General features: G+C 37.7%; 1 protein-coding gene across 2 annotated transcripts; it reads left to right on the top strand.

Annotated features, from left to right (window-relative positions):
* The first annotated feature begins 50,271 nt into the window (after window positions 1-50,271).
* On the top strand, window positions 50,272-143,693 carry LRP12 (LDL receptor related protein 12). Of its 2 annotated transcripts, XM_025395198.1 has the most exons (7): window positions 50,272-50,759; window positions 102,381-102,437; window positions 123,604-123,739; window positions 133,076-133,278; window positions 134,510-135,614; window positions 137,701-137,833; window positions 141,376-143,693. In XM_025395198.1, exons 1-7 carry the CDS (start codon window positions 50,312-50,314, stop codon window positions 142,240-142,242), a joined length of 2,949 nt encoding a protein of 982 aa, XP_025250983.1. In that variant the 5' UTR covers window positions 50,272-50,311; the 3' UTR covers window positions 142,243-143,693. The 2 variants fall into 2 exon arrangements, with proteins under 2 accessions (XP_025250983.1, XP_025250984.1); XM_025395199.1 differs by lacking the exon at window positions 102,381-102,437.
* The last annotated feature ends 486 nt before the right edge of the window (window positions 143,694-144,179 follow it).

Genomic DNA, 144,179 nt, shown 5'->3' with positions numbered 1-144,179 from the left:
CTATAGCTTCCTGCAGCCCTTTAATATGGAGATGATGTAATGTATTCTTTAGTGGGGAGAAGTGAGAGAAATTAAGGAGAATGTAAAATACAAAATAATGGTACCAGCCTTTGTGGTAGCAACATTTTCTTCAACATCTAATATGTCTTTATCACTGAGGTATGAGGATTATTTTCTTCAATGTTTCCTTAGGGAAGAAAGAAATTTCACAAAGTATTTAAAAATAAAGGCAGCAGTGACCTTCCATAAATACCTTTAGTTTCCTCAATCTTCTCCGGTTTCAGCTTTGCACTGTTTTACACTAGATCTTAATAATGTCTTCATGCTGCACCACATTTTTAAAAAATGTTAACTCTCATAACATAAGCCATAGATAAGCATGGCAGAGGTCCTGTCATCTCTCTTGTAGTGAGTATTAAGTTTCTTTGCTGAGAGTGATGTTGTTTTTAGTTCTATTTTCCTGAGAGAATAAAAGCAGCACGTTTTAGCTGAGTGCTGTGTCAAACACTTCCAGTTTGGTTGCCTACAGACGGGAGCACCAATTCCTTCCTTGCTAGCATCTACTAGACAGAAGGACCATCTTAAAGACGCCAAAGTGAAGTTAGGAATATTCTTAAGTCTGGATGTTGATCCTTGAATGAATCTATAAAGATGTTTAACATTTTAAAATTCTAAACAAAACTGATTAAAAATGTAAACTAATAAGTGAAAATACCTTCTTGCATAATTAGAGTATCCCTCCTTGTAGTTTTAGGTGCAAATGACAGCCCCCATTGCAATGCCCCATGCAACACTGGAGCCCCCATCACAGAATACAAAGAGTTCATTCAACCTCTCTTCCTCCTGGGTCCACCTCTCCTCCTCTTACGTCCACCTCTCTTCCCACTGGGTCCATCTCTCTTGAATATTCAAAAAGCCCCCACACTGCTTTCTGGAGTCCAAAGCTCCAATCAATCTACTCTCAAATTCCATTGAGGCCAGAATTCATTAGAAGCTCCCTTGAGATGGGTGGAAGCTCAGCAGTAATGAAGGCTGGGCTTCTTCAGAAGTTAATATTATGCTGCTTTTGGCCAGGCATAGTGGTTCACGCCTGTAATCCTGGCACTTTGGGAGGACAAGGCAGGCAAATTGCCTGAGCTCAGGAGTTTGAGACCAGCCTAGGCAACATGGCAAAATCCTGTCTCCACTAAGAATTAAAAAGAAAAAATTTAAATGAAAAAAAATTAGCAGGGCGTGGTGACACATGCCTGTAGTCCCAGCTACTCAGGAGACTGAGGCAGGGGAATCACTTGAACTCAGGAGATGAAGATTGCAGTGAGCCAAGATTTTGCCACTGCACTCCAGCCTGGGCGACAGAGTGAGACCATCTCAAAACAAACAAACAAACAAAATCATGCTGCTTTTGCCACCATTATGTAGATATCGCTGGCCCCTGACTTGTCACTAATTGCTGATGCTGCCATTTGTACTTAAGCTCAAAGTTACCACCTGTGGAGACTAACGGGCCAGTCCGGTGGACTCTCACCTTAGAGCTATGCAGCTGAAGGAGTCCACCACCTCTATTGAGGGCTGGTTGTTCTAGGATAGCAGCTCTCAAACTTTAGCCTGCATCAGAGTGACTCAGAAGACTTGACAAAATACAAATTGCTCATCCCCACTCTCAGAGACTGATTGAGTGGGTGTGGAGTGGGTCCTAAGAACACATACTTTTATCAAGTTTCCAGGTGACGCTGATGCTGCTATTCTGGGTCCACACTTCCCAGAACAGCACCCTAGGAGAAGGCCCTTCCCAAGGCTATCTGAAGAAATGAAGAAACCCTCCATTTGTTTCTGCGCCTGCTGTTCTAAGGACATAAACTCTGCTGGTCCAACCTAAAGCAGAGAGTCGGACTGAACCACTCCTGTGGTAGAGACTCCTGGCTGAACTGCACTACTTCTTGTGGAGTGAGAGAGGAAGATCCTTCTCTAGCCTGGGTTCCTGGCATCCTAGTTCTTAGAATCAGTCACTCAGACACTTCCTCAGAACTCAAGACTGCCACCTGGATGCAGGTAGATGGGTTCTCATGCCTACTGCCTCACAGACCCCAGAAAAACCCTTGACCTTTAATCATCTAACTTTTGCCCAAGCCACACTCTGGTTGGCTTTAAAAATCTTAAGTTTTTCTAACATTTATGGTACTTTTATCTCAGAATTTTATCACTGAAGGTTTTTATTTTTTTTTAAATTTATTTTTTGAGACAGAGTCTGTTGCCCAGGGTGTAGTGTAGTGGTGCCATCTCGGCTCGCTGCAACCTCTGCCTCCCAGGTTCAAGCAGTTCTCATGTCTCAGCCTCGGAGTAGCTGGGATTACAGGCATACACCATCATGCCAGGATAATTTTTGTAGTTTTAGTAGAGACGGGGTTTCACCATGTTGCCCAGCTGGTCTTGAACTTCTGACCTCAGGTGATCTGCCCACCTCGGCCTCCCAAAGTGCTGGGATTACAGGTGTGAGCCACTGCACCAGCCTATCGCTGAACTGTTTATGCCTACCTTGCCATTGAGCCTTACACAGGACAAGCAGGCTGCCTTAGTAGATTTGTATAACATTGAATTTGGACGCTTCTGTCCTAGAGGGTCCCTGGATTCCTAACACAATTTAATTCTTCCTTGTTTTAGCAATCTTCAAGTTCCATGTTTAAGGTGCCAGAAAGAGACCAAGTGTGACTAAGGGCTGATAATAGATTTGATCACTTTAGGTAATAAACTCTAATTAACAGATACAATGCATTTTTGGAGAACAGATGTGTGCACATACACACACATACATAGGAAAAAGGAAATGACAAATTTTATAGCAAAACAAAGAAAAAAACATGCAAGGCTTTCCTTTGCAATGAGATTGTTCTGCACCTTGGCAGTTCCCTGCCTAATAGTGGATTGAGCATTAAGTTATTCAGGAAATCAATAGTTGTCAGTCACATTGTACAACACATCTGCAAGTCCCAGCCTTGGTAGTGAGCATCGTGATGTTAGCAGAAATGTGATCATCATTACCAAGTAGATCAGTAGACAGGTAAATCTTTTTTTATGATTGTTGACCTTTAGTATTTCAGCAAGGTATTTTATTATATATGTGTCCCTAGTAGTCTTGGAAATAAATATTAATAATTACAAAAGCCTTGCATTCTCACCAGCATTTCCTTATTTGATACGTATAGAGTTTTCTATGCGTTAACAAAGGCAAAATTTGCTCAAGGTTATTCACTACCAATGTTTACTCTGTAAAGTGCCTCAAGGCATTCTCAGTATAAAGGCTTTTATGTAAAATATTATTTTCTATACCTATGATAATCTGATAGCTAGAACACCTTCTAATATGGTTTAAGAAAAAAAATCACTCATCGTCTTTCACAGGTAAACAGTAATGAAGTAGTAAGTAGTAATTTTTTTTTTTTTTTGAGACGGGGTCTCGCGCTGTGTCACCCAGGCTGGAGTGCAGTGGCGCGATCTCGGCTCACTGCAAGCTCCGCCTCCCAGGTTCACGCCATTCTCCTGCCTCAGCCTCCGAGTAGCTGGGACTACAGGCGCCCGCCACCACGCCCGGCTAGTTTTTTGTATTTTTAGTAGAGACGGGGTTTCACCATGTTAGCCAGGATGGTCTCGATCTCCTGACCTCGTGATCCACCCGCCTCGGCCTCCCAAAGTGCTGGGATTACAGGCTTGAGCCACCGCGCCCGGCCGTAAGTAGTAATTTAATAAAACATAAAATTTTTTCTACTGCAGATGAAAATGGCATTTGTGTTTAATAATTTAAATGATGGGCCGGGCGCGGTGGCTCAAGCCTGTAATCCCAGCACTTTGGGAGGCCGAGACGGGCGGATCATGAGGTCAGGAGATCGAGACCATCCTGGTTAACACGGTGAAACCCCGTCTCTACTAAAAAATACAAAAAAAACCTAGCCGGGCGAGGTGGCAGGCGCCTGTAGTCCCAGCTACTCGGGAGGCTGAGGCAGGAGAATGGCGTAAACCCGGCAGGCGGAGCTTGCAGTGAGTTGAGATCCGGCCATTGCACTCCAGCCTGGGTGACAGAGCGAGACTCCGCCTCAAAAAAAAAAAATAAATAAATAATAATAATAATAATAATAATAATAATAATTTAAATGATATAAACACAACATAAAGATGTCATTAATTTTTAAAATTTCTTCTTCATAAATGTTTTCTTTCATTTTCTACATTTTGAAGTATAAGCATTGACTTTGCTTTTATTTTATTGGACAAGTAGTACACAAATTATACATGGGTGATGGTCAATACTGAGTGTCAACTTGATTGGACTGAACAATGCAAAGTACTGTTGCTGGGTGTGTCTGTAAAGGTGATGCCAAAGGAGATTAACATTTGAGTCGGCAGACTGGGAGAGATACACCAACCCTCAATCTGGGTGGGCACCATCTAATCAGCTGCCAACGCAGCTAGAATAAAGCAGGCAGAAGTTGGAAGGACTTGACTTGCTGAGTCTTGTGGCCTCCATTTTTCTCCTGTGCTGGATGCTTCCTGCCCTCGAACATCAGACTTCAAGTTCTTCAGCTTCTGAACTCTTGGATTTACACCAGTGATTTGCCAAGGGGCTCTCATGCTTTCAGCCACAGACTGAAGCCTGCGTTATCAGCTTCACTACTTTTAAGGGTTTGGGACTCTGATAGGCTTCCTTGCTTCTCAGCTTGCAGCTGGCCAATCATGGGACTTCACCTTCTGATCGTGTGAGTCAATTATCCTAATAAACTCCCCATTCATATATACATCTATCCTATTACTTCTGTCCCTCTACAGAACCCTGACTAATACAACATGGGTGGTGCTTTTATGAATTTTTTTCTTCTGTTGCACAAAGTAACAATGTGGAGTTCAACAAAGTGTCAGAAAGGAAAGACCTAGCTAGGTATAACCAGGGTCAGAAGATGCTAGCAGAATGGGGGATTATTCTGCAGGACAGTAGACACTGTCAGTACCTAAAAGCCTCTGATATAGTTTGGGTGTGTGTCCCCGCCCAAATCACATATTGAAATGAAATCCCCAGTGTTGGAAGTGCAGCCTGGGGGCAGGTGATTGGAACTTGGGGGCAGATTTCTCATGAATGGTTTAGCACCATCCCTGTTGGTACTGCCCTTGCAATAGTGAGGATAAATTACTCAGTCTCAGGTATTTCCTTATAGCAATGCAAGAACTACCTGTCCACTTCCAAACATTAAACTCCCCTCCCTGCAGAGGTAAGTACTATCCTGACTTACACGCTAATCACCACCCTGCTTGTTCTTAGATTGACCACCCAGGCTTGCATTTCCTAAACCCTGGAGTTTAGTTTTGCCTCCTTTTTGAGCTTTACATAAATGAAATTATACATCATGTATTCTGCTGCGTCTGGCTTCTTGCACTTCACATTGTGTTTTCGAGATTTATCCACTATGAGGACATAAATGTAATTCATTCATTTTCATTGCTATAAAGTATTCCACTGTATACAATAACATAATTTTCATATGCATTCTATTGTTGATGGACATTTGGGTTGTTGAGACAGCTCACATGAAATTCTTTGGAGCAATAACTTTCTCAGTAAATCAGCAGCAGTCCGAAATACACAACACATTCCAACTCCACATCCTCAGTGTTGAGCACCGTGATATTGGCACGAATGTGAGCACCATTACTAACTACATAAGGAGACAGGTAATTCTTGTACATAATTCTTGGCACACACTTGTGAGCATTTCTGTTGAGTGTATACCTGGGTGAGGAACTCCTGAGTCATAGGACATGTGTGTCTTCAACTCTCCTTATATTACACCAAAGTGTAGTATTCATGTACCTCTCACTAGCATTAAATAAGTGTTCTGTTGCTGTTCATTCAGGTCTCAGCTCCAATCTTATCTCCTTGGAGCATCCTTTTCTGGCCATCCTAGTTTATGTATTCCACTCCATTTTCCCTTACTCTTTTTTTTTTTTTTTTTTTTTGAGACGGAGTCTCGCTCTGTCGCCCAGGCTGGAGTGCAATGGCCGGATCTCAGCTCACTGCAAGCTCCGCCTCCCAGGTTCACGCCATTCTCCTGCCTCAGCCTCCTAAGTAGCTGGGACTACAGGCGCCCGCCACCACGCCCGGCTAGTTTTTTGTATTTTTTAGTAGAGACAGGGTTTCACCGTGTTAGCCAGGATGGTCTCGATCTCCTGACCTCGTGATCCACCCGTCTCGGCCTCCCAAAGTGCTGGGATTACAGGCTTGAGCCACCGCGCCCGGCCTTTCCCTTACTCTTTAGCCCATTACTCTGATCTATTTTCTTGGGCCCCTTCCTGCTCTTTGAAATCACCTTATTTGTTTCTGGGCTCCTCCACTGAAAGGTAAGCTCCATGAAGACAGTGACTTTTTCTTGCCCCTAGCTAGGGTAGTGTCTGGAACACAACAGACTCTCAATAAATATTTGTTAAATGAATAGTTGGGAACTTCTTCTATATATATAGTATATGTTCACAATAATGCCAGCAGAAAAGACTTTATAGACTATAAACTTTGAATCTTCTCTTTGCAAGGAGCAATACTTTTTGAACTGGAGTTTCATGATCCATGTAATACGTTTAACAGTTAGTGTTCGGAAAAATAACTATTCATTTAGATTTTCCTGTAAGATGACCATCATGACATATGTTGAATAATTTTTCCTGTCTCATGAACACAGTGAATACCAGCATTTCATATCCACTGTGAGAAAACAGGTGCCTGTAAATCAGTGCTTCATGTTCTTTTTATTTTTTATTTTTTATTCTTTTTTTTGTTGAGATAGAGTTTCACTTTGTCGCCCAGACTGGAGTGCAGTGGCCGGATCTCAGCTCACTGCAAGCTCTGCCTCCCGGGTTCACGCCATTCTCCTGCCTCAGCCTCCCGAGTAGCTGGGACTACAGGTGCCCGCCACCTCGCCCGGCTAGGTTTTTGTATTTTTTCAGTAGAGACGGGGTTTCAACGTGTTAGCCAGGATGGACTCGATCTCCTGACCTTGTGATCCGCCCGTCTCGGCCTCCCAAAGTGCTGGGATTACAGGCTTGAGCCACTGCGCCGACCAGTGCTTCATGTTCTTTAAAGTGCAGACCATAACAATCAATTGACATCCTTCTGTAAATAACAATGCATGGTTTCTCAAGGAACCCAGCAGGTAATTGATTCCCTGGTCTAAAGAAGCTCTAGGACTGTGATTTTGTGATATCTATAGAATCCCTCAACTGACTTCACTGTCTTGTTTTTAGTTAGCACTTGAAATAAAGGTTCATGAATCTGTATTATACACCTAGCCTCTCTGGAATAGCGTAGCATCAGTGTGTACGCTTGGAATATGCCCAGTCCTATCTGCATTTCTACTGTAAGGCCACAGTAACAAATACCCAGTGGGGCAGGAGGATGTGGGTTTTGTGCATATTTAGATCCATCCTCAAGTGACTCCAGACACCTGAGGCAGGTGATGATGTATCAGATTATATTTTACAATGGGCTAATCCCAAAGCCCCAAATCGCCAACTACAAATGTGGCTATATAATAGAGAGGAAGGTTTTGTGTCCTAAATGCTTGACTGTTCCATGGTTTCTGTTTTTTAAGGAGAGCTGACCATGTGATCTTACTACTCTGACCACAGTTAACTGGACCAGGGATGGGTGCTTGACTCAAGGCTGGCCAGTAACCTGTGAAATGGCATGAGACCTCTGCCAACAGGGCTACTCTACTTGGGAAAGCGACCAACTAAGCAAATTAGGTTATCTTTCTTGGAGAGTTTAAATGCAGGACATGGGTACCATTAGAGGAAGGTAGGAGAAAAATAAGGGAAACATAGAATATGTTGTTTTTAACTATATAATTTGCGATATATAAACCATAGTTTTATCTCTTCTATAATCCTGAAAATATTAAAATTATTCATGAGGATAGAAAATAAAATCATATAAAAATCATGAGCATTATCTTGTGCAAAGATCTTCTAATCTGTGGTTTAAAACCAACTTATGTTCTAACTTTTACCCAGATAACAACAAAACCATCTGTTGGGTGGAAAAGCCAAGTGGTCAGAAAGCCAGAAAAAGGCAGGAGGCCCAAGCCATGAGGCAGGAGAATCTGCAAGGTGAGAGAAACCACAATAAGCAGAAATCAGGACATAGCCAGTAGGAGAGTAGAGAATGGTAGTTTTGTGAGCTCAAAGGTTGTGACTGAAAATTAAAAACAGAGTCATTACACTGATGGCATACTAAGATAAGTAACAATAGCACTAAAGAGAGAAAACCCATTGCCAGAAACACTGAATCACAAAGTCCTTACAGTTTTCTGTGAGACCAGCTTGTTTGGCTGTTGTGTTTCTTAGTCTTCCTCTTAATAAAAATTTGGTGTAGATAACAATCACCTAGGATGTGAATTAAAAATCTACTACCTGAAACCCTGAAGAAGTTCTGATCCAGAGGATGTGGGCCATGACCTAGGAATCTTCATTTTACATATCTGAGCCTGATAGTGCAATAAATCAGCCCTTAAGAAACACAAATCTAAGCTATCCTGAGGTTGTATACATTCCTTGAAACTGGAAAGAAAAAAATCTATCTAATATAGAACCCATCTATGATTTCAATTTTGCAGATGTAGCCCAGAGTTGGAGCATCTAGGACACATTGCTGTATTGGTTTTATAATTATCTTTGCATTAAATAAAAGTCACTTCTAGAAATGCCACATTTTAAGTATTTTAAAATAAAAGGCTCTCCCTGTCTTCATCCCAAAGGACTGTACAAGGCTTGTATTCCTCTCTTCCCCTGAAGAACTCTACTCAAACTCATTGATTTCCAAACATGTGCCAAATTCTGTTCATGTCTGAACCAATGCATACACTCACCCACCCTATCCCCACTTAGAGGAATAGTGAGGAGGGAGCTCACAAGCTCAACTAAGGTTGACTTGTGTAGAATATTGGGTGAGGACACTGTTGAGTCCTACAAGACCGGGTCTGGGTGTTGGAATGGAAACTAGAACTTCCCCCTAAAGATAATCCAGCTGGGAATCAAGACAATAGTCAAGACAAAGTCCACTAGGGAATACCAAGTTTTAAGACTGAAGACACAAGGTTCAAAGACCAATGCAAAAGCTGGAGGCAGGGTCAGGCACGGTGGCTCACGCCTGTAATCCCAGCACTTTGGGAGGCCGAGGCGGGCAGATCACGAGGTCAGGAGATCAAGACCATCCTGGCTAACATGGTGAAACTCCATCTCTACTAAAAATATAAAAAATTAGAGGCAGGAGAATGGCGTGAACCTGGGAGGCGGAGCTTGCAGTGAGCCGAGATAGCGCCACTGCAGTCTGGCCTGGGCGAAAGAGCGAGACTCTTGTCTAAAAAAAGAAAAAAAAAAAGCTGGACGCAGGAATCAAGGCAGAGGTCTCAGAGCTAGAAGGACAGAGCAGGCAGAAATAGAGTCCATATAAAGTACCTGGTCACTCTAGACTAAGTGGTACCAATGCCACTGAATGGTTGCAGCTGAAATTCATGATTCAATGAGTACTTGGAGATGTACACTGGCTTAAAGCCCTTGTGAATCAACCTGTCTTCTAACAACTCTTGTTCAATTCTCAGGACTAAAAGTTTGCCAAGACAGCCTTTGCCCACATGCTGGTACCATTTGTGGGCAGAACTTTCTTATGCTGTTTAACTGGTTAGTACCATCTATTTGTGGACTGATGTCTCAATATCCTTATCTATAAAATGGGAATTATAATAGTACCTAACCTATAAATTCTTTTTAGTTAGAAGAATTAATATGTGAAATAAGATAATATAGAAATGCCTGGCACTTAGAAAACACTAAAAAATTGTTGATTGGGGATGAAGGTGAACAAAATGGTATAAATGTATTTATTGCCACTGAACTGTACACTTAAAAATGGTAAAGATGGTAAATTAAAAAAAAGAAAAAAACTTCTTGATTGCTGCTGCCACCATTGTTGCTGCTGTTTGCCAGTGTTACTATAATTAACAATTTCTTACGAACAACCAATTATTTTGACACCTTTCTCCTTTATGTTGGAATTTTTTTTTTTTTTTTTTTGAGACAAGGTCTTATTCTATCACGCAGGCTGGAGTGCAGTGGCGTAATCACAGCTCACCACAGTCTTAACCTCCCAGACTCAAACAATCCTCCCACCTCCGCCTCCTGAGTAGCTAGGACCACAGGCATATGCCACCATGCTCAGTTAATTTGTTTGTAGAGATGGGGTCTCACTATGTTGCCTGGGCTGGTCTCAAACATGGGCTCAAGCAGTACCCCTACCTCAGCCTCCCAAAGTGCTGGATTATAGGAATGAGCTACCATGCAGCAAACTGTACGCTGAATCTCTTGATATTGACTTCTTGCCTAGGTCATGACACATGTTGTTGGCTGTTTGTTTCCTTCTAGGTACTATGTTTCAGACAGAATTCCCTCCTGAAAATTAGTCTGTTTGATACCACCGCCTACCACTTCCTGATAACAGGTAGTGGTATCTCACCAGGTAACAGGTCATTTCCATTATGTCCCCAAATAACACAAATTTCTTCTTCCTTATCAGATATTCCTGAAGACCTATCTCAAATACTTTCTTCTTCATAAACTTTACGTAATCTGAAGGGTTCTCCCAGCTCTCTGGAGTGCCTACTATATGTAAGTTGAATAATTAATCTACCAATTAATCATTTGCTGCTTCATAAAATCTTTTCTGTAAGTCCCTCAAATTGTTATTTAAATCATGTATTATTATTTAACTTATCATACATCGGTCTTGTGTACCCAGTAAGATAGTATCCTCTTCAATGATAGCAACTGTTATTCATCTTTGTATGCCCCACAGCTAAGCACCATGCTTTTCACAGAGCTCAACAAATATATGTGATTTGATTTGAAATGCTTAGTTAGAATACCATAAAAGACTACTCATTCCACATTCAGAGGAAGTCATTAAGATTTAAAGAGGCCATTAAGGACTAATCCAATAACTTAGAAGAGAGTAAATAGCTTACTTTCAGGCAGATGTGCTAACTTTCTAGGCCACTAAGATTCTATTTAAGCAATTTACTATGAGTAAATTATCAGATGGATCCAGGTAGCTCAAAAAGGCTAATACCTGCTACTTCCTACTAAGAGGTAAGCTACGCCTTCTTTGCCTGCTCTGAGCAATGCCAGCCAAAACCATCTATTGCTTATAATGTACTGAGAATTATATTTAAACAGAGTAACCATTTGGACTGAACTTACATAGCTGAAGAAAGCAGTTCCATAAGCTGTAAGATTACACTGCACTGCTGGTACCCAGATGCTACTGACTTGCCCTAATATTGACATCACTCTTCTCCTCTTCCTACCCCATATTCTAAAATGCTCATATGTAACATGAAAAAAAAAGGAAGAATAATTAATTCAGTTGCATTCACTGTTTTGTTTGTTTGTTTTGGAGATGGGGTCTTGCTCTGTCACCCAGGCTGGAGTGCAGCGGCACAATCTCAGCTCACTGAAACCTCCGCCTCCCGGGTTCAAGCGATTCTCCTGCCTCAGCCTCCCAAGTAGCTGGGATTACCATGCCTGGCTAATTTTTGTATTTTTAGTAGAGACGGGGTTTCACCATGTTGGCCAACCTGGTCTCGAACTCCTGACCTCAGGTGATCCACCCGCCTCAGCCTCCCAAAGTGCTGGGACTACAGGCGTGAGCCACAGTGCCTGGCTGTATTCACTGTTAATTGTTACAGAAATTGCACTCATAGTAAAAATACAAAGAGATTTAAAACCTGAAAACATGGTATCTGTTTCACAAAACTGCCATTCTAGTTGGAAGTAAAGTGGTGGAAAGGGAAGTGAGATAGGAAACACATAAACAATCATGAAACAATGTGGTGCATACTACAATAATGATATCTGCAAAGTGTTCTGGTGAGGAGTGGGGAGTCCTAACAGCTTTGGGGGAGGAGTTAAGAGAAGCAGATGTTGAGCTGTGCCTCAAGGGGGCATCAGGAGTTCTCCAAGGGAGACGAGGAGAAAAGGCAAACGCAGAGAGATCCATGAACAAAGACATGGTTTTGGCAAAAAGCAACCTTAGAGGTACTTTTGTCCAAGCCCTGAATGTTATAGACCAAACAAAACCAAAAATAAGACCGAGGGATGTGAGGTGACACATAGCCACAACTGGAAATGAAAAAACAAACCTTGAACCTGCATCCATCTGACCTATGTCAAATCTGGTGCTTGGCCTGATTTGATAAATTGCATATTTAATGGAATTTCAATGTAAAAAGGAATCTTGGTAAGTAAATCCTGCTCAATTGGAAGTTCATTTTTACACTCACTCATTCAATCATTCAACAAGTACTTACTGGCATCAGCTAGGTGCCAGGTACTCTATTAAGAGATAGGAAACTAAGACTTAAAAATAACCAAGACAGACATAAATCATGATCTCACGGAACTAACAAATTAGTAGAGGATATGAATAAATAAGTTGGCAGTTAGAGATGAGTGTAAGGGTTGTGACGGGGAAGTACAGAGTGCCATGGGGGCAGGCTTGGGAGAAGCTTTACTGCATAGAGAAGCATCACCCTGTAGGCTAAAACCTGAGGAATAAGAAGGAGTTAGCAAGGTGTTGCATGAAGGGATAACAGCACCTGTAAAGGCACCAAGGAACAAAGATCCAAAAATAAGAGAGTGCATTATGCGTAAGAATTCAAATTTCAGTGTGAGTGGTGTTCTTCCTCCCTATGCTATCCCTTAGCCAGCTCCTACTTATTATTTAAATTGCAAATGGCATGTAATAGCCTCCCTTTCAAAACACTCTAAAAATCAGATTCCCTTAATGTCTTTACTGTGAACTGCAATTAGTGATTTATCATCTGGCTTCCCCAGCAAACTCTAAGCTCTTTGAGGGCAGGTATGATGTCCTTGATTCTAATCTCTTGAACTGCAAATGTTACTTTGTGGGGGGAAAAGGGTTCTTTGTAGATGTGATTCAGTTAAGGATCTTGAGATGCGAAGATTATCCTGGATTATCCAGATGAGCCCTAAATGCAATTACAAGCATCCTTCTAAGAGAGAAGTAGGGGGAGACTTGACTACAGGCAGAAGAGAAGAAAGCCACAAGACCACAGAGGTAGAGATTGGAATGATGCAGACACAAGCCAGAGAACACCAGGAGCCACCAGAAGTTGGAAGGTTTTAGATTCTCCCCGCTGCAGACTCCAGAGGGACCAAAGCCCTGCCAAACCTTGATTTCAGCCCAGCGATACTGATTTCTTTTTTCTTTCTTTTTTATTTTTTTGGAATTGGAGTCTCTCTCTGTCACCCAGGCTGAAGTATAGCGATGCGACCTCGGTTCACTGCAAACTCCACCCCCCAGGTTCAAGATATTCTTGTGCCCCAGCCTCCCGAGTAGCTGGGATTGCAGGCCCGTGCCATCATGCCCTGCTAATTTTTGTACTTTTAGTAGAGATAGGCTTTTGCCATGTTGGCCAGGCTGGTCTCGAACTCCTGACCTCAAATGATTCACCCACCTTGGCCTCCCAAAGTGCTGGGATTAGAAGGCGTGAGCCACCACGCCTGGCCCTGGTATTACTGATTTTGGATTTTTGGACCCCAAAATTGTGAGAGAATAAACTTCTGTTGTTTTAAGTCACCAAGTTTATGATAATTCATTACAGTGACCACAGAAAACCAATACAAACACTGATATACATCTTTTCCCATAATAATTGTTTTGGTGTTTTAGCGTTAATTCCTTTGGATAGATTCCTAAAAGTGGAGTTGTGAATCAAAGTGTATGACCCTTATTTTAGGTATAATGAAGATTACTAAATAAGTTTCATAAAACAATTTCTATAAACACCAATAATGTGAGAGTGTTTCTATTCACCACACCATCTTCATCACTAAATATTTTCATTAATTTGAATGTATGCTATTTTGATATGCAAAAATAGTTTTTCAATATTGTTTTAATTTATATTTCTTTGCTTGCTAATGAAAATAAATATTTTCCCATGTTTACTTATTAGCCTTATTTCTTTTGTACATGTGCAAAGTTTTTTTTTTTAGAGAGATTTGTATGTATTTCTCCTAGAGCAACGATATCACGCTTTTGTTTCTTAAATTTGCTTAAAACGCTTTATCTTACTCTATTGTTTGCCAGTTTATTTAGGTTGGATTTAGGTTTCTGCCTTTTTAAAGGGGCTGTGCAAAACTTTCATCTATACAAATAAGACAAAGTACTGATCCTTTCCTTGGTGCTCCTTTTGTTTCTAAACTTAGAAAGCCCCCCACTCCCCTTCCAGAAGAACACTATAAAGAGTAAATTCTAGTTTCTTTTAGATTATTTGTGGCTTGACTTTATATTTAACCCTTTTCTATCTGAAATGTACTTTTGTTGTGTATAGGGCAAGCTGAAAAACAAATGGATTGTTTTCATAAAGCAACAATACCAATTGTTGCACCATTTATTGAATAATCAATTTTTTCTCCACTGCTTTATAACACTTTTTTCATTATGTATTAAATTCTCATATACAATGGTATCTGTCTCTATATATTGTGTTTCTCTAATCCAGTTGCCTATGATAATGTAAGTATTATATAGTTTTCAATACTATATTTTAAAATTTGTTTCCAAATATGGTAAGCTTGCCTCATCACCATTTATATTACTTTTTTGAAGTGTCTCTTTGTGTTTTTAATACTTCAGTAAGTTTGCAAAGGCGTTTAAAATTTTGTATGCTTTTATAGCAAATTTATCTAGTTCCCTCCACAACAGAAGGTATAGTGGCAGATCTATGATAAGCACTTATAAATTGTAGTGATTATTGCTAAATAATAACTTTTAAAAACACATTTTTTGTCTAGTTGATTTCTGAGCTATGTGATTTTTCATTTTACCAATTATGAAACAACCAAGTCCAGGAATTTTAGCCAATCATCTTTTTTGTTATTGGTTTTCAAGTTTAATTATAGGTTCAGAGAGCACATGTGCAGGTTTGTTACAAAGGCATACTGCAGAATACCGAGGTTTGGAGTACGAATGAATCTGTCTCCCAAGTAGTGAGGATAGTACATAATAGTTTGTTTTTGAGCCCTTCTCTCACTCCTTCCTTTCCCTCTCTTGTATTCCCCAGCATCTATTATTCTCATCTTTATGTCCCTGTGTACTCGAGGTTTAGCTCCCTTTATTTGTTTATTTATTTATATATTTATTTATTTATTTATTTATTGAGATAGAGTCTCTCTCTGCTGCCCAGGATGGAGAGCAGTGGCACGATCTTGGCTCACTATAACCTCCACCTCCCGGGTTCAAGTGATTCTCCTGCCTCAGTCTCCCAAGTAACTGGAACTACAAGTGTGTGCCATCACACTTGGCTAATTTTTGTATTTTTAGTAGAGATAGGGTTTCACGATGCTTGCCAAGCTGGTTTCGAACTCCTGAACTCAGGTGATCCACCCCCCTCGCCCTCCCAAAGTGCTGGGATTACAGGCGTGAGCCTCCATGCCCAGCTAGCTTTCATTTATAAGTGAGAACATGCAATATTTGGTTTTCTGTTTCTGCGTTAGTTTGCTTAGGACAATGGCCTCCAGCATCCATGTTGCTGCAAAGGACAAGATTTTATTCTTTTTTATGACTGTATAGTATAACCCCACTAAAAGACAGGCAACGGACATGAACAGACACTTCTCAAAAGAAGACATACAAGCAGCCAAATATAAAATGATTCTAGGTTTCTTACTATCCTCCTTTTTTTTTAATCACACATTTATCTCCTTTATATGCTGTAAATAATTCGATAAAGCAATATAACATTGCCAATTTCTTCTTGCATACCCTCATCATTTCTTGCTTTTATTGTGACCAATATTATTAGTCAATTTATATAGTTCCCGGTTCAGTCAACATTTTTCGCATGTTTATATGAAAAAATGCTCATCATCACTAATCATCAGGGAAATATACATCAAAACCACAATCAGATACCAGCTCATAACAGTTATGAAGACCTTTGTTTAAAAAAGTCCAAAACATCTAAAAACAGCAGATGCTAGTGAGGCTATAGATAAAGGGAAATTCTTATACAGTGTGTGTGAGAATTTAAATTAGTCCAGCCACTGTTGGAAGCAGTTTGGAGATTTCCCAAAGAGCTAAGAGTTGAACTACCATTCAATCCAGCAATCCCATTACTGGATATATACCCAAAGGAAAATAAGTCATTCTACCAAAAGACACATGAACCCATTTGTTCATCACAGCGCTATTCTCAGTAGCAGAGACATGGAATCAACCCAGGTGCCCATCAGTTCTGAAATGGATAAAGAAAATATGGTGCATATACACCAGGAATACTACACAGCCAGTCTTCTTTTGGTGAATAAAAGCTTTGCTAAAACTCAACCCCCACCAACACACACACACACACACACACACACACACACACATTTCTAAGTGGTATCTGTTTTAAAAGACCTTAAAACATATGATTAAGAGAATGATTATTCCCATAGTAAGCTGAATAGACACAGTCTTTTACAGGACTCTTCTTCAAGTCTTTAAAACTGCTGAGCTATACTTGACTCGTAAGCCCTAAAACCGCACGTGCTCTTCAGCAAAAACTAGGTCAACAGTGAAATTTAACTAGTGTGAGAAACCATCACTTCCTTATATTATTAGACACCTTGTTGTATCTTTCAAAATACAACTGCACAACAATGCTTATTAGAATTCATTGATCTACTTGCCTCCTTTTTATCCCTTGCCATGCACGAACAAAGCTAATCCTTAGGGATCACCTATGTATTCATTTAAATGTGATTTATTCTACATCTATTTGTGTCTTCTATGAGCTAAGTGCTGGGAATACAAAAATTAATAAGACACTGACCCTGCCATTAAGAACCTCAGATATATATTGCAAGGGAAGTAGACAAATAAACAACTGCAATGGGACCCCGAGATAATGACTCGCTTCCTTCAAATGGGGTTAGCAAAGTTTTTATCTTAAGAGTAAGGCAGAGTAGAAACCACAGGAATCCCTCCCCCAACCCTGTTTTTCTTACTTTAAAATAGCAACTGGTATCTCCTGTAATGACAACACAACCAGATGAAAATTGCAACAATATACTATGGGAGATGTTGATGGAGATGGTATTTAAACTGCACCCTAAAGAATAAGATGGAAAAAGGATGGAGGGCATTTCAGGAAAAGGTAACATGAGGGTGTGAGAAACATAAAATGTTCTGGGAAAAAAAACGACTCCAGCATAGCAAAAGTGTAGAATTTCAGCTGTATACAAATGTAGAAAAGATAAGATACAGAGCAGGGAATCAAGTCTGGAAAAATAAAACGGAGATAGAGTATAAAACTTAAATGCATTTGGTCTCTATGTTATTGTCAATGTCATATCAGGTTCTAAAGAAGTAGAATAAGACAATTCACCAACCCAGTCCTTGTAGCTCTCGTTGCTACCATTTCATTAAAACTATACTTGTCAAGATCAAACATAGTCTCCATGTTGCACATTAGTGTTTTTAAAACATAATGTTGGTGACTATATAGAAAGCTGATTGGAGAGGGTTAAGACTTGTGGTAGTAGTACGAGTTGGGAGATTGCTGCCACAATTAAAGCAAGAAATGATGAGGGTATAAAAGAAGAAATAGGCAGTGTTATATTGCTCTATTGAATTATTTACAACATAGAAAGGGAGAAATCTGTGATTTGTAATAAGCAGAGCACAGTGAGAAATCTAGGATCATTTTCTAGTTCCTAGTTTGCTCAACTGCATGAGAAAGATGAGCAATTGGGGGAATCACATAATAATTTCCACGGTAGACTGTGTTGAATTTGAGTTGATTCTGGGTCATTCAGGAAGGGGGTTCAAGGTAGAAGTATGGGTCTGATACATGTAAGAATAAGGGCTAGAGATATGGATTTCAATATCTTCTGAATTCGCCCATATTAATCTTACATTCTACTTCTGTTCTCATGGAAACTTACATTTTAATCTGTATGTTCAAAGGGAAGATCACTCTACTTGATTTGTTATCACCAGCCAATATTATCAGTCAATTTACTTAAATCATTCATAAAATGTAACTAGTACTGAATCTGAATTTAGTGAAAAAGTTGAGAGCTGGTTGTAGTCAGAGAAGAGATCTATGTGAAAACCACAAGGACATTATTAGCTCCTAGGAATATTCCTAAAATGGTAAAATCATGTGTTTACATATTTGTGAGTTAGCTCTCATCATGATCTTTGAAAAGACAAATAAAATCTAAAATAAGAAGTGTTATAGTGTTTATCAACCTACTCCAATATGGCTTCCATATTCCATGGAAACTATTTTTGTAAAGTTCATCAACAATCTTTGTGTTGAAAATTCAGTGGGCACTTTTCTGTCCTCATCTTAAGCAACTTCTCTCACCTTTCCACATAGAAAGGTACTTCTTTTTCTTGACACACTCTTCTTGCATGGCTTTGGCTTCGTTTCCTCCTGTCTCACTGACTATTTCTTTTCAGTCACCATCACCATCTCCTTCTCCAATACTTGACCTCTAAATGTTCCAGAGCTTCTCTTCTCTTTTTTTATACACTTTCCCCCAAGTCATTCCTGTGCCTTCATATACTTTCTATTTTTTGTGACATCCAAATTTATATTTAAAAGGTCCAGGAACCAGACATATATATCCAACTGCTTATTTGATATCTCCATTTGGATGTTTCATAGGTATCTCAGATTTAACAAATCCAGGACAGATCTTTTGCTGCTTCTCCATCTGTACCTCCCAGAACTGTTCTTTTCCTGGTGTTCCCAATCATGGTAAAGGACATTCAGTTTCACAAGCCAGAAACATACAAGTCAACCCTGATCCTTTCCTTACCCACATTCACAATCCTTCTGCCTTCAGTCCATCAGTCAGTTCTACCTCCAAAATATACTTAGGATACTCTCCACTGTCTCTATCTCCTCTGCCATTACCCTAGTTTGAGCCACCATCATCTCTCACCTGGACTAATCCATTCCATGTCTGACTGATCTCTCTGCTTCTTATGCGTCCCTCTCCAATCTACTCTTCATCCAGCAGTCAAGTACTCTTTTAAAAGTATATGTAGATTTATATAACTTCCTATGTAAGAAAAAAAAATCATTTACTTCCCAGAGCATTTGGAATATAACCCAAAACTCTGCAAGGCCCCACAAAACCTTTTCTCTTAGCCTATTCAACCCCTTGCTCCCTGGGATGCAGCCACACTGGCCTCTCTATAATTCCTAGACCCGGCCAGACTTGTTCCCTTTTCTAAGAACACTCTTTCCTTATTCTTTGCATAGTTGCTTCTTCATCTTCTGTTTGGATAGTAAATGTTCCTTAGAGAAATATCCCTTGGCCACCTTATCTAAAGAAGCCTGACCCCTTACACATACCTCATTCTCTACCACAGAATTATCTTTATTTATTTTACAGCACTTTACAACACAAATTATAATCATTGTGTTTATATTTTGGGGTATTTATTTATTCTCCATCTCCTTCACTGGAATACAAGCTCCAAAAGGAACATGGCCATGTCTGATGTTCCATTGCTATGTTTCCAGGGCCTGGTGCATGGTGGCACCGAATAAAATGCTGGGAGGAAGGAAGAAAAGAACGAGATGCAGGTAGGAAGGGAGAGCAAGAGGGAGAGAGGCAGGAAAGAAAGGAGAGACAGGCTGTAGGTAACCAGAAACTAAAGGTTTTATTTTCAGGGAAACTTCAGAGGATATTACATAAGGAAAGTAGCTTCAGTTTTTGCAGTTCTTAAACACTGTGTCAGAAGAACTTCCGTAAGCAAACATTTGGAATTTGCCTTGTGACATCAACATTCACACAACCGAGAGAATTAAAGCTGGTAATTAAGGCTGGCAATCAGGGTTTTTCAGCTCTTATGGATTTAATAACTCTTAATTTGCAAATGCTTGTACCAGAAAGACTGCATCTTCAAAAAAATCAAAAACATGAAAACACAACTAATAAACAAGCACCCATGTTTGATTAAATATCAGAGGAAGAATGAAAACCTGAAGAAAACATTCAGATGATTTTATCTGTCCTAATAAAACATAAGGAAGAGAATGTCTGAAGGATGTTTTGGAGCATGCTTGGCAGAACTGTGGTTATGCCAAATGTCACCTTCTTCCACCAAGTTTCAAAGAAGTATCTTTCTTGTTCTAAGCTAGCCTCTCCACCTGGGTTCCTGAATCCATTTCCTCCCATATCCTCAAATACTTTGCTTCAAATGTTATTTCTTCTTTCTCCTGTATTTCAACATCTTGCCCTCTCCATAGGCTCCTTCTCAAAAGTGTAAACAAGCTCAGTTTCCTATTTCAAAATACACACTCATTGGCTTTTAATTCTCCACTAGCTATCTCCATCTCTTCTCAGCAAGCTCCTCCAAAGACTAGTCTTTCTTCCATTATTGCCTCTTCAGTGAACTGCCGTCAAGATTCTGCTCTTACTACTCTTGTGATACTGCTCTGGTAAAAGCCATCTTTGGCATCCTAATTTACCACTCTCTTTTTATTCAGAATCTTGGCTTCTCTGCATCAACTGACCATACTGTTATCTCTCTGCTTGGAATAATTCTTCCTTTGCTTAACAGAGAATGACTCTCTTCAGTCCCATGCTATTAATATTGCCACTCCTTCTACTTGCCAGATTCCCCTCCTCCCTAGTCCTTTAATGTTGGTAATTGCCAGGGATACTGTCTTTATTTCCAATATTAACATTCTCCGATGTTATCTTATCCATTTCTACATCTTCGGTTAATGCCTACATATCAGTATCACTCAAATTCATGCCCCTAGGTCAGACCTCTCCTGTAATCTCAAAGTACCTATATTACTGCCTGGATTAAACACAGACGTTTCAAACCCATCTCCAATCTCTACTCTATGTTTGCTCCTCTTCTGAACTTTCCTCATCTGAGTGAATGGCCCACTATCTACCCAGTTATCTCAGCTGAGAATCTGGGTATCATCTTAGACTCCTCCCTCTTCTTCATTGCAACTTACAACCAAGTCCTATTAACGCTGCCTTTTCAAAATCATTTTTCCAATTGATCTCCTTGTTTTCAACCTTGTGGCTATTGCCTCATTCAGTCTCATAGAAATCAGACTCTCAGGCTCTCTCCGCCTCCAGTCTAACATTCTTTTTATCCATCCACCATGTTGTAAGAGTTTTTTTTTTTTTTCTCAAATTGCAGTTTTTTTCTCTGTGCCCCAATTCTTATATTTTTGTGTCTGTTCATCTGCATTCTTTGGCCTGGAGTGTCTCAGTCCTTATTTACTCAGACATTTACTCACTTTCCAGGCACATTTCAAGAATAACCTTTTCTGTGGAGGTTTCTTAACCCTCCCAAACCCATAAAATCAATGAGTCATCCTTTAATCCCATGACATTCAGTACTGACATGCATCATGCCATCCTAACAGTGTACTGCATCTAAAGATAATTCTACTATATTCTAAGTTCTGTTTGCTCTATTTTAGGGTTTCTTGATGTCAGGAATTGAAACTTACTTATCTTTCTCCTCCCAGCACAAACATAGTGTGCAGCACATATTTGACAATAATGTTACTTGCTGAATGAGTGAATAGCCCTTACATTGTCAAAAGAATAAAAACACTATCATGAAAGACAGTCCTCTTGTCTAAAAATAATAATAGAGCACATTAAAAATTAACTACATCAACACTCATCTCTACATCAAAATCTGGTTCTGCCTTCAAACTGAAATCCTAACTATAACAATAATGAAATATTAAATGTTCATTGAATAATATTTTCCAAGGCACATAGAAAGCATGGGTTTTCATGATTGCCTGGAGATTTGCTGTACAATCTAGTAAGGCCTTTCCATTAACCTCAGCTCCTCTGCTCCTGCCCCACATAGAAGCAGTGCGCCTCTGCAGACTTCCGAATGTTTCTTCCGGCTACTGTTACACACCTGTGGATCCTGAGCCCTCTATATGCTACTGATGCTTAAGAGTGCAGAGGTCAAAGAACAGGAACTGTGTTATTTTACATCTACACTCTGTACTTTAAACGATATCCTTGGTCTGGGGCCAAGCACATGCTGGGCTCCTACTGAAGATGTTATCCAACACTCCTGACCTTGCCTTACTTAACTTTCTCTTCCTTCCTGAATTATCTGACTACCTGGATCTGACCCATTTTTAAAAATCGAACCTTTAGTTCCTTCTCATCATTAGTTCCTGGAGGACATGGAACACATCCTAGAAGCAATGGGAGACAGTACCTAGGTAAGAGGAAATTCACTAAAATTTGGTGAGAATAATAAGAACAGAGCCAGAACTGGGGTACCCAGTACCAGAGGTCAGAGATCAAGATTTACAAGGAGCTATTTGTTGATGCAGTCCAGTCTCAGATCTGGTTCCTTGAAATAAAAGATTACCTGATCCAAGGAGGTATATGCTGAGTAGAGCTTCAGAAGTAGAGATGGGAGAGCAGACTTGTTAGAATCAGAGGCAAGACATATCAAGATCTGGCCTAGCCCCCAAGAACAGGCAGTGGTGGAGTCACAACAATAACCCAGCTGTCAGACTCCAAAACTCTGTGCTTATGGACCGAGCACCCTGAACCTTCAAGAGTGTCAGTAAAGATTAGAGCTAAGGTGCATTAAACACCTGGCTCAGTGCCTGGCACATAGGATGTGGTTACTGTTCATGCTACTATTATTATCTTACACTTGACCCTACAAAGTCATCAGCTACGTTTTTCTTTCCGGATATATTTTCACTGGTTCAACATTTCACCACTTGGAGAAGCTTTGTGTACTCTTCAAACTCAACAACTCCATTATGCTCACCTTCCTCAATAATTTTTTTAAAGATATTGGTGGATTACTGTTATGACTTTTTTCCTAGGGAATTTCTTCCACTATGAATATTTCTCTGTGCAGATAATTACTTGGTGTACTTACCCTTTCTCCAATATACTTAAATAATAGGACTGTGATTTTGAAATATGGTCCTCTTTCTACTGTGACTCAATTTTGTTTTGTTTCAATGATAAGCCCCTGCACTCTCTTTAGATACACATTCTCAGTTTCCTTACGAGGCTTCTTTTCCTCCACTTGACCTTTAACTCTTAGAATTTCAATACACTCTGAAGAGTTGGGGTATAATAATATCTCATCAGAGGTCTTAAATGATATTATTTCTCCAATCACTAAATATCCAGAATGAACCGATTCCAACACCTTTCCTACTAACATGCCAATGCAGTAGTAGCTAAGCTTTGTTTCCTATAAATGTACAACAAAAATCACTCGTAAAATGTATGTTATTAGTGTATGTGAAAAAGAGGTGCATTTATAGGAGGAATAATCTTACTAAAAATTAATGTCCTGGGATAAGAAGCACATAAGTTAATAAAACATCTTTTGTGTAAGTATAACAACATTATTTTGTTTTGTTTTTGAGACAGGGTCTCACTCGGTTGCTCAGGCTGGAATACAGTGATGCTATCACGGCGCACTGTAGCCTCAATCTCCTGGGCTCAGGCAATCCTCCTGCCTCAGTCTCCCAAGTAGCTACAACTACAGACATGTGCCATCATGCCCAGCTAATGTTTTAATTTTTTGTAGAGACAGTATCTCTCTATGGTGCCCAGGATGGTCTCAAACTCCTTGCCTCAAGTGATCCTCTGACTTGAGCCTCCCAAGGTGTTGGTAAAGTGTGAGCCACCATGCCTGGCTAACAGAACTTTAAAAGATATTTTTAAACACACTACTTAAAAGATATTTTAAAAGACACCAAGTTTGGAAAAGATCAACAGGAGGAATTTTGTTCATTTTTGTCATGTTTGTATTTTGAGTTCTAAATAATTGACTCCACACAGAAATTGAAGGATCAGAGATTTTAAAATACACTCCAGGCAGGGCAAGATGGTGGACTTGAAGCAGCTAATGTGCACCACTGTCATGGAGAGGAAAAAAAAGGGCTAGTGATCACTGACTCCGCAGGCCGATCATCTAAGAAACCACATGGATTCATTGAGGCAGCCAGGGGACATGGAGAGCAGAGAGGAATGAAACTGGGCACCAGTCTGTCTGGGCTCAATGTGGAGCCAGGTGAACCTCTCCAACATGGGAAAGAGTGAGTGAGTGACAGCCCCCAGGGAGATTCATTCTCTCCACAGGAACTATGCAAGACTGGGAATGGAAGAATTCCCCTGATCCCTCATACACCATCCTACCATGCTTCTAGACTGATGCAGAAAGCCACCTGGACACTTTACAGGGGCACCTCTCAAGTTCAAGGGGACCTGTACAAGCCTTGGGTCCCTTAGCAGATCAGCACTGTCACCATGGCCCCAACAGAGGCTTTAGTTACAGTGCCTGGGAATGGTAAGTTTGCTCCATACCCCCTTGCTGGATGGGGCTTGGTGCCAGCTCCTTGGCCCAGGAGTCCCACCTTGTCCCAAATTCAGCTGGCCCCTGCACCCACCCCCACCACTGGTACAAACAATGCCTGCTAGAGCTTCTGGCCCAGAGGTATTGCTTCTGTGGCAATTCAACCAGTGGACGCAGCCTCCTGTTATCCCAAGAAGCATCTGGATGGCAGGGCAGGTGTCCCCACTGACCCCCACTACTGGTAGCCAGGAAAGCCATGCCTGCTAGAGCAGGAGTCCCCACGCCCGGGCCACTGACCAGTACTGCATGGCCTGTTAGGAACCAGGCCATACAGCATGAGGTGAGCAGTAGGTGAGCGAGCAAAGTTTCATCTGTATTTACAGCCAATCCCCATTACTTGCATTACTGCCTGAGCTCTGCCTCCTGTCTCCTGGATAAAAAGGCAGCATTAGAGTCTCATAGGAGCACAACCCTATTGTGAACTGCGCATGTGAGGGATCTAGGCTGTGTTATCCTTATGAGAATCAAATGCCTGATGATCTGTCACTGTCTCCCATCATCCCCAGAAGGGACCATCTAGTTGCAGGAAAACAAGCTCAGGGTTCCCCCGATTCTAAATTATGGTGAGTGTTACAATTATTTCATTGTATGTCACAACATAATAATAATAGAAACAAAGTGCACAATAAATGTAATGTGCTTTAAGCATCCTGTAACCATGCTCTGCCCTCCCCACTCCAATCTGTGGAAAACTTATCTTCCATGAAACTGGTCCCTGGTGCCAAAAAGGTTGGGGACTGCTGTGCTAGAGCTTCCAGATCAGTGGTCCTACTTCTGCTGAGGGGCATATCCTCCTGTTGCCCTGGAAACACCCAGGTGGCAGGGTGGGCAACTGCACCTCCCCGCCTCTCATAACCAGATGGGCCACACCCAGAGAGCTTCCAACCCAGTGGTCCTGCTTCCACCTGAATTCTGCAGGCAGGTGCAACCCCAGGTTTCCCCAGGAAGCACAAGGACAGCAGATTAGGGCTGACCTGGCCAGTGTACAGCTTGTCTGCCAACTATAGCTCCTGCCTGAGGGAGCCCCACGGACCAGAACACTCAACAAAAGAAATGCAGGCATGGATATAGTATACAGACTCCTCCAAGACCCAAGAGCTGACTAGAATTGAAGTCAGTCAATTGAACCCATCTTATACAATAATCAAGCCAAAAGGCATCAGAGAAGAAAAAAGAAAAAAAAAATCATCCAAAGAAGAGCAACTGCAAAGACTGAAGGAACCCCATGCAAATGAGACAGAACCAGCGCAAGACATCTGGCAACTCAAAAGGCCAGAATGCCTTCTCTCCTCCAAATGACTGTACTAGTTATTCAGCAAAGGTTCTTACCCAGGCTGAAATGGCTGAAATGACAGAACTGGAATTCAGAATATGGACAAGAACAAAAATCATCGAGATTCAGGAGAATGTTGAAACCCAATCCAAGGAAGCCAAGAATCAAAATAAAATAATATGAGTTGATAGATGAAATAGCCATTATAAAAGAGAACCAAACTGATCTGATAGAGCTGAAATATACACGATGAAAATTGCATAATGCAACTGCAAGTATTAACAGTAGAATAGACCAAACTGAGGAAAGAATATCCAAGCTCAAAGACCAGCTCTCTGAAATAAATCAGACAAAAATAAAGAAGAAAGAATGAAGAAAGCTTCCAAGAAATATGGGATTATGTAAAGAGGCCAAATCTATGACTCTTTGGTGTCCATGAAAGAGACAGGGAGAAAGCACGTAACTTGGAAAACATATATTAGGATGTTGTCCATGAGAACTTCCCCAACCTCACTAGAGAGGCCAACATTCAAATCCAGGAAATGCAGAGAATCCCTGTGAGATACTACACAAAAAAACCATCCCCAAGATACATATAATCAGACTATCCAAGGTTGAAATGAAAGAGAAAAATGTTAAAGCCAGCTAGAGAGAAGGGGCAGGTCACCTACAAAGAGAACCCCCCTCAGGCTAATAGCAGTTTTTCAACAGAAACCCTAAAAGCTAGAATAGATTTGGAGTCTGTATTCAGCATTCTTAAAGGAAAAAGTTTCCAAACAAGAATTTCATACCCAGCCAAACTAAGATTAAGAAGTGAAGCAGAAATAAGATCCTTTTCAGACAAACAAATACTGAAGGAATTTATTACCATCAGACCTATCTTACAAGAAGTCCTGAAAGGAGTGATAAATATGGACAGGAAATACCATTATCAGCCACTACAAAAGCACACTTAAGCCCACAGATGAGTGACACTATAAGGAACCACACAAACAAGTCTGCATGATAGCCACACAATGAAAAGATCAAATCTGCACATATCAATACTAACCTTGAATGCAAACAGGCTAAATGCCCCAATTAAAAGACACAGAGTGGCAAGCTAGATAAAGAACCAATACCCAATAGTATGCTATCTTCAAAAGACTCATCTCACATGCAGTGGCATCCCTAGGCTCAAAACATAGGGATGGAGAAAATCTACCAAGCAAAGGGAAAACAGAAAAAAGCAGGGGTTGCAATCCTTATTCCAGACAAAATGAACTTTAAACCAACAAAGATCATAAAGGACAAGAAAGGGCATGGTAAAGGGTTCAATTCAACAAGAAGATCTAACTGTCCTAACCATTTATGCACCCAACACAGGAGCACCCAGATTCGTAAAGCAAGTTCTTAAGAGACCTACAAAGACACTTAGATTGTCACAGAATAATAGTGGGAGATTTCAACATCCCACTGACAGTATTAGATTATTGAGGCAGAAAATTAACAAAGATATTCAGGACCTGAGCTCAGCACTTGACCAAATGGACTTAATAGACATCTACAGAACTCCCCACCCCAAAACAACAGAATATATATTCTTCTCGTCACATTGCAGTACTCCAAAATTGACCACATGATTCAAAATTTAAAAAATACTCAGAAAATTCCAAAAAACCCAAAATCATACCAACCACACTCTTGGACCACAGCACAATAAAAATAGAAATCAAGACTAGGAAAATCACTCAAAACCATATAATTGCATGAAAAATAAATGACCTGTTGCTCCTGAACGACTTTTGGGTAACAATAAAATTGAGGCAGAAATCAAGAAATTATTTGAACAAAGATATGATATACCAGGATCTCTGGGATACAGCTAAGGCAGTAAGAGGGAAGTCTATAGCACTAAATGTCCACATCCAAAAGTTAGAAAGATCTCAAATTAATAACCTAATATCACAACTAAAAGAACTAGAGAACTAAGAGCAAACCAATCCCAAACTGGCAGAAGGCAAGCGATAACCAAAATCAGAGCTGAACTGAATGAAATTGAGGCATGAAAAACAACACACACAAAAAATCAGTGAATCCAGGACTTGGTTCTTTGAAAACATTAAAACGATAGATAGACTGCTAGCTAGACTAATAAAGAAAAGAAGAGAGAGAAGATGCAAACAAACACAATTAGAAATTATAAAGGGGACATTACCACTGACCTCACAGAAATTTTAAAAAAAACCATTAGAGACTATTTATGAACACCTCTATGAACACAAACTAGAAAATTCAGAAGAAATGGATAAATTCCTGGATGCATATGCTCTCCCAAGACTGAACTAGGAAGAAATTGAATCCCTGAACAGACCATAATGGAACATTTGGAATGCAATGAATTCCAAAATTGAGTCCATATTAAAAAGCCTACCAACCAAAAAACAGCTCAGGACCAGACGAATTCAAAGCCTAATTCTACCAGATGTATAAGGAAGAACTGATGTCATTTCAATTGAAACTATTCCAAAAAATTGAGGAGGAAGGATTCCTCCCCAACTCACTCTATGAGGCCAGTATTATCCTGATACCAAAACCTGGCAGAAACACAACAAAAAAGGAAAATTTAAGGCCAATATTGCCTTGATGAACATAGATGCAAAAATCCTCAACAAAATACTAGCAAATCAAATCCAACAGCACATAAAAAGCTAATCCACCATAATCAAGTAGGCTTTATCCCTGGGATGTAAAATTGGTTCAACATACACAAATCAATAAATGTAATTCATCACATAAACAAAACTAAAAACAAAAACCACATGACAATCTAAATAAATGTGAAAAGGCTTTCAATAAAATTCAACATTCCTTCATGTAAAAAAAAAATCCTCAGTAAACTAGACACTGAAGAAACATACTTCAAAATAATAAGACCCATCCATGACAAACCCAGAGCCAACATCATAATCAATGGGCAAAAGCTGGAATCATTCCCCATTTAAAACTAGCACAAGACAAGGTTGCCCTTTCTCACCACTCCTATTCATCACAGTATTGGACATCCTGGCCAGAGGAATCAGGCAAGAGGAAACAAAACAAAAAGAATCCTATTTCCAATTGCCACAAAAAGAATAAAATACCCAGGAATATAGCTAACCAGAGAGGTGAAAGAGCTGTACAGCAAGAATTACAAAACTCTACTCAAAGAAATCAGAAATGACACTTGTAACAAATAGTAAAACAGTTCATTTTCATGGATACGAATAATCAATATTGTTAAAATGGCCATACTGCCTGCCCAAAGCAATTTACAAATTTGATGCTTTTTCTATCAAACTACTGATGACATTCTTCACAGAATTAGAAAAATAAAAGTATTTAAAAATTTATATGGAGCCAAAAAAGAGCCCAAATAGCCAAGGCAATCCTAAGCAAAAAGAACAAAGCTGGAGGCATCATATTACCCAACTTCAAACTATACTATAGGGCTATAGTAATTAAAACAGCATGATACAGGTACAAAAACAGACACATAGACCAACTGAACATAATAGAGAGCCCAGAAATAAGGCTGCACACCCATGACCATCTGATCTTTGACAAAAAATAAAAACAAGCAATGGAGAAAGGATTCAATAAACGGTGCTAGAATGAGTGGGTAGCCATATACAGAAGATTGAAACTGGACTCATACCTTACACCACATACAAAATTCAACTCAAGATGGACTAAAGACCTAAATGTAAAACCTAAAACTGTAAGAACCCTGGAGGATAACCTAGGAAACACCATTCTTAACACAGGAATTGGCAAAAATTTCATAATGAAGACACCAAAACCAATTGTAACAAAAGCAACAACTGACAAATGGGATCTAATTAAACTAAAGAGCTTCTGCAAAGCTCTTTAGTTTCAAGAAGGAAACTATCAACAGAGTAAACAAACAATATACAGAGTGAGAGAAAATATTTGCAATCTACACATCTGACAAAGATCTAATATCCAGACTATATAAGGAACTCAAACAAATTTACAACAAAAACCGAAAAACCTCATTAAAAAGTGGGCAAAGGGCCAAGTGCAGGGGCTCATGCCTGTAATCCCAGCACTTTGGGAGGCTGGAGGCTGAGGCAGGCAGATCACCTGAGCTCAGGAGTTCAAGGCCAGCCTGGGCAACATGGTAAAACCCTGTCTCGACAAAAAATAAAAAAATTAGCTGGGCACAGTGGCATGAGCCTGTAGTTCCAGCTACTTGGGAGGCTGAGGAAGGAAAATCTCTTAAGCCAGGGAGGCAGAGGTTGCAGTAAACCATGATTGTGCCACTACACTGCAGCCTGTATGACAGAGCCAGACCCTGTCTCAAAAAGAAAAAAAAAAAGGAGGGGGGGCAAAGAGTATGAACAGACACATTTCAAGAAAGACATACAAGCAGAAACAAGCATATTTTAAAATGCTCAATATCATTAATCATTAGAGAAATGCAAATAAAAACCACAACGAGATATCATCTCATACCAGTCAGGTGGCTATTACTAAAAAGTCAAAAGATAATAGATGCTGGTGAGGCTGCAAAGAAAAGGGAATGCTTATACATGCTGGTGGGATTGTAAATTAGCTCAGCTATTGTGGAAAGCAATGTCGCAATTCTTTGAAGAACTTAAAACAGAAATACCATTCAACCGATCAATCCCATTATTGGGTATATACCCAAAGGAATATAAATTATTCTACCATAAAGACACATACATGTGTATGTTCATTGCAGCACTATTCACAATAGCAAAGACACAGAACCAATATAAAGCCCATCAACAGTAGACTGAAAAAAGAAAATGTGGTACATATACACTACAAATGCTGTGTAGCCATAAAGAAAGAACAAGATCATGTCCTTTGCAGCAACATGGATGGAGCTGAAGGCCATTATCCTAAGCAAAAAACACAGGAACAGAAAACCAAGTATCACATGTTCTTATTGATAGGTGAGAACATATGGATGCTAGGAGGGGAACAACAAGCACTGGAGCCTACTTGAGGGTGGAAGGTGGAAGGAGGGAGAAGATCAGAAAAAATACCTATTGAGTACTATACTTATTACTCATTTGACAAAATTATCTGTACACCAGACTTACATGACATGCAGTTTATCTATGTATTAATCTGTTCTCACACAGCTATAAGGACATACCCAAGACTGGGTAATTTATAAAGGAAAGAGATTTAATGGGCTCACAGTTCCACGTGACTGGGGAAGCCTTACAATCGTAGCGGAAGGTGAAGGAGGAGCAAACGCACGTCTTACATGGCAGGAGGCAAGAGACCATGTGCAGGGGAACTGCCCTTTATAAAACCATCAAATCTCATGAGACTTATTCACCATCATGAGGACAGCATGGGAAAAACCCATCCCCATGATTCAATTACCTCCCACCAGGCACCTCCCACAATATGTGGGAATTATGGGAGCTACAATTCAAGATGAAATTTAGGTGGAAACACAGCCAAACCACATCATTCTGTCCCTGGCCCCTCCCAAATCTCATGCCCTCACATTTCAAAACCATCCCTTCCCAACAGTTCCCCAAAGTCTTAACTCATTTCAGCATTAACTCAAAAGTCCACAGTCCAAAGTTTCATCTGAGACAAGGCAGGTCCCTCCTGCCTATGAGCCTGTGAAATCAAAAGCAAGTTAGTTACTTCCTAGATACGACGGGGGTACAGGCATTGGGTAAACACACCCATTCCAAATGGGAGAAATTGGCCAAAATGAAGGGGCTACAGGCCCCATGCAAGTTCAAAATCCAGTGGGGCAGTCAAATCTTAAAGCTCCAAAATGATCTCCTTTGACATCATGTCTCACATCCAGGTCATGCTGATGCAAGAGGTGGGTTCCCATGGTCTTGGGCAGCTCTGCCCCTGTGGCTTTGCAGGGTATAGCCCCCCTTCAGGCTGCTTTCACACACTAGCACTGAGCGTCTGCAGCTTTACTAGGCACATGGTGCAAGCTACCAATATGGGATCTGGAGGACAGTGACCACCTTCTCACAGCTCCACAAGGTGGTGCCCCAGTGGGGACTCTGTGTGGGGGCTCTGACCCCATATTTCCTTCTGCCCTAGCATAGGTTCTCTATGAGGGCTCCACTCCTGCAGCAAACTTCTGCCTGGAAATCCAGGTGTTTCCATACATCCTCTGAATTCTGGGGAAAGGTTCCCAAACCTCAATTCGTTTCTTCTCTGCACCTGCAGGACCAAACCATGTGGAAGCTGCCAAGGCTTGGGGCTTGTACTGTCTGAAGCCATGGCCCAAGCTGTCCCTTGGGCCCCTCTGTCACAGCTGGAGCAGCTGGGACGCAGGGCACCAAGTCCTAAGACTGCACACATCAGCAGGGGGGCCTAGACCCAGCCCAGGAAACCATTTTTCCCTCCTAGGCATCTGGGACTGTGATGGGAGGGGCTGCCATGAAGGTCTATAACATACCCTGGAGACATTTTCCCCATTGTCTTGATGACAAATGTTCTGCTCCTCATTACTTATACAAATTTCTGCAGCTGGCTTGAATTTCTCCCCAGAAGATAGGGTTTTCTTTTCTATCACATCATCAGGCTGCAAATTTTCCAAATTTTTATGCTCTGCTTCCTCTTTAACACTTCGCTGCTTAAGAGATTCCTTCTGCCAGATACCCCAAATCATCTCTCTCAAGTTCAAGATTCCACAGATCTCTAGGATAGGGGCAAAATGTTGCCAGTCTCTTTGCATAGCAAGAGTGACCTTTACTCCAGTTCCCAACAAGTTCCTCATCTTCATCTGAGACCATCTCAGTCTGGACTTTATTGTCCATATCACTATCAGCATTTTGGTCAAAGTCATTCAACAAGTCTCTAGGAAGTGCCAAATGTTCCCACATCTTCCCATCATCTTCTGAGCCCTCCAAACTGTTCTGACTTCTGCCTGTTACCCAGGTCCAAAGTCACTTCCACATTTTCATGTATCTTTACAGCAGCGCCCCACTCTCTGCAGTACCAATTTACTGAATTAGTCCATTTTCATACTGCTGTGAAGAAACACCTGAGACTTGGTAATTTACAAAGAAAAAGAGGTTTAATGAAATCACAGTTCCACATGGCTGTGGAGGCCTTACAATCAAGGTGGAAGGTGAAGGAGAAGCAAAGGCACATCTTACATGGCAGCAGGCAAGAGACCATGTGCAGGGAAACTGCCCTTTATAAAACCATCAGATCTCATAATACTTACTATCATGAGAACAGCATGGGAAAAACCTGCCCCCATGATTCAGTTACCTCCAACCAGGTCCCTGCCATGACATGTGGGGATTATGGTAGCTACAATTCAAGATGAGATTTAGGTGGGGACACAGCCAAACCATATCAACCTATATGACAAAACCTGCACATATGCTTCTGAACCGCAAATAAAAATTTAAAAAATACACTCCATGCCACATAGAGTGATTCAGTAATGATATAAATTTAGTAACACAGATTCCTTCAGATGGGTAATTGCATTGTTTCACCTAACCTGCACCAGACTCATAATCCCCTCCATTTTATTGTTTATAATATTTAAAGTGTTTTAAAATTAAAATCTGACTTCCTATATGAGTATAAATTTCTGTGTTATTATTGTTCCTTTGTCTCAAATTTTGTTGTTGTTGTCCCATTGGACATGTGATTAAATGAGTGCACAGTTTGCCAGGCTGGAAAGTTTGGCAAGTTTGCCATGACTACTAGAGATCGTAGCACATTACTCAGATAATCAGAACTGAGAACAAGTTCTGCCTAAATGAAAATTCATTTACTGCTGATACTTACTGTTGGTAGTAAATAGTTATACTCACTCCTTAAAAGATAGGAGCGAGGAGGAATTTGGAGTTTAGAAATTGATTCTTTCAGGGTCTCAAGTTTTGTTTTACAAACTTCACAGCATTATACTGATGAAGCCATGATTGCTTGCATTTCAAATGTTGAAAGAAGTGACCAAAGTTATTTGGCTATTAAACATGGTGAAAAGGGAAAAGAAAGATGTTGAGTTAAATGGTTATCCTTAACGCATAGATTTAAAAATATCTTTACAATTGCTAGTTACACCTGTTTCCGAAGACTAATCTAATTTCTGATTTCTGCACGCTTGGTGGGGCTGTCTTTTATTACTTTTTCTCAATGGCCCACAGTTATCCTTCATGGTGTGAAAGGGTTATTTAGTGCTTTTAGTGTTTCCTCTGTATCCCTAGTTTGTGTTCACTTCATTTAAGATTTATGTACAGCAAATGCTTAGAGTTCTCATTAAACAGCTCTTCTATGTTTCAATATCCATTAAAAACTCTATTTTTAAAAAAATAATTTTATACTATCCTTGTTAAAGCCATGAAATTTGGAACCAGAAGAGCAACAAGACTCAATTTTGCCACTTACCAGCTCTGTAAACATGAACCACTCATTGATCTCTGTGAATCTGTCTCTTCTTCTATAAAATGGGAATCATAATGACATCTCCTTTACTTACCCAACCTCCACCAGTAACTAGTTATCTGACTTTGGCACGTTACCTATTCTTCCTGTGCCTCAATTTCTTCTTTTACAAAGGAAAGATAACAGTCCCTACCTTGTAAGGCTATTTAAGGATTAAAGACATAATATATGTCAAATGTGTAAAACAGGTACATATTAAGTGTTCAAAAAATGTCAGCACTTGTTATTGCTAAAAAGATAAAATGAGCTAGTGTATGCAGCATGACATAGTAGAAAGAACAAGGACTTCAGAGTCTAACAGATGGGTTCAAATCATTCCCTGCCATTTATTAGTTGTGACATCTTACATAAGTTTCTCTACCTCTCTAAGCTTTGGTTACCTCAATTGTTAAAATCATGGATATTAACAATATTCATATGCATAAAGAGCAGTGTGGGTATTCAATAAATGGTGGTTATTATGAGTATTATGCAAAAGTAACTTTTGTAAAAAATCACTGCTCAAATAATATTTATAAGGGAGTAGTAATCAAAGAAGCTCCTATCTCAAACCTGACCAGGAGAAGCAAGAAGAAAGCATATTCGAAAGAAACAGGAAAACAACAAAAACAACAGTGAAACAGAACAAATATATGACCATAACAAAATCATTTACTGATGAATTTGTCAGAAATTTCACAAAATGAAGAGAAAGGTCTTTGGATTCACAGTTGTACACTTCTGCTTGGAAGGTTTGTCAAATAGCAACTGTGTAATAGGAAATACACATATTTCCTTCTAAGAAAACCAGACTTAGTCAATGGGTGGTCTTCACCATAATCATAACAAAAATATTCACATATCTGGAGCTAAAAATGGGTAATGTATATGTAGCATAATGTAACACTAAAAATTGGGATGGTAACTTCTTGTTGGACTAGTTTGATATGCTAGGCTAGCATATCACAGATTATATAATGACATATTTAGTCCTATTTGCTGTAGTGAAGTTGGTAGAATATTAACATTTCTAGGATCTCATGCCTAGAAATGACACATGAATCAGTCCTTGAATGATATTCATGGTGCCATTAGAAGACAGTTCATAATCATTACCAATGTTGCTATTATTAAAGTCAAATGCCCAGTACTCATTATCACATGATATTCTAGAACCATTTTTACAGTTTAAAAACAGGAAGTAGGGAAAATATAAAAATATATGTTGAGTAAACATAAGCATAGAGAATACTTCTATGTTCTAACACATGTGATAAATATCTCATGTAGTGTTTTATATGTGGTATTAGGAAAACAGGCAAAGTATTATAACAATTAAGCAAGTATATTCAACATATATGGCTAGAATGTCAATGATCTGAGCTATAGTGCCCTAACTTGCTCTAACAACTGAAGATGTGTTACAACTATCTGGTTACTTTGTTTCCTGATTCAGGAGCCAATCTCATTCCTATGTAACAGGACAATACAACTCTCTAGTTAAGTAGCAAATTGACCCAGCATTAAGTCAGACTGGATATGGAGTACATGTCCCCTTGTTTCCCATTACTGCTTCCACACCATTCTTCCTTCCTTCTCCTTTCCATTTCCACTTAAGTTTGATTCTCATTTCTTCACATAATACTATTGTGATGGTTAATTTTATGTGTCAACTTGGTTGGGCCATGGAATCTAGATATTTCATCAAACACTAATCTAGATGTTGCTAGATTTTTTGAAGGTATTTCTGAGATGAGATTAACATTTAAATCAGTAGACTCTGAGTAAAGCAAATTCGCCTCCATAATGTAGGTGAGCCTAATTCAATCAGTAAAAGGCCTTCAGAGCAAAAACTGAAGTTCCCCCAGGTAAAGAGAATTTTGCCTCCAGACTACCTTTGAATTTGAGCTTCAATACCAACTCTTCCCTGAGTCTCCAGCCTGCCAACTTGGCCTTCAGATTTCAGACTTGCTGGCCCCCACAACTGCATGAGCCAATTCATCAAAAATTTTTCTCTCTCTCTCTTTCATTCTCTGTCTCTTTCTTACTAGGAAGACAATGCTAAGAGATGAAGTCAAAGTGGTAACCGGGGTCATAGAAGGAAGTTGCAGCTCAAGGGGTGGCTTGTACAACTTGAAAGGACTTCAGTTTCTCTCAGAGTGAGTTAGGAAGTCCTTGGAGATTTTTGAGTAGGTTGACATGATTTGACATGTTTACAAAACTTCAATCTGGCTGTTGGTTGAGAATAAATCACTACTCACAATCATTTAATTTTTCTGTACCCAATTTGCAAAACCAGTAAGTGAGAATTGGAGATCCTTTTAGGTTACATTCAACTATTAAGACGTCATAAAAATATGGATGGAAAGGGTATTTTTTAAATCCCTAGTTTAATTAAATGTTTTGAAATTGATGGCAAACAACAAATCAGTTGCTCAACTTGATACCATTTTTAAAATAAATGCCTGGCATAATTCATGATGATCTAAGCTACTCATCAAAGTGCCCTTTAAATTATCAGATTTTTCTATTTGCCATGGCCTTAGAGTTATTTTCACACGCTCCCACTAAAACTTGGCTTAAAGAACTCCTGAAAGGAAAAATGGCAGAGATTCAGTAGATGCAGGATGTATTGTGATTCAAATTTAGATGAAACCAATCAAGTCTTGGCATGGGAAATTGAAGTACAATGTATCGAGATGTGTTGTTTTCCTGATAACACTTAAAAAAGAAATCCAAATGCTTCTGGCCTAACCAGACAAAGCTATTATACTTGTGATGTTGAAGATTTTTTTGCATTTGACTGATTTTCAGTGTGAAAACAGGCCACGTGCATGAGCCAGGGTTTTCCAGAGAAACAGAACCAAAAGGATAGATAAATGGATGATAAATATATAGATAGAGATTGATTTTAAGAAATTGTCTCATGTGATTGTAAAGACTGTCAAGTCTGAAATTTGTAGGACAAATCAGCAGCTGGAATTTCAGGCAAGAGTTGATGTTGCAGTCTTGAGTCCAAATTCCACAGGGCAGCAGGATGGAGGCTCACACAGTTTCTATGTTGCAGTACTGAGGAGAATTCCTTTTTCAGGAAACCTCGGTCTTTGTTCTTAAGGCCTTTACCTGATTGGAAGAGGCCCATTCACATCATGGAGGGTAATCTGCTTTACTCAAAGTCTATTGATTTAAATGTTAATTATATATATTTTTAAAAGTCCTTAGAGTAACATTTATACTAGTGTCTGACCAAACAACTGGGTACCACACAGCCTAGTCAGGTTGACATATAACATTAACCATCACACCATGTTAACCTTCAGTCCAAAGCTCCTTCACAGGGTAGGGTCTAAGCAAATGCTGAACTGAGTAACATTAATTTTCAAAGAACACAGATTATTCCACTTATCTGAAATCTGGTATAGTATTCTAATTACATTTTCATTGATCTTCACTTTTCTCTTTTTGCTGGAAATAAAAGCAAGAGGCACTATTCAAAGTTCTGTTATTAAATTCATGCATGAGAACAAATAATACTATTAATGAGGAATGAAAGAACAAGCTTTCTTCTACTTCTTTATTCCTATGTTGCTAATACAAGTTATATTTGAGAACTGCTACAGTAAAATCCCTAAATTAGGTTCATCTATTGTCTTAGACTGAATGTTTGTGTCTCCTTCCCAACACCCAAGATTAGTATGTTAAATCCTAACGACCATGTGATGGTATTTGGAGGTGGGGCCTGTGGGAGGTAATTAGGTCTTGAGAGAAGACACCTCATAAACGGGATTACTGTCCTTATAAAACAGACCCCAGAGACCTCCTTCACTTCCTCCCGCCATGTGAAGTTGCAGCAAAAAGACTGCTGACTGTGAATCAGGAGGCAATCCCTCACCAGATACTGAATCTGCCAGCATCTTAGGCTTTGCAACCTTCAGAACTGTGAGAAATAATTGTTTACTAGCCACTTAGTCTACAGTATTTTTATAGCAAATTGAATGGACTAAGACATTTATTAAATGTGAAAAATAACCTGAAAATGCACAAAAATTGCTTTAAACTAAGTTGAGTCCAGGATGTTAGTAGTGTCTAAATGTATTTTCTTGGGATTTGAAGCTCTATTCTCACAACTGGAACCACTGAATTTCCACATACTAGGGTTTCTTAGAAAAATCCTTTTCTTAAGAAGAATGTAGGGGCTTCTACCCTAGCATCTTGGAACACACCATTTTTCTACTTTGTTTCTGTGAGTTCTGACCCTGTGCCCCAGTACTAGGAATCTCTCTTGCTCCAAAGCTGCAATACTCACTTTGAACATCCAGTCTAATGATGCTGATTATCTATTTTTAACCTAATTGGCATCCCAGTCTTTCTGGGATTGAATCCTTGTCTTGCTCTTGTTAGACTTCCCTTCTTTCTAGGGTCAAGACATCTGCCTCTAGATTGAAGATAAATAACTAAGTCCTCACCTACTTGCTCAGGGTTCACTACCTATCTAGATGTACACGTGCCAACAGATTGGCCTCCCAGTAACAGCTATGGGCTATCCATGCATTGGAATACTCCTGCCTTCTCAGCCCTTCATGAGCCATGCTCTTCTTTTTTTGGAGACAGAGTCTCACTCTGTTGCCCAGGCTGGAGTGCAGTGATGCGATCTCATCTCACTGCAACCTCCGCCTCCTGAGTTCAAGCGATTCTCCTGAATCAGCCTCCCAAGTAGCTGGAACTACAGGCGCCTGCCACCACACCCTGCTAATTTTTTGTATTTTTAGTAGAGACAGCATTTTGCCATGTTGCCCAGGCTGGTCTCGAACTCCTGAGCTCAGGCAATCTGCCTGCCTCAGCCTCTCAAAGTACTAGGATTACAGGTATGAGCCACTGCGCCTGGCTTTGTGCCATGCTCTCTCCGGGACTTTGGGTTTCGTTTCTGAAAACCAGTCTGTCTTTCCTCCCCCACCTCTGCCCAAGGTCTACTTCTAGGTCCCCATTTCCCCAAGAATGCCTGTCCCTCAACAGAATTCACAGGTATTATTACCCTTATAAAAATGGGCCTGGGTTTTCTCACCTGTAAAATTAGAAGATTGGACTAAAGATGACCCTTTCAGTTCTGACAGTCTTATGATTCTATAAATGCCTCTTCTGCTTAATGGTCCTTGACAACACCTCAGAGAAAATACAATCACACCAGGTCCTGAGTAGATTATTTCTATTTCTACATTTCTGTGCCTAGCTCTCTTTTCTGATAATAAATTTCTCATCATTCGTTTGGAGTAATGCTTCTATTTCTTAGAGAGTACTTTTCTTTAAATACTGTAGTCATTATCAGTTCACCCAATCTATTCTAGTGAGACTATTAAGGGACGTACTAAAGATTTTCCTTCGCATTTATTACACAACACAAATTAAACTTAAACGGAAAGCATTGCTAATCCACTGCTTCCTGCCCATGAGGAGTGTTAAGACTGAGCATTCTGGCCAGGATGAGCTCGCTGGTCCACACATGCCTCTGATAATGGGCCTTTGATGGTTAGGATATCTTTGGGCTTGTACTCTTTCTCCTCTCTTTTGGTGAAAGAATATTTTTACACAAGCATTTATTAGTAAACTTGTTCCCTGAGGCTTAAACGTTAACAAAGGATTAAGAGCATAAATAATTTACATGAGATAGAAACATATCCATGAAAGTATAATACCCTTTAAATGATACACTGAACAAAAGTTAACAGAGTTTTCCACTCATATCAGAATAGGCAAATCCTCTTGTTATCTACCTTTACTTTTAAAAACGAAGTTCACAACAGTAAAATTTTTTCACTCACGGAGCTATTATTTTTTTCCAATCAGAGAACTTCGGCAAAGACTGTTTTAGGAAACATGGTATCTATACTAACTGCACACATAAAATTAATCTTAAAAATGATTAATGAGATTGTTTTCCCTTTCTAAACAACTGAATTAAAGTAAAAGCATGATCAAACTACTTGGCTGTACAGAAATCAGTTATTAATACTGCTTAAAAAATGTAATAGGGAACAGCTGATTCAGTAGACATAGATATATTTGGCCTCTGTAGAGCTGAACTCGTCTGTCCCACATCACATTTGAAGTTATTCCAATAGCGCCAAGCAAAATAGCGACAGAGTAATTGGCATTAAACAAGATAAAGGATACATATTCTTTGGCTATTATGTTAGCAACTGAGTACACTGAAATACTATCAGCCAACAATATAATTTCCAAAAAGAACATTACTGATATAATAAATGTTTGTGACCTTTAAGTCTCCTAAAGGTGTAGCATGGTTCTAAGAGAAATAATTAGGCATTCTTGCACCAACTTGTCTTCTACCTCAGGGAAGGATTGCTGTGCAGTAAGGGGTCACCTTAGAAGGGAATTGGGGAAACATCCCTGACCCCAAATCTCTCCACCCTGACACTTCCACTAATGACCAATCAAATTATAAATACTCTAGAGGAGTAACCGTACTTGGCTTCAAGGTGGATTTGTTTATAAAGTTTTTTTTGTTTGTTTTTTGTCTTTTGTTTTTTGCCAGGAATCATTTCTGATAGAGGAAGGGAGAGGGTGAGAAAGCATCAACAAATTGAGAGCCTGAAGTCAAAGAAAGAGAATGCAAGCAAGGCTGGGGAGAACAGAGGAGTAATAAAAAAGGAACCATTGGGTGTTGAAGACAAACTACATACTTCAATGTTGTATCCAGGGTCCACGCCAAATTTAGAAATCCCTGAGTTTAACTTCAAAATGGATAATGCTGTAACCTAACAGGCTGAGAGGAAAAAAAGAAAAAAGGACAAAATTCTTGATGAAATCAGAAAAAAAATAAATAAAGATCACCAAGAATTCAGCTCTGATCTAAATCAAAGGCCAAAGAAGTTTCTGTAGAGGCCTCTGGATAAGAGCATTAGACTTTCTTGTAGGCAATTCTGTTAGTTCCTCTTCACCTCTTGACCTTTTATTACTTGAGCTTTCTCTGGCACAGACACACTTTATCTTTCCTCTTTTTGTAAAAATTTCTTTACTTGGTGTCTATGATACCAGACTTTTCTTCATCTCTTCCCACCCACTGGCCATACCTTCTCTCTCTCCTCTTATTGTCAGTTCCTCTTCCTCTACCATCTCTGACCCCTGCAATACTGATGTCTTCCATATTCTCTAAGGGAAACTTCATCCTCTCCAGAAGCAATCTTATCAATGCCAATCATTTTCTACCTTGAGCCCATTTTTCTCCTCTGAAATACACAGTATACCCAACCGCCTGTTGAATTTCTCTACTTGTGCTGGTTCTAAGTTATACTCATTATTTTCTCTGTCCTCTTCTCCCACTTCACTCCATCTAGTTGCTCAAACTACAAATCTGAGAGTCTTAAATTCTATCTGCTACACAACCATTGACTGTGTTCTCTACTCTCCATTCCTACTGCTCCCGGGCACTCCTCAGTCCATCTCATCTCCTCGCTGCTGTCTGTAACCTCCTCCAGACTGCTCTCCACCTTTCCACTTCCTCCCATGCTGGGCTCTATCAAAATGGAGCCTGACTCCTCTGCTCAAAATTCTTTCAAGGCTCCCCAAATCCTGCATCATACAAAATAAAACCACATTTATTTGCATGTCACTTATAATCCTTGGTGATGTAATTCCTGATTATAGTTTGATTTCTTCACCTTCTTCTACACCTATTGAATCAGCAATACCAAACTACTTTATTTTCCCAGAACACACCCTGTTCTCTTCTCCTATCTCTACTTGATGTTCCTCTGCCTTCAAGGCTTTTGTATTACCCCTCGCAAATCTCCTTCTTTACTGGCCGTCTCCTACTCATTCTTCATTTCTCAAATCAAGTGTTTTTCCTCTGTGAAAACTCTAATTCTCCCCTGCGGTTCTGGCGTTATCGTACACATATGTATCTCTACTGTTACCATGTTTGTTCACTGAACAGTCCCAGCACCTGAAACAATCACCAGCACATAGTAGGTGCTCAATAAATATTTATTGAATGAATGAGTATTGTGTATATTTATGGATATATCTGTTTCCCCCACTAGATTATAAGCTCTGTTGTGTCTACAAGGACTAGCCTGACAGAGTAGAACCACCACGGTTTGGTGATTGAGTTTGCTAATGTGAACATCTACACTGTCTACAATCTTGAGCATATTTCAAGTATTCAAAAATATAGAGTGGATTATGAGTAAAATCTCAATAACATTCTAGTTAATTTTCAGAGAAATGATTTTATTTTGCTGAACTATCAATTTTAGCAAATACACATTGATGGATAGAAGACAATATTGGTAATAGCAAATGATGAATAATAAAGATAATTTATTTTGGAGTTTCACCAAGTTGGAAACGGCTCTTTAAACTTATCATTCTCATATGTTGGTGACTGATGACCCAGAAATTCATAATGCATTGAACACATCTTGAATTTACACTGCAAAGGTCTGCTTATCTGGGTTCCCTTCTCTGCTCCCTGATCCTGACTTCACACTGGGTATTAATTTCATCACCTCTTAGACTAATTCCAAGGAACAGTCTAACTTGATAGACAACAGAATTGGAATCTGTCTGCAGATCTGAAGCAAAGTGTTAGCTCACAGCTTTCTGAAGAATGTTTTGAAAAGACTTCTTTTCTACGGGCTTCTGCTGAGTTACAGAACAAAAGTCCTGTTTATTTTAATAGTCAATAAAATAAGTAGAATCCAACTTATAGGTCATATAAGGCCAGCTGAGACTATAAAAAGCCCACAACCTAGTATAGAGGAAATATTAACATTGACAGTAAAATAATAGAAAACTATGGCTTCAATACCAGATTTGTGTTTTGAAAAAACCTCATTACGCAGTATCTTGAGTATCAGCACAAATATGTGGGTCTCATCCTGCAGTGATATTTATTGGCTGTTCCTAAGATCAGGCCTCCAAGATTCACTTCCTTTGTGCCTGGGCTCCAAACCTAGCAGTTTTCACTGGAAGGCCACTCGGGCACTAATGTCTAGATAAGTATCTGTCATCTTTCTCTCTCTGTCTCTCTTTCTCTCTCTCTCTCTCTCTTTTCACTGCATTACCCCTGCCTAATAGCTTTGCTTCTCATTTTCCCCAAGAATCTATTTAATTCTTGAGCTTCATTATTCATTCACTGAATAAATATTTACTGAGCATCTATTTGGTGACAGGCCTTCTTTCAGATGCTTCCAGTGAACAAAACACAAAAGTCCCTGTCGATCTGGAGCTTTCTTTCCTCCTCCCTTTCCTTATTTCTCTTCCTCAATGAAGACAGGAGAATTCAAATATTCTGATTCTACTCCCCATATCTGCAAATGTACCAATCAATAAGCTATAGATGGGATTAGTGAATTCAGAGTACATCTCTCATCTTCAGAGAGAGGTCCATGTCTCAATTCTTAACACCATTTGTTCAGAGTTACAAGCAGTGTCCATGAAATGCCTTGGCAGCAGGAAGAGGCTTGTGGGGAAATTGGTTAACTATTGTAATGAGTGTGGCCAATGCTGTGAGAACGGACTTCTTGAAAGACATCATCCACTGAACAGGAAGATCGGATGTGAGTGGGGAAGAATAAGTGTGCATGGCAGGCAGCCTGGGTGACTGCTTCTGCCTGTCTGAGGCAATGATAAAGCGCAAAATGTCCAGAGGAGCCTGGTGCCTATATATCCCGGTCTCTGGAGTGCTGAAGGTTAGAACTGCTGAGAATCTAATCCAGAAGGAACACAGTCAGCACAGCTGCTCTGCGACTTGCCCTTTCCTCCCCACTCACAGGCCAGCTGAGGCAACCTTCAAATAACAGGTCTCTTCTCTACCTGTTCATTGCCATTAAATGCCTTTAAGTCATGCATTTAAAAGCTGAAAGTATTTTGTGAAACTGTGTATATATGGGTATTTATAAATTGGAGTTACCATCTGAGGAGTGTCTGTACTTAAACAGAGCTACTAATTACATAGGAAAAAACATTGTAGTGACTGGAGTTACGTGCACCGGTGACTAGAACCAGCCAACATCATGTTCTAAAGTGCTTAACTTTTTTCACTTAATTCGCTTTATTGAATACAAGAATAAAATTTTTATATTGAAATGCTTTTGACACAATTTCTTTCATGTCCTGTGCTGTGCAAGTGAGGCAGTGGACTCTGGGAATCGAAAGGCTTAGACTGTTCTTTTCCATCACAGCTGGTATGTATTCAAAATGCAAACCAGCCTGGGTATTTCCAAGGAGAATATTCTTTTCATGATGAAGCTGGAGTAATCTATTCTTTGGTAGAAATGACCTGTGTTTTCATGGCCTGATAACTGAGCAGTTTCATATGATTTGATGTATTCTTTGAGATCAGAAAAAATCTGTCATAGATCTTTTCTGAAGATTAGGGCAATAAGCAACCTAGGGTTCTCTGATCTTCAAAGGAAACTATAAATACTGACTCCAAGGTCAACGAAAAAAATACTACAAGCAGCAAAAAGCCAGACTTATGATTCATCTAATTTATATTCACTTGTTACTCTCAAAAATTTGAGGAAATAAAACTTTAAAAAATAAATCTAAAAGAGGCTTATGTCTATTCAGCTTAAACAGAATTCGAGTCAGTATGGGTTATTTCTGGGAAACAGAATAAGACAGAAAAATAACTACATAGATTTTATTTTAAATTGTATGATATAAGAAAATAGGATCATTTTGCTTATGTCATTTATATGTTTAATAACAGTAGCTGCTATTTATTGAGTACCTCACAGGTGCCTGGTGATGTATTAAGTGCTTTACATACAACTTGGTAAAATGATTTAAGAGAGCATGCTCTAGGATCAAATTGCCTGAGTCTAAATGCTGTCCATTTACTGTGATCTTGAGATAATTGCTGAATATCTCTGTGCCTGTTTGTTCTTTTGAAAAATGGGGATAATCATAGTATCAAAATCATAGGATTGTTTGAGGACTGAATACATAGCATACCATAGGCATTCAATATATTTTAGGAATTATTATCTCAAAGGTATGTAGACGATCAAAGAAGCCCCCACTTTTTTCCTGTTTCATAGGAGGAAATATGAGGTACAAGAAGTTAGCTTCTTTACTAAGGTTGAACACCTAAATCAAACCCAGCATAGTTAAATTCTTGAGGCTTATACCTTGTAATAGCTTGTTCTTGCATTGCTATAAAGAACTACTTGAGACTGGGTAATTTACAAAGAAAAGAGGTTTAATTGACTCACAGTTCCACAGGCTGTACAGGAAGCATGGCAGGGGAGGCCTCAGGAAACTAACAATCATGGCAGAAGGCAAAGGGAAAGCAGACACATCCTAAATGGCTGGAGCAGGAGGAAGAGAGTAAAGGTGGAGATACTAAATGCTTTTAAACAACCGGATCTCATGAGAACTCACTATTGCAAGGACAGCAAGGGGGAAATCCACCCCAATGATCCAATCACCTTCCTCCAGGCCTCTCCTCCAACACTCGGGATTACAACTGGACATAAGGTTTGGGCGGGGTCATGAATCCAAACCACGTCAGCCTTTATCCACTACAGTATACTATATAGTTGACCCTTGAACAACACAGGTTTGAAGTGCTTGGATCCACTTATGTGGATTTTTTTTTTCAACCAAACATAGATCAAATATTGATGGGGTGAAACTTGCATATAGGAAGGCTGCTGTTATATAGGTGGGTTCTGGTCCCATAGAGTCCACTGGACTTAAGTAAACATGGATTTTGCTATATGGGAGGGGGAGGTGTCCTGGAACCAATCCCCTGCATATACTAAGGGGTAACTATATTTGCCAAATATACTGGGGAACCTCAAATCTTTTTTGGATTTAGGAAGAATAAAAACAAATAAGTTATATATGCCTGAAATTAGCAGTATTTCCCTATAAAGAACCTTTGGATTGCCATCACAGCTGCCAATTCATTTCTGATGGGCTCATGGGGAGACATGGAATGAGATTTCATCCTACATACATTTCTAGCTCATATCCTCAGTCAATCACGAGAACTTAAACACAAAGTTATGTGCATTTTGAAACTTAGCAGTTAAACGACAACAAAAAAGTTCAGAGTATCTCTTTATATATACCAATGTCTGTAGTTACTGCTCCCTTTACTTCTTTTTTCTTGGTGAGGGCAATTGTTTTATATGTTTAAAGAGATAGATGTTATTACCACTATAAGTTATTGCATGCTCTGTGGCCTGGTTTTACAATTAAGTTGAGCTTGTGAGGGCAAAACTAAATCTATTTGGATTTGGATTATTTAATTTAGAGCCAGGATTACATCTTTGACCACTTGGTACAATGTTGGGTATGCTGTCACAGCCCAGAATATTTAACCACAATAAATGTGCTAGTGAACTGGCACAGAAGTTACCTAGATTGATGGATCTCATTTGATGGCCTATATTATTCAACTCCAGTGGAAATTAGAATTCATTTCTAAAGGGATCTCATTTATTTAACTTCAATCTTAAAAAACTGTCTTTCTTTTAGTTAGTTATATGTTTTTTTTCTCATTTGTTTTTCTTTTTTAAACACAATATTCCTTTGAGGGGGAGTTAAAGGATTTAACTTTCTCTGGCAGCATGCCAAATAGAAAACCTACTATCATCAATTTTCTTTCCAATAAAAGATGATTCTCAGAGTGGGAGTGATAATTCTCCCCAGTCTAACCTCAGTGTTGATGAGATTTTCAAATGCTACTAAATGAAGCAGAGTCTACATTGGGATGGAGCAAATTTTAATTGGTGACAAATAAAAATTAGACCACTGTATGTGATGATAACCAAACAAGGAAAAAAGAAAAGTTTAAAATCAAACAAAAGGATTGATTATTTAAGGGCATGTTTCCATAAAGTGGACGATTGTAGCCCTTTTCAAAATATGTCATGGGAAAAAGAAGCAGTCCCTGTACTGCTCCACTCCCAATTGCATGTACTTGAGGAGCTCCAGAACCACTTGGAAAAGGATCAAGCAGCAACTCAAACAGTTGCCTCATTCAGTTTTTCACAAACTTTTAAGAAAATGGTTGACACAATATTTTAAGAATGTGCTGAAAATAATGTCTTCTCTCTATAAAAGTACATGAACATAAAATCTTCATGTAATTTCAGAAGGCTTAAGATTCACTGAAGCCCATCTGTGGATCCAGGGGACTCAGATTAAGAATGATATGTGTCTCAGGGACATGATTTATGCTTTAAATCATGCAGTCCAGAACACTGGCCAAGCAAAATCAACTAGTAGTACAATTGCAATGGAATTGTTACCAATATTAACCACTGCATAGCTATAGTTTTCTGAATTTCAAAGTGCTTTCTCACAGATGAACAATTTGATGTATCAGCCCAGAGGGCCAGCTAGGTAGATTAGGTGAGAAAAAGGGAGTAACAATGAGTACCTATTCTGTGCTGTGATGCTTATTAACATCTGATATCCTACTAGAATTGTTTTCAATAAATAAAAATCTTCCATCATAAAATATAAATACCCTTCACTGGTGAATATTGAATACTTATTAGAGCACTTCTAATAAAAACCAAAATACTTAGGTTTTGAAGGCATTAAGAAAGACACCTGGATCTACATTTCTGCAAGTTTTTCTGGTGGTGGGGGGGGTTAGTGGGGGTGTCACTAAGACTATTTCAGGAAAGTACATGAGGTTCTCCCTTTGCAAATTTATACATTGCATGAGTCTCGATTTTCTTCATATACTTCAACCAAAACAACATATTGCAACAGATTGGATGCAGAAGCAGATATGAGAATCCAGCTGTCTTCTATTAAACCAGCCATTAGGGAGATTTATAGAAGTGCAAAAACAATGCCACTCTTCTTACTAATTTTTTGTGTTTGTTTTGGAAAGCAGAGTTATGTAAACTTGTAATGCATGTTTTATTTTAAATGAATTTACTTTTTTTCTATTTTAATTTCTAAATGGTAAATATCAATAGATATGACCCACATAAATAAAAGTTCTTTGGTGTCCTCACCAAATTGTAAGTGTTATGGGGGTCCAGATACCCAAAAGTTGATAACCTGGCAAGTCTGAGAAGACATATTGGGGTGGATGAGCAAGAGAAGGGGTGGGAGGGGTGTGACAGGAACTGATGAGGGCACTGTGTGTCTCGTCTTTGGGACAGGGTTCCTTGAAAGGTACTAAAAGTGGACAGGGGAGGATGCAGTCCAGTCAACCTCATCACTTTGCTTGTGGCCTGTTCTTAACGCAGCTCTCATGGAAGCGCAATTTATAGAAAGCGATCTTAAGAAACAAGAAAGTGGAGTTTAGACTCCTAAAATTAGGAAAGACAACTGCAATTTGCTTAGTGAAAAACACTGAAGTTGCCTCTTTCCAGAACGGAAGACATTTTTGGAGTGCTGGTCGCTTTTTTTTGCCAGATGATATAAGATTTGTTAATTATTAGATTTTTGTAATACTTATTAATACATTTTTCTCTTATCTTTTGTGGTTTTTTAAAAAAAAACTTAAAAGGGGGTAAATTGGCAGGAGATACAGGGAAAGCCTAAATGTATTCCCCAGAAAGTATATTTTAAATTTTAACATTTACTTACTGAGAGGTGAGACCAGCAGAACTTCCTGGGTCGAGCGCAGACTTGAGGAACTTTCCATCTTACAACAGGATTTTAAAACACATCAATCAGCGCTCTGTAAAACGCACCAATCAGCGCTCTGTAAAACGTACCAATCAGCAGAATCCTAAAAGTAACCAATCGTGGGGAGGATTGAAAAAAGGGCACTCTGATAGGACAGAAACGGGCAACATGGGCGGGGACAACAAGACAATAAAAGCTGGCCACCACCAACCAGCAGCTGGGGTCCTCTTCCACATTGTGGAAGTTTAGCCCTTTTGCTCCTCACAATAAACCTTGCTACCGCTCACTGTTTGGGTCCCTGCCATCTTTCAGAGCTGTAACACTCACGGGAAGGTCTGCAGCTTCATTCTTGAAGTCAGGGAGACCACGAAGCCCCTGGCAGGCACCAATTCCAGACACATTACTAGGCACTAAGCATTGTGCTAGAGAGTTTGCTGTGGTATAGGGGAAACATTCTTGACTTTGGAATGAGAAAAACTGTGTCAAACAACTTACTTGCCATGGGTAATTTATTCTCTCTCTTTTAGATAAAACATGGATAATATTTATCTCACAAGGATGTTTGGGATTAAAAAGTGATAACCTATGTCAATAGGACAGCATGGTGCAGTGTAGGTCTTCAATGAATAGCATGGAGAGTGCTTACAAAGGGCAACGATAAAATCTAATAAAAATAAGACGTTGTAGACAAACACTAAAAACACAGGGTGTAAGGTATGATGTGCCAGCGTCACTACAGACGTACTTAGAAAAATGTTCTGGGGATCTATGTAAAGGAGGACTCCCATTTGTTGGGAGTGGGGAAGTGCTTTAGGGAAACTGCAGCGTGATGGGCGAACCCTCCTCTCAATATATCTACCTCGAAAGTCGGCTCCAGCACCGCTGAGCATCCTGGCCCAGCTGCCCCCGACCCAGCGTGAGATGTTAAACCTCTTGGGGCTTCCACGCCAGACTGGAGGGGCTCTGCACAAGCCTTGCTCGACTCCTTCCGGGCACCTGGAGCGTGGGAGTCCACACTGCCCTCTGACCGACCAGCTGCCGGGTTGGCCGCACTAATTTGCGCCCGCCGGCACTCCAAGCTCGGCGCCGACCGCAAGTGCAGACGTAGGGGTACGGGATAGAGGAAGGAACTCATAAGTTCTCAGCTTCAGACCATCCACGCCTCCGCCAACATGGAAGCACCTTCAGCCTCCCAACTTGTACCCACCCCACCCGCTGGGCCAGAGCCCAGGCCTCGGACAGCGACCGAGCTCCTCCATCCACCCCGCGCTCCAGCCCCTGGGCATCCAGCGGTCGGCGTTCGCACGCTCTCTCATCGATTGGCGCTGCCTTGCTCCTTGGGCTCCAGTCGCGGGGAAATCGGCCCCAGACTTGGAAAGTCCAGCGGAGCGCGGGGCGGGAACCGAGGCAGGCGGGCCAAGGGATTGCCGATCGCACGGATGGGCGCGCGCTCCGTCTGGCGAGTGGCGGCGCCGGCTAGCCCGAGCGGCGGGAGGCCAGAGTCCCGCGTCCGCCACCCCCTCGCCTCGCGCCGGCGCGCAAGCTCCTTGCCCTTGCCCCCAGGAGGTTCGCCCTGCGTGGGGCTCTCGCACCGTCCGGGGTGGGAGCAGGCGAGCCGGAGGGAGGAGGGAGGAGGGAGCGCGCGCGGGCGGCGGCGGCCCCTCCCCTCCCCCTCCCGCCGCCGCGGAGAGCGCAGGGAGCAGCCGGGGGCTCGGCGGCGGCGGCGGCGGCGGCGGCGGCGGCGTCTACCCCCAGCTCCTCCTCCCTCCTCCTCCATCTCCTCCTCTCTCTCTCCATCTGCCGTGGTTATGGCCCGTCGCTGGAGCACAAAAGAGTCTCCGCGGTGGAGGTCTGCGTTGCTCTTGCTTTTCCTCGCTGGGGTGTACGGTAAGTGTCCGTGTCCCCGCGCCCCGCTGACCGAACAAAGCTGAGGCGACCCGGGCCCTCGAGGCCTCCAGGACTGGGGTTCCCCTGGAGACTCCGGCGGAGAGCCGGGCTGCCGGCGGGACAAAGACCGGCGAGGGGGTGGATGTGGCGGAACGGGTATCCCCACACGGAGATGCTTTCCTCCACTCGCCCACCTTCAGACTCTCGGGTGGTGGAGAGGGGCTGGGGGTCCCGGCCGGGAGGGCCCCGGCGGAGCGAGCGGGTGGCGGGAGGACTTCCCGACCTGCGCTGGAGGGCCCCCGCGGCCAGCTGCTCGAGGACCCATAGCCCGGCACAATCCACACACAAAGATGTATGACTGTGAGAAAGCAGAGGAGGTCGCCCCCGCCGCTGCCGGGACGGTCCGCCCCCCCCCCCCGCCCCCACCCGGGGTTAGGAAGTTCTCTCACCGGTGAGATTCTCACCGCACCAGCCCTTTCCCTACCCGAGTCCCTGAGAAGGCTCCCTGCTGACTTCTCCCCACCCCTCCACCTCGCGGGCAAGGGCTCTGCCGAATCCGGGCGTGCAGGATCCTGTTGGTTTCCCGGGAGCAGCACGCGGGAGAAGGCCAGAAAATAGTTTCCAGCCCCACCTCAGTCTCTCGCTCTTAGGGTGTCCTGGCCCCCAGTTCAATTGTAATTTCATCCATCATCGTCCGCCGCTGTGGTCACTGTTACTTTATTCCAGTCGATGGATCGGTTAAGAGAAGGCTGAAGACTGTGTGAGGACAGCTTTGTATTGCGTTGGGGTCTGAGCAAGAGCTGAATGGAATTAATTGCAAAGAACATTTATCTCTTAAGATAATTGAGTTCCACTTCTGACTTCACCGTTCTTAGTTCATAACACATTGAATAGGTATTTCAGAGAGCTCAGTTTTAACCTTTCCTTTTTGGAGTGTTGCTTTGATTTCCTCAGAAAAAGAATTAGAAGTTATCATTACTTTGGTAAATTTTACTTATAAAAAGTCTAAGTCATTTGCCACAAACACTGATTTGACTAGTATAATGGTGGTGGTGGTGAGGTTTAGTCAACAGCCAATTTGTCAGCAAGTATTATCTTTTGAACGCATTTATCTACGGAATTGAATGTGATGGTGGCTTTTGAAACCTGGCAAGTGACACTAAATGAAGAATTAATGAACGTAATTGGGCATTTACCTACAGCCAAGAAATAGTAGTCTTTTTGGTACAATTCAGGGTGTGGTGTGTTCCTCCCGTACCTGATTAATAGTATTTTTGTTTGTTTTGGTGAGGAGAGTGGTTTGGTCCATTTTTTATGTAGAGGTAATTGCCAAAGGTGTGCTTGTGTGGGACCAAAAACCCAGTGCACGGCTTTTGATAGTTAGCTGCTTCAAGTGGCTGTGATCCCTGCTTGCCTGATGACTTGTGGGTTTGGGTCTACACCAGAGATCAATAAGCTGTTATGTTGTTTCTTCTGGCCTGAAGGTGGATATAGTTCTGCTCTAGGTTTGGTGTAATGGCCCAGGAGAGAGAAGAAATTGAGAGGTATCTTTAATTTGGGGTGATTAGGATTGTCCAGCTTTGTCCTTTGCTATAATAAGAATTGAATTTCTGTGATGTCTGATCAGAATAGATAAATAAATGGGCTCTTCTTTCATTAAAACCTGTGTCATCAGTGTTTGAACTACAAGTCTTTTGCCTCGAGGGATAAGAGGCTGTGAACCCCTTAATTTGTTTTGGTGCATTCTTTAGTACTTGTACACAAAGTGACTTTCTGGTGGGTGCTTATCAAAGCTTTATCTTTTTGGAATTTGTGTTCAGTGAGGAATTGTTAGTAAGCAAAGACTGAAACTCCTTTTTCCAACAGTGTGGGCCCAGATTATAAAACCAGCAGGTGATTATGCCAAAGGTGGTTGTCTCAAGCCACAGCAAGTTTCAAAGTGTAAAAAAAAAAAAAGGAGGTAGTGACCCAGGCAGAACATTAAACTGTATCAGCAGAGATTAAAGGGAACCCTTCACCCTGGAACTGAGAAATCCTCTTTATAGCTGCATGTTTTTTGTCCTCTTCTGTCTCTAACCATGTATGGGTTTATAATAGTGAAAAAGGGCTATAACAATAGTATGGGGGGGATGTGGTTCTGTAACAATAGCGGGAATTGTTATATAGTAGTTGAATATATAGTAGTTGTAATGGGTAGTGGATGCATCCTGAGAAATAGCTATCGTCTTGAACCTCTTAGAACAGATACTAGCTGTAATTTGTGAAACTGTCCCCTATACAGTAAAAAGTGTGTGTGTGTTTTAAATAGCTTCAAAAACAGCTCTATTAATGAAACAATATTCAGAATCGCTGTTAGCAAAGAAAAGCAGGTTGATTGGCCAATATTTGGGGAATTCCAATATTAATTCTTCACAGAGTGACTCTTGAAAATGAAATGACTCTAAGGTGTGCTTCAGATTTTTGAAACATTTCACATACATAAAAACTTTTTTTTTTGTTTATTTTGGTACTACTCTCCAGATGACGATTTTTATGGGCTCTGATATGTGACTGTTACACTTCCAAATTAACTTGTCTGAATGCCAGTCTTACCTGAAACTCTAAATTGTAATCTAGAATATAAAGTTTTCCAGAAGTAGTTGTTCAAGGACCTGTAATTATCTTTCAGGGGCTACTGTATCTTAACTGCATTCAATGTGCCTAAGAGTTAGGAGGAGAGAGTAAAGGTTGACCTCTGCCACCTTTGGAAGTTTGAAGGGATAAAAATGTCAGTAGTGACAACCACAAGCTTTGCAACGCATTGTCCTAGGCTTACTGTAAGAGGAAAAAGTGCTTTGTCATTTTTCACATAGGGATGTCTGGCTTTTACAAATCTATGGGAGTTTCCAAAACCTCTGTCTCCTAGTCAGTAGAAGCTGTTAGTCTTGCTCACCTCCTAAACCACAAGTTGGTAATTCTGACAGTTCCATTGCTTTATCCTTTCCACTTCTGTTTGTCTCCCAGATTAGTGTTTCCTAACTTTTACTCAAACCTACCCTTAAAATACACATTGCTTAGGGTACTGTGTACATAGAGAAAAAAGTTAATGAAACCATACTCTTACTACCTGTGCACTCAGATGTTTTCTGTTTATTCCTCCTCTTTCTCACCCTTCCCTTCTTCATTTGCTGGTCTGGACTCATTAAATTAATTTTGGATCCACTAATAAATTGCAGTTCCTTAGCTTGAAAAACACTACCCAAAATGAAGCCTTAAAATGTAGTTTAGAGGCCAGGCGTGGTGGCTCAGGCCTGTAATCCCAGCACTTTGGGAGGCGGAGGCAGGTAGGTCTCCTGAAGTCAGGAGTTTGAGACCAGCCTGGCTAACATGGCGAAAACGTCTCTATTAAAAATATAAAAATTAGCCAGGTGTGCTGGCGCACGCCTGTAATCCCAGCTACTCGGGAGGCTGAGGCAGGAGAACCTCTTGAACCCGGGAGGCGGAGGTTGCATGATTGTACTCCAGCCTGGGTGACGAGTGAAACTCTGTCTCAAAAAAAAAAAAAAAGTGATTTAGAGTGTTTGTTGTTTGTATATCATTTTACAGTAACCTTGAAGAGTTGCAGATGGTTATTTTTTGGTTACTTGCTGCCAGAGCATTTGATAGCTGTAGAACTGTTCCTAGCATATACTGATTGACTTGTGATAAAATTCATTTTTAAACTGGTTTTCAGCTTATTACAGTAAAGAGTCTTTACTGTTCTCAGTAGTATTCTAGATGTTGTGGTAGCCTAAAATAATCCTTTTACTCTTGCATATATGTAATGGATGAATCTTTTCCCATGAATTTTATGGAATGTTCAGTAGCACTTAATAACTAGTTTAAGGGTAGACAAGAAATTCCAATTTTAGAAAGGTTATAGAAGTAACTGAAACATGAGAGAAAAATCTAAACCAGATACCAATTACTTCTTACAAAGTCAAGTTTGATTACATAAACTATGTTGAATAAAATTGAATTAATTGCTTAACATAAACCCTTCCTTGAGTTCAGAATCTAAATTATATCCATATCCTTGGGAGAATATGAAGGTAGGCAGCACATTCCACAAAATTCTAGGTGGTTATCAGGCAGAAAGTATTAAACAAGCACTGTTAGCTGTATTCCAGATACAGTATGGAGGAGATTTGAATGATGTATAGTAAATGATTTATAAGGTTCCTAAAAGTAAAATTTCTTTTGAAGAACATAAAAGGGATTTTAGCCTGAAAAGTGAGCAGCAGTTAAAGAAAACGTTAAGATTTACTTTTGTAGTTAGAAAATTTAAAGCTTATTAAATTATTAAAGGAGCAAGAGGACCTTTTTGTGTGTCTGATATGAGATGTTGTCTTTTTTTTTTTTTTTTTCTCTACACTTTACCAGTGATACCACAATTTAAGGGGTGAAAGTTCAGTAGAAATATATGTGAAATATACGTGAGAATTATATAGATTTAAGTAAATATAGAATATTTTTATTTTAGGTATTAATCCTGTTCTTGCTGCATGTCTTTATAAGAAGAGGAAGGTTGTTCTAAATATAGGAATTGGAAGTTAATGATCTCTAATTTCTAATTTACCTTTCTTTTCTGTGTTTCTTCTTTTCTCCTTATCACTCCCCCCTTTTGGAGAGAGTTAAGTGATAGTTGCACATTATTTAATTCCCATTTTCTAAAATTCAGGATTAGATCCTGCAAATACAAATTACCAATGTATCTATTCAAATACATGTCATCAGAGTCTCTTCTTTTTAAGTATGTATAAATATATTACTTCAATACTGTATCAGCTTGGGGGATTCTCACTGTCTAAGTTATAGAAGGGAAGGAAGGAAACTAACATTTATTAAATTAAGTTCGATAGCATTTATTTACTTACAAGTACTTAATACTTATATTGAAAGATTCGTGATTAGTCTTTATTTATTGCCAATTAATCTTTAGTAGGTCTTATTTGGCAATCCTATCAGATACATATTCTTTTTTTTATTTTATGAAAGAGAACATTGAAACACAGAGATATTGTGACTTAACTGAAGTCAAACCACTATGAAGTAGTAGAGTCAGGATTGTAGCCTAACCCTGGCTGTTGCTTCACTCAGTTCATTTAGCAAATATTTATTGAGCCCTTGCTTATGTCTAGCACTGTGTTAGATAAAACCTGATGCACATAGTTTCTGCCCTCATGGAACTTATAGTCTAATGAATAAGTTGTAATAAGTGCTCTCACAGAAACAAACACGGGGCAGAGATAGTGAGTAACAGGCATAGAGTAATTAGGGGAAGACTTTTTGATGAAGGGACATTTATGAGACCTAAAGGATAGCTATAGCTAACTGTGTTATGGTTGGGTAAGAGAGCTTTGCATATGAGAACGATGCACGAAAGGCCCGGGATCAGGAAAGAGCTGATAAGTTGCAGATAAATTAATAAAATCACTGTAACTGGAGCATAATGGTTATAAGGGAGAGCGACAGGGTGAGATTAGAGTAACACTTAGAAACTCTGGGCTTTAGAATCCATGGTAAAGAGTTTAGGTTTTATTTTAAGTTTAACTATTCAAAGGATTTAAGTGACATCACGTGATTTATGTTTTGAAACAGTCACTTTTGCTACTATGTGGAGTATTGTTGTGAAGTGGGAAACAGTAGAGATGGGATGATCAGTTAGAATTTGACTGTAATCCAAGTGAGAGATAACAGGAGCATGGACCAAGGTAGTAGTAGTGGAGATAAAGGCGTGTAGATTGCCCTTTTGATAGAGAAAAGGGGATTTTTCCCCTCTTGCCGTAAGAAGGAAAGAAGAAAATATTGATGCAAGTGTGTTTAGGTCTGTAGGTTTTGGGGTGGGAAAGTGGACATTACATCTGATTGTTCTTATTTTCTCAAAGTAATATGACATGAGATCATCAGTGAAGGGAGGAATGAGAATGTGAGGGTGATTTTTGTTCCCTCAATTCAGTAGAACAGTTTGGACCCTTAGCAAGTTAGATTTCTGTTACTTAATCTGGAATAGAGAAAGCTATGAACACTATGCATGAAGATACATTGCGAATAGTTGTACAACAGATGACAGGAAGAGATGGACTTAAATTACAAGGGGAGGAACCTTAAGAAGGTTACTGTGGAGAATTCAGTTCTGAGGGCAGTCATTTTGTCAGTGAAATAAGTATAGAACATAACTTTTTACAGTGTTTTAAGTGTATTGCAGGCAAGAAGCAAAGGGTGGGGCAAAAGATGGATTTCCAATACCTTTTTGCTTAAGTTAAATGCTTTCTGCTAAGCTATCAATAAAGATTGCCTTAGAAATCAGATTGTCTTTGGTAGAGTCAAGAATGTATTAAAAGATGGGTGAATTTCAGAGCAGATTTGGAAAAATTGAGCTTTTATCTCTTTTTTTTTTTTGATCATGTAGCTTTACAGAAGATATAACTTTAGTAGGTACCAAAACTTCAAAGTAAATAAAAGTGACAGAACAGTTTTCTAATTTTCCTCTTAAATAGTTAATAACTCATTTACTTGCTGGTATCAGTTTGGTGAAGGTGTGAAATTGTTTTATGCTCATGTGTTGTCATTGAACGAGACTAACTTGATACCTACGTTTAGTTCACTTACATTTCACTTTTTAGAGAAATTAAAAATGGTGCTAATCTTTTAATATTAGGATTAAGTGGAGCACAATAGGATGTTTAGTAGTTGGAATTTACCTTTTCAAATACAAGGAGTAAACCTTTCATAATGTGACTTAATTTCATTAATAGTTAAGGCATCTTTATACATATATTGGAGAAAACATAAGAATAATCTTTGTATCTGATATATATTGAAGTAGAATTGTTTCTTGAAATTATTATTGCCTGTAAAAGTTTTACCAAGAGAATACAGAACACCTATACAAAAAATGCCGTGACTAGTTCTCAAAATTACTGTGTGAGGTAGGTATTATTAGAAGAAACTGAAGCTTTGAAAATAGTAGTTTTGCCTAAGGTTCATGTCTCTCTACTGCTGTGCTCTTTGTGTAGAGGCCCATTATTTTTTTTGTCTACATTATTGTAACAGCCCCCAACTAGTCTTGGCTCTAGTCTTGTCCTGATTGAATCATATCACACCTAGCAGTAGCCAGAGCAACTTATCTAAAGTACAGATCTGGTAATATAACTTTCTTGCTTAAAACCCAACAGCAGTTCCCTGTTCTTAAAATATAAATTTAACTCACTAGAGCTTTCATGATCTGGGTAGTTTCTTTTTTTTCACTTTTAAGTTCAGGAATACATGTGCAGGTTTGTTATATAAGTAAACTTGTGTCATGGGGGTTTGTTGTACACAATTATTACGTGGGGGTTTGTTGTACTCAATTACTAAACAATTTGTTGTACAGATTATTTCATCACCTAGTGATATGTTACATCATATCTAGTGATATCTGTACAGCATTTCACACCTAGTACACAGTAGTTATTTTTTCTGATCCTCTCCTTCATCCTACCCTCTACCTTCTGATAGGGCCCAGTATGTGTTGTTCCCCTCCTTCTATGTGTCCATGTGTTCTTTCTTATCATTTAGCTCCCACTTATAAGTGACAACATGCAGTATTTGGTTTTCTGTTCCTGCATTTGTTTGCTAAGGATAATGGCCTCCAGCTCCATCTATGTTCCTGTAAAGGACATTATCTTGTTCTTTTTTATGGCTGCATAGTATTCTATGGGATATATGTGCCACATTTTCTTTATCTAGTCTGTGATTGATGGGCATTTAAGTTAATTCCATGTCTTTGCTATTATGAATCAGTGCTACAATGAACATAACACATGCATGTGTCTTTATAATACAACAATTTATATTCCTTTGGGTATATTTCCAGTAATGGGATTGCTGGGTCAATGGTGTTTGTTTCTAGGTCTTTGAGGAGTCGCCACATTGTCTTCCACAATGGTTGAACTAATTTAGACTTCTGCCAACAGCATACAAGCATTGCTTTTTCACCACAACCTCGCAAGCATCTGTTATTTTTGGAATTTTTAATAATTAGCCATTCTGAGTGGTGTGAGATGGTATCTCATTGTGGTTTTGATTTGCATTTCTCTGATGATTGGTGATGTTGAGCTATTTTTCATATGATTGTTGGCTGTATGTATGTCTTTTTTTTTGAAAAGTGTTCATGTCCTTTACCCAATTTTTAATGTTTTTTTCCTTGTAAATTTGTTTTAAGTTCTTTATAGATGCTGAATGTTAGATTAGTTTGTTTTTTTTGTTTGTTTGTTTTGTTTTGTTTTGTTTTTTTGAGACGGAGTCTTGCTCTGTCACCCAGGCTGGAGTGCAGTGGTACAATCTCGGCTCACTGCAAGCTCCACCTCCTGGGTTCATGCCTTTCTCCTGCCTCAGCCTCCCAAGTAGCTAGGACTACAGGCACCCACCACAACACCCGGCTAATTTTTTTTTTTTTTTGTATGTTTAGTAGAGACAGGGTTTCACCATGTTAGCCATGATGGTCTCGATCTCCTGACCTCGTGATCTGCCCGCCTCGGCCTCCCAAAGTGCTGAGATTACAGGCGTGAGCCACCTCGCCCAGCCTAGATTAGTTCTTTATAGTTGCTGGATATTTTGCAAACTATGCGAAAATATTCTCCCATTCTGTAGGTAGCCTATTCACTCTGTTGACCGTTTCCTTTGCTGGACAGAGGCTCTTCAGTTTAATTGGATTCCATTTGTCAATTTTTGCATTTGTTGCAATTGCTTTTGGCATCTTTGTCCTGAGATCTTTGCCTATTTCTGTGTCTAAAATGGTATTGCCTAGCTTGTCTTCCAGGGTTTTTATAGTTTTGGGTTTTACATTTAGTAAGTCTTCAATCCATCATGAGTTAATTTTTGTATATGGTGTAAGGAAGGGGTCCAGTTTCAGTCCTCTGCATGTGACTAGCTGGTTACCCCAGTACTATTTATTGAATAAGGAATCCTTTTCCCATGGCTCATTTTTGTCAAGTTTGTTGAAGATCAGATAGTTGTAGGTGTGCCGCCTTATTTCTGGGTTCTCTATTGTGTTCCATTGGTCTGTGTGTCTGTTTCTGTACTAGTACCATGCAGTTTTGGTTACTGTAGACCTGTAGTGTAGTTTGAAGTTGGGTAGCATGATGTCTCCAGCTTTGTTCTGTTTGCTTAGGATTATCTTGGCTATTTGGGCTCTTTTTTGGTCTTATATGAATTTTAAAATAGTTTCTTCTAGTTCTGTGAAGAATGTCAATGGTAGTTTAATAGGAATAGCATTGAATCTATAAATTGCTTTGGGCAGTATGGCCGTTTTAACAATATTGATTCTTCCTACCCATGAACATAGAATGTTTTTCCATTTGTTTGTGTCATCTCTGATTTCTTTAAGCATAGTTTTGTAGTTCTCCTTCTAGAGATCTTTTACCTCCCTGGTTAGCTGTGTTTCTGGGCATTTTATTCTTTTTGTTGCAGTTGTGAATGAAATTGCATTCCTAATTTGGCTTCAGCTTGATTGTTGTTGGTGTATAGGAATTTAGTGATATTTGCACATTGATTTTATATCCTGTGACTTTGCTGAAGCAGTTTTCAGCTTAAGAAGCTTTTGGGGCCGGGCGCGGTGGCTCAAGCCTGTAATCCCAGCACTTTGGGAGGCCGAGATGGGCGGATCACGAGGTCAGGAGATCGAGACCATCCTGGCTAACACGGTGAAACCCCGTCTCTACTAAGAAATACAAAAAATAGCCGGGTGAGGTGGCGGGCACCTGTAGTCCCAGCTACTCGGGAGGCTGAGGCCGGAGAATGGCGTGAACCCGGGAGGCGGAGCTTGCAGTGAGCTGAGATCCGGCCACTGCACTCCAGCCTGGGCGACAGAGCGAGACTCCGTCTCAAAAAAAAAAAAGAAGAAGCTTTTGGGCTGAGACTATGGGGTTTTCTAGATATAGGATCATGTCATTTGCAAACAGGAATAATTTGACATCCTCTCTTCCTATTTGGATGCCCTTTATTTATTTATTTTGCTTGATTACCCTAACCGGGACTTCCAATACTATGTTGAACAGCAGTGATGAGAGAGGGTGGCATCCTTGTCTTGTGTGAGTTTTCAAGGGTAATGCTTCCAGCTTTTGTCCATTCATTATGATGTTGGTTGTGGGTTTGTTTGTCATAGATGGCGCTTACTATTTTGAGGTATGTTTCTTAATACCTAGTTTACTGAGAGTTTTTAATATGAACAGGTGTTGACTTTTATCAAAAGCCCCTTCTGCATCTGTCAAGATAATCGTGGTTTTTATCTTTAGCTCTCTTTATGTGATGAATCACATTTATTGATTTGCACATGTTGAATCAACCCTGCATCCCAGGGATAAAGCCTACTTGATCACGGTGGATAAGCTTTTTCATGTGCTACTGGATTCGGTTTGCCAGTATTTTTTGAGAATTTTTGCATTGGTGTTCATCAAGAATATTTGCCTGATGTTTTCTTTTGTTGTCAATAAGTTTTTTGTTTTTGTGTTTTTGTTTGTTTGTTTGTTTAAATACTAAAACCTCCATCAGGTTTTGGTGTCAGGATGATGCTGGCCTCATAGAATGAGGAGCAATTTTTTTGAATAGTTACAGCAGGAACCGTACCAGCCCTTCTTTGTACATCTGGTAGAGTTCAGCTGTGAATCCATCTGGGCTTTTGGTTGGTAGGCTATTTATTACTGACTTAATTTCAGAGTTTGTTATTAGCCTGTTTAGGGATTCAGCACTTTTTTTCCTGGTTTAGTCTTAGGAGGGTATATGTGTCCAATAATTTATCCATTTCTTCTAGATTTGTCTAGTTTATGTGCATACAGGTGTTTGCAACATTCTCTAATGATTGATTGTATTTCTGTGGGGTCTGTGGTAGTATCCCCTTTGTTGTTTCTGATTGTGCTCATTGGAATTTTCTCTCTTCTTTATTAGTCTAGTTAGTGGTCTATTTTATTAATTTTTTCAAAGATACAGCTCCTGGATTTGTTGATCTTTTGAATTGTTTTTTGCATCTCAGTCTCCTTCAGTTCATCTCTCATTTTGGTTATTTCTTGTCTTTACTAGCTTTGGGGTTTGTTTGTTCTTGGTTCTCTAGTTCTTTTAGTTGTGATGTTAAGTTGTTAATTTGTGATCTTTCTAACTTTTTGATGTGGGCATTTAATGCTATAAATTTCCCTTTTAATACTGCCTTAGCTGTGTCCCAGAGATTCTGGTATGTTGTATTGTTGTTCCATTGGTTTCTAAGAACAACTTTTTTTTTTTTTTTTTTTTTTTTTTTGAGACGGAGTCTCGCTGTTGCCCAGGCTGGAGCACAGTGGCATGATCTCTGCTCACTGCAGGCTCTGCCTCCCGGGTTTGAGCCATTCCCCTGCCTCAGCCTCCCGAGTAGCTGGGTCTACAGACACCCGCCACCACGCCTGGCTAATTTTTTTGTATTTTCAGTAGAGACGGGGTTTCACCATGTTGGCTACAATGGTCTCGATCTCCTGACTTCGTGATCTGCCTGCCTCGGCCTCCCAAAGTGCTGGGATTACAGGCACGTGCCACCGTGCCGTCCTGTTTCCAAGAACTTCTTGATTTCTGCCTGAATTTTATTATTTATCCAAAAGTCATTCAGGAGCAGATTATTCAATTTTCATGTCATTGTATGGTTTGTAGTGAGTCTCTTAGTCTTGATTCCTAATTTGATTGCACTGTGGTTCAAGGGATCGTTTTTTAGGATTTCATTTCTTTTGTATTGCTGAGGAATGTTTTGCTTCGGATTATGTAATCAAGTTTTAGAGTACGTGCCATCTGGCAATGAGAAGAATGTATATTCTGTTGTTTTAGGGCAGAGAATTCTATAGGTATCTGTCAGGTCCATTTGATCTAGTGCTGAATTCAGGTCCTGAATATCTTTGTTAATTTTCTGTTTCGATGATCTAATACTGTCAGTGAGGTGTTAAAGTCTCCCACTATTATTATGTGGGAGTCTAAGTCTCTTTGAAGATCTCTAAGAACTTGCTTTATGAATCTGGGTGTTCCTGTGTTGAGTGCATATATATTTAAAATAGATCTTGTTGAATCGAACCCATTACCATTATGTAATGCCCTTCTTTGTCTTTTTTTATCTGTGTTTTAAAGTCCGTTTTGTCTGAAACTAGGATTGCTTTTTTCTCTTTTCCATTTGCTTGGTACATTTTTCTCTCTTTATTTTAAACCTATGTGTGTCATTGGATGCGAGATGAGTCTCTTGAAGATACCATACCAATGGGTCTTTGTTCTTTATCCAGCTTGCCATTCTGTGTCTTTTACTTGGGGCATTTATCCCATTTGCATTCAAGCTTAGTGTTGATATGTGTGGATTTGATCCTGTCATCATAATGTTTCCTGGTTATTTTGCAGACTTGTTTATGCAGTTGCTTTATAGTGTCATTGGTCTGTACACTTCAATGCGTTTTTGTAGTGGCTGGTAATGGTCCGTCCTTCCCATGTTCAGTGCTTCATTCAGGAGCTCTTGTATAGCAGGTCTGGTGGTAACGAATTCCTTCAGCATTTGCGTGTCTGAAAAGCATCTTATTTTTCCTTTGCTTATGACACTTTGGCAAGACATGAAATTCTGGGTTGGAATTTCTTTAAGAATTTTGAATATTGGCCCGCGGTCTCTTCTGGCTTGTAGAGTTCCTGCTGAGAGGTGTGCTGTTAGTCTGATGGACTTCCCTTTGTAGATGACCTACTCTTTCTCTCTAGCTACCTTTAACGTTTTTTCTTTCATGTTGACCTTGGAGAATCTGTTGATTATGCGTCTTGGGGATGATCTTCTTGTGAAATATCTTACTTGAGTTCTCTGCATTTTCTGAATTCGAATGTTGGCTTCTCTAGCTAGGTTGGGGAAGTTCTCATGGATGATATCCTGAAGTATGTTTTCCAAGTTGGTTCCATTTCCCCCATCTTTTCAGAGATACCAATGAGTTGTAGATTTGATCTCTTTACATAATCCCTTATTTCTCAGAGGTTTTGTTTGTTCCTATTCATTCTTTTTTCTCTATTCTTGTCTGACTATCTTGTTTCAGAACGCCAGTCTTCAAGCTCTGAGATTCTTTCGTCTGCTTGGTCTCTTCTGCTGTTAATACTTGTGATTGCATTATGAAATTCTTAAAGTGTGTTTTTCAGCTCTATCAGGTCGGTTACATTCTTTTCTGTAGTGGCTGTTGTGTCTGTCAGCTCCTATATTGTTTTCTTGTGATTTTTAGCTTCTTTGGATTGGGTTTCAATGTACTCCTGTAGCCCAGTGATCTTTGTTACTATTCATATTCTCATCTCTGTTTCTGTCATTCAGTCATCTTAGCCCAGTTCAGAACCCTTGCTGGAGAGGTGATGTGGTCATTTGGAGGGAAAAAGGCACTCTGGTTTTTTGAGTTTTCAGAGTTCTTGTGCTGGTTCTTACTCATCTTGTGGGACTGTCTACCTTCAATCTTTGAGGTTTCTTATCTTTGGATTTTTTTTCCCCTTTTATCTTATTTGATAACTTTGAGTGTTTGTGGTGTAAGGTGGATTCAGCTGACTGGCTTCATTTCTGGAAGATTTTAGGCAGCCAGTGCTCAGTTCCCAACTCCTAGACTACATGCTGTAATTCTGAGGTACTTGTATTGGGCCCCGACTTTGTTCTCTGGCTCTTCAAGGCTTCAAAATCAACTACGCTGGATTGGGGGGACCAACTTGCAGCACCTGTGGCAGAGTGCTAGCAGTGCCAGGGTGCCTGCCTTCCTGTGGGTGTTCACCACAGTGGTGGAGACAGTGCAGCTGGGCAGGGTGTCAGGGACTCCCTGCTGGTAAGCTGGAGGTGATGTTGGCTTGGGGCTCTAGTCACACTGGAGGTGATGGCTTGTGGGCAGGGCACTGGCGGATCTGGATTCCTTCTCTGTGCTCTGCAAGCAGGAATAATCATTCAGGGGCAGGGGATCTGGCTAGTTTTTATCTTTCTGCCTCATCTTGGTCATTCCCCTTAACCCCTGCCCTTCCCCCTCTCCCACACCATGTTCCTGCCATACTTGTGACTTCCAGCCTTTATACACACTGCTCCCACTGCCTGCCTTATTTCTACCTCCACCACTTTCTTCTCTAAGCTAACTCCTGCTGTCCTTCAGTTTTCTTCCCATTGCTGCCTCTTTTGGGGAGTCTTCCTGGTTCCTCAAAACTAAGTGCCCTTCTTAGAAACATCTCAAATATATAATGTGAGCCTCAAATGTAAATCATATATATAGTTTTGAATTTTCTATTAACCACATTAAAAAAAGAAACAGGTGAAATTAATGTTAATATTTTAAAACTAATATATCTAAAATACTATCATTCCAACACGTAAACAATAGAAAGTAATTATTAATGAGAAGCTCTGCATTTTGTTTTTCATGCTCAGTCTTCAAAATCCAGTGCAAATTTTATACTTACAGCCCATCTCAATTCAACTAACCACATTTTAAATGCTGAAAGCCACTTGGAAAACAGTGTCTATTAAAGCTGTATGTAAACATGTCCTGTGGCCCAGCAATTCTGCCCCTAGATATGAACTCAACAGGTACATAATGTATGCCAAAAGATATGTACAAGAATATTCATAGCATCCTTATTTGTTATAGTCCCAGACTAGAAACAACCCCTATGTCCATCAGCAATAGAATAGATGAATAAATTATGGTATATTAGCATATGGTAATTCTGTTTAGCAGCAGTTTCCAAATTTTCGAGTCGCAGGACTCCACAGTTATTGAGGAATCCAAAAAATGGTTTTTATATAGGAGCTATATATGTTTTTAAGAATATTAGGAATTAAAATTGAGTAATTATTAAAATATTCATTTAAAATGACAATAAGAAACCTATTACATATTACTGTAAATAACATGTAAAATAAAAATATGTAAAATGACAAATAACTATATTTTCCAACACAAACAAAAATTTTTTTGAGAACAGTGGCATTGTCTTAATGTTTTTGCAATTACCATAGAGTCAGAGTTATATGTAAAACATATTTAGTATAATGCCAGACAATACTTGTTGAATAAATGAATTAATTTATCTATAAATGGAGTAAATTACATTTATGTGATTCCTAATGTTGAATCATTTTTGCATTCATTTATAGGCCATACCAACTTGCTAATGATAAATTTTAATCTGCTAGAATACATTTACTGATTTTTTTATACTTTGCATTTATATTTATGACATCAGTCTATTGTCAGTCTTAGCTTTCTTCTGCCCTCTACCTCTTTTTTTCCTTCCTGTAACCTAACCTCCCTCTCTTCTGCTTGATTTTCATATGTTAATCCATTCTTTTAGATGCACTTACAATCTTTTTTTTTTTGTTGATTTCAGTGTTTAGAAGTAGTATAAAAGATTCTAGTGTTCCAGTTATTATTATTTTATCTTTTAAGATTAGAAAAGGAGAGGTGATTGTTTATGAACTGTATAGGTACTGTAATAGGAAAGCAAAAATTAACAGTTTCGTACTAATAAATGCTGGGGGGAGAAGTGTTTTCATTCCTAGTATGTTTAAACTTTATTCCACTAAGCAAGATAATACAGATGAGCCTGTAAGAAGTAGATCCCTTCTTATGCATGGGCTTTGGGACTAATTAAGCCAGTAAGAGACCTCAGTGGAGATGGATCAATTCCATGAGAAGTGGAACTCACATCTGAAGGCAGGAGCTGTGTGGGAGGTAAAATGGAGATGCTAAATGAGGATTGAGCTCAAGTCAGGGGGTAGGACTCCTGTATTCTGTCAGTTGGGTACATCCAGTTTGTGTGGATGATACTTTAAGACCAAACTAATTTGCTCAAAAAGTAGCAGACGTAAAGTTAACCAGAATATGGCTCCAGTGCTATCTAAACTATAATCTAGTAGTGTACTAACATGATTACTTGTATATAAAAGTATTTGCCCAGGTACAAAGGATGGGAGATTAAGGAGAACCTACTACTATCGGTGCTGCTGGAGTGGATCACTACACAGGGGCTAGGAGCCATATGAAAAATACAAAGGAGTATTAAGAAATTGCATAAATTACATTTGTATACAATTCAACTTCACATTATTTTTTCCACCACGTAAGAATAAGAGTCTGAGTGTTTGATTTGATTGCTGTATGTGGGTGGGTTAGAGAGAATTAGAATCAGAATACATGATTTATCTCTCGTCTTTATTTTATTTTATTTATTCTTTTATTCCCTCATCTAAGTAGGGGGCTAGCTACAATAAATAGAAATTACGTTTTTTAAAGGTTTATTAGAACTCTAAAAGCATATGTGCGTGATGCCTTTGGGGAAATAACTCTTTAATTTTTAATTCCTTCATCCTTGAGTCAGCTTTGCTAATTTATATTAAATTATACGTTCTAGAACATTATTTTGCCTATATTTCCATATTTGCTTTAAGGTTGTAAATAATATTGTTTTAAAAATATTTTCTACATCTGTGATTATATCACCATAGTCATTCCTAATACCTATCTGTCTCTCTTGTCTGTCATTCTTTTCTTGAACAGACTTGTCAAAGGTTTCTTTATTTTAGACGTTCTTCTCAAAGAACCAGCTCTTGGTTTCATGCTGTACTGCTTTCCTTGTTTTCTATTTTATTAATTTTTTTCACCATTTCTTTATTTTGTTGATTTTTGTAGCTGTTTTTTTTATTTTTAAATTTTGTTTTAGACATTCTACAGTAAAACTGACTCTCTTTTTTTCTGGTGCAAAGTTATATGACTGTTAACGCATGTACACATTCATATAACTACCACTAAAATCAGAATGTAGAACAGTTCAGCATCCCAGAAAACTCTTGCCTGTTCTTCCTTTATATTCACAACCATGTTCTCACCCTTAATCTGTGACAGCCACTGAGATGTTCCTAACCATAGTTTTGTCTTTTTAAAAATGTCATATAGATGGAATTGTCCAACACATAACCATTTGAGACTGACTGCTTTTACTCAGCATAGTATCTTGGAGATTCATGCACATTGTTGCATAAATCAGTAGTTTTATTCCTTGCCGTTGTATGGATATACCACAGTTTATCAGTTCACCTATTGAAGGACATTTCCATTGTTTTCAGTTTTTGGCTATTATAAATAGAGCTTCTACAAATATCTAGTACAGGTTTCTGTGTGGACATAAGTTTTTATTTCTCTAGGGCAGTGGTCCCCAACCTTTTTGACACCAGGGACCAGTTTTGTGGAAGACAATTTTTCTGCAGACCTGGTAGGGAGGGAGGATGGTTTTGGAATGAAGCTGTTCCACCTCAGATCATCAGGTATTAGATTCTCATGAGGAATGCCCAACCTAGATCCCTTGCATGTGCAGTTCACAATAGGGTTCGCAGTCTGCCACCAGGAGGTGGACCTCAGGCGGTGCATTAGTCTGTTTTCTGACTGTTGTAAAGAACTGCCTTGAAGGCCGGGCGCGGTGGCTCAAGCCTGCAATCCCAGCACTTTGGGAGGCCGAGACGGGCGGATCGCGAGGTCAGGAGATCGAGACCATCCTGGCTAACACGGTGAAACCCCGTCTCTACTAAAAAATACAAAAAAAACTAGCCGGGCAAGGTGGCGGGCGCCTGTAGTCCCAGTTACTCGGGAGGCTGAGGCAGGAGAATGGCGTAAACCCGGGAGGTGGAGCTTGCAGTGAGCTGAGATCCGGCCACTGCGCTCCAGCCTGGACGACAGAGCGAGACTCCGTCTCAAAAAAAAAAAAAAAAAAAAGAAAGAACTGCCTTGAGACCGGGCCATTTATAAAGGAAAGTGGTATAGTTTCTCACAGTTCAGCATGGCTGGGGAGGCCTCAGGAAACTTACAGTCCTGGTGGAATGTGAAAGGAAAGCAAGGCACCTTCTTCACAAGGTGACAGGAAGGAGAATGAACACAGGAGGAACTACCAAACAATTATAAATCATCAGATCTCATGAGAACTCGCCCACTATTATGAGAACAGCATGGGGGAAACCACCCCCATGATTCCGTTACCTCTACCTGATCTCTCCCTTAACATGTGGGGATTATAAAGATTAAAGGGATTACAATTCAATATGAGATTTTGGGTGGGGACATAGGCAGACCTTATCAGGTGGTAATGCTTGCTCACCCACCACTCACTTCCTGCTCTGCTGCCCAGTTCCTAATAGGCCACGGACTATTACCGGTCTGCAGCCTGGGGGTTAGGGACCCCTACTTTAGGGTAAATACTTAGGAGAAGAATTGCTGGGTCCTAAGTTACACATACGTGCTTAACTTTTTAAGAAACTACCAAACCATTTTCCAGAGTGACTGTATCAGTTTGCATTCTGACTAGCAGTGTGAGAGTGTTCCAGTTGCTCTGCATCTTTGTCAGTACTTGATATTGTTAATATTTTTGTTTTTGTCATTCTAGAAGGGATATGGTGGTAGCTCATCTGATTTCATTTGTGTTTTTTAATGGCTAATGATATTGAACATCTCATATACTTCTTTGCCATCTTGTGTGAAATGTTTAAGTTCATTACTCATTTTTAATTGGGTTGGTGGTTTTTTTGCTGTTGAGTTTTGGGAGTTCTTACATATATTTTTTCCCCTCTGAATCTGTAGCTTGTCTTTTTATTCTCTAGACAGTGCCATTGGCAAAGGAGAAGTTTTAAAATTTGATGAAGTTCAACTTGTCAGTTTTTTATGAGTTGTTTTTTGTGTCATTTCTAAAAGCTCTTTACCTAATCCCGGATCACAGAGGTTTTCTTCTGCTTTTTTCCTAAAAGTTTTAGAGTTTTATGTTACACATTTAGATCTAAAGTTCATTATAATTTATCTTTTTAAAAGGTATGAGGTTTAAAAAAGAGGTTCAGTTTTTGCATATGGATAACCACCAATTGTTCCAACCCGAGGAATCACCTCTTCTATTTGATCACCTTGAGGTTGGTCTTCTAATTTTTTAACATCTGGTTCCGCTTTAACCATAGCCAGCTTCTCATGTTCTGTATACTTTCTGTGTGCTGAATTTTCAAGGATTTGCTCAAGAATATCAAGAATCTTTGTGTACAATATTCTCAGCCTCTCTTATGGACTCTTGCATACAGCCAGTCCCACAAGGCCAGTGGTCTTCAGCACACCTACCACGACAGTGCCAACAAGCCAATGACCTGCCATTTTTCTTGAAGTCTTTAATCAGGCTGAATTTTATTTTGCTGTGTTCTCTCTCCCTCCTCTCCCCCTCCCCTCCCCCTCCCCTCTCCCCTTCCCCCTCCGTTCTCCCTCTCTCCTACCCCCAGCCTCTCTCCCCACTCCATCTTTCCCTTCTTTCCCCCACAACCAAGAAACATGTATGGGTTGTGTGTATAAATATATTTGTTTTTTGTTGTTGTTTGTTTGTTTTCTGAGACGGAGTCTCGCTCTGTTGCCCAGGCTGGAGTGCAGTGGCACAATCTCAGCTCACTGCAAGCTCCTGCCTCCCAGGTTCATACCATTCTCCTGCTTCAGCCTCCAGAGTAGCTGGGACTACAGGCCACCACACTCGGCTAATTTTTTTGTGTTTTTAGTAGAGACGGGGTTTCACTGTGTTAGCCAGGATGGTCTTGATCTTCTGACCTTGTGATCCACCCACCTTGGCCTCCCAAAGTGCTGGGATTACAGGCATGAGCCACCACGCCTGGCCTGGGTTGTATATATATTTTGCGGATACACAGCTAAAACTGTTTTTTAATTTTGCCCTCACACTTGAGTAATGGTTTTACTGGATATGGAATTCCAGGCTTTAATATTTTCTTTCAGAATTCTGTGTATGTTATTTTATCATTTTGTAACTTTTAAGTTACCATTTTGGTTCTCATACCAAAGAGTTGTCCTTTTAGAAGTTTGTAATTTCCTTTTCCTATTTAGAGTTTATAGTTTTCACAAGTATGTGTCTGTGTGTGTATCTCCAATCATTATTATTGTTTGCTATTTGGCAGACCATTTTATCTGACCATGTTGATATTCTTCCAAAATACTTATATGTGTATATGTCTAGTTGTATGAATATATGCACACATACGTATTCATTATGGGTACATGTGCACATATATATGTCTACACCTGTATATGTGTTTTAAATCCCTTTTATCCTGTAAGTTTCCTCCATTTGGAACTTCTATTAAGTGTAATATAATATTCGTAATACCTAGCTTTTTTTGGTCTCTTAGGTTTTTATATTGTTTTTATTCTATAATTTAAAGATTCTTCAGTTTAGTCTTCTAAATTATAATTTGTCTGTAATATGTCTATTTATGAATAATTTTTTTTTGTTTCGACAGAGTCTCGCTCTGTTACCCAGGCTGGAGTGTAGTGGTGCGATGTAGGCTCACTGCAACCTTGACCTCCCAGCTTCAAGCGATTCTTCTGCCTCAGCCTCCTTAGTAGCTGGGACTACAGGCGTGTGCCTGGCTAATTTTTGGATTTTTTGGTAGAGATAGGGTTTCACCATGTTGGCAAGGCTGGCCTCAAACTCCTGACTTCAAGTGATCTGCCTGCCTTGGCCTCCAGGATTACAGGTGTGAGCCACCACACCCAGCCTAATTTTCTTTTTTTCGTAACGATAATTTTGTTTTTTTCAGTTAGCTATGAGGAGCTGATTTGTATCTTTCTCATCTTCCCTGATTACTCCCTTCCTGCCCTGTCCCCTGCTCTCATCCCTACACCTGAGAATATAAGAATTGTGGGTCCTTTCCTCAGAAAATAATCCCCCTGTGTGCATTCACAGAAAATTTTGTATATAATGCCTGATTCTAGAATGTCTGAAAGCTCATTTATGACCTCTAGATCCTTGCTATTCAAAGTGCTGTTGTAGAAACAGCTACATTGGTCCTGTCTGGTAGCTGGTTAGAAATGCAGAATCTCAGAGCCTGTGCCAGATACCAAATTGGAATCTTCATTTTAACAAGATCCCTTGTGATTTATTTTATATTCAAGTTTGAGAAGCACTGTGATAAGAGGTTAGAAACCTCTGTGGTGTATGTGATATATATGATTTTCCTGTTGTGTTACCGTTTACATATCTGGAATATCATCTACAACACTTTAAAAAAAAAAATCATGACTCGATCACCAAAATTGTAAAGTAGAAATATTTTGAAGTAGTTACAACATAGTATAGTATTTGAATAGCAAGCTATGCTATATGAAGTAGCAGGACTCAAGCAGGGACTGATGTATACACTCATTCTTGTCCAAACACCTACATAGTGGTTACTGTGAGCCAGGCAGCATTCTAATCACTGTGTGTTTGTTTATGTATATGTGTGTCTTAGTCTATTTGGAGTGCTATAACAAAATACCATAGACTGAGTGGCTTATAAAGAACAGAAATTTCTCACAGTTCTGGTGGCTGGGAAGTCCAGCATCGAGGCACTGGCAGATTTGGTGTCTGGTAAGGGCTCACTTTCTGATTCATAGACAGTGTCTTTTTGCTGTGTCCTCACGTGGCAAAAGAGGCTAGCTAGTTCTTTGGGGTCTCTTTTATAAGGACACTAATCCCATTCTTGAGGGCAGAGCCCTCATTACCTAATCACCTCATGAGATACAAAGACTCCACTTCCTAATACTATAACCTTAGGAGTTAGGATTTCAACCATACGAATTTGGGGAGGGATACAGATATTCAGACTCTGTGAATGTATGAATGTATATGTATTTATTTACACAGATTCATTTGCTTAACAAATGATAAACATATGAATCTGTGTAAATAAATACATATACATACATCAGCCTCGATACTATTTCCATTTTGCAAATAAGGAAGCTGAGAAACAAAAAGATTAACTATCTTAGCCAAGGTCACATAATTAGTAAATGGAAGATCTAGGATTTGAACCAAGATAGCATAACCTAGAATCTGTGCTCTTAACCATTACATTATATTGCTCTTTTATAGTTGTACTTGGAGATCTCCGTAAACAAAACGCAACTCAAAAGCAAGCTGATTAATTCCTTATACATTCACCTTTTAAAATTTATTACTAGAACTCATCTGCTTGTGGTGCTGATAGATGAGCCAAACATGCTGGATCATTAATTCTTTCTGAATTACTTTTGGTTTGCTATTAACTGAGATTTCTACATGGCAAGAAGCTAGATTATTGGATTTTACACTACCTACCCTCAAGGTTTGATATAAGGTTATTAAATAACTTATGCAAATACTTTCTACATTAAATGTTAATTTTCTTCCATCTCCAGTAGATGGACAAAAGACAATTTATAGAAACAGTAATTGGATGGCTAATAAAATTAGAACAAAGATTAACTTCAAAAGCAGTCAGAGAAATACAAATAAATACCACCTGTTAATTTAGTAAATATATAAAAATGAAACTATTTTATCAAATGTTCAATAAAGACATAAAAATAAAAATGTGATTAGTGTTTAATGAAAGGAGCATTCATACTTGATAAGTAGAAATTTTCGTCTTTGCTGATGGGTTTGTTGGTATTATTTGACATATCATGGTCTTCTTTTCCTTACCCCTTTTTTCCATAAACTATTTCCTAATTTTGAACATTAAATTGTTTGCAGTTTTGTTCACATAATGCTGTAATATGCTTTTATCTTTGTTTGAATTTTTATTATTTATGGTTTATAAAAGTGGAATTACTAGGTCAAAGGTTGGAGTGTTTTCCAAGCTCTCATTAAAAATAATATCTAATTTGTATTGAATGCTTACCGTGTGCAGTCATTGCTCTAAATGCTTTACATATATATGAACTCATTTAATCTTTACATCAAAAATATAAGATGGACCCTGTTTTATGTTTTACAGGAAATTGAGCCACAGTGGAATTAAAATAATTTTAAAGTCACACAATTAGAGCCACGATTTGTTTTCCAGAAAGATTATACTACTTTAAGCTTCTGCTTGTAGTATTTGAGATTATCTGCCCTCTTATGACCTCCCCAGTAAAATGTTCTGATAATTGCACAATAGCAGTGAGCACAACTAGAACCTCTAAATTATGGTCTCTAAATACCATTCCTCACTGGAAGAATCCAAGGGTCATTGGATGAATGACTGATTTCCATTCTAGGGCAGAAAATACAAGAGAAACTAGGGATATTCTGTTGTATCAGAAGGCAAAGAAGCTACCAAAGACTAGTAGTTCCAGCCAAAAGGACACAATGGCCAATAGAAAGGGGGCTCCCAGTGACCAAAAGATGAGAGAACTTGAACATGATAAAAGAATATAATGAAGTCAGTTGGTTGAAATGCACTGAATTTATAAAAACTCCTTGGTGTATAACAATAGATGTGTAATAAGGAACACACACACACACACACCACTACAACAACAGTGAATTACTGGATACAGTAAAAACAAATAAGCACTAACTCCATACTCTGATAACAAGCAATTATGAAGAAAGAATTAAACATTTATCCTTTTTCTCTGTATGAACTGTGGTTATAGGTTAAGCAAATAACCTTATTTGTTGAGGGAAACTTCTTTGCAGAATTTTGGTTAATGAATGTGGAGGTAATGACAGGATTAGAATATCGTTTTGCCGACCCTAATGAAATAATTTATTCAGGCTATGATCATCAGTGGATAAAAGCATTAGACGTACGATCACGTGGGAACGTCTCAATGGAGGAATCAGTCTGCCCTACCTGGACCTATTGCTTAATCTCAGTTTTATGAAAAGTAGGGTAAGGAGATAGTGTATGACTTCTGTCACACGTATGAAACATACAGCATAAGCTCTGAAGTTTTCCAGCCAAAAATGTTGAGCCTGTGTAAAATTAAGATCAAGTTTCTGTAGCAAGGTTTGGCAAAACATGGCCTTTCAGTCAAATTCGACCTAATGACTGTTTTAATAACATTGTTTTGTTTTGTTTTGTTTTTTAAACACAGCCACTCTGAATCATTTACATATTGTCTAGCTGCTTTTGTGCCGCAGTGACAGAGTTGAGTAGTTGCAACAGAAACTGTATGGCCCACAGAGCCTAAAATATTTACCAGTTTGGCCTTTCACAGAAAAGGCTTCCTCATCCTTGAGCTAGATGAACCAAAGTTAAGTGACATCAGAAAGAAGCAACACCACAGAATATGGGCCTTTTACAGGACTGCTGATCTAGCTTCTTTAACTAGTCAGTGGTATGGAAAATGAAGGAGTATCCCTCTAGGCTAAGAGGGACTTAAACACAGCAACCAAATGCAATCTCGAGACTGTTTTGATCCTGCTTCAAATAAGCAAACTGAAAAAAACAGGAGACAATCAGGAAAATCTGATTATTGCCTGGCTATACTGAATGACATCAAGATTTATTATGAATTTTAAGTAGTACCATTATAGATAGGTGGATAACGTATTTTGAGAGAGATGTATGTTGAAGTATATGGAGGTAAAATGATATGTGGCATTTACTTCAACATACTTCACAAAAACAAAAATATAGCAAAGACACATTAATCTCAAGATTCTTTAATGTCAAGACTTACATACTTTATACTGTATCATCATGCCATCATTACTTTCTATAGTAGGTTTTAGTGTTGCCTCCTAGGTTGCTGTGCAAAACAGCTACCAGCCACTCTTTTAAATGCCCTAATTCCTTGGTTACTTAACACACTTGTGTGCTTACTCCTATTTCCACAATATCTAAGCACGACTGACAGAGGGACATCCATCAAGACTGGATCTGTATCTTCTGGTCTTGATAGTAGAAGAGCGTTGTATTTGATACTTGATTCTGCTCTTCAGTAACTATGAGTTTTCGTCCTGACAGGTTAATTTTTCAGTCTCAACTTCCTGGGCCTTAGAAGGGGGAATATCAGTTACTCCTGGAATTGTTTCAAAATTAAAGGATACGTTTGTTCTGTAAATAATGAAATTATTAACCCAAATGAGACCCATATATATTTTGGAAGTTATAGTGAGGGAATTGATGCATGATCTTTATAATAAGACAGACCTAAGTTTGGATATTAGTTGTATGTGTTAGTCGTGTCCTTGAGCAAGTTATTTACTATATCTGAAGTTTAGTTTCTTCATTTGTAAACTGGAGACAATATTACCTCAAGTATTTGTTCTAATAACTAAGTAAATTAAAATTTGGGAAAGTACATAGTATAGCAACAGATACATGCTAATTAAATATTTTTTCTTTTTTTCATTTGGGGAAATGTATAGCTGGATATATTTACATTGGATAACTTAAACTTCTTTTGAACATCAAATGGTGTGATTAATAAGAATTATGCAGAACTTATATAAAGAAAATTTCTCTGACATAAAGAGGATACTAAATGGAGAGATATCCTTTGTTTTTGGGTAGGCACATACAGTGTTGTTAAGAGGTCCTTTCTCTCTAAACTATTTTTTTTTTTTAATTAAAAAAATTTATTTCAATAGGTTTTTGGGGAGCAGGTGGTGGTTGATTACATGAATAAGTTATTTAGTGGTGATTTCTGGGATTTTGGTACACCCATCCCAAGCAGTGTATGCTGTGCCCAATTACCCAATGTGTAGTCTTTTATCGCTCACCCCCCCTCACCCTTTCCCCCGAGTCCCCAAAGTCCATTGTATCAATCTTATGCCTTTGAGCCCTCATAGCTGAGCTCCCATTTATAAGTGAGAATATAAAATGCTTGATTTTTTCCATTCCTGAGTTACCTCCCATGGAATAATGGTCTCTAGTTCCATCCAGATTGCTGCAAATGCCATTATTTTGTTCTTTTTTATGGCTGAGTAGTATTCCGTGGTGTATGTATACCACATTTTCTTTATCTACTTGTTGATTGATGGGACTTTGTGCTGGTTCTTTGTTTTTGCAATTGTGAATTGTACTGCTATAAATATGCATGTGCAAGTATCTTTTTCATACAATGACTGCTTTTCCTCTGGGTAAATACCTAGTAGTGGGATTGCTGTATCAAGTAGTAGATCTACTTTTAGTTCTTTAAGGAATCTCCACACAGTTTTCCATAGGGGTTGTACTAGTTTACATTCCCACTGGCAGTGTAAAAGTGTTCCCTGTTCACCACATTCCATGCCAACATCTGTTATTTTATGATTTTTTGATTATGGCCATTCTTGCAGGAGTAAGGTGGTATTGATTGTAGTTTTGATTTGCATTTCCCTGATCATTAGTGATGTTGAGCCATTTTTTTCATGTTTATTGGCCATTTGTATGTCTTCTTTTAAGAATTGTCTATTCATGTCCTTAGCACATGTTTTGATAGGATTGTTTTTTTTCCTGCTGATAAGAGTTCCTTGTAGATTCTGGATATTAGTCCTTTGTTGGATGCATAGTTTGGGAAGATTTTGTCCCACTCTGTAGGTTGTCTGTTTACTCTGCTGATTATTTCTTTTGCTTTGCAGAAGCTTTTTAGTTTAATTAAGTCCCATCTATTTGTTTTTGAGACATTTGCTTTTGGGTTCTTTGCCATGAAGTCTTTGCCTAAGCCAGTGTCTAGAGGGGTTTTTCAAATGTTATCTTCTAGAATTTTTATGGTTTCAGGTCTTAGATTTAAGTCTTTGATCTATGTTGAGTTGATTTTTGCATAAAGTGAAAGATGAGGATCCAGTTTCATTCTTCTACATGTGACCTCCCAATTATCCCAGCACCATTTGTTGAATAGGGTGTCCTTTCCCCACTTCATGCATGTTTTTGTTTGCTTTGTCAAAGATCGGTTAACTGTAAGTATTGGGCTTTATTTTTGGGTTCTTTATTGTGTTCCATTGGTCTACATGCCTTTTTGTTGTTGTTGTTGTTGTTGTTGTTGTCATTTTTTGAGATGAAGTCTTGCTCTGTCGCACAGGCTGGAGTGCAGTGGTGTGATCTCAATTCACTGCAACCTCCGCCTTTGGGTTTCAAACAATTCTGCTGCCTCAGCCTCCTGAGTAGCTGGGACTACAGGTGTCTACCACCACGCCCAGCTAATTTTTTAATATTTAGTAGAGACAGGGTTTCACCATGTTGGCCAGGCTGGTCTTGAACTTCTGACCTCAAGTGATCTTTCCGCATTGGCCTCCCAAAGTGGTGGGATTACAGGCGTGAACCACTGCACTAGGCCTACATGCCTACTTTTATACCAGTACCATGCTGTTTTGGTGACTGTAGCCTTATAGTATAGTTTGAAGTCAGGTCATGTGATGCCTTTAGATTTGTTCTTTTTGCTTAGTCTTGCTTTGGCTATGTGGGCTGTTTTTTGGTTTCATATGAATTTTAGGATTGTTTTTTCTAGTTCTGTGAAAAATATGGTGGTATTTTGATGGGAATTGCTTTGAATTTTTAGACTGCTTTTGGCAGTATGGTCATTTTCACAATATTGATTCTACCTATCCATGAGCATTGAATGTGTTTCCTTTTGTTTGTGTGGTTTGTGATGTCTTTCAGCAGTGTTTTGTAGTTTTCCTTGTAGAGGTATTTCACTTCCTTGGTTAGGTATATTCCTAAGGTTTTCTTTTTTTTTTTCCCAGCTATTGCAAAAGAGTTGAGTTCTTGATTTAATTATCAGCCTGGTTACTGTTGGTGTGTAGTGGTGCTACTGATTTGTGTAGATTAAATTTGTATCCTGAAACTTTCCTGAATTCATTTATCAATTCTAGGAGCTTTCAGGATGAATTTTTAGGGTTTTCTGGGTATAGAATTGTATCATTGGCAAACAGCGACAGTTTGACTTCCTCTTTACCAATTCGGATGCCCTTTGTCTCTTGTCTGATTGCTCTGGCTAGGAATTCCAGTACTGTGTTGAATAGAAGTGGTGAAAGTGGACGTCCTTGAATAGAAGTAGTGAAAGTGGGCAATCTTGTTCCTGTTCTCACGGGAAATGCTTTCAACTTTCCCCATTCAGTATAATGTTGGCTATGGGTTTGTCATAGGTGGCTTTTATTGCCTTAATGTATGTACCTTCTATGTTGATTTTGCTGAGGGTTTTAATCATAAAGGGATGCTGGATTTTGTCAAATGCTTTTTCTGTGTCTATTGAGATTATTGTGATTTTTGTTTTTAATTTTTGTTTATGTGGTGTATTACATTTATTGACTTGTGTATGTTAACCCATTTCTGCGTTTCTGATATGAAACCCACTTGATCATGGTGGGTTATCTTTTTGATATGCTGTTGGATTTGGTTAGCTGGTATTTTGTTGGGGGTTTTTGTATCTGTGGTCCTCAGGGATATTGGCCTGTAGTTTTCTTTGTTATATCCTTCCCTGGTTTTGTTATTAGGGTGATGCTGGTGGCTTCATAGAATGATGTAGGGAAGATTCCCTCTTTCTCTATCTTTGGAATAGTTTTAATGGTATTGGTACCAATTCTTCTTTGAATGTGTGATAGAATTCAGCTGTGAATTCATCTGTTCCTGGACTTGTTTTTGTGGACAATTTTTTAATTATTTCCGCCTTGCTGCTTGTTATTGGTCTCTTTAGAGTTTCTGTTTCCTCCTGTTTTTCAGGAATTTATTCATCTTCTCTAGGTTTTCTCATTTGTGTGCATAAAGGTGTTTGTAGAAGCCTTGAATGATCTTTTGTATTTCTGTGGTATCAGTTGTAATATCTCCCATTTCATTTCTAATTAAGCTTATTTGGATCTTCTCTCTTCTTGCTTAATCTCACTAATGGTGTTAATTTTATTTATCTTTTCAAAGAACCAGCTTTTTTTATTATTTATATTTTGTGTGTTTATTTGTTTCAAATTCATTTAGTTCTGCTCTGATCTTTATTTCCTTCCTTCTGCTGGGTTTGGTTTGTTCTTATTTCTCTAGTTCCTTGAGATGTGACCTTAAATTATCTATTGGTGCTCTTTCAGACTTTTTGATGTAGGCTGTTAATGTTATGAATTTTCCTCATAGCACTGCTTTTGCTGTATCCCAGAGGTTTTGATAGGTTGTGTCACTATTATCGTGCCGTTCAAATAATTTTTAAATTTCCATCTTGATTTCATTATTGACCCAATTATCATTCAGGAGCAGGTTATTTGATTTCCATCTGTTTGCATGGTTTTGAGGATTCCTTTTGGAGTTGATTTCCAATTTTATTCCACTATAGTCTGAAAGAGTACTTGATACAATTTTTATTTTCTTAAATTTATTGAGACTCGTTTTTGGGCCTGTCGTTTGGTCTGTCTTGGAGACTGTTCGTGTGCTGATGAATGAATGTATATTCTATAGTTGTTGGGTGGAATATTCTGTAAATATCTGTTAAATCCATTTGTTTTAGGGTGTAGTTGAAGTCCATTGTTTCTTTGTTGACTTTCTGTCTTGATGACCTATGTAGTACTGTCAGTAGAGTATTGAAGTCCCCCACTAATATTGTATTGCTGTCTATCTCATTTCTTAAGTCTAGTAGTAATTGTTTTATAAATTTGAGAGCTCTGGTGTTAGGTGCATATATATTTAGGATTGTGATATTTTCCTTTGGACTAGTCCCTTTATTGTTATATAATGTCCCTCTTTGTCTTTTTTTTTTTTTTAAACTGTTGTTGATTTCAAGTTTATTTTGTCTGATATAAGAGTAGCCATTTCTGCTCACTTTTGGTGTCCATTTGCATGGAATATCTTTGTGAGTGTTTATGTGTCAAATGAGTCTCTTGCAGACAGCAGATACTTGGTTGGTGAATTATCTATTCTGGCATTTTATGTCTTTTAAGTGGAGCATTTAGGCCATTTACCTTAAATGTTAGTATTGAAATATGAGGTACTATTCTTTTCATCATGCTGTTTGTTGCCTGAATACCTTGTTTGTTTGTTTTCATTGTGTTATTGTTTTATAGGTCCTTTGAGATTTATGGTTTAAGGAGGTTTTATTTTGGTATATTTCAAGGATTTGTTTCAAGATTTAGAGCTCCTTTTAGCAGTTCATGTAGTGTTCACTTGGTAGTGGTGAATTCTCTCAGCATTTGTTTATCTAAAAAAGGCTGTATCTTTCTTTCATTTATGAAACTTAAGCTTTGCTGGATACAGAATTCTTGGCTGATAGTTGCTTTGTTTAAGGAGGCTAAAGATAGGACCCCAATCCCTTCTAGCTTGTAAGGTTTTGGCTGAGAAATCTGCTGTTAATCTGAAAGGTTTTACTTTATAGGTTATGTGATGCTTTTGCCTCACAGCCCTTAGGATTCTTTCCTTCATCTTGACTTTAGAGCAACCTGATGACTATGTGCCTAGGTGATGATCTTTTTACGATGAATCACCTGGGTGTTCTTTGAGCTTTGTGCTTCAACATCTAGATCTCTAGCAAAGGCAGGGAAGTTTTCCTTCCTTGCCTGAGGGAATACCCTCAGATGTGTTTTCCAAACTTTCAGATTTCTCTTCTTCCTCAGGAACACCAGTTATCCTTAGGTTTGGTTGTTTAATGTAATCCCAAGCTTCTTGGAGGCTTTGTTCATTTTTTTAAAATTCTTTTTTCCTTGTCTATATCAGACTGGATTAATTTGAAAGCCTTGTCTTCAAGCTGTGAAGTTTTTTCTTCTACTTATTCTATTCTGTTGTTTAGATTTTCCAATGTATTTTGCATTTCTCTAAGTGTACCCTTCATCTTCAGAAGTTGTGATTGTTTTTTATTTATGCTGTCTATTTCTCTGGAGATTTTTCTGGCCATATCCTGTAACATTAAAAAAAAAAATCTTAAAGTTGGTATTCACCTTTCTCTGATGCCTCCTTGAGTAGCTTAATAATCGACCATCTGAATTATTTTTCTGGCAAGTCAGAGATTTCTTCTTGGTTTGGATCCATTGCTAGTGAGCTAGTGTAATCTTTTGGGGGTGTTAAAGAACCTTGTTTTGTCATAGCGCCAGAATTGTTTTTCTGGTTCTTTCTAATTTGGATAGACTAGGTCAGAGGGAAGATCTGGGGCTCAAGGGCTGCTGCTCAGAGTCCTTTTTTCCATGGGGTGCTCCCTTGATGTGGTGTTCTCTCCCTTCCCATAGGTATTCCTGAGAGCTGAACTGCAGTAATTGTTGTTTCACTTGTGGGTCTAGTCACCCAGCAGAGCTACCAGGCTCTGGCCTGGTACTGGGGAGTGTCTGCAAAAAGTCCTGGGATGCGATCCATCTTCAGGTGTCTCAGCCATGGATACCAGCATCTTTCCAGTGGACATACAGGGGAGTGAAGTGGACTCTGTGAGGATCCTTGGTTGTATTTTTGTTTATTGCACTGGTTTTGTGTTGGTTGGTCTCCAGCCAGTAGGTGGCACTTTCAAGAGAGCATCAGCTGTGGTAGTGTAGGGAGGATACAAGCTTGCCCTAGGTTCTCAGGCAGTGGGTGGGACCAAAGAGCTCCCAAGAGATTATGTCCTTTGTTTTTGGCTACCAGGTAGGTAGAAAAAGATCATCAGGTGGGGGCATGGTTAGGTGTGGCTGAGCTCAAACTCTTGTTGGGCAAGGCTTGCTGCAGCTGCTATGGGGGAATGGGGGTGTAGTTCTTAGGCCAATAGAGTCATGTTCCCAGGAGGATTATGGCTGCCTCTGCTGTATCATACAGGTCACCAGGGAAGTGGGGGAAGGCCGGCAATGACAGGCCTTACCCAGCTCCCATGTAGCCTGAAAGGCCAGTTTCACTCCCACTGTGCTTCTCCAACGGCACCAAGTTTATTTCCATTCAGTTGGTGAGCAAGGCTGAGAACTTGGCCCAGTCTACAAACCTCCCCCCTGAGAAAGCAAGCAGGGCTTTCAGGTTTCATGCCTTCCCCCTTGCCAAGGCTTCTGTGTGTGTATCTGCAGTCTCCATTTGCCCCCTCCCCCAGATTCTGTCGAGTAAACTTCACATTCTGTCGAAATTGTTACGAAGTTCAATTGGAAGTTTTCTTCTCCCTGTGGTTTTTTTGTCAGTTCCACTGGCAGCCCTCCCCAAGTACCCCTGGGAGACAGTCAGAAATGGCTTCCCTGTGGACCTAGAGTGCCTACCGGGCTCTTCCCACTGCTTCCTGTACCCCTGTATTTCACTCAGCTGTCTAAATTCATCTCAACTCCAGGTAAGGTCAAGTTCTTTTCCCATGATCTGTGTCATGCGTATCCATATGAAGAGACCACCAAACAGGCTTTGTGTGAGCAACATGGCTGTTTATTTCACCTGGGTGCAGGGGGGCTGAGTCCGAAAAGAGAGTCAGTGAAGGGAGATAAGGGTGGCACCGTTTTATAGGATTTGGGTAGGTAAAGGAAAATTACAGTCAAAGAGGGGTTGCTCTCTGGCGGGCAGGAGTGGAGGTCACAAGGTGCTCAGTGGGGAAACTTTTTGAGCCAGGATGAGCCAGGAAAAGGAATTTCACAAGATAATATCATCGCTTAAGGCAAGGACTGGCTATTTTCACGTCTTTAATGGTGGAATGTCATCGGTTAAGGTGAGGCAGGGCGTTTGCACTTCTTTTGTGATTCTTCAGTTAACTTCAGGCCATCTGGGTGTATAGGTGCAAGTCACAGGGGATGCGATGGCTTGGCTTGGGCTCAGAGGCCTAACAATCTGGACCCTCAGGTTTCCCAGTGAGGATGTGCGTTCAGGGGCAAACACTCCCCCCTCACACTTTGGGCACTCACAGTTTTTGGCTGTCTCACAGAGCCTGCAGCAGCAAGCAGCTTCATTCAGAGGATCTGTGGATTCTCTAGGCTTTCCTACTATGTTTCTGTGGTAGTTCTTGGAGCAAAAGTTCATGATGTGGGTCTCCGCACACTGCTCTGTCTCTCTGAGTGGGAGCTGCAAGTTAGTCCTGCCTCCTGTGCGCCATTTTTTTTCTTACATTGGATAACTTTTATCAATTATGTGAAAAAGGATAATTCTGCTTCACATGTGATACTTCTATAGAAAAATGCCGAGCTGACAGGTTAACTGGAAAATAGTACTTTAAGGTTCCATGAAAGAGTAGATAAGCTATGAGATGACTTCAGTAGAAGTAAGTGAAAAGCTAGCTATTTGCTGAGAGAAAAAAAAATTGTATTTTTCATAGAGACAAGGTTTCCCCATGTTGGTCAGGCTGGTCTCGAACTCCCAACCTCAGGTGATCTGCCCGCCTCGGCCTCCCAAATTGCTGCGATTACAGGCGTGAGCCACCGTGCGTGCCAAAAACAAAAAACAAAAAGACACGTATTTATACATTTATTAGATTAATGGGCTGTAAGCTGTTAAGAACCCAGGCGTCACTGAAGATCAAAAATGGTAAATTAAAAAACATGCCATTTTCTTGGTATCCTCCTCCCCAAAAAGTTCTACAGCTAATGCAGAGCAAAGTCCCTTACAATCTAAAGACTGAAGCTGCTCAAAATGTAAAATATTTGCTAGTCATTTACCAAACATTTTGAAAGACAGTGATAATAAATTTCTCTCTAATTCAAGGGAACAGTTGGATTTGAAATCTTTCACTTGTGGCTTTCTGACTTAGTTCACTCATAGAAGAATGGCTGGCTTTCTCTTTATACATTCTTTCTCCTTTTCCTTCTCTCTTCTTACCCTCCTAACAGTAACATATGAAACCAAATTGTTAATTATACAGAGGATGTGTCTTGCCTAATTCCAAAATCTGATAATTTTTATTCATTAAATCAACAAACATTTACTGAGATCTCACTGTGTCATAAATTAGGAGATGGTTGCTGGGGAATAGCAAGGCAGGGAGAGAGAGTAAGAAAGAAAAGGAAGGAGAGAAGAAAGAAGAGGAGAAGGACTTTCTTTGCCCTGAGGTACTCAACATTTGGTGTGGAAGACTAGCAGTTAAAATGTGGTACATACGTATGTGGAATACTACACAGCCATAAAGAACAGAATCATGTCTTTTGCAGCAGCATGAATGCAGCTGGAGGCCATAATCGTAAGTGAATTAGCAAAGAAACAGAAAACCAAATACCACATATTCTCACGTTTAAGTGGGAGCTAAACATTCACGGACATACAGATGGGAACAGTAGACACTGGGGACTACTAGAGGTAGAAGGGAGAGAGATGTGGGTTAAAAAACTACCTATTGGGTACTATGCTCACTATCTGGGTGATAGGATCCATACCCCAAACCTCAGCATCACACAGTCTACCCATGTAATAAACCTGCACATATACCCCCAGTATGTAAAAGTTGAAATTATTTTTTAAAATTAATAACCCCCAAATATGATAAAGATTTTGGTAGTAATTTGCTCATAACACAATACATACTAATACAATGTACTATGTGAGCATCAAGAAGGACCCGCGACTCATCCTAAGGTAGACAGAAGTGTATTTCCTGAACTGGGTTGAAGGAATTAGAGAGTAACCAGTGGCAATGCACTCGACTTTTCCATGCAAAGGGTACATCATGTTCAACAGTGGCAAAATTTCAGAATCTGTTTGTATTTTAGTGGTGCTGAATCCAGAATATATAAGTACAAGGTAAAGGCAGAAAAGGAGTAGCAAAATTTAAGGGATGGAGGGATAGAAGAGCCAGATTATGGTGAGCCTTAGAGACTCTTAACACATAGAAGGAACTGAACTAGTTACAGTTTTATAAGCTGAAGATTAATATCAGATGTGCCTTTAAAAAAGATCTCTGGTAGCATTGCAAAGAATGATAAGAGGATTCATGAGAGAGTAGTGCAAAAAGGATCAAAGAGTTGTGAGACCAAAAGTAGGAAAACCAGTTTTCAAGCTAATTCATTTATTTATACATTCAGCAAATATTCATTGACTGTCTGATATGAACCAGGCACTATTCTGTGCTCTGCCCCTTTGAAGCTTATATTTAATGCAGTAAGACAGGAAAGAAATATCAAAGACATGGAATAAGGAAATAGCAGGAGGGTTGGAAAGAACTGAGAACTTAATATATAGTGCATGAAGGGAAGGAAGGAAGGAACGATAAGGAAGAAACTGAAATGACTTCCAGGTTCCTACTTGGACAACAGGGAGATGCTAGTGTCATTCACCAAGGTAAGGAATATAAGAGAAAGAGCAGACTGAGGGTAGATAAGAGTTTAGTGTCACACCTACCTATTTTGAGGTACCTAGGATATTAAGGCAAAACCATACAGTAGAAAGTTAAAAACAATATTTATTGTAGAAATTGGACTAACAGCTCCTTCATAAGGTGATTGTGAAATTGAATGTACTGAAACATGGAAATTCTTTAGACCATCATTTGGTACATAGTACATACTTACGTTAGCTGCTCTTGTTTTTATTTCAAGATTATGGGCTTTGACCTAGACACATTTGCCTAAATACTGGCAGCACCACTTGCCGGTTTTGTGACCTTGAACAAGTCTCTTAACTTCTTTGAGTCTTTTTTTTCTGCATGTAAAACTGGAATAGTATCTATTTTGGAGGGGTGCTGTAAGAATTAGTAATGGTGTATGAAAAGTACTGACTACAGTGACTGGCACAGTATAAGTGCCCAGTGACTACTGGGAGTCGAATAAAAATTTGCAGCTTAGGAGAAAGTTCAGATTAGGGGTTGAAATTTGGGAGCTATTAACATGGAGTACTTGAACCTTTAAACATGTATGCTGAGAATAGACTTTCTAGAAAGGGAGAGGATAATATGCCAAAAGATCCCTGAATAGTTGGAAAGAGAGGCGATTTACTAAGAATAGTGGTTGAGGAATTTGTTGGAAGCTTGAAACAAATAATGAAGGGCTGATAGAGTTTTCAAGGGCATTGGAGATAGAACTGAGTCAATTATTTAAAGGTTATACAACAGCATTGAGTATCCAGATGAACTGAAACCATGAATTTACAGTGATACCATTCTTTGTAGTTATATGGTTTTCTCCAACTATAAGAAAAGTGGAGGCCGGGCATGGGGGCTCACGCCTGTAATCCCAACACTTTGGGAGGCTGAGGCAGGCGGATCATGAGGGCAGGAAATGGAAACCATCCTAGCTAACACAGTGAAACCCCGTCTGTACTAAAAATAAAAAAAATTAGCCGGGCGTGGTGGCAGATGCCTGTAGGCTCAGCTAGTCGGGAGACTGAGGCAGGAGAATGGCATAAACCCGGGAGGCAGAGCTTGCAGTGAGCCGAGATTGCGCCACTGTGCTCCAGCCTGGGCGACAGAGTGAGACTCCATCTCAAAAAACAAAAAACAAAAAAACGTGGATTCAGAGTTGATGTTTTTTAGGATAAAGTGTTTTCTAAGTAGGCCATTGGTATCCGTTTCCACATGAGCTTCAGAAACGTGCTAGGGGTCAAAGCTAGATTGAGGAGGGTCCAGGAGCATATGATAGGTAAGGAAGCTCCATTAGTCAGTATAGATTCTTCTTTCAAAAATGTTGGCTGAGAAAGACCAAAATAGGAAAGTGTAAGGAAGAAGGTGCACTGGCAAGAAAGTAGTGGTTTTGCTTTTGTTTTTTAATGGACAGGAATTACTTGAATGTATATTCAAGAGGAAACAAGGGAACCAAAAGAGAGGAAAGGTCTGAAGTTGAAGCAAAGAGATGGGCTAATGAATGACTCCAGGATCCAGAGTAATCTTAGACCTAGTATGTCCTTGGCACTCATTATAAAGCCTCTGATAAACTTGAGAACCACCTTTATTTATTTATTTATTTATTTATTTATTTATTTATTTATTTATTTATTTTTTGAGTTGGAATTTTGCTCTTGTTGTCCAGGCTGGAGTGCAATAGTGCAATATCAGCTCTCTACAGCCTCTGCTTCCTGGATTCAAGTGATTCTCCTGCCTCAGCCTCCTGAGTAGCTGGTATTACAGGCATGCACCACCACACCCAGCTAATTTTGCATTTTTAGTAGAGACGGGGTTTCTCCATGTTGGTCAGGCTGGTCTCGAACTCCTAACCTCAGATGATCTGCCTACCTCCCAAAGTGCAAGGATTACAGGCATGACCCACCGCGCCCAGCCTAGAACCACCTTTATTATCAGTGAAATACCATGTGTAACTTCATGTTCTCTGGTCATAAGTAGTGCTAGAAGTAGAGACAAACGACTTGCTTTCTCATCTTTTATACATAATAAAGATAGGAAAAAGACAATACTAGGGTGTTTGATGCAAAAAAAGAAAATAGCGTTAAGGTTAAGAAAAATTTAGATCTACAAATACTATTGACTGATTTTAACAATTCAGTAATTTCTTTTAATGTTATTAAAAGTATAGTTTAAACACACTGATTTTTAAATTTTGCTTTCTTTATAATTCTACCTTTAAAGGCGTTTCTTTCTGCAGTATAATACATTAAATTATCTTTGTTATTACAAAAGTGAACACTGTTTCTGTGTGTTTGTGTTAGTCTGTACATAGACTACATAGTGCTAGTAGTGATGTCAGCAAGAATAGCAATGTGGTATCTACATACTCATCTCATCACTGAGTCTCATGTATAAGAACATTTTTTAAAGTGACCTGTTGCTATAGAAGAGGAAAATTTATATTAAATGATAGTTCTTATACTATTTTGACAATAATATTAAGAAAAAAGACATTACCTGTAATCATGTTTTTATTATAATGTCATAAGGAAAAGCTTGAAACTGCATAGCTGTAGAATTTTATGTTGTCTTTTTTCAGAAGTTAGCATTCCGGTACATATTCAGTACACATTAATTACAGAAGTAATATATACTTTTAAAATTCAAACATTATAGAAATGTATCAGCAACAAGAGTTAATTATTTCTGCCCTTCTCCCTATCTTGGGAGTGAGTAAACAGTGCTAGCAGTTACATATATATATATTATATGTATATAATAAAATATATAATAATTGTATATTATATGATACATTTAATATATAATATATAAATATATACAAATAATTAGTAATATATAAATATATATTTACATATTATAATTATATATGATATAAATATATAAATAATCTATTGTAATAATTATAAATATAATATGTAATACATAATTATATATAACACATATATATCTGCCACATATTTTTCTACATGTGTAACTTGGCTGTTTTGTGTACTTTCTGATTTTTAATTTTTAAAAATTGGTCTCACAAAATAACACTAGGGCTAGGGGTCACAAGTTCAAGTGCTGACAAAGACCAGGAAGGTAATACAAGTGAATGAAGAGAGCCTGGTATCGGTCTCAGAATGACAGGGGAAGGTAGTGGGCACTAGACACCTAAAAATGGCATGCTTCTTCTAAAAGAGGTCAGCCACAGATCCAGCTCAGTAGGTATGTATGCAGAAATAGATATACACAGATACTAAATTTTTTTCAAAAGAAGCCCAGAAATTCAGTATTTTTAGGTGAAGACTCTCAATTTTTAATGTTGGAATTGAGTAAATCTGGATTTCAGTCTGTCTCTACAACTTACTAGCTATAGAATTGTGGGGACGATGGAATCTATTCTTACAACTTTAGGAGGAAGATTTAATAATACATCATGAATTCATACAATATGTAATGCTTATTAAATGTTGACTGTGATTAGTGGTTGTCCAGCTTTAAAGGTGTGGGAACGGGATTGATTACAAGGGAGCATCAGAGAGCTATTTTGGGTGATAGAAATGGTCTGTGTCTTGATTGTAGTGTTGGTTGCTTGACTGGACGTATTTGTTAGTACTTATCAAACCCTTGAAGTCGATGGATTTTTTGCATATAAATTATACCTCAACAAAGCTGATTTTATAAAGATAACTAACTGCCTTTCCCTTTTCTGTGTACTCCAGTTACATCAACTGTTAATAAAGTAGAGTTGATACCAAAGGTTTCTAACATTTTTATCACTAGTCTCTTACTGTCCCCTCTGAGCCTCAGTCACAAGCCCCACAGTGTGAAAGATTTTGCCCGCTGGGAAACAAGAAAGAAAGAAAAAACTACCTTTATTGGTTCAGTATACTCTTCTATACTGTGCAAACCATGTACTGGATTTATCAATTTGGGTACTGTGCTTGATACATAATATGAGTAAAGCAGGCCACTTAGTTACTTTGCAGAAATGTTCTAATGTAATCTACAAGCTAATTACCCACTGTTTAGTGATAAACTATAAAGCTTAATAAACCAAGAAGAAAAATTAGAAGCAAAAGTAATATACAGGCATACCTCAGAGATATGGTTTGGTTCCAGACCTCCACAATAAAGTGAATGTCACAATAAAATGAGTCACGTGAATTTTTTGGTTTCCCAGTGCATGTAAAAGTTATGTTTATACTATAGTCTATTAAGTATGAAATGACATATCTAAAAAAATGTATACCTTAATTTAAAAATATTTTATTGCTTCAGAATGCTAATGATCATCTGAACCTTTAGCAAGTTATAATTCCTCTCCTGGTGAAAGGTCTTGCCTCAGTGTTGATGGCTGCTGACTGTCAGGGTAGTGGTTGTTGAAGGTTGCAGTAGCTGTAGCAATTTCTTAAAATAAGACAACAATAAAGTTTGTCACATCAGTGAACTCTTCCCTTCATGAAAGCTTTCTCTGTAGCATGTAATGTTGTTTGATAGCCTTTTGCCCACAGTAGAATGTCTTTCAAAATAGGGGTCAGTCTTTTCAAACCCTGCTGTTGCTTTATCAACTAAGTTTATGTAATATTGTAAATCTTTTGTTGTCATTTCAACAGTGTTCACAGCCTCTTCCCTAGGAATAGATTCCATCTGAAGAAACCACTTTCTTTGCTGATCCCTAAAAAGCAACTCCTCATCCATTAAAGTTTTCTCATGAGACTGCAGCAATTCAGTCACATATTCAGGCTCTACTTCTAATTCTAGTTCTGTTGCGATTTCCACCACTCTGCAGTTTCTTCCTCCACTGAAGCCTTGAAACACCTCAAAGGTCATACATGAGGGTTGGAATCAACTTCATCCAAGCTCCTGTTAGGTCACAGTTCATTGACCTCCAATGAATCATGAATGTTCTTAATGACATCTAGAATGGTGAGTCCTTTCCAGAGGTTTCAATTTACTTTGCCTGGATCCATCAAATGACTTGCTGTGGCAACCATAGCCTTACAAAATGTGTTTCCTAAATAATAGGCTTGAAAGTCGAAATTACTCCTGATTCATGGGCAGCAGAGTGGATGTTGTGTTAGCAGGCATGGAAATATGTGGATTTCCTTATACATCTCCATCAGCACTATTGGGTGACCAGGTGAATTGTCAACGAGCAGTAATATTTTGAAAGGAATCTTTTTTTTCTCAGAGGGTGGTCTCAAGAGTGGGCTTAAAATATTCAATAAACAATGCCATAAACAGATGTGCTGTCACCCAGGCTTTATATAAGCAGAGTAGATTTAGCTTAATTCCTAAGGGCCCTGGGATTTTTGGAATGGTAAATAATCATTAGCTTCAACTTAAAGTCACAAGCTGCATTAGCCTATAACAGGAGAGTTAGACCTCTTTATCTTGGAAAAATGGTACTGATAGACTTGGTCCGTGTAGGGATGCCACAAACCTCCAATTTGGTAAACAAAACAACAGAAAAACAACACTGTATCTGCAGAGTATCATAAAGCAAAGTGCAATAAAAAGAGGTGTGCCTGTACTTAAGTATATAAAAGTTTAGTTCCTTAAATGAGAATAAAATACCTGAGTAACAGCACTCATTGTCTTTGTGCATGCTTCTTTAGGTATACGTGTATATGTGTGTGTGTGTATATATATATTTATGTGTATTCTGTAAACACACGCATATGTGTATCTTTCACAAACTTCTCCTAACTTCATTCTACGTCTGCCACTCTTGAGATTGCAAGACTAACTCCTTCTCTACCACTTCCTCCTCCTCCTCTGCCTACTCACCATGAAAACAGTAATTCACTTCCACTTAATGAACCGTAAATACATTTTCTATTCCTTGTGATTTTCTTAATGACATGTTCTTTTCTCTAGCTAACTTTATTGTAAGAATAATACAATAAAGTCTGTAGTACATGTAACTTAGAAAATATGTGTTAATCAACTGTTTATGTTATTGTTAAGGCCTCCAGTCAGCAATAGGCTTCTAGAAGTTATGTTTTGGGGGAATCAAAAGTTATATGCAGATGTTTAACTATGCAGAAGGGTTAGCACCCCCAACCCCTGTGTTGTTCAAGGGTCAACTGTATAATTACAAACTGTGACCAAAGCACAAGCATCAAAAGAAGAAATAGGTAAATTAGGCTGTTCTGAAAATTAAAAACACTTGTGCTTCAAAGAACACTGTCAAGAAAGTGAAAAGTCAGCTTATAGAATGGGAGAAAATATTTACAAATTATGTATCTAACCAAGGGATCAATATCTACAATGTCTAAAGAACTCTTACAACTCAGCAATAACAGAAAGACAATCCAGCCAATTAAGAAATGGGCAAAGGATTTGAATGGACATTTCTCCAAAGAACAGCATAAATGGCCAATAAGCACATGAAAAGAGCCACATTATTACTCATTAGGGACGTGCAGATCAAAACCATAATGATATATCACTTCATACCCATAGGATAGCTAAATTGAAAAAGATGGACAATAATAAATGTTGTCAAGGATGTGGAGAAATGGACCCTTACATGTTGCTGATGGGAATGTAAAATGGCATTGCCATTTGGAATATAGTTTGGCAGTTCCTCAGAAAGGAAAACATAGGGATACCATATGACCCACCAGTTCCACTCTCTCTGTATACTAAAGAGAATTGAAAACATATGTCTATATAAAAACTTGTATACAAATATTCATAGCAATGCTATTCACAAAAAGTAGAAACTGCCTAAATGTGTGTCACCTAGTGAATATGTAAATAAAATGTGATATATCCAGATAATGTAATATTATTCAGCCACAGAAACAAAGTACTGAGTCATGGTACAAGGATGAATCATGAAAATATAAGGCTAGGTAAAAGAAGCCAGACACAAAAGACCATGTATTGTATGATTCCGTTTATTTGAAATGACCAGAATAGGCAAATCCATACAGACAGAAAAACTAGATTACCTGTTGTCGGGGGATGTAGGGATGAGAAAAGGGGGAATAACTGCTGATAGGTACAAGGTTTTTTGAGGGGGTGATGAACATGTTCAGGCATTAGATGGTGGTGGTGATGGTTGTACAACTTCCTGAATGTACTAAAAACCACCCATTATGCACTTGAAAAATGAAGTTTGTGATATAAAATATCTTTCAATAAAGCTGTTACTGTAAGAAATATAGGTGTGTAATTTTTTTTCCTGGAGTTCTGAATTCTTTCAAACTCATATTCATTCTTGTGAACCACAGTCATAGGTAGGAACCTTTGAACTTAGTAGTCCTAAAATTCCTTTTTCAGTTTGTTGTGAGCTCTTTTATCAGTAGCTCAAGCTAATTTTAGAATAGAGAAGATGATTTTCATCTGTATGAACACTCACTGAGGTGCTCAGCAGTAGGATGCATAAGATCTCTGCATGTTCTTTAAGGGACCTGATTCATTCTTTCAATACTAGGAGCTTGTGTTTGTTTAGTATTTGTACTTTAAACAACATAGTAGTTCGTTGTCATTATATGCTTATTTCCAAGACATTTCAAACATAAAATCTTACCAACATAATACTACAGGAAGTCTAAACATATGAAAACACTGAACTCCCAAAGGTCCATTAAGAATATGGTTTGGCCGGGCGCGGTGGCTCACGCCTATAATCCAGGACTTTGGGAGGCCGAGGTGGGCGGATCGTGAGGTCAGGAGATCGAGACCATCCTGGCCAACATGGTGAAACCCCGTCTCTACTAAAAATACAAAAATTAGCTGGGCATGGTGGCACGTGCCTGTAATCCCAGCTATCAGGAGGCTGAGGCAGGAGAATTGCTTTATTTAACCAGGGAGTTGGAGGTTGCAGTGAGCTGAGATCACGCCACAGCACTCCAGCCTAGTGACAGAGGAAGACTCCATCTCAACGACAACAACAAAAGAATGGGGTTTAAAAATTATAATGTATATTTTCATTAAAAGTAATGTTATAAATAATTATTACTATTGTTTTAAGTGGAAAATATGTTCAAGGCTAGTTCATATAAATACATAATGGATGGCCCAATTAAAAAGTTACAGAAATAATACTTTTAGGATACCAGTAATTAAATCAATCAGGAAAATATCTTTTTTCTCAGGGATTTCTTAACCTTTTTTACAAAATTAAACATCTCATTGTAGGTATTTGTTAGACATTATGGAGCCTTTCCTTAGAAGAATGTACTGAATTTGTCATACACTTAAAAGGGATTCACAAAAATCTTCATCTAGACCTACATGGGGAAGGTAGGTGTGTGAGTCTGTTTGGGCTACCATAACAGAATACCACAGACTGGGTGGCTTAAACAACAGAAATTTGTTTTCTCTTAGTTCTGGAGGCTAGAAGTTCAAGATTTAAGTGTTGTCAGGGCTGGTTTCTGATGTGGCCTCTTTTCCTGGCATGTGGTGTCCTCCTTACTGTGTCCTCACATGGCCTCTTCTCTTACTGTGTCCTCACATAGCATGTGTGGACAGAGATCTCTGGTATCTCTTCTTCTTATAAGAGGACACCAGCCTTCTTGGATAGAGCCCCCACCCTTACCTTATTTAGCAGAGGGCCAAAATTCACTGAAAATGTTCTCAATCAATGAGAAAGGGGCCACTCTGCACACTTTGATTCTAGATTTTAGGCCTGCCGACATGTAACACCGGGAAAATGAGGCCTCCACTATCAAGCCTGCCTTTTTGGCAAACTATCTTGGAGTTTGGCCATACAGGTAGTAAAAAAGAAATATGTATTTGCCTGGCTTTGTTTTCTGCATATATATCTTCACAAATAAAAAGTGATGATCAGGCTACAACATATCAGATTTGAGGATTCTGGGACCTGGGTTTTGAGCCCTCCTCCCTCATTTTCTTTATCTTCTCACATAATTTGACATGAATTATCTATAAGTTTCCTTACAATGCTGTCTTACCATAAAACTAAATAAGAAAGTTAAAACTATAATTATTGGAAATACTTATTTTGCATAATTTGCATATGTTATACTAGATTAAGATACTGAAGGGGAATAAAACAATGCTTATGACATTAACCCTGATCTTAATTCACCTACATGTTTTAAGATTCATAAGTCATTTGTACAAATCTCAAATCCAGAATATTTTGTGTGTTGTATAATATGCTATCAGAGGGTTTTATTTTTTTGTTTAAAAAATTTCTTATGGATAATTTCAAATATTTGTGAAAATAGATAGGAAAGGATAATGAACCCCTGTGTACCCAAAACCTAGGCCCTAACAGCAGTTACTAACCCAGAGCCAATCTGCCTCCTTGCTCGGCTGTTAAATTCTTCTGCGTATTTTGAAGAAATACCAGACCTCATTTCATCCACTAATATTTTAGAATGCATCTCTAAAAGAACAAGTATGCTTTCTTTTTAAATCAGTTTAAGTGCCATGCCATTATCTTAGGAACGATTGTTAATTTTTCCTTGGTTTTATAAAACCAAACTGGTTTGTGTTTACAGTTGTCTCATTAATGTCCTGTTTGTTTATGAATCAGAATGTAAATGAGGTCCACAGTTTGTAATTATTCAATACTTCCTTTAAGCTTCTTTCAATCTGTGGACTTCCTCCACAACTTTAAAAATATATATATTTGTTGAAACAATTTAGAGTTTTTCATTCTGGAGTTTGTTGAGTGTTCCTCTGTAATGTGATTTAAAATGGTCCTCTGTTGTTTGCTTTTTCAGTAAACTGGTAAATGGATTTAGAGCTATAAAGCCTAATACAGTAGCCGTCAGCCACATTAACTATTTTAAATTTAAGGTTAAATTAATTAAAATTAAATAAAATAAAAAATTTAGTTGCTAAAGTACAAAGCTCATTTTAAATGATTAATAGCTACATGTGGCTAGTGGCTACCATATTGGGCAGTGCCTTGATAGAACAGTTCCATCATGTGGGAAGTTCTGTTAGTCACTGCTGCTTTAGATAGAGATTTGATCAAGTTCAGGTTTCTCCTCCTTTGTGTTCTTCCATTAGGAGGCCCATGATGTGTGATGTCTCATTGTCCTTTTTTTCTGATGTTAGCAGTTATTGATAGTCAATGCCTGAATCCATTCATTCATTAAAGGATGCAAAATGTTGACCATAGGAGTTTTAAAGAATTACTTCTGGTTGGGTTGATCTCCGGAAGCTTTATGGCTGAGGTAACATTTAGTTGAGCCTTGAAATTTCTCTGAAAGTTTGGTAAGTGAAGGTACAGGGAAAAGAGGAATTTTGTGGTTGTGGGTTGTGGTGGTTGTGTTTGTTTTTGTTTTTTAAACAGGGCAGAAGACTAATGTGTTTGGTGCACAAGAAGTATAGGAATTTAAAATTGAAAAGTATATCTGGAGCCTATACAATGTAGATCCTGAATGCAACGACAAGGCATTGGATTTTATTTGAAAGGGAAATGCTATAGTAGCTATTTGTTGGTTGCCTACCATCCAGTTATCTTTTTTCTCTTTTTAACAATGCCCTTAAATGCTTCAGAAAATGTAATTCAACACCTCACTCTAGGCTTATGTCTATCATCGTATTCCATTTTGTTTTCCTTGACAGGGGTGGGCATGTGACCTAAGCTGTTCTAAACAGAATGAGTATCAAGGCTTTTGGTTGTAAGTGATGAGATACAAATACTCTGTCTTCCCCTGGATGTGGTACCTGGAAGTGCTGTAGTTATTCTGTCAGGCTGATGAGGAAGCCAGCACACAGCCTGACAAAATAACACACAGAGAGATCAGGCAACCACTGATTTCTCTGTCACTAGAGATTATTGTTTCCTGTTCTAGAACTTTATAGAATAGAATCATACAGAATGAATTCTTTTGTGTTTCTTCTTTTACTCTATGTTTTTGGAATTCTTTTTTCATTTCCCTTACCTAGGTGTGGGTATATATCTATATGTTAGGTCATATATCTATATGTTCATCCTGAAAGAACTGTTTTCCAAAGTGGTTGTACTATTTTATATTCCCACTGGCAATTTTTGAGAGTTCTAGTTGAAGCTTGTTTTAAAGCTTTGCTAGGATAATTACAGAGTAGCTTTTACTTGGCAGTTAAGTTAGCCCTACTCCTAAGGTGTGGGTGGACTTCCTGGTCTACTAATACCAATGCATTTATCAAGGTCTCTCCGCTTCGGAGTTCTCTCTTGCTGGTCAGAACTTTAGCATCTTCCAGATTTGTGGGATGGAAGGGTTTATTTAAGCTTTCAGCAGCAATTCTTTGCCTATTCTTAATAGGTGACATCTGTTCTTAAGGTGTTACCTTACCCATGTGCAGCTTGACATTCAGCCTAAGACTAGGACTGTGATGCAAATTTTGGAGTTTTTCTTTGTTTTTTTTTGTGTGTTTCTCACTGTTGTTCTTTTAAAAAACTGATAATGGTACTCTGAATGTTTCTGTTGCCTGAGCCCCTCTAAACTCTCATCTCTGTCTCCTCAGTTTAGCAAGATCTCCCTGCTTTGTTTGGGTTCTCCCTCAATATGCCAGAATCCAGGAAGTCTCCAGATAGAAAGGGCAGTAATAGGACTCACCTTAATTTGTTTCCCTTTTCTCAGGGATCACAGTCTTACACTACCTGTTGTCCAGTGTCTGCATTTTTTTTTACATATTTTTCTGTTTTTTTAATTGTTCACAGCAAAATTGCTGATCTATTGCTACTTCCTCTTTTATAACCAGCAGCAGTTCATGAGTTTTTTTCTTTAAATCTTTTTTCATTGCAACTGAAAATGGGGTCTTCTGCCATGTCTTCCAACTGGCTGTCATTTGTATTTACAAACGCTTTGGATTTCTGTATGCTTATTTTATATCCTACTACTTTACTAAATTTTCCTGTTCTTTATAGTTATTTTTCTATTGACTGTCTTGGGTTTTCCAAGTAGATATAATCTGCACATGGACACAGTTTTACTTTTTTTTTTTTTTAACAATTCTTGTCTAATTGCACTGTCTGATATTAGTAACTATAGTGGCCACTCCTGTCCTCATCCCTACTTTTAGAAGAAAAGCCTGTAGACTTTCCCCTTGAATAGGAAGCTTGCTAATTATATTTTGTTTTATATTTTGTTTGCTTCTGTTTTACATATTTTCAATTATTTTGTCAACAGATTGCCAACTCTTCAGGAGCAGGGACTCGGCATGCCTCTTACTTATATGGACTTAAGTATTCCTGCTATGTGTTATGTTTTGTGCTAGTCATTGGGGTTGCAAAACAAAACCCTGCTGTATCCCATCAGAATACTCCCCCCACCCCAAAATTAAGATCTAGTAAGGAATATAGGCATTACACAGATAAAACAAATGTGATAAAATTTCAGAAAGTGACAGTGTCAGATACTAAAGGAACCTGTAACAGAATGACCTAACCTAGTATGGGAGAATCAAGAGATATCTCCCTAAAGAAATAATGTTTAATGAAAATCCAAAGGCAAGAGAGACAGTTGATACTTTCTAAAAGACACCCATTATTACTGGAAAGAAGAGATAGAATGGGAAAGTGGGTCACAAGAGAGAAAGATTTAGAAGTAGTTAGGAAGAATCGGACTGTGGAGAGCTTGACAAGCCCTATTAGGATTGTGAACTTTTTCCTTAAGTACAATAAAATAGGAACCATCTTTGCTTTTTTGGTTTGTATGTGTATATATGTGTTTATGTTTGATAACTACTCTCACTGAGAAGTAGAAAAGCAATTGTAGGAAGCTGAGCATTTTCGTTTCTTATAGTTGCCAGTCATTTAACTTTTAAACCAATGTTTTTCTTATAAATTGGAATGCTGTCGCAGGTAGATTTTAATTCTGAGAGCTAAGCACTATTTCTTATATAAGCAAGAAGTATATTCATGTCTGAATCCTTTAAAAAAAAAAGCAAGGAACACAAACTTTTTTATGTCGTGGGAATTAGTATTGAGCCTGAATTCTTTTTAAGAGGTGAGGAATACAGACTTTTTAATGACTATGTATTTGAATGTTCAATCCATCCAGTTACTAGCTCTTTGGAAAAAAAATTACTAAACTGCTAGAAGCTTTGGTTTTCTCATTTGTAAAATGAACCGTTGTTTTAAGGATTAGCTGAGTGAACTCTTGTAAGGCACTTAGGATTTGGCTGGTACATATATATCAAATCTTAGGTGTATTTATTAGCTATTCTTAAGAACTTTAGTTCTTAAATAAAAAGGACAGAAATATATAAAAGAAGACAGAAAGATAATAAAGCAACAGGGATGCAGAGACTATAAATTTAGACATTCTCTTACGATAACATCCCCATTATATAAGTGAGCAAACTGAATCTTAGAAGTCATTTGAAGTTCATGACTATATAAATAGTAGAGCTGGGGTTTTATTACAGGAGTCTGACTCGAGAACTCAAACTCCATATCACTGTTGTATAGTTTCTTTCCTAAAACAGTGTCTATTTTAGTGGATTCTCTCTCATATTGCAGTCAAAACTACAGAGCAATAAATGGGAATGGTTGATTACTTGTTGGTGTTTAGTGAGACCAAAAAATTGTCATAACAAACTATTTTCTGATTTAGGTGATAATGAAACTTTTTTGTAGTTGAAAAATCTGTTTTAGGGTTTATCTACTTAACTGTTTCATTACATAATTAGCTGTTAATGTGTAGTTAAATAAGGAATGTTTCATCGGACTTTTTTTTAGTATTTGCTATCTCTAAAGGGTGATGTCTGAAAAAATATCTGAAATGACTGCATTTGAACACTGTAGTCATAGTAAGATTGGTGGCGGGTGTTCATATTTGTACATATGAAATATTCTTGGGGTTTGGGAGAGGGGCATTAAGGAGGATATAATTTGTATTAACAAAGCAATTTTCTTTGGGCTATCTACTGGAAACCTAGAAATGATTGAAAAGTATTTTTGTAAAAAATATTTTTTTTTTACAAAAAAGACATCTTTGTAAAAATATTTTTTAGAATGGCAGTACACATAAATTAAGTAGCCCACTTCTTCAAGTGATGTTCAGAAGCAGAAACATCACTTTGATGTTAACAGAAGTTATCATTGATTTTTTTTTTAACTTCTAAATAGGATTGTTTTTAAGCTAGAGTAAATGTATGGGAAATTAGTAGTATCATGTTTTCTGTTTTAAAGGGTTAACCATTTTTAAAATCATTAATACTTCAATGAAATTTTAATATGTTATAATTGGCATGATATTTATCACATTTCTGTTTATCCAGAATGATGGGAATGAACTATATTCTGTTCACCTGTTTATCTTTTTTTTGTAATATAAATAAAATTTTTAAAGAAATCTGTGCCTGTTTGTAACAAATTTGGCCAATGCTAAAGTATACAATTCAAACTTCCTCTCTAATTCCAGTTCCAGAGTTTTCCTCCACAGTTTGTATATACCCTTAGGCTCATCAGTGTTTATGTAAATGCATAGACATACATATGACATGTTTAACATCTGCATATTATAAACTATACATACATAATTTTAAAGTTAAAATTAAATCATACTTTACTGCTCATCTGAAACATTTTTAATTTAATATGTGTATCCAATTAGTACACATATAATTATTTGTTTATTGAATATTATAAGACTGTTTATTCATGTGCATGTTGATAATAGTTTTAGATTTTTTTTTTTTTACTGTTAATAAAGAATTTCACTAAGCCCTATGAGTTGGTATTATCTCCATTTTAAAAGATGAAATTGAGGCACAGAGAGATTGGGTAACTTGCACACCAAGTAAGTAATGGAGCTGGTTTTAGAATCCTGGCAATATAGCTCAGAATCCACAATCTTCAATATTACATTATGCTGCTTTTTTGCCTTCTATTTTTGCTCTGTTTACCCAACTGGAAAAATTTCATGTTTAAAATATATCTTAACTGGGTGTGATAGTACACTCCTGTAGTCCCAGCTGCTCGGGAGGCTAAGGTAGGAGGATTGCTTGAGTCCAGGAGTTCTAGTCCAGCCTGGACAACATAGTCAGACCCTGTCTCTTTCTTAAAAAAGTAAAATCTGATATTAAAACTCTCCTGAGCATAATATGCTATCTTCCGGATACTGGAAATGTTGCTATTACAAATTACATAGCTATGATTTGTAGCTGTGTATAATATAGAAGTAGAAGGTTTAAGCCCAAACCTTACCAGTGCTTCTCAAACTTTAATGTGCATGTAGATCACTGAGTGTGCAGGAGGATCTTGTTAAAATATAAAGTCAGATTCCATAATCTGGAATGAGCCTGAGTCTCTGCATTTCTAACACACTCCCAAGGTGGCCAGTACTGCTAGTCTACTCGTGAGTGGCAAGGATTTAGGCAGTTTATACTGACCTTTGGCAAACCTTGTTAGGTATTTTATTGAATCAGTTTCATGTTTTGTTTCTGCTGCCTGTTTTTATAAATTGTGTGTGGTAAAGAAATGGGTACAGTCTTTCTAGTCATTTCAATTCTATATGTGTGGCATTTAACAATAAATGAGAAAAAGAAATTGTGCCTTTTTTTGCATCAATGCACAGTACTTAAAATGAATATAATCACTTATTTGTATACTTAATATGGCCCTCCCACGTATCTCATCATTTTCACTGTTTCATTCTTAACTGAGGGAAGCATAATGTATGTTTTCATTTTGAACGGTATAGCTGTAGTTGAACCAAAAATATTGTTTTATCACTCTTATTTTTTCTTTAGTAATAATAATAATAATATACTTTACACAGTTACAAAAATCAACACCTGTTCAATGCTATGTGCCAGGCACTATATCAAGTGCTTAATGGGCATGATTTCGTTTTAATCACCAGGACATCCCTCATTTATTCATCTATCAGCTATTTGTGCGCCTCTTCTGTATCAGAAACTGTGCCTACGGGGGGAGGCAAATAAACACAAATTCAGTTCTCCTACAGCTTAGTGCATTGGAGTGGGGGGTGCGATACAATATTCAAGCAATCATAGAAGTGTGGTAGTTGTAAACAAAAAGTTGTTAATTATAGTATTTGCTATTTTCTCCACTCTCAACCATGAAAGAAAATTCTGCTTTTGTCTTCTAAGCTTTTTCTGACTAGCTTCCTTCCCCACCTGACTCCAAGGAGAATTCTTTCTCTGTCTGCTCGGTTTCTGAGCTGTTGTGATGCCAGATCCAACTAATGAGTTAGAACTAATGATGTATAAAATACAAAATTTTAAGACAAATACCTGAAAAGACATTGTTTACATTAATTTGAGGGAGTAAATATTCCCAATACTTAAGATTGTTAGAATTGTTGGTGAGAAAAATTTGAAAGATTTTTTGAAGATTTAGAAGACAATGCAAGACTTTTCTTTTCTTTTTTCTTTTTTTTTTTTTAAGTACCAACATGTGTGGCCCTGACAGAAATTACACCGACTTGTGGCTGATTTGGACACGCTTTTAGGGGAATGCTATTTTTAACAAGCTGTGTTCTCTTTTTTTCTTGTAGCAGTACTGACTTCCCTTTTGATTATTAATCGATAGAAAATTCTTTCTGGTGTTGATCAGATCTATCTATTCGACCTTTATCTATAACACTACATTGTTGAGATTTCCAAAATGTTTGTTTTCCCCATTACTCTTATGATTTTGAGCTTCCTAGGATTGTTTTGAAGATTATTATAAGAAACTTTAGCTTCTCAATATTAAAAGGAGCACTATGTAATTGTTTCTCTTTTAAAGGGAGGATCTGAAAAATTTTATAAATTTTATCTTGGATATTAGTTTATTCATTATGTTTAATTTTAGGAAATGGTGCTCTTGCAGAACATTCTGAAAATGTGCATATTTCAGGAGTATCAACTGGTAAGTCATTTTTTGTAATGTTTAAATTTCATGCATGACTTATATGGTAAATATTGAGAGCCACCTGGTATCTTACGAAGTGATATTTGGCTATAAAAATTATTACTGCTTTTTGCAGCATGTAATAAGGAATGAAGTAACTGGAACATGGAGAAATTCTCATAAGATAAAACTGATACTTGCATGCCCATGGATTGATTATACTTTTCCAAATGGACTGCATAATTATTTTTTCATACAAACATTGAACCTAGGGAAAAGTTAGCTCAAGTTGAATTAGTATTTTCTTTCCATATAAAGGTATGTGAAATGAAATTTACTGAAATGTGGTTTTGAATGCTATCCCTAGGATTAGAGCCTTAGAAATTAAGCTTTTTGCTTGATTTTTAGATTATAGTACTACTCTACATAAAACTATTGTATTTGAGCACGCAGTTTATTTGCTATTAAAAGCAACCCAATATGCTTGTGTCCATGAAATTCAGAAATTCATCATTGAGGTAAATGTATTTTTTGTACTCATCTAGGCTTTTATAACTTATAATTACTTTATAACTTTATAATTACTTAAAGACTTATAACTACTAAAATTTTTATTCATAGGTCACTTCCACAACTCTGTTACCATTTTTGCTATATCAACCACAGTTACTAGGAGAACTAAAATATTTATTTTTGCATATATTGAAATAGGTTTTCTTACTATTCATTTATTATTTCCCTATATTGATAAGTTTTGTGTGGTTAAAACTGCACTTAGTGTATTTATCAATCCATTGATTAACTTCTTTGTGTCATCTTGTAATTTATTTGGTTCTTTTTTCCTCACATGAAGCAAATCTTGTTCTTTTGTTTTATGTCTGACTTTGTATTTAGAAAGTTTATAGACTTAAGAAATACTCTAAGGATTAGTATGCTCTGGTCAAACACATCAACAAGCCTAGTTTCCTGAAAATACAAAGCAAGTGCTTCAGTGCCTGCATTAATTTTTTTTCATAGTTTGTTTCACTTTTTAAAAAATATGTTCTCAAATGATACATAATTGTATATACCAAATAACAATAAGGTTATTTTAAAGATGGCCTTCTCTCTTTTTCTTTGCATTTTGAATAATGAGAATTATAACTACTTCTCCAAGTTGTAGCTATAAAGTATGCTTGTTTACAAACATTTTAATTTATACAACCAAATGGTTACTATTTAATTCAGTAGTTTTCAAAAATTTTGGTCTCAAGACCCATTATAAACTTTTAAAAACTACTGAGGCCTGTTTTAGTCTACGTGTGCTGCTACAACAAAATACTACTGTGAATAGCTTGAATAACAGACATCAATTTTTCTCACAGTTCTGGAAGTCCAAGATCAAAGTACTGGCAGGATTGGTCCCTGGTGAGACCTCTTTTCCTGGCCTGTAGATGGCCACCTTCTCATTGTGTCTTCACATGGCCCCTTTTCTATGAATGTTCAGAGAAAGCAAGAGGTCTCTTGTGCATCTTCTTCTAACAAGAACATCAGTCCTATGGTATTAGGGCCCCATCCTTATGACCTCATTTAACCCCAGTTACCTCCTTAATGGCTGTATCTCCAAATACAGTCACATTGGTAGTTAGGGCTTCCACATATGGGCTTGAGGTGGGACACAATTCAGTCTATAACAAGGACTTAAAAGAGTTTTTGTTTATGTGAGCTACAGCTACCAATATTTACTATGTTAGAAATTAAAACTGAGAATTTGTTTTAAAACTCATTAGTTCAATTAAAAATAACAGTAACCTATTGCATGTTTACATCAATATGTACTATAGTTTTATGAAAAATATATTTTTCAAAACAAAAAACATCAATAAGAACAACTTTGTTTTATAATTTTGTAAAGTAATGATTGGCTTAAAAGAAGATAGCTAGATTCGACCGGGCGCGGTGGCTCAAGCCTGTAATCCCAGCTCTTTGGGAGGCCGAGACGGGTGGATCACGAGGTCAGGAGATCGAGACCATCCTGGCTAACACGGTGAAACCCCGTCTCCACTAAAAAATACAAAAACCTAGCCGGGCGAAGTGGCGGGCGCCTGTAGTCCCAGCTACTCGGGAGGCTGAGGCCGGAGAATGGCGTGAACCTGGGAGGCGGAGCTTGCAGTGAGCTGAGATCCGGCCACTGCACTCCAGCCTGGGCGACAGAGCAAGACTCCGTCTCAAAAAAAAAAAAAGAAGATAGCTAGATTCTCATATCTGTTTCTGCACTCAGTCTTTTGCAACATCATGCTTTGTTTGACGTACTAGGAGACAGACCAGTCTCACAGTGATATGTAATTGGAAAAGAGAGTAATATTTTAATAGCCTTTTCCAGATAATCGTAAATATTCTGTGATACTAGACCAAAACTCAAAAAGAGGTAGTTTCTTTAAGGTTAGTTGCAATGTGGAGTCTAACACCATATCATTGAGCATTTTGTGCTCTGTTACATTAAAATCTAATTGGGTCTTTCTTACCCTTTGAATCAATTTTCTTACCATGTATGATTTTATAATGTTCTTTGATCACTTGCAAATGCAGATTTGCTGAGTTATGCAGATTAATACAGAGTATAAGAAGTTATGAAAACTTGGAAATTTGGACAGATACAGTACTATGTTCTGAATTTTGTGTCAACTAATCAAGAGTTACATTATACTTATTTTTAGCTGTTTGCTTGTGATTAGACCACTAGGCTCTTGTTGAGCATTGATAATACCCTTCAATAAATTTCTGTTTGAAGAAAGAAATCAGAAGTAAAGATATTTTACATTTTTTAATATTTTTTTCTTCTGAATTTCAGATGCATATTTAGAAATACGTATTAGCTTGCTAGGGCTACCATAACAAAATGTCCCAGACTGGGTAACTTAAACAACATGAATTTATTTTCTCACTGTTTTGCAGGCTAGAATTCTGAGATCCAGGTGTCAGCAGGGTTGGTTTCTTCTGAGTTCTTTCTCTTTGGCTTATAAATGGTGTCTTACTTTCTTCACATAGTCTCCCCTCTGTGTGTGTTGTCCTGATCTCCTCCTCTTACAAGGACACCAGTCATATTGGATTAGGGCCACACATATGACCTCATTTTAACTTTAACTCTTTAACTCTGTAAAGACTGTCTCTCCAAATCCAGTTACGTTCTGATGTACTAGGGTTAGACTTTAAAATATGAGTTTTTGAGGCAACACAATTCAGGCCATAACAAAATGTGTGTTTTAATTAAATATATTTATATGTCAATAAAATACTCCATTTCAGAAGTGAGTAAAACCTTATTCATGGCTTATTTTTTCTAAGTCTCATCTTACAAAATCTTTCTAACATAGAATGGGAAGAATAATACATGAAATCTGTTCTAATTATATTATTAAAAATAAATGGAATTATATTATTAAAAATAAGTGGATGCTGTCTCCAAAGGTATGTCTGGGTACACAGAGTCATTGCTTTTTTTTTTGTTTGTTTTGTTTTTTTTTTTTTGCCTTTTTTGTTTTTTTTGAAATGGAGTCTCACTCAATCTGTTGCCCAGGCTGGAGTACAGTCTCAGTTCACTACAACCTCTGCCTCCCGGGTTGAAGCAATTCTCCTGCCCCAGTCTCCCAAGTAGCTGGGACTGGAGGCATGCACCACCATGCCCAACTAATTTTTGTATTTTTAAGAGAGACATGGTTTCACCACATTGGCCAGGCTGGTCTGAGACTCCTGACTTCAAGTGATCCGCCCACCTTGGCCTCCCAAAGTGCTGGCATTACAGGCATGAGCCACCGTGCCTGGCCTCATTGCATTTTTTTCTGAGGCCAGTATGGAGCTATAGATGTGATGTTTAATGGAGTATAAGTTTTCTGAAATCCTTGCATCCCCAGTAGAAACTAGGGCCCCTTCAGTGCTGGTCTAAATGGAGAGCTAGCCTTTGGAAGAATCTCAAAATGCAGGACTTGCTTTCTATTGAGATCAGCAAGCAACAGAAATGGTGAGATGCTTCAGTATTCTATGCTACCATCTATTTCTGCTCTCCCCTGCTCTTTTCACCTCTGCAACTCCATTTGCCAGTGCTCAGTGCCCTGCTCGATTGTCGTTTGCACTTTGGAAAGTATATTGATGATTTTAGAAAGAATTTTAATTGTCTACACCTAGTGTTATCAGGTAATTTGTTTTCCAAATCAGGACACTTTGAAAGCGAAATAATACATTATTTTTAATTATGCTGCACCAGTGACAGAACAAGAACTGTTCTGGACAAATCAGGCTGTATAGTCACCCTGTTGGCAATGAATTCAATTCATTTAACATGTATCAAGCACCTGATAGGACCTTGTGCCAAGGAGGGTGGAAGTAAGTGGTGAGTAAAATATTCTGTCTCAAGGAACTTATCACTTAATAGCAGAAGTAAATGTGCAAACCGTACCTATAATGTGATCTTAATGTACTAAGGCACATTATGGCAAATAATGAACACATTAAGTTAGAATATGAATTTGTAAAAAGCCTAGTTATAATATCTGGTAAGTAGTAAATGACTTAATATTAACTTTTCTTATTTTATTAATTAGGCATAGTATTAATTAAGTGCTTCATTTTGTTTACTCATGAATTTTTTGGGGAATTACTAATTTCTAATTAATAATATAGTTTTGGTTCTTGTGCTTGGAATAATTTGTTCTGTTTTTAATATTCTGTTTATTTCCATCTTCTTCCTCCTCAAATCCTTGCCAGGAAAGATAAGTCTTTGCCTTTTTGCTTGTTCTTATGCTACAGGGTTGGCATAAGAAATTGTAGTTAAATTATCAAAAAGTGTGTATCTAGTTGTTATATAATGGGAAAGAATATTGGATAAAATCTAATTTTTGTACTTTTTAAAAAATTTAGTACTTTTCTTGGTCCAGAATTTTAAATCTCCCTTCATATATTAGAGAAAGGAGAAAAGACAAATGGTATTTTTATAAATTTAATAATATATGAAAATCAGTATGAATTGTACCACAGAAACTGCCAAGTAATTTAACTGCATACACGAGAGAGTAGGAAGGCTATTTTAATCACTTTTTTAAAAAATGTCTAAATTATATGTTTCTTTTTGAAATGTTTAAAATTACCAAATTACTGCTTATCTGCTACATAGAATGAAATATATCTTAGGTCAAGTTGATTTGCCACAAAGCCCTTGTACACATTAAACACATGTATTTGATTTTTTAAAATATATCTGCTTTAACCTGAATTACTCTGTAATCTATGATATTGACTTTAATCAGGATATTCTAGAAATAATTTATGTTCTCCTTATTCTTGATTACTTCTAAATCAAGTTTTTTGTTTTCACAAATTCTATTTATTATACAAGTTTCATTAAACATTTAGAAAAAAGCATTAGAAAATCGCCCATTAACCCTACCTTCCTAGAATAATTAATAATAGTATATTAAATTTTTTATTTGTCCTTTTGTGTACATACCTTAAAAATAATTCTATATGCATTTGAATTATCCCTAATTTTATCTCCTGCTCTATTTAACACTATGTACATTTTTTCCCTTAGTCTTCATATCCATTATTGTAATACCTGCATAAAATTTCCATCACGTGACTTCATTACAATGGGTTGTTTCCAGTGGATTTTGCCTAATTTGGATCTTGCTCAAGAGATATATTCATATACAGTTGACTCTTGTACAAGATGGCAGTTGGGGCACCCTGCATAGTCGAAAAACCATGTATAATTGTTGATTCTCCAAAAGTTTAAGTACTCACTAGCATGCTGTTGATTGGAAATCTTAACAACAACATAAACATTCAATTAAATTTATGTACGTTATATGTATTAAATGCTGTATTCTTTTTTTTTTTTTTTTTTTTTTTTACAGGATTTGGCTTTTTCACCCAGGCTGGAGTGCAGCGGCATGATCTCAGCCCACTGCAACCTCCACCTCCTGGGCTCAAGCCATCCTTCCACCTCAGCCTCCTGAGTAGCTGGGACTACAGGTGCTCACCACCATGCCCAGCCAGTTTTTGTTTTTGTAGAGATGGGGTTTTGCCATGTTGCCCAGGCTGGTCTTGAACTTGTGAGTACAAGTGATCTCCCCACCTCGGCCTCCCAAAATGCTGGTATTACAGGTGTGAGCCACCGTGCCCAGCCTTAAATGCTGTATTCTTAAAGTAAGCTAGAGAAAAGAAAATGTTATTAAGAAAATCATAAGAGAACATCCATTTACAGTATGCTACTGTATTTATTGATACTGTAAGTTTATATTATCTATTTACAGATGAGTCATCTGTCTGATAAGGTGGGCAGCTGCAATTGCAGACCTCAGTCTACAGTACATATCAAGCAATTCAGCTTTTTCTTGTGATGTTGTGACTTTTCTTTGCTTCTTGGGAGCACTTGCAACATTACTAGTGGCACTTTGTATGGATCCCATGGTGTTATTTGGGGTTTATGGTATTGCACTAAACAAATGAAAAATACGTGAGAACCACCAGAGATCACATTATACTGTGACACACAATTTACTGGAGATACCAACTGCTCACATGAAGGTGATCAGCATCACACAGCAATTTAAGCAGATACTTGCAAATTGAGCTCACCAAAATAGCAATGGGAGGTGGCTACAGAATTATTAGTTGTATAGTATGTCCTATAATTAATTTTATTCAGTTATGATTTAGTATTCATCTTTATACTTCTCTTGAATGTAAATGGTGCTGTGTGTGGCCTGCAAGTGTCCGTGTAAGTTTTGATAAATTCTAACTCTTTGTAATAGGTTAGTGTATTTTTTATGGTAGTAAATGATAAAATAGTATTTTACATACATATGTATTCATGATATACCTAATGTTTTTTCAAAATTTCCAGTCTGTGATTTGTCTGCAAGGTTTTTCAAATTGTCACGAATCTCCAAAAAATTTTCCAGTGTATTTATTGAAAACAATCCATGTGTAAGTGAACTCACACAATTCAAACCCATGTTGTTCAAGGGTCAACTGTATATCTAGCCTTTTTTATTTCTAAGAATATTTCCTTAGCATATATTTCTGAAAGTGAAATTAGTGTATCACAGGTCATAAATAATTTAATGACTAGAAACTTTCTGACAGATTGCCTTCCAAAAAAGATGTAGTAATTTACACAGTTGTCTGCATTTACTTTCAGTATAATCATGTTTTTCTTGCTTAACTTTTTTTCTTATTATGTTTCCGTTAAAGTCTCAACCTTTTATTTTCTGTCAAACTGTTAAAAATAAAAAAGGAACATTTTCTTTTCTTTTTGATTCATGGCCTGGAGTTGTGACATTTCAAAGAATAAGAGAATGAGATTTGCTTTCCTTTATAGTTAGGCAAAAACTAGCCTGAAGTTTATAAAATATTTTCTGTTTGCTAATAGGAACAGATGTTAAGGCTTGCTGCTTTCTCAGGCAAAAGCTTTTTCTAACATAGGAAGATTAACATGGTATTTCCAATTACCAATGATACAACTTCCAAATATTCCTACTTTTTAATGATAACTGAATTCTGAGATTACCTTGATTTTGAGTCTACTCTGCATTTCACTTGAAATCTTTTGTCAGGCAAAGCTGACATTTCTATGAGCTGAGAGAGAGAATATTTACTTAGGAATTTCCTTTCTTAATCCTTATTCATATTAACTAAATTAGCAGAGTATATAAAATAGACTTCAGATAGTTTTTAAGTATTGTTTAGGCTGTCAGAATTTTATTCTATCAAAGTCATCAGCCTTTCTTGCTTTTACGTATTTGCGTTTTATAGTTTCTATTCTAATATTCGAAGGCCTAGCACATTGCTAATCCTGTATGCCTTTTACAACTGTTAATTTGGTTGTGGCCTTTAAAATAGGGACATATTTTCTAAATTGCAGTAACTTTGCTTTCAGATTAGTTAACAACATTTTGTAATAATGGCGAGTACTAAATTAAAATAGCTTTTGTTTTTAACCACAGCTTTGGGCTTAAATATTTTAACATGGTATTTTGAAATTTTCCTGGAAGAACATCTAGTTTGATAAAGCTTTTATTATCCTAGAATGTTTAAGATCTTCCAAATAAAGAATTTGAAAGGAAATAAAGGTTAAATTGTAATTATCTCTGATAGAAGTTTACAATTATTTTTTAAATATAGAAAAGTTACATGAATAAGTAGCAGGTCAAGTGGTCCTTTGCACCTTTCCTATGTAATTTTAATATTATTTTACAGTTATTCAATTAAGTACCTGGACCTCTTGCTAAATTTACTAAGAAGAATTTCACTAGTTCTTTTGACCAGCGTTATAAAAATGTCTTTCATCCATGTTTGAAATGAAGAAAAGAAAGAAGGCTTATTACATTTTAGTTGATTATTAATACATTAGGGTTTTTAGGATTTCAGAATATAGAAATAGAACGTAGTGTGAACCCAAGAAGCTATCCTTTGTATAAAGAAAATGAGTAGGGAATATGAGACAGTACATTCTTTATATAAAAAAAATTACTATAGGATGCTAATAATTTTTAAAGTCATTGTCTACCTTCAGAGTTTACTTCTGAGACACTTAAAGTTTTAAAGTAGTGAACTCCCTTTAAGTTTTGGAAAGGAAACTAATGGTGCTATTATTTCTATATTATGTACTCTCTAATCTTATGGCCAATGTCTTATATGAAACATCTTTATGTTATATAATTGTAACCTATTTTATATTATATATCAAGTATTTATTGAATAATTATGTATTTATAACAAAATAATTATGTTATATTTTTATGTTACATTACAGGTTGACTATCCCAAATCTGAAAATCCAAAAATCAAAATGCTCCAAAATCCAAAACATTTTGAGCAACGACATAACACTCAAAGGAAATGCCCATTGGAGCATTTCACACTTCAGGTTTTTGGTTTTGGGATGCTCAGCTAGTAAGGATATATCTGCACATATTCCATAATTTGAAAAAAAATCAAAATACTTCTGGTCCCAAGGAATTTGGATAAGGAATATTCATTGTATGTTGTAATAAACAATAACCCCAGCGTTAGAGCAGCACATGTGAGTACCAGAACTATAGACAGAACAGTTTGTATTGTGACAGAGTATGCAGTGCTTAGATGGTAGAAGTGAAGTTCATCTGGATGGATAGATCCATTTCATTGAGTGAGCCAAACCTAGTGAAGGTAAAAAGGCAAGTTCTGTTCAAGCATTTGACATTTTCTTTTCCAATCTGTAACTCTGGGAATGACTCTTCAAAGTGTGATAACATGTTGGTTATCAGTAATTTTTGCCAAGGCATGAATTTGAATTGAATGTACTATGAAACTGTTGTGCAAAAGCCAGTCACTTGGTCAATAAGCAAACTGTACTTGGGTATCAGTTGACTAATAGCCTGTTATAAGTAAGGGGGTGATTTGATATTAAACTGCAGTAATGGAAATACAGTATCCAGAACCAAGCAGATGATAGTTCTTCTTTAGTATTCATGCAAACATACTCTGGTATTGTTTATTTCTGGGTACCACCCTTGACAAAGGACACAGTAACTGGAACACTACTAAAAACTGTGTCAAAGCTGATAGAGATGGGTTACAAAACCATGAGCTCCAAGGCCAGTTTGTTAGCTTAAGTGATGATTTCTGCCTTACCTTTTTATGCTTCCAGCCAGAGTCACAGTAACCTTCAAAAATTAGTAATTTTTCCCCTTCTGGAAATAGTAGTAGTTTGCTTTAGCCTTTTAGTCTTCTGTAGTGCTTAAAATCGGAAAATGTAGGTACCATGTCAGTAATTTTTATACGCTTGCAGGAAAAAAAATTGCCCTCATAAGCCCTTTAAAAATGGCATAAAAGTATGCATCTTCTCTATTCATCTGATGTTATGCATTGTTAGCAAAATCCTAAATTATTCTTACTAAGAAGTTTCAGGGTGAAGCTGGCTAGTTAGTTCCATTTTAGGTGGGTATATTCAGTGTCTTTGCTCTTCTCATCTTCATTCATACTGTGCTATGACCCTGTGTTTTTTTTTTTGTTGTTCTTTTTTGTTTTTTCTCCTTCTCTATCTATATTTTTGTCTCTTCTGACTTTATGTTTTGTTTTATTGCCATATAACCCTTGATTATAGTTTGTTTGTTCTGAACATTAGTGACTTTCAAGATACCAAGAAATTACCTGCCTTGATTACAGCCGATAGCCAAGTAAAATATTTTGGTCCTTAAAAAATGTCACTTAGAATAATAAGAATAAATATATGGCTGTATTCAGTCTTAAATGTCAGTACTAATGCGGAAGAATATTCATTTAAATTATAAACAGCTGGATATAAGATTTCCTACTTGCCATGGCACTTGTAGTTTCTAATAATAAGTCTGAGAGTAATGAGAGTCCTAAGTGAGAGTGATGGATTAATATCATTTTTTTCTGCTTGCCTGATTCTTGACTTTCAAGTCATAATTAAAACCTTTCCCATCTTAGGCTAGTAAATATTGCTACAAGTTGAGCATCCCGAATCTAAAAATCTGAAATTTGAAATGCTCCGGAATCTTTTAGAGCACTGACATGATACTCACAGGAAATACTCATTGAAGTATTTCAGATTTTGGATTAGGGATGTTCAACCAGTATATATGCACAAATATTCCAAATTTTGAAATCCAAAACACTTCTGGTCCCAAGCATTTTGGATTAGGGGTACTCAACCTATGTTCAAGTGCTAGTTAATTATTCCCATACAGGGAGAAGTTCAGTTTTCTAACTTCTTTTTTAAAAAGAATGAAGTTTGGAGTAATTCTAAGGAAATCTTACTCATGTTCAATCTCTGTCCCCTTCCAACTCTGTCCATCCTCAAAATGTTGACTGTTGTGACATTTCACATTATGACGCAGCTTGGCTCAGGTGCCAGGGAGTCAGAAAACCCCATTTAAAGAGTCTGGAGGGTCAGAGAAATCAAGACACTATTTAGGCAACAAGCGCAGTCAAGATACAGGAAGAGGACTTTTGAATCAAGTCATTTCTGCCTAGCTGTGGGCATATGTTTCCGGTTCAGGTTACAGGGCCTAGTTATGTTATACATGACATTTCAATGAGGGCAACTATAGTACTCTAACTTATTTTTCTTGCATATTCCAACAGTTGGTCACTTGCCATGTATTCTCAGTGGCCCATAGACTCTATGCTGAATATGCCTGCTTTCCAAACTGTCCATTTTTAAGTGTCTGTCCGTTGCTCTTCCTTTGAAATGTCTCCCTCAGCCTCCACTTCATGCCCTTATTGCTTCTATTCTACTCCTTGCCCTAAGCATCTTACCCATAATTAACTATATATATATATGTTCTCTTATTAAAAGTAGGTTCTAGAATGCTGTTTATAACATTTTTAATTCCAAAGATACTAAGAAGCTGGTCAGTCCTGCCTATAGTTCTTAGATAATGGAATCAATCTTTAGAAATTTCAAAACTACTAACTGTACTTACGTTCTCTGTGTTATTATAGATTATCTACCCTTTTAATCCATGTTAATGTAGGACCAATAGTTCGTTTTTCTAGAATAGACCACTTTTGTCATTTAAATGCTATTGAAGCGGCTCCCTTCCACCTCCCTGGTAATTTTTCCAGATGTCATAGGGAGTTCTTTAGTGGGCAGCAGTTTGCCTTAGTGGTTAAGAATACAGCTTGTATGAAGTCTCTTGCCTGAGTTCCATCCCAGCTCTGACACTTACAGCTTTTTTGTGACCTTAGGAAAATTACCAAATTTCTCTATGCCTCCATTTTTTTCTTATCTGTTAAGTAGGGATAATAATAATAAGCATTAAAGTACCTGACAGGTAGTAAGTTCATTAAGTATTAGGTAATTTTATAACATTATCATCAGTTGTGGATCCAGGGCCTGCATACGTGCTTCACTTTAATGATACTTACAGTCCTTGGACTTAGAAACCATACATTTCTGACTTGAAGCAGAAATCTCATCCTCAGCACTGTGTGTCATACTTAGTCTCTAAGTTTTCAAACTGCTATTTCCTAAATTAACAATAGTCCAGGAGGTATCTGATATCTGATGCTAGTCATCTAACTACAAACTCTGGTTTTTCCATGTTTGGGTGCCTCTAGTTGTTTGCATAAGCATAGTATTTTCAATGTATTGGATGATTCCCTTGTTAACTTTCAGAATAATTTTTACTCTAATCCCATATGGCCATTCAACAGACACCATTTGCTTACCAAATTTTTATTTTGGAGATGGTGGGGTTTTTTAGTACATTTATTTCCATTGGAATCAAATCCTTCTTACTAGTTGTCAACACTTGGAATTGCTTTTGTACTCATCAGCCATAATGGAATTAATATTCTTTATAATACACTCTATACAGTACTCTGAAAAATGAGATGGCCAAATGACAGTAACCACTGTTACCTATATATGCTATTATCCTTTGCTTATGAACAGAGTGAGCATGATTTTACTCTGTTGTGAAACTTTCATAAAGTAAAATTGTACAAAAAGATGAGTTTTTATAATTGCGTTTTAGGTGATCTCTTTGCCTCACTGGTTTCTCTTCCCTCAATAACCTTTACAAAATACTTGGATCACATAACTTCCTTTTGTAGTAGGTCTATCTTGGCTTGACTACTGTCTATAGAATTGGGTCATTAAATTCTTTTAACTAGTTTAGAGTATGCTTTTCTGTAGCTCTACCACCTTCTCTTCTATGAAAGAAATCGTTTGTGCGTAGTCAAGCAGAACCTTCCCTGTTCTATACTTGGCATAATGCAGGTTTTTGGTCAGCCTTTGTTTCTGTTTAATAACACCATGTGTTTAACTGAACATGTGGCACTTTGCCTAAAATTACTTGTTATGCATTATATCATGTAGTACTGTATTATCTGGTATGATGTCATATTAACTATTAAATGCTTCTTGAATTCAGTTAAGAAGTACATGTCATTGTTATAAAACTATAATTTCCATGAGAGCACGAGTTCTCTATTTCTTTTGTGCCCTTCATATGTGTCTTAGGAAGTTAGGTGGTCAGTAAACATAAACAGACACTTACTTGCATTTCAGTTTTGTGATTTATTAAAATCAAAATCACAAAGATTTCACATAACTTAGTCTCAACTACTTTTTGTCATAAAGTATCAATTCTTGTCAGTTTAAAAAAACCCAGTTCTTCATCTGTGGAACAGGAAATTGTACTTTTTCTTTGACAGTAGTTCAGCTCTAATTATAAATATCTTTACTTAATGTTTTTTTCTGTGATTTTTTAGGTGTTTTGAAACTATGAAATCTCAGATTGCAAGACAGCTTGAAATTATTTTGAAGTGATCCTCCCTCTTTCATGTGTCCTCTTAATAGAGGTTGTTTGAGCACTTCCAATTTTTTAAATAATTGATTTAAAGATAATAAGTATGATGCATTAATCTAGTTTTAAAACAATAGTCCTATGCTTTCTGTAGGATTATTAAAATAGTATAAACATGAAGAGTCTTCATTGTTTCTTCATCAGTTGATCTTGCCCTGTTTTCTAAACTATACAATGAGATCTTTGTATTTTAAACGAGAAAACTAAAACCAAAATCTTAAGAACTCCGTCAGAGAATCTCTACCTATTCATTCTTCAGTTAATTCTCCCTTTCTCAATTGACAGCATACATGATAAATTTTAAAAACATGTATTCAGTTAATCTTTCATATAGCTTAACCATTATTAGCATTATAATAATGTCATTGTCTTTTTCCTATACACTAGATCAACTATAAATTAAATAGGCTTTTGTGGGGGCTAGTCACATAGCCTGTGTGTTCCTACTGAAAAGATGCTATCCACGTTTGAAAGTTGCTATCTTTTGAATAAATATTTAGAACCTCTTTAATTTGGGGATTTCTATTTCTGGGGTTATAGGAAATTTATAAAAAGTAGAGAATGTAGATCGTCATTATTCAAAGTACTTGAATATTTGTTTATATCAAAAGATAACTGACGAAAGTAAATTAGATAGATGATTTAGTTGATACTGGCTGGGTGTGGTGGCACACACCTGTAATCCCAGTACTTTGGGAGGCCAAGGAGAGTGGATTATTTGAGTTCAGGAGTTCAAGACCAGCCTGGGCAACATAGGGAGACCCCATCTCTATAAAAAAAAATAGTAAATTTAAAAAGTTGATACAAGTAATTAAGAGATGTATTAAGGAAGCAAAATGAACAAAGACTAACAAGGCTTCTGAGAAAATAATGTTGGCATAGATCACTTACGACTACATACCTTTTAAGTATAACCCTAGCAAATAAAATATCAATCCAGATACTACTAGCACAGTCAAATACCTGTAGACATTTACAATTAGAATCAGTCTATATTCTGCAGCCATATATGCATAGGTTCATGCTCCCCTACTTAAAGGTATTTGCTTCTAATGGAGACTAATTTAATCAAAATTAAAAATACACGTCAGGCATATCCCTCATCAATTGTTTTGTTTTCATAGTGGTGTGATGTCTTCACATTTCCATCTGCATTTTGCAACTTCCCAAGATAGCTTAATATAGACAAAAACCAAGGAGTTATTTTAGCCAAAAAAAGTAACCACATTTTGCAATAAAGAAAGGCAGTTTCTATAGGGTTTTCATATTTTTTCTTAAACTCTGAAAACTTCTACTTCTGGTTATTTCAAATCATTAGCATGCTGGGAATAAGATCTTACACAATTCTGCATAGTACTGACAAGATTTATTTATTTGCCAATTACATATAAACTAATTCTTAAGGAAGAATTAGCCAGATCATAGCTGAAATAACTATGTTTAAGCAATAGAAAAGGTATGAATAGAATGAATGTAAGCAAAAGAAAGTCAAGTTTGATGTATTTTAAACTGGGAGGATAGTCAAAATGTAGAAAGATGAAGTTCAAGCCATGTAAATTTTGATTTCAAACAAAAAGAGATTTATTTCCTAAAGTAAAGTTTTGTGAGTATGTGTCTCAACCTTATCCTTCCCATGGCTTTTATCTGTGTCAAGTTAATCATGACATATTTTCTCATTCTTTGCAGTGCATAACGGTGCCTAGCACTTACTCAGTAAACAATCCCACGTCCTCTTTCAGTCACTGTCCTCTTTCTTAGCCTGAAAACAGCCTTAGTAGCCATCTCAATACAGCATTCCAGGCATTACTACCAACCCATCTGATTTGGCATATCATGTAATATTGTTTACTGACAGTTTACTGTAATGCAAGCAGTGTGCTATGTCTGTTACCAAAATAATTGTATATAATCCTTGGAACACCCTGTGTACTAGTATTTTAATCCCCATTTACAAGTGAGGAAATGGAGACTGAAGTTTGTTTTTTTTGTGTGTGTCTGTTTTTTTGAGACAAAGTCTCGCTCTGTTGCCTACGCTGGAGTCAGTGGCACGATCTCAGCTCACCGCAACCTCCGCCTCCCAGGTTCAAGCAATTCTCCTGCCTCAGCCTCCTGAGTAGCTGGGACTACAGGCGTGCACCACCACACCTGGCTAATTTTTTTTTTTTTTTTTTTAAAGTAGAGACGGGGTTTCAACATATTGGCCGGGCTGGTCTTGAACTCCTGATCTCATGATCCGCCCGGCTTGGCCTCCCGAAGTGCTGTGATTACATGCATGAACCACCACACCTGGCCCGAGACTTAAGTTTTATCTATTTTATCAATATTATAATAATAAGCCACCTCAAATCTATAATGTAAAATGAGTAACAGTAGTATAAATATAATAAACTAGGAAAAAGGAAATTACAGATGATAGTAGGTACTGGAGCTGAAGTATTAATGATAAGTTGGGACTGGGAAACCATTTATAAAGCTTATAAATAATGAAAAATAATGAAATAATGAAAAAATGGAAGACCCAGAGGAGATCCTTTGGAAGATTGGGACAGATTTGTAAGAGATAAAACAGGACTTGGTTCCCTAAGACGTGGAGAAGGCAGGCTCAATTTCTGACTGAAATTTCCAGTTTTAATCTCTGTGAGGCCTAACTTATTTCCTGTCCTTAAAAATTCTTGAAAACGCCTGTGGTATTCTTCAGTTTCTTTTTCCTTAAGTACCTATTCCGTCAATCAAATGCTGCATAAGACGACATAGATTCAGAATATAGGATATTCTGAAGACGAATTTGGGAAACACACAGGTCTGATCATGTTGAATTTGAGGTTAGAATGTCCAGTGGGCATTTGACTGTTCAAAGCCTCTGGGTTAAAAATTTTAAACTCTTGACCATAGTTGAAATTGTAAAAGCGAATGAAATCTTCTATTGAGAGTGAGAAGAGCAGAGGGCTTTGAAATTAACCATGAAACCAGTATCAGGGGCTGGCTGGCTGACTGGCCAAGGACAGAGGATCTAGTGCTAGAAAATTAACACAGAATAGAGTTAGAAGGAGAATCAGAGGAGGTGATATCCACAAAGTCTGGGTAGTACAGTTCCAAGTCTGGGTAGTCAGTGTCAAGTGCTCCAGAAAGATCAAGTACCTTGGGAATGAGTATCCATTGCATTTAGCAGTGAGGTCACTGATGACCTTTGCCTGCTAGCGTGGTTTCTGTGGAGATAAGGTCAGAATTGAAAGTCTATTTCAGTGGGTCAGAGAGAAAATGCAAAGGAAGAAAATGAAAAATTTATCATTGTATCCCAGTGAGCTATCAGAAATATAGTGGGAAGAGATGCATGATTGAGGGCTGAAATAGACCTTAGAGGTATTCAAATAGCAACTCCTTATTTCAACATCTGAGGAAATTATTAATAGCACCCCCCAAAATTTAGTAGTTTACATTGTGATAGAACAGACATTGGCAGATAGACAGACAGCGTCTAGGTCTTCTCATTCCAAATCTGCCAGTATACAAAGGCAAACTCTTAACCCAAAAAGGAGTTAAAAATTGCTTTAATAGTTTCCTTTGACTTTTGAAATGTGTTCTTTATTAGGTATAGAAAGGAATACATTATGGCTGTGCTACAGCATATTTGTCTACATACTCAGTGTATTGTACATGCGAAAATAGGTTGATAAAAAGCCACTGGCTAGATCTGGAACCAAATTCCAAATTCAGTCATGTTGGAAATATGCATAACTAAATCAATATATATATTTATAATTAATTCAGTAAGAAACTTTAGGATACTATGGTTTTGTTTTTGATTAGGAAGAATCATTAATATTTTAAAATAATGTTATAAAAGTACATATTGAATTAGAAATATAAATATTGAATCGTATAATAACCAATGTTATTTAGGGGTGGTATGTCTTATCCTTGGGCAGTTGTATGAAAATAAAATATTCACAAAATGTATTTTTGAGTACCATACTAGAATCTTCGGTTTTTGGTATAAGAGCACCACCTATGGGTTTCTCATGTACTTGAAATTTTTTTCCTAAAACAAAACCTAATAAAATTCTTTCTAGTTTTTCCCTATAATTAGAATATCGATTTAGTCAAAGGTTAGGAATGTTCTTTGTCATAGATTATTCCCACCTTGTTTTTGGCTGTATGTCACTGCTGTTAAACCATTTAATAAATAGTTGAGTACTTAATATGCTAGTACAGCGTTATAATTCTGAGTTGAATGTAATTTAACTCAAAATTGTATTCTCTTTAATGTAGGTGAATCATTTAATAAATAGTTGAGTACTTAATATGCTAGTACAGCATTATAATTCTGAGTTGAATGTAATTTAACTCAAAATTGTATTCTCTTTAATGTAAGTGAATCTTACATTAATTCAATGAATTAATACAAATGAACAATTTTCCATATTCTGGGGAAAGGGTAATGATTGTTTTTGGCTGTTTATTTATATGTTTGTTTATATTTTCATGAACTTGAGATTTCCTTTAGCTTACTACGACTCCAGAATGCTATGGTAGGAGATAATGAAAAGTCTCGCTCTGTCACCAGGCTGGAGTGCAGTGGCGCTATCTCAGCTTACCGCAGCCTCCGCCCCTCAGTACTCCAGACTGTACTCCATCCAGTCTGGAGACAGAGCGAGACTCCATCTAAAAAAATATCACTCAGGTTCAAGCGATTCTCCTTCCTCAGCCTCCTGAGTAGCTGGGACTACAGGCGCACCACCACACCCAGCTAATTTTTGTATTTTTAGTGGAGACAGGGTTTCACCGTGTCCGGGAGAAAAGAAGGTGTTATAAATAACTTAGCTATCCTTTTATTAAATTATTGTAATAACAACTCAGAGCAAACTGGCAGTGGAAGCAAACTGGCAGTTTATTATTAATAAACTCTTTAAAAAGAATTACATTTGAATACATTTAGTCTTTTTCTAAAACATCTTTTATTAAAATTAGAAATTTTTTGTCAGGGAGATTTACTAATGAAACAGCAGCAAAAAAAAAAAAAGGGAAGCTTTGACTATGCCTTGGCAATGAAATGAATGCTAAACCCTTGATGTGTCTGTGTGCTGTATGCTATCAATCTGTTCTGAAAGCGATTCAAAACAGATTCCCTTTGGCAGTGGACCCTGATTCCAGGGCAGATCCATTTTTAGATATGAACTTTTTTTCTGCAGTAGAATATACTTTTAAGGCTCTGATGGCATGTTTTCTTCAGGGAATAGGTTATTCTATAGAAATAAGGATTGACTTTTAAGTAACATAGCTTGTTTCATTTTGATCATTATGGATAAAATTCTTTAAATTACATAGTATACTTCCTAGCATTCTTAATCTAAATTGAACAGAGTATAAGCTTTGTTACGGGAAAAAAAAAAAAAATTGCCGTGCATGGTGACATGCTCTTTGTTGTCCCAGCTACTCAGGAAGCTAAGGCGAGAGGATCACCTGAGCCCAAGAATTCAAGGCTGTAGTGTTCTGTGCTAATGCCTGTGAATAGCTACTGCACTCCAGCCTGGGCAACATAGTGAGATCTCATCTCTTTAAAAAAAAAAAAAAATGCTGGGCATGGTGGCTCACGCCTGTAATCCCAGCACTTTGGGAAGCCGAGGCAGGCAGATCATGAGCTCAAGAGATCAAGACCATCCTGGCCAACCTGGTGAAACCTCTTCTCTACTGAAAATACAAAAATTAGCTGGGTGTAGTGGCTCGCGCCTGTAGTCCCAGCTACTCGGGAGGCTGAGGCAGGAGAATTGTTTGAACCCGGGAAGCGGAGGTTGTAGTGAGCCGAGTTTGCACCACTGTACCCCATCCAGCCTGGAGACAGAGCAAGACTCCATCTCAAAAAAAAAAAAAAAAAAGTTATTTTTCCAAGTTACAATTGTAATAGTGATATTTGGCCATCTCTTGGGTTACCTGATTTTTAAACTACAGCTGAACTTAAAAAGCACTGGAGTGCAGGCCGTGTATTATACCAGTCATTTTGCCTATACCGATTCATTATTCACTTAACAACTCTTAGATCAGTATGAATATTAATTTATTATGACAATATACAACAGTCTTACCTTTTGAGAGACAGGCAATAATGTGTAAATTATGAGCTCATGGTTTTTGAGTTTAGTATGTACTGTTCATTGTGTTTCTGAAAACTTACTCATCACTTCTGATAACTGTTTATGTATCCCTGGCAGCTACTCTCCCCACTTCTAATTTTCTGCTTCTAATCTGCTGTTACTTTAAAATCAAGTAATCTAATTTGTTGAAGTTGTATTAAATAAGAGGTTCTAGGATTTTAAATTCTACTAAAGGCTTAAACATCACGTATTTAATTGAGAGAGAATAAACTGTCACATTATCAACTGAATTCTGGACAATGCTAACTATTTACAACGAGAGTTCCAGATAATGCAAGAATAATCCAGGAAAGTATTGGTATTAGTTTTAATTTATTCTATATGCATGAAGATTTTCCTCTGTGATATGCAGATATCTAATCACATGATGATATTTTAAGCACTATTTCAAGATTTTACTTTTAAATAATGTAGGAATCATTAATAACACTGTAATAAATAGCTTGGAAGTATTAATGGAATAAATTGAAGACCTGCTTTGCAGTAATTTTGAATGTTTTACTATCTTTATTCAAACGTCCACTAACTTCTTAACAAAAATTACAATCCAGCATCTTATTGTTAGGCTTATTTAGAGTACCCTAAAAGCAGCATTATGCTCCTAAGGATCTAAACAAAGTAGGTGAGCAAATATTGGAAAGGTAGTTTATGACAAAGAAAATAAACTTGAAAGATGAGTTTTGAAAAAAGATGGGTAGATGGATAGATCAATCTCCATGGCCAAAGCCAGTAATCTTGAACTCTTATTCAGTGATCCAGGTGGAAATTTCCTTGCCTGCCCAAAACATGTACAGTAGTCCCTCCTTATCTGTGGGGGATACCTTCAAGATCCCCAGTGAATACCTGAAACTGCAGAGTACCAAACCTGATTGCTGTCCAATATAATGCCTTTTCCATCTTAACTAAGCACTTAGGCACTGTGGCCATTAACTTTTGCAGTTTGAGGTATCACAGCAAAACTAGCGTGAATTTCTTTTTCCTTCTTTGTAATTTCATGGATATAAGATTCATTCTTTCTTTAGAGCTCAGACACCTCAGCATATGATTTTTTTTCTGTTGTTGAGAACTTTCACCTTTTCACTTAATGGAAGCACTTTACAGCCTCTCTTTGACATATCTGAATTACCAGCATCACTGCTTTTGTGTTTTGAGACCATTCATAATGGCAAAATAAAGGTGATGGGAACACAAGCACTTCAATACTGTGACAGTTGATCTCATAACTGAGATGGCTACTAAGTAACTAATGGGTGGGTAGCATACACAGCGTGGCTGGACAAAGGGGAGATTCATGTCCCAGGAGGGACAGAGCGGCACAGCAAGAGATGTCATCACTACTCAGAACAGCACACAATTTAAAACTTAAGAGTTGTTTATTTCTGGAATTTTCCATTTAATATTTTCAGACCACTGTTGACTCCAAGTAACTGAACAATGGAAAGCAAAATGTCCGACAAGTGGGACTACTATATTTAATTGGAATAAGAAACTTTATCTGAAAGGGAGGAAATTGAAATATCTCATTAGAATAATAACTTTTTAAAGTTGATACTACCATATCTTATTGGATATTATTTGATGTGTAAAGTTTTTTGGTTTTTAAAAAACACTGACTTACCTAGTACTATTTTGAATGTATAATAATAAGCAAAGATTGCTTTGGCTGTCTTCCAGCTTGTGGAGAGACTCCAGAGCAAATTCGAGCACCAAGTGGCATAATCACAAGCCCAGGCTGGCCTTCTGAATATCCTGCAAAAATCAACTGTAGCTGGTTCATAAGGGCAAACCCAGGCGAAATCATTACTATAAGGTAATTCTACCTTTCTGTATTACTACATAATTTATTATAAAACATAAATTCCATTTTCATTTATTATTACTTAACATGCAGTAATATAAAAAGAAGTCTTTTCAGGAGATGTGATAAAGAACAGCTAATGGTGTCATCTTAAGAGTAAGAATAACAGCCCATCTGGTATGTGTTTTGACTATTTTCTAAGAGTGGTAATGTATTTGCATTGAATCATCTATATTCTTCTAAGCTGCTTTTTAACAAAAGATACACATTTGCAAAATAGCCTATTAGGGTCAAGACTAATCTTTGGCAGTGGAACAAACAAATAAACAAAACTCAATAATTCACTTGGATATCGAGCCCTTAACCTTTGTCTCATTAGTAGAGCCTTCTACCTAAATAAGTTAAAACACGATTGTCATGCATGTCTGTATATGTGTATGTATGTATAAAACTTGAAACAAGCTGATAATGGAGAGTTACTATATCTAGAAAAATCTTTTTTTGTAACTTCGAAACAAAAGAGCATTTGTTAAGAATACAAATGAAAGGCTTTCTTAAGGGAAATAACCATAAGTTTAAGATTGTAAGAATAAATGTGACATATAAATAAGGAAGGTTAAGATTAAATTTTAAAACATTTAGCAAATTACTTGCAGAAAAAAACAGTATGGGAATAAGATTGTAAAGAATATATTTAGTAGAACTAGATATTGCTTGCTTAGGAAAATTCTATCAAGGCCATTAGGAAAAAAATGTTACCTACGGCGGGGGAAAAAATAGTGTGCCTGAATGAAGAACTGCAGTTGGAACAAAACACAAATAAGAATGTCATTTCCATCACAGAGACAGTGTAGCACAAAGGCACCTTCAACGTGCTTTCGTGTGTAACATTGTATGGGTAGGAGGCATAGAATTTTAGATTTAGAAGAGACTTTGGAGATCATAAACTCAAATTCCTTCATTTTACATTTTTAAAATAAGACTTACACATTTAACCTACTTTCTCATCTTTTTTCGTCTTCCTTTTTTGTATATATTAACTAATGAGGAAACCAGTCTCTCCTGAGAAGCATAACTGTCATCTGTCTCCTTTTTTTGGTGGAAGCCATAAACAAGGGCAATAGTTTGTTTTCCTTTTATTTTCCTGTACCCTACATTACCTCTTCTGGAACCCTGGAGCTTGGCACATACAAAAGCTGTTATTCTCCTCCTCCAGGCAGTGTTTTCCTCTTGCCTGATTGAGGGTAGAATGCACCATTAAGGTTATCTTTCTGTAACAGTGTCAGTGTTGAAATGTAAATATACCTATTTTCTGTTACTTGTTGTATGACTGTGTGTTTGCAAAATAACATTTTTACCACATATTGGGAGTTTGTTAGCATAAAACTAGAATTTATAGAGACCTTCACCTTTTAACCTAAAAATTAAACTTACAGCTTATAGTTCAGTTTTGTAAAACTTGAAAATCTTACCAGCACAGAAGAGATTACATTGAAATACTGCCATCTGGTTTTGATAATGTATTGGATCCTTGAGATTTCGTGAAGTAAAATACACTGAAAACCAAGCACAATACTAAAATGCAGAATAAAATTGAAGTGAGCTCTACAGCTAAAGGAGAATTTCCTCAATTCTGGAAGGGAGCAGTGAATTTGGATGTATACAGACCAGAAGGTGATTTTAGTAATTGTTCAAATTCTTTACTGAAGTCATTATCATGTTAATACCATAACTTTAAAAAGATGACACACATGCATATACACAAAGACAAGTTTTACATATGATTATCAATGCATAATCTTAAATGATTCAAAAGAATCATATGCATAATTAAACGTAGCTCTTTTAGACATACAAATGAGTCAGTATTAGGAAATATTAAATTAACTTACCAAGTTAACAAGTCAAAAGAAAAAGTATGTGATTATCTAGTGTACCTAGATGCTTTAAAGCATCTTGGTAAAAAAGAAAATCAGCCTTCATTCCTGAATTTAACATAAAAATTTTAAATTCTTAGTAAAATGGAATTGGAAATATAATTTTTTAGATCTGGATAGAAGAGGGAAACTAAAGTTATGGAGTAAAAACAAACAATACTGAGAGCTAGCTGTATAAAACTTGCTTAAGATGGTGAAATAAAGGCATTTTTACTTCATTCCTCTCCCTTGGAACCCACTACAATCAACAAAGGCCACCTTATCCATGGGGAAGAGAGGATTGAATACCAGCACCCTGCTTGAAGCCAAGGACTAGGGACAGGCAATTTTGCTCAAGACAGGAGGCTGAAAAATCTTCCACCAACCACAGCCTGAATTTATATGGGGCTGAGAGCTTAGAGAGCTGAAAGGGCATAACCTAACAAACATGAATAACTATGTCACCTGCTGACTCCATGACAGGATCTTTAATACTCTGAACCATCATTTAAGACTTATTCTGGAATATAGACCCAAGCAGGGGAACATAAAGGAAGAGAGGGTTAAAAAAGAGAGAGAAAACCAAAAAACTTCCATAAAATAAACCTCTAAACCGAAATTCCAGAATGTGTGAAAAAATTGAATGCTGAGAAAAACAGCCAAGCAAAATTAAGTTGGAACTCAGATTTACTCCAAACGTTTTAAGATGTATTCTGTCAGGGATTATTTCTCAACTTTCTTTATGCCATGAACACCTAATAGTCTGGTAAAACCTATGTATTCTTTCCCAGATTAATATGTTTAAATTCATTTAAAAAAAATACATAGCATTACAAAGGGAACCAATTATATTAAAGCACAGCTATCAGATATTTTGTAATATTTGTAATGTAGTAATATATGCTTATTTATTAACACATTAACAAAATCAAGTGATGGTTAATTTCAAAGAAAAAAATGTAAGTGTAAATAGTATTTTTAGATACCTGTAAAAACTGAAATGTAACATAAAAATATCTCTAATTTTGAATAGTGGTGGAGTGGCCGGTGGTATAAATACTGTCATGGTTTGTTGTTTATAAGTGAAGGAAATGCTAAATTTTAATAAAAGGTTAGTGAAAATAAAGGTGTAAATTGTTTCCAACCAATTTGTGATTTTTGAGGGGACAGGAGAAACATTGAATACTCTTACTTGGCCTTTATTAGAAGAAAAGTGTGTTTTAGCATTTCAATTAAAGTATCAAAAGGTAGCCACGGATTAAAAATAGAAGTAATATTGAGCAGTTAATAGAGGAAAAGCAATTTTAAAAATATATTCAAAAAAAGGCTAGATGTGATGGCTCACTCCTGTAATCCCAGCACTTTGGGAGGCTGAGGAGGGCGGATCACTTGAAGTCAGGATCACTTTGAGACCAGCCTGGCCAACATAATGAAACCTCATCTCTACTAAAAATACAAAAATTAGCTGGGCATGGTGGCAGACACCTGTAATTCTAGCTACTCAGGAGGCTGAGGTATGAGAATTGCTTGAACCCGGGAGGTGGAGGTTACAGAGCCAAGATCGTGCCACTGCACTCCAGTCTGGGTAACAGAGTGAAACCCTGTCTCAAAAAAAAAAAAAAAAAAGGAGGAAAAGAGGAAAATGAGAACTGTCTCCCAAGTAGAAAGTTTGTAACACACTTAAAACTAATAGAGAATGTCTAAAAACGAGGAGATGGGGTAGACGCTATGGCTCGTGCCTGTAATACTAGCACGTTGGGAGGCCAAGGTAGGCTCAGGAATTTGAGATCCGCCTGGACAACGTGGTTGAAACCCTGTCTCTACAAAAAATACAAAAAACTAGCTGGGCATGATGGCACATTTCCTGTGGTCCCAGCTACTCAGGAGGCTGAGGTGGGAGGATCACCTGAGCACAGGAGGTTGAGGCTGCAGTGAGCCATGAATGTACCACTGCACTGCAGCCTGGGTGGAAGAGTGAGACCTTGTCTCAAAAATAAACAAAAACAAAACAAGGAGATAGAAAAGGTTAGCTTTGGAGCTACTCATCAAGAGAAAGCTAGTCTAGGAAGATTAACATCCATTGTAATTGAGCTTAAGGCATAAAATACTAGTAACAATTAGGGTGATCTACCAGGAAAAAAAAAAAAAGCAGTAAATTTCATGTACCTAACTACGTAGCCTGAAATACATGCAAAGCAAAATGTGGAGAATTGCCCAGCAAATTTGACCAATCCACAATTCCAATGGGAGATTTTTAACACACCTTTAATACTTATTTCAACAGAAAATACACATTCTTTTCAAAAGCCTGTGAAACATTTATAAAAATTGATTATGTTTTAAATCACAAAGGAACTCAATACATTTCAAAGACTACATCATTCAGATTGTGTTTTGTTACCACAGTGCAATTAAAATAAAGGAAAAAAAAATAAAACCTGTATGTTTGGAAATATATTCTTAAATAACTCCTGAATTAAAGAGGAAATCACAATGGGACTAAATGGTTTTAAAATAACCATAGTGAAAGTAATACATATTAAAGCTGTTAGAATACATTGAAAGAATACTTAGGAAAGTTTACTACTTTAATGCATTGATTTAAAAATTAGAAAATAAATAAGCTCAGCATTTAACTGAGGAAAGGAAAAGAATTACAGGGTAAATTTTGAAGTAGAAGTAAAGGCCAGGAAAATAATAAAATTCAATAAAACAAAAAGCTGACTTTCTGAAAAACTCAGGAAAATAGATAAAACTCAAAGCAAAACTGAAGAAAAAGAAGATAAAAAGAGCAAAAGTGTCTATAAACATAACATTTTTAATGTCATAAGAATATTATAAGCAGTTTTATGTTAATACTTTTATACAAGTAGATTGGTTTTTTTAAAGAAAATTTATATTACTAAAATTGATTCAAGAAGAATTAGAAAGCTGATGAATCAGTAGCCATTGAAGAAGTTGAATCAGCATTCAAATTAAGACTCTAGAACTAGTTTTATAGGCAAGTTTTACCAAATGAATAGAAAAGGAATTTCCTTAACCTGGTAAAGGATGTCTGTTAAAAAATTTTAAAAAGCAAATTTAATGTCAAAGTTAATTTTAGCACCAAGGACCAAGACAAAAATGTGTGCTTTTACTGGTTATAGTAGAATTCTTAGTCAATGCAACAGTGCAATAGATAGAAATAGGTGATATAAAAAAAATGGCAAGGAAGAGAAAACTTTTATTTGCTAATTATATGTTTGTTTTAAGCAGTTTAAAGCAAACTTAAAGATCACAGATAGGAAAAAATGTCTTTAAATTGTATGAAAGAACTGTGTACAGAGCTTTGTAGTAATAAAATTTACTATCAACATAAAATCAATTTTCCAAGAAAATTTAAATGATCAAAAGTTTAAGAAACACTGATTAAACCAAAAAACATTAAGAAATTGAAACTCTCTCCCTGACTCAATATATTCTAAATAGGCACACAGCAGAAATACATCAACAGTGCTTTTATTACAGAAATTATTATGAAGCATTTAAAAAACCAAAAAGTAATTTTACTTATTCATTTAAAAATCCTAAATGAATTAGCAAACTAAATCAAATAGGGTATACATGAACAGTTACTTATTATTTCTTATTCTAGACAATGTTTCTGCTTTCATGAATCTTTTTTTTTTTTTTTTTTTTTTTTGAGAGATAGTGTCTCACTTTGTCACCCAGGCTGGAGTGCAGTGGTGCCATCTCGGCTCACTGCAACCTCTGCCTCCCGGGTTCAAGCAATTCTCCTGCCTCAGCCTCCTGAGTAGCTGGGATTACAGGTGTGTAAAAACTAAAACTCTGAAATACTTAAAAAATAGTTGAACATCTTTGGGATCTTTGGAAACACCAAGGTATCTTAGAGAGGACACTAAATGCACTAAACATAAAGCAAAAATAAAAAATTAGACTTCATCAAGACTAAAATTAAAAACCACGCTCAATTAATTTTTGAATTTTAGTAGAGATGGGGTTTCACCATGTTGGCCAGGTTGGTCTCAAACTTCTGACCTCAGGTGATCCACCCACCTCGGCCTCCCAGAGTGCTGGGATTACAGGCATGAGCCAGCTCTCCCAGCCTTTGCCTTCATGAATCTTAAACGTTTAGTGGACTAAAAGTTTATTAAGGGATTCCCTAGTTTGAATGGGACTAGGCCTCCCATAAACAAGAGCTATAAAGTTTGGATAAAATATTTTAAAACCAACTATTTGAAGGATCTGGAGAGTAATAAGAAACTGGCAAAAACTGGAGAGTATTCCACCCCTGAAAGAAGGAACCACTCTTCGTGAGATAGGCTTGTTTCCTACCAGTTCTCTGAAGATTCTTGCCAGTCCGTGCAACGTGGAGTGACTGGAACTCAAGCACATCACCATGGTCTTGTTAGCTTGAGGTGTCAGGATGCAGTTGAGGCTGCAACAGTAACTGAAAATTAATTAATAAGATAACTCCTGGAAAGGAGAGAACCACAAACTGGAAAGTAACTGCATTTAAATTATTCTCAGATCCTTAGCTGACCCATGAATTGTGTGTGCATAAAGAAGACTCCGAGGAACCCACTGGAAAGTAACAGCGGGAAGGCTGAAAAGACCATATGATTTCAGCTGCTGTGCGTCACAGCAGAGGCAGCATGTGGAGTTTGAATCCTGTCCATCACAGGCGAGACCCAGTATAGGGCTTCATAAATAAATGCCTTGAGATTTTTAATGAAACTCTGTGTGTCATACTTTACAAGTAAAGACAGTGTCCTTAAACTAAGAATTCTCCCTGAGACTAAGGGCAGAGCAGAAACAAACTGGCTTTAAACAAAGTATTAAAAAACCCAACCTCCTCAAGTTCATGGTCATCAGACTAATTTAACTGTGTGATAGAACAAAAATTAGTATCTTCTATGTTCTAGATAAATGTAAGAAAAAAAAATCTCATTTTCTACTTGAAAACACACAAAAATTAATTTATATAAATCTCAGCTATAAATGTAAAAACTGAAACTCTGAAGTACTTAAAAAGTAGTTGAACATCGTTGAGATATTTGGAAACACCAAGATATCTTAGGACACTAAACACACTAAACATAGAGCAAAAATAATAAATTAGACTTCATCAAGACTAAAATTTTAAACTTCTGCTCATTAAAAGGTTCCATTAAGAAAATGAAAAGACAAAACTGTAGACTGGAAGAAAATATTAGCAATACACATATCTAACAAAGGACTTGAATCCTTTTTTTTTTTTTTTGAGATAGAGTTTTGTTCTGTCACCCAGGCTGGGGTGCAGTGGTGTGATCTGAGCTCACTACAACCTCCGCCTCCCAGGTTCAAGCAATTCTCCTGCCTCAGCCTCCCGAGTAGCTGGGATTACAAGCCTGCACCACCACACTCAGCTAATTTTTGTATTTTCAGTAGAGAAGGAGTTTCACCATGTTGTTTGGCCAGGCTGGTCTCGAACTCCTGACCTCAAGTGATCTGCCCACCTCAGCCTCCCACAGTGCTGGGATTACAGGCATGAGCTACCATGCCCGGCCAAGAATATAAAAGGGATTTTTATAACTTTTTTGTTTTAATGGGCAAAAGACATGAACAGATTCTTACACAGAAGATATAAAAATGGCCAACAATCACATGAAAAGATGTTCAGCAAATTTGTCTTCAGGGAAGTGTGCATAAAACCACAATAAGAGATACCACCCCTCAGTGACTAAAATGAAAAAGACTGACCACATTGACTGCTGGAGAGAAAGAATGTGGATGTAGGTGGATATGACATGTCTTACATAACAGACATGCCCCCAAGTAACTCATGTTTATAATATGTAGAGTTCTTAAATAAGAAATATTAATGAATAAAGGAGGCAATTTGAAAAACAAGGCAATTTGGAGTAAAAGAAATAGAAATAACCAGTAAATTGGAAAGGCATTTCAATCTCAGTAAATAAAGACATGCAAAATAGAAGTGATAAATCTCTTTTGTCTACCTAATTGGCAAAACATTTTAAAAAATAGAATATGTCATTTTGCTAAATGTGTGGGATATACGGTACAGACTTGGTAGAATTGTAAGTTCATATAAACATGTTTTGCCAGGATCTGTCAGATTTAAAGAGGAATTATTCTTCTGACCTAGCAATACTAGTTCTAGAACAGTTTGTCCTAGAGAATTTATTGTTCTTGTGTGTAAGAGAGATATGTACATGTATAAGGTGGTTTTGTTTTGTTTTGAGACGGAGTCTCGCTCTGTCGCCCAGGCTGGCGTGCAGTGGCACGATCTCGGCTCACTGCAACCTCTGCCTCCCTGGTTCAAGAGATTCTCCTGCATCAGCCTCCTGAGTAGCCAGCACTACAGGCACACACCACCATGCCTGGCTAATTTTTGTATTTTTAGTAGACATGGGGTTTCACCATGGCCAGGCTGGTCTCAAACTCCTGACTTCGTGATCCGCCCACCTCAGCCTCCCAAAGTTCTAGGTTTACAGGTGTGAGCCACCGTGCCTGGTCAGGAGTTTTTAAAACATAGTTCATAATAGTGCAAACCTGGAAACAATCAAATTGTCTATCAGCTTTTGTTAGTTATTCAGAATATTTGAAGAAGAAACATTCTGATATAATAATCCTTGGGTAATTAACTGTACTATCACTTAGTTATAAGGCAAAGGCAAGAAGATAAAGTCAGATCTTTACTTTTTGGTGAGACATGTTCAGATACTGTAAAACTGTATTTTGGTTTCTCTTTTTTTCATAAGCAATGACTAATTTTCTATGTGCTTTTATTTATTTGATACTTTTGACCTATACTTATGCCCACATTTTATTAACTACAAGATAGTATTTGGCTATAAAGTGATTTATGTAAAAAAGTATTCCCAAACTCAGGGACTTTTCACCAAAAACATTTTTCATGTGTTCCTTTTTCAGTCTTTTACCTTGCTCAGATTTGTGCTAATTACTCTCCTAAGAATGTCAGCTGCAAACTTTTTATTAAGCAAGTATTAATCTAAGAGAAGGCTGAGTTTCTCTGTGTTTACTTCAGTTCATCAGATTGGGGAGAGGTGATTCTGGTTGGAACACAGAACAATTCAGGATGTTCTGAGTTAGAAGTGGTCTTTCCCAACCATACACACAGAGAAGAAAAAGAAAAGTTGCCACCTGTCACCTGTTTTTTTAACATTATTTTGAAACTGGCATTACTTGTGAAGAAGTATTTTTCTACAATCTAGAGAAGAAATACATATATGAGGAACATAGAATTAGTATTATTATTTGCTAATGATATGGTTGTATGCCTGGAAGACCCAGGAGAATCGGTCAATATATGGAAGCTTATAATAATATCCTCAGTTACATTGTAATATGATTTTTTTTTCCAAAATTGCCTTTTTAATAGATATTTCTGATTTTTTTTTTCCCCCAGTTTTCAGGATTTTGATATTCAAGGATCCAGAAGGTGCAGTTTGGACTGGTTGACAATAGAAACATACAAGAATATTGAAAGTTACAGAGCTTGTGGTTCCACAATTCCACCTCCGTATATCTCTTCACAAGACCACATCTGGATTAGGTTTCATTCAGATGACAGCGTCTCTAGAAAGGGTTTCAGACTGGCATATTTTTCAGGTGTGTTTTTAAATAAGAAAGATTGAACTGAATTTTATGGTATTAACTGCTCTGTCACTTTGGAGCTAATCTTCTAAATAATGTTCATTTAATTAGGAGTAGGCCCTCGAGGCAGCTGAGATTGAGGATTAGAAGCTAAAGTCAGATGCCCTAAGGCTGGGCCTCCAAAAAGTGTTTTGTATAATTCTAACAAAATGATTAACTTCATATACTAAGGTTAATTTTCTTTTTAAACATCTTAAATACATTTATTCTAAGAATAGCCTTTTATCTCTCAGGTGCTTACTCATATCCAGAAAGTTAGTTCAGAATGTATTTTTGTGGTAATTATTGTTTTTATACCCCCAAAGAAAAGACCTAACAGATTTCACCTTCATAGTTTATAGTCTCAGAAAAAAAGACATCTTTTCTTAAACTGTGTCTAAAAAGCATGACCAGATCATACAAATGTGAATAATTCAGAATTAGTCCTCTCTTTTAGATCAAAATGCAAAGATCTTCATGGAATAACAATAAGCATTTAACAAGTTGAATTGTTGAGTAAGTGTGCCAGTACTAATTTGTCATTAGAACCCAATCTGTTAAATCATTCTGTTTATAAAGACACGTACACACGTATGTTGATTGCAGCACTGTTCACAATAGCAAAGACATGGAGTCAACCCAAATGCCCATCAGTAATAGACTGAATAAAGAAAATGTTGGTACCTGTACACCATGGAATACTATGCAGCCATAAAAGGGAACGAGATCATGTCCTTTGCAGGAAGCTGGATGGATGGATGAAACTGGAAGCCATTATCCTCAGCAAACTAACGCAGGAACAGAAAACCAAACACTGCATGTTTTCACTTATAAGTGGGACCTGAGCAATGAGAACACATGGACACAGGCCCCACATTTATTGTGGACTTTTGGGGAGGGCAGGATGGGAGGGAGAGCATTAGGGAAAAGAGCTAAATGCATACTGGGCTTAATACCTAGGTGATGGGTGCAGCACACCATCATGGCACATGTTTTCCCATGTAACAAACCTGCACATCCTGCACATGTACCCTGGAACTTTAAAAATATATATATATATATAAACCCAACCTGTTTTTTAAAACTCTTAGCACTTGGGCTTTATGAACATTTATTATAAAAATATTGCTCTTGCTGTTTTATGTCTTTTAAAGATTATAATTTTTCTCCTTCTCTTTCCATCTCCTTTCTACTCACATCTTCACAGGGAAATCTGAGGAACCAAACTGTGCTTGTGATCAGTTTCGTTGTGGTAATGGAAAGTGTATACCAGAAGCCTGGAAGTGTAATAACATGGATGAATGTGGAGATAGCTCCGATGAAGAGATCTGTGCCAAAGAAGCTAATCCTCCAACTGCCACTGCTTTTCAACCCTGTGCTTACAACCAGTTCCAGTGTTTATCCCGTTTTACCAAAGTTTACACTTGCCTCCCCGAATCTTTAAAATGTGATGGGAACATTGACTGCCTTGACCTAGGAGATGAGATAGACTGTGATGTGCCAACGTGTGGGCAGTGGCTGAAATATTTTTATGGTACTTTTAATTCTCCCAATTACCCAGACTTTTATCCTCCTGGAAGCAATTGCACCTGGTTAATCGACACTGGTGATCACCGTAAAGTCATTTTACGCTTTACGGACTTTAAACTTGATGGAACTGGTTATGGTGATTATGTCAAAATATATGATGGGTTAGAGGAGAATCCACACAAGCTTTTGCGTGTGTTGACAGCTTTTGATTCTCATGCACCTCTTACAGTTGTTTCTTCTTCTGGACAGATAAGGGTACATTTTTGTGCTGATAAAGTGAATGCTGCGAGGGGATTTAATGCTACTTACCAAGTAGATGGGTTCTGTTTGCCATGGGAAATACCCTGTGGAGGTAACTGGGGGTGTTATACTGAGCAGCAGCGTTGTGATGGGTATTGGCATTGCCCAAATGGAAGGGATGAAATCAATTGTACCATGTGCCAGAAGGAAGAATTTCCGTGTTCCCGAAACGGTGTCTGTTATCCTCGTTCTGATCGCTGCAACTACCAGAATCATTGCCCAAATGGCTCAGATGAAAAAAACTGCTTTTTTTGCCAACCAGGAAATTTCCATTGTAAAAACAATCGTTGCGTGTTTGAAAGTTGGGTGTGTGATTCTCAAGATGACTGTGGTGATGGCAGCGATGAAGAGAATTGCCCAGTAATCGTGCCTACAAGAGTCATCACTGCTGCCGTCATAGGGAGCCTCATCTGTGGCCTGTTACTCGTCATTGCATTGGGATGTACTTGTAAGCTTTATTCTCTGAGAATGTTTGAAAGAAGGTCAGTATCAAGACAGAACTATAAGGTTATGCTCTCCACAATAAAAGCAGGCCCAAATATTTGAAATGAGTACTTTGAGGATTAGCAATGTATTTTTGTTTTATATTAGTTTAGAAATGGATAAAGATTGTTGATGATGTATAAAATTAGTGTGAAAAGCTCAGGACTCAAAAGGCCAAACACATTACAAACTAAATATTTAGAGTTATGAGAAAAAGCAATCTATTTACCAGCTCCTGTTTTCAGATTAATCCGTTTTATAGGAATATTGTAAGCTGCAGCTCTCAGTTTTAGTGTTTTAACCTGTATTTTTCTAAATACTAATTCAAAAATTCCAGATATGTGATAGCCTACTATGTTCAAAGCATACAGGTAAATAGAAAAATGAATAAGGCATAATATCACAAGCAGTTTACAGTTAGGAGGAAGGAATTGGGGCATGGAGTAAGATGACAAAAGTGTAATGCTGTAAAGAGCTGTAAAACAAAATGGTATAAAGTCAAAAATACCTAATCTAATAAGGGAGAGAGGTGGAAAGGCTTTAATTGGAGAGGTGCCACTTGAAATGTATAAGTAGAATATAGATAGGGGAAAGGTGTTAAAGCAATAACCTGGGAAAATATATAGAAGTAGGAATGTCCTGGCCAGGCGCGGTGGCTCAAGCCTGTAATCCCAGCACTTTGGGAGGCCGAGACGGGCAGATCATGAGGTCAGGAGATCGAGACCATCCTGGCTAATACGGTGAAACCCCGTCTCTACTAAAAAATACAAAAAAACTAGCCGGGCGAAGTGGCGGGTGCCTGTAGTCCCAGCTACTCGGGAGGCTGAGGCAGGAGAATGGCATGAACCCGAGAGGAGGAGCTTGCAGTGAGCTGAGATCCGGCCACCGCACTCCAGCCTGGGTGACAGAGCAAGACTCCGTCTCAAAAAAAAAAAAAAAAAAAAGAAGTAGGAATGTCCAGCATTGCTCAAAAAGTAAGCACATGGTTCAGTTTATCTGGAGCCCAGGATGCGTATGAAGGGCTAATAGGAGGTACGACTGGAACACAGACTATTGTCCTGTTGTTGAGTTAAGTGACAACAGCACTTCAGAGTTCTCAGTTTAGTAAGAAATGGTTAACTGTTAAAGGGTGACCTTCAGAGTGAGTAGTTTTCAGTATGATCCAGGGTAAATGGGACCTGAGAGAAGTTAATGGCAGAGATGTCCCTGTGGAGACAATGACCTTCAGTCCCAGGAGAATTACAAATAATAGATTTAACAAAGAACTTTTGACATAACAGATGGCTAATAGATGGCACACAGATGCACAGTATTGTAATAACCATTACTGCATCTTTTCTTTTTTTTCCTTTTTTTTTTTTGTTTGTTTTGAGACAGAGTCTTGCTCTGTCACCCAGGCTGGAGTGCAGTGGTGCAATCTCAGCTCACTGCACTCCGTCTCCCAGGTTCAAGCGATTCTCCTGCCTCAGCCTCCCAAGTAGCTGGGATTACAAGTGCCTGCCACCACGCCTGCCTAATCTTTTGTATTTTTAGTAGAGACGGGGTTTCACTCTGTTGACCAGGCTGGTCCCGAACTCCTGACTTCGTGATCCGCCTGCCTTGGCCTCCCAAAGTACTGGGATTACAGGCATGAGCCACCGCACCTGGCCTCTGCATCTTTTCTTTGGGCAAGTGTAAATGGCAAGAAAACTTTTTACCACATTGCAACAAAAGAGCACAATGAAGAGTCAGAGATCCCAGCTGGGCGCGGTGGCTTCAACATATATTCAGTAAATACAGTGTTCTTAGGAGTTGTAAAATCTCGTATTATTTCTCCCTTTACCTTTTACAGGGATTTTCATTCATTAAAACTCAGTGATCCAGGCTTTTACTAGCTTAAAGCCCCATGAAGACAGACTGCTTGCTTCAGCTTTGTATTCCTAGTGTAGGGATAACACATATATTCAGTAAATGTTTGTCAAATGACTAAGCTTTAAAATGATCAAATATGCCAAGATTCAGATTGTTTTAATTACTGATAATGGAAATTTGTTCTTTTTCTTAGCTCCTCCTTTTAATCTTTTTTCTTTCCATCTACTCTCAAAGATCATTTGAAACACAGTTGTCAAGAGTGGAAGCAGAATTGTTAAGAAGAGAAGCTCCTCCCTCTTATGGACAATTGATTGCTCAGGGTTTAATTCCACCAGTTGAAGATTTTCCTGTTTGTTCACCTAATCAGGTATATTGCAATGTGTAGTTTCTATTACATTTCCTCTTAAAATGAAATCTGTGCCTGTATATATGATAAAGCAAAGACCCTTGACTGTCAGAAGTTTTGCAATCAAGGATTTAAATGTATGGAAGATTTGAAGTCATAGTTTTCATTACATTTTAACACTACAAACTACAAAAGTTTATTTTTCATTCCACTGATGTGGTTGTGCTAGTCTGAAGCATTTTACTGTTTAGGATAATTTAGTGCATTATAATTCAAAAGTATTGAGCTTGGCAAATTATTTTTTACCTGACCTGAACATCTACAGGATTTAAGAATGAACACTAAAATTAATATGCTAGTAATATAACGTGCTAGATTAACTAGTTATAAGTAAAAGTAATTGAAATGAAGTTAACATTTCTACCTGAGGAAAAACATCTTCAAGCCTGATTTTACAGTGTTTAACAATTTATAGCATTTTGTTTATATAGTAATTCATTATATGTTTCTGAATTCTTTAAATTTCTCAGCAATTAAAAACATTTTCTTGTCATGCTTAAAAATGTGCCAGCGTTCATTTTAGGCATAAGGATTTATACATTTAAATTGCAAATTCATTCAGAAACATTTATAAAAATTGTTGTTTCCAGTATTAGAGTTAAAACTGGTAAACATTGTTTACCTAGTAATATAATTATTTTCAAAATAGAATACCATTTCCTTTTTGGTAAATGGGATTTCTGATTACAGTCTATCACCTTATTAGAGTCTTTTAGGAAATCTTTGGTGAGAATTTGTAGTTTCAAGACATTTCTCCATATGTAATTGCCTAAGTAAATCATTCAGAAGTTCCACTGGTTGGAATTTTGTGTGCAAAGTAGGAAAAACCTAAGTTGTGGCTTCTTTATATCAGCCCTGCTATGGGGAAAGTTTTTTTTTTTTTTAGATAAGAATCAGATCATGGTTAATTTTACACATCTACTTCATTCTCTACCACCCACCACCCCTAAACCCCATAAAGTCAGAGGGAACATAGTTCACACAATATGTCCTCATTCCTGACACCAATTGCAAATTCAAGGAGTTCCCCAAATCCCCTTCAGGTTTGGTGATTTACTAGGAAGACTCAGAAAACTCACTGAAAGCAACTTACTTGTGGTTACAGTTTATTACAGGGAGAGGATACAAACATACAGATTAACCAAGGGAAAAGATGCACAGGACAAAGTTCAGAAGGGTACCAAACATGGACCTTCCAGTTGTCCTTTCCCCATAGAGACAGGAGGGCATTACTCTGTCAACACAGATGTGTGACAGTATGCATGGAGTGTTACCAACCAGGAAAGCTCACCCAGGCCTCAGTGTCTGGAGTTTGTACTAGTGCACTAGCACAAAGGCAAGATTAATTGCACATGTGGCCAATCCCAGTTTCTAGCCTTATCCAGAGATTGATTGACCCAAAGCGCTCACCCTACATCACACTGATGGTGTGGTTCAGAGCTTCCACTCTAAATCAGTTTTACTATCTGGCTGGTCCAAGGTCCCCAGGCAAAGACACTGCTTTCAGACAAGACAGTCGAAGGGCTTGGAGACCCAGAAGCCAAGGACAGAGGCTTTGGGTGAGGTTAAATTCTTTATTACCTCACACTACCCCAGTTTCTCAGGTTATATTTACCCTTGTGGGAGAATTCTACTTCAACATTTTAAAATAAAGTATGTTTTTGGGTGGTAAGTTAGATTTTATTCATTTAATGAAATTAAACTCTCAAGTTTGAAGCTTTTGGTAACAAATTATCAAATTTTTATAGCAGTTTTTGGAAAAAATAAGTAATGATGTAATTCACCATCTCACTCAAAGTAGAAATGCTTTTTGAGGAATGCTTTCTCCTTCATAAACTGAAGAAGTATATGAAATTATTCCTAGAACATTCATGAGATCCCCTCATAAAATGTTAGATTGCCAGTCCTAATTAAACTGACTTTTAACTAAGTAGAGAGTTTCACCTCACTATGACAAACCAAATGTTAAAGTCAACATTAAAGTATGTTGAAGGCATTGTTGATCTTGATGGCTAATAGCAGCACAACAGAGAAGGATAACAGAAGAGCCTTTTGTTCACTGCTGGATATAATAGCATAGTGCTCAACATGAAGCCTTAAAAATTGCACGCTCACTGTTGAGGAGCAGATCTGTGGAGAAGTTCATTAGAAATGTGAACCACTTTTTCTTTCTTTTTTTTTTTTAATTTGTAGTTAGGTACTTCTTAATTGGTAAAAAATCTTACTCATCTGTATAGCAAATCCATGTGTGCCGATATCCAAATTTCTTATTGACAGTCTGTGCCTTACTAAAGTTAGACTATGAAATGTTCCTATGATAGTAGCTTCTTAACTTATCATAAATTATGTTCATGGCACTATGGAAAGGCCTATATGGAAAGCATAAATAAATGCAATACCAGCCACAAAGAGATACAGAACATAAGAGGACATCTTCCTTATTTTCTACCTTCTTTCTTCTGTGAGGGGAAAGGGAAGAGGTGTGAGTTTTGGCAGGAGATAGTATCATCATCTGAAGGAGAGTATATCAACTTGAGATTGTTTCCTGGAAATAAAATTTTTAAATACTAAATGCCAGATTGGTGAAAGCTATTTCAAGTTTGAATACTTCTTTTTATAACCACTAGATGGAGCTTAAAGACTATCTTATATAATGCTATATGGTTTTAAAAATAAACTAAACTTGTTCATCTAGAAAAAAGAAGATTTTATTCAGTGGGGCAACCTTTCATATACACTAATTACAGCTAACTAGCTTTCAGAGAATAATGATATGATAATTTATGCTTAATACTAAACTATAGAAAATAACACTTTAAAGATTGAGAAGGAATCTAAATGTCTAGATACCATTGAGTAGTGATATAAACAAGTTAACTTCTTTTGTTTCTTGTCTTCTATGCTGTATTACAAATATAATTCCTTTATTTGTGACAATATAATTAAATCCTCAGTATCCATTCACCAAATCCTTAAGAAGCAACTCTGTGAAATGCAATTTTCACATGTTTTGGGAAAGTTCAGCCTTGTAAATTAAATCTAATGTGTTCTTTTTTTAAAAAAAAAAAAAGATAAAAGATAAAAGACCTGGTTTTCACAAACTCATTTTGGTCACTTCGTCAATTATGGTGGAGATTCTCCTATGTCCCTAGTTACAGAAGTATCAATTTTATTTTCTAGCTTTGGTACACTTTTCACATTGGATTATGGTGTGAGATTTTGAAACAACTGTTACAGTTGACACTAAATATCATTTTTAAGTTGCATATATAAAATGGAATAGCAAGAAAATTTTAAACACAGCAATGATTCAAGTTATATTAGTAGATTAGATTCTGTAGTAGGATGAACCCACCTAGGTAAGAGAATTTAATTTTTCCTCCTTAGACCCAAGCAACAATGAGTAACAGAATTTTTAACCACAACACATTCTTAAGAGAAGGGTATTTTTTATCTTAGGACCTTGTTGTTAAGTATCTTAAGACCTTTTCTTATTTTTGTAGGCTTCTGTTTTGGAAAATCTGAGGCTAGCGGTACGATCTCAGCTTGGATTTACTTCAGTCAGGCTTCCTATGGCAGGCAGATCAAGCAACATTTGGAACCGTATTTTTAATTTTGCAAGATCACGTCATTCTGGGTCATTGGCTTTGGTCTCAGCAGATGGAGATGAGGTTGTCCCTAGTCAGAGTACCAGTAGAGAACCTGAGAGAAATCATACTCACAGAAGTTTGTTTTCCGTGGAGTCTGATGATACAGACACAGAAAATGAGAGAAGAGATACGGCAGGAGCATCTGGTGGGGTTGCAGCTCCTTTGCCTCAAAAAGTCCCTCCCACAACGGCAGTAGAGGCGACAGTAGGAGCGTGTGCAAGTTCCTCAACTCAGAGTACCCGAGGTGGTCATGCAGATAATGGAAGGGATGTGACAAGTGTGGAACCCCCAAGTGTGAGTCCAGCACGTCACCAGCTTACAAGTGCACTCAGTCGTATGACTCAGGGGCTACGTTGGGTACGTTTTACACTAGGACGATCAAGTTCCGTAAGTCAGAACCAGAGTCCTTTGAGACAACTTGATAATGGGGTAAGTGGAAGAGAAGATGATGATGATGTTGAAATGCTAATTCCAGTTTCTGATGGATCTTCAGACTTTGATGTGAATGACTGCTCCAGACCTCTTCTTGATCTTGCCTCAGATCAAGGACAAGGGCTTAGACAACCATATAGTGCAACAAACCCTGGAGTAAGGCCAAGTAATCGAGATGGCCCCTGTGAGCGCTGTGGTATTGTCCACACTGCCCAGATACCAGACACTTGCTTGGAAGTAACACTGAAAAACGAAACGAGTGATGATGAGGCTTTGTTACTTTGTTAGGTACGAATCACATAAGGGAGATTGTATACAAGTTGGAGCAATATCCATTTATTATTTTGTAACTTTACAGTTAAACTAGTTTTAGTTTAAAAAGAAAAAATGCAGGGTGATTTCTTACTATTATATGTTAGCCTGCATGGTTAAATTCGACAACTTGTAACTCTATGAACTTAGAGTTTACTATTTTAGCAGCTAAAAATGCATTACATATTCATATTGTTCAATAATGTCCTTTCGTTTGTTTCTGATTGTTTTCATCCTGATACTGTAGTTCACTGTAGAAATGTGACTGCTGAAACTCATTTGATTGTCATTTTTATCTATCCTATGTTAAATGGTTTGTTTGTACAAAATAATACCTTATTTTAATTGAAACGTTTATGCATTTGTCAACACATCTTGTAACTTAATATACTAGATGTTAAGGTTGTTAATGTACAAAAAAAACACCCTTATACTCACCTGCGTTTTCGTTTGTTTAACATTTGTCCATTATCGGATTTCATTATCATATGAACTTGTCAAAGGGAAACAAACTTTGTCTAAAAATTTTTCTCTTATGTTTAACATACAACGATGTGAAATTTAGGCAGGGTTAGATAAATTACTGGCAAAAACAAAACTCTTTTATAAAGATTTTCTAATGTTGACTTTAATACTCTAACATGGTACAAACCAAATGTTAAAATCCCAAGTCATTTCTTTTTTCATCTGTATTTAGCAACAGAATTAAGTGGATGAAGATATTCTACTATGCATTAAATCTTGAACTTTATAAAACATGTACAAAAATTGTACAAGATAAGTTCCAACTGGTAATGTCTTTCCCTAATACAGGGTTGCGCTTGTATTGGACCCTAGGGATTTGCACTAAAATTATATCAAGGTCTCAGATGAGCTTAGTGCACAAGCACTATCACTTTAAATACTATTATTTGCTACCACAGCGACTATATATTTCCATAGCTTTTGGCTGGGGGTGGGGGGCATTTTTATTACAACTTGAAATTGCTTTGCTGGTTTCATATTTATTTGTTGTATTTAAGAAATACATTGTTGTAAGAGTGATTTTTTTTTCAATATATTTTATTCCTGGGGGGGATCATGCTACACTCTCAAAGAAAAGAAAATTGAGAAATCATTCAGATCATCCCCCCTTTCTAAGTAGTGTGAATTGTAAAACCCGACATATTTTTTTTATTGTCAGTTGCTGTTTATTTATTCTTTAGCTGTCTGTTTTAGTAGTTTAATGATTGAGTATGAAAAATGTATTTGTGTGTGATTATTGCTATTTATTAAAGTTTAAGTACTTTGCTGAATGTCATTTTAAAGCATGTTTGAAGTCTTGTGTATTTGTCTGTGTTATGCTGTCAGGAAGAACTGACTAAGATGTTTTAATATGTATCAAAAATTAAAATGATTTTTTTTATTGCCTTGAGGTACTTTTTAAATCAAAGTTGTTCTTTATTGAATTGTGGTGCATATACAAATTCAGGCCATAAAATATGCAATATATCTAGAATAAAAATGATTAGAAGGAGATCATTCCTTAACTGCTTTATAGTAAAGTAGCAGCTTTTACCAGTACTCGAGGGTAAAATTTTCTAAGGACTTGAATATTACTTTGCTTGAGACTGCCCTTCAGTTGATGTATCTCACAAGATGAGAGAGTTTAATGGATTAACTGCGTTTTAGTTGACGTATCTCACAAGATGAAGTAACACAGTCATTTCTCTTTTTAAATTGTTTTCACATACATTTTAGACCCCATAGTATATTCTACTGGCAGAATTCGGGTTACCAAATAATCTTTTACACCCTAGTACTATACTATCAAGTATAGGGGTTTTGGTTTTGTTTTCTAGCATATGTTTTAATTTATTATTTTAATTAACTAATACATCTTCCTGGTTCAAATAGTAAAATGTAAATTCCTC

Source organism: Theropithecus gelada, chromosome 8 (assembly GCF_003255815.1).
Source record: "Theropithecus gelada isolate Dixy chromosome 8, Tgel_1.0, whole genome shotgun sequence".
Lineage (NCBI taxonomy): Eukaryota > Metazoa > Chordata > Mammalia > Primates > Cercopithecidae > Theropithecus > Theropithecus gelada.
Note: the sequence above shows the minus strand (reverse complement) of the source record. Positions and strands in the feature narration are given on the sequence as shown.

Excerpts from the sequence above, each read along its gene's own strand:
- LRP12 (XM_025395198.1), top strand. The coding sequence starts at position 50,312 with ATGGGCGCGCGCTCCGTCTGGCGAGTGGCGGCGCCGGCTAGCCCGAGC. Across the intron at positions 133,279-134,509 it reads CAGACTGGCATATTTTTCAG|GGAAATCTGAGGAACCAAAC; the intron begins GTGTGTTTTTAA and ends ACATCTTCACAG. Across the intron at positions 135,615-137,700 it reads CTGAGAATGTTTGAAAGAAG|ATCATTTGAAACACAGTTGT; the intron begins GTCAGTATCAAG and ends CTACTCTCAAAG.